Genomic DNA, 144,179 nt, shown 5'->3' on the forward strand with positions numbered 1-144,179 from the left:
ACTTTGTCCTGGGCGAGAGATTCACGATAAATGCAAGCTAGGTAAGGGGCCAGTGCCATAGGGTACTCTTCGTAAAATCGAACTGGAATTCCATCCGGATCTGATGATTTACCTGCTTTCAGATCTTTTTGTTGTTTCTCTACGCCGGGTATGCTTATTACTATGTCGTCCATATTGGAGTCCGTCCGATGGTCAAGTTCGATGTCCGATGTTCGTACGATGCTCCTGTGCGAATGGTTCCTTGGACGTGCAATTTAAAACTATGGCTTTCGTTTCGCTATCTTGAATCAAAATTATGGCCCAAATTTTCTCTCGGGTTCGATTGACCCGGCTGATATCTTGCAAGGGTGCTTTCTTCTCCTTAAAATATGAGGTCAACTTGGTGATGTTCCCTTGTAAGAAAAGTTGTAGGGTCAATTTGCCTCACAAGTTCAGACAATTCCTCGAAATCCATACTTTTTCTCCCCGAGGTTTGGTTCTCCTGGCCTCCGTACTTCTGTAACTAACTGGTCCCTGTGTTTTGCAACCGTGACTTATTAAACTGGTGGTCCGGTAGTAGTCTCACCTTCCAGCACCTCCTTAGTACTCGTATAGGAATTGTAATGTTCCACTTCAAATGTGACGGTCTTTCTCATGCGCCTTGCATATCATGTGAAATACTTTTCTCATTGTCAGATCTCCTAAATATCTTAATAACTGTGAGGGAATCATGTTAACTAGTGGTACCTTGTTTCGACTTATGAGTAATGTGATACTGCGAGAATAATTTGTCACAGCATTGAAAGACATATCATGTTAACTCACTTAGCCCTCCCCTTTCAATAATACTACCTTCAATCTTATCACTCCTATATAACACTTCCACACTGTTCATTGCACTTCCAGACTGGCATTAGTATAGGCTTTATAAATGAACTTTCGATGCCCTAACAGCTTCTGCTCTTTCCTCAAAAGATATTCTAAATTTTCCCATACGCCACATTTACCTATCCTACAGTCTTAAGTACTACCGCATAACTCCCGGTCTGACGGCAAACGTGTCCTTACAACCACGCTACGAATGTCAACTGTTGGTTCTTTCTTAATAAGAACATTCTAGGATATTGGTCGAAATTTTCCACAAACTGTTACGATGCAATAGGCTGCGAAGTTCTTGATTGCCTTCAACAGCTGTAACCCTGTCCCGTTTGAATTTTCTTTCTCTTCGGAACTGTTGAACCAATGAGAGGACGAGAGGAAGTGATCGTACTGGCGTGGCTCGACTAAGGCTCCCGTCTGACAGAAAACGTGTGGGATGATTTTCGAGCATGAAGAGACGCATCGAGTTCAGTGGAAATCAATGTATAGGCTATAATGCACATACTTGTCCTACAAGATTGCTAAGTAGTCGTCCTATTTTAAGCACTGGCAAATCGGGGAAGATATTAGTGCCAGTGGGCCAACTGCGGTGTTTGGATCCAGTTAATGAATAGCCGTTTCCTCTTCCCTTCTTTGTCTCTCTCTCTCTCTCTCTCTCTCTCTCTCTCTCTCTCTCTCTCACACACACACACACACACACACACACACACTCACACACACACACTCGTTCACTCACTTTCTCTCTCTCTCTCTCTCTCTCTCTCTCTCCGTCTCCCTCTTTTCCAATCTTTTGTTTCATTTCGTTAATGTAGAAGTCAATAAATTAGCACGTAATACCAAGCCCCCCCTCCCCCCCCCCCCCATGAACCATGGACCTTGCCGTTGGTGGGGAGGCTTGCGTGCCTCAGCGATACAGATAGCCGTACCGTAGGTGCAACCACAACGGAGGGGTATCAGTTGAGAGGCCAGACAAACGTGTGGTTCCTGAAGAGGGGCAGCAGCCTTTTCAGTAGTTGCAAGGGCAACAGTCTGGATGATTGACTGATGTGGCCTTGTAACAATAACCAAAACGGCCTTGCTGTGCTGGTACTGCGAACGGCTGAAAGCAAGGGGAAACTACAGCCGTAATTTTTCCCGAGGGCATGCAGCTTTACTGTATGATTACATGATGATGGCGTCCTCTTGGGTAAAATATCCCGGAGGTAAAATAGTCCCCCATTCGGATCTCCGGTCGGGGACTACTCAAGAGGATGTCGTTATCAGGAGAAAGAAAACTGGCGTTCTACGGATCGGAGCGTGGAATGTCAGATCCCTTAATCGGACAGGTAGGTTAGAAAATTTAAAAAGGGAAATGGATAGGTTGAAGTTAGATATAGTGGGAATTAGTGAAGTTCGGTGGCAGGAGGAACAAGACTTCTGGTCATGTGACTACAGGGTTATAAACACAAAATCAAATAGGGGTAATGCAGGAGTAGGTTTAATAATGAATAGGAAAATAGGAATGCGGGTAAGCTACTACAAACAGCATAGTGAACGCATTATTGTGGCCAAGATAGATACGAAGCCCACACCTATTACAGTAGTACAAGTTTATATGCCAACTAGCTCTGCAGATGACGAAGAAATTGAAGAAATGTATGATGAAATAAAAGAAATTATTCAGATTGTGAAGGGAGACGAAAATTTAATAGTCATGGGTGACTGGAATTCGAGTGTAGGAAAAGGGAGAGAAGGAAACATAGTAGGTGAATATGGATTGGGGGACAGAAATGAAAGAGGAAGCTGCCTGGTAGAATTCTGCACAGAGCACAACATAGTCATAACTAACACGTGGTTTAAGAATCATAAAAGAAGGTTGTATACATGGAAGATCCCTGGAGATACTAAAAGGTATCAGATAGATTATATAATGGTAAGACAGAGATTTAGGAACCAGGTTTTAAATTGTAAGACATTTCCAGGGGCAGATGTGGATTCTGACCACAATCTATTGGTTATGAACTGCAGATTGAAACTGAAGAAACTGCAAAAAGGTGGGAATCTAAGGAGATGGGACCTGGATAAACTGAAAGAACCAGAGGTTGTAGAGAGTTTCAGGGAGATCATAAGGGAACAATTGACAGGAATGGGGGAAAGAAATACGGTAGAAGAAGAATGGGTAGCTCTGAGAGATGAAGTAGTGAAGGCAGCAGACGATCAAGTAGGTAAAAGGGCGATGGCTAATAGAAATCCTTGGGTAACAGAAGAAATATTGAATTTAATTGATGAAAGGAGAAAATACAAAAATGCAGTAAGTGAAAAAGGCAAAAAGGAATACAAACGTCTCAAAAATGAGATCGACAGGAAATGAAAATGGCTAAGCAGGGATGGCTAGAGGACAAATGTAAGGATGTAGAGGCCTATCTCACTAGGGGTAAGATATATACCGCCTACAGGAAAATTAAAGAGACCTTTGGAGATAAGAGAACGACTTGTATGAATATCAAGAGCTCAGATGGAAACCCAGTTCTAAGCAAAGAAGGGAAAGCAGAAAGGTGGAAGGAGTATATAGAGGGTCTATACAAGGGCGATGTACTTGAGGACAATATTATGGAAATGGAAGACGATGTAGATGAAGATGAAATAGGAGATATGATACTGCGTGAAGAGTTTGACAGAGCACTGAAAGACCTGAGTCGAAACAAGGCCCCCGGAGTAGACAATATTCCATTGGAACTACTGACGGCAGTGGGAGAGCCAGTCCTGACAAAACTCTACCATCTGGTGAGCAAGATGTATGAAACAGGCGAAATGCCCTCAGACTTCAAGAAGAATATAATAATTCCAATCCCAAAGAAAGCAGGTGTTGACAGATGTGAAAATTACCGAACTATCAGCTTAATAAGTCACAGCTGCAAAATACTAACACGAATTCTTTACAGACGAATGGAAAAACTAGTAGAAGCCAACCTCGGGAAAGATCAGTTTGGATTCCGTAGAAACACTGGAACACGTGAGGCAATACTGACCTTACGACTTATCTTAGAAGAAAGATTAAGGAAAGGCAAACCTACGTTTCTAGCATTTGTAGACTTAGAGAAAGCTTTTGACAATGTTGACTGGAATACTCTCTCTCAAATTCTAAAGGTGGCAGGGGTAAAATACAGGGAGCGAAAGGCTATTTACAATTTGTACAGAAACCAGATGGCAGTTATAAGAGTCGAGAGACATGAAAGGGAAGCAGTGGTTGGGAAGGGAGTAAGACAGGGTTGTAGCCTCTCCCCGATGTTAATCAATCTGTATATTGAGCAAGCAGTAAAGGAAACAAAAGAAAAATTCGGAGTAGGTATTAAAATCCATGGAGAAGAAATAAAAACTTTGAGGTTCGCCGATGACATTGTAATTCTGTCAGAGACAGCAAAGGACTTGGAAGAGCAGTTGAATGGAATGGACAGTGTCTTGAAAGGAGGATATAAGGTGAACATCGACAAAAGCAAAACGAGGATAATGGAATGTAGTCGAATTAAATCGGGTGATGCTGAGGGAATTAGATTAGGAAATGAGACACTTAAAGTAGTAAACGAGTTTTGCTATTTGGGAAGCAAAATAACTGATGATGGTCGAAGTAGTGAGGATATAATATGTAGACTGGCAATGGCAAGGAAAGCGTTTCTGAAGAAGAGAAATTTGTTAAATCGAGTATAGATTTAAGTGTCAGGAAGTCATTTCTGAAAGTATTTGTATGGAGTGTAGCCACGTATGGAAGTGAAACATGAACGATTAATAGTTTGGACAAGAAGAGAATTGAAGCTTTCGAAATGTGGTGCTACAGAAGAATGCTGAAGATTAGATGGGTAGATCACATAACTAATGAGGAAGTATTGAATAGGATTGGGGAGAAGAGAAGTTTGTGGCACAACTTGACCAGATGAAGGGATCGGTTGGTAGGACGTGTTCTGTGGCATCAAGGGATCACCAATTTAGTATTGGAGGGCAGCATGGAGGGTAAAAATCGTAGAGGGTGACTAAGAGATGAATACACTAAGCAGATTCAGAAGGATGTAGGTTGCAGTAGGTACTGGGAGATGAAGAGGCTTGCACAGGATAGAGTAGCATGGAGAGCTGCATCAAACCAGTCCCAGGACTGAAGACCACAACAACAACAATGCATTGTAGATACTATTGATAGAAAATATTATCTAGTAGCGAATTTAATTTGAACTGGTTCTCCATTTGAGGTATAATTGAACCAAAAATCTATATGAGTGTAATTTGTTTCTTTTTCTTCATTACGAGTAGGTCGTATCTATTTGGTTATATATATCATATCTTAGTATACTGAACTCTACATTAGCACGAAATTTGATAACCACGCTTCAAGTTTAATCTCTTACTCATTGGTAAAGTTGCTAATTAGCCTTACGAGCATTAAGTAGGTCAATGTGATTACCCACTTCTTACGGAACTGTTCCACCAGGTAACACATGATTTGATTCGTCGGACTAATACACACTTTGTGAGATGGCGATAGAGTGAATACGGAAGTGTTTCTCTTGCAGTGAGAGGACATAAGTTACCAAACAATTTACAGCTCTTTCCACCATTTTATCGATGACTGTCACTGTGGATTGAAAATTAAATGAGCCTTTGGTGTCATTGGCACAGAGGCCTCTTACGGGGCAGGTCCAGCCGCCTTGGTGCAGGTCTTAATACATTCGACTCCACATGGGGCGACCTGCCCGCCGGATGGGGATGAAATGGTAATGAAGACAACACAACACCCAGTCCCTGAGCGGAGAAAATGTCCGATCCAGCCGGGAATCGAACTCATGCCCCTTAGGACGGCAGTCCGTCACGCTGACCATTCAGCTATCGGTAATTCTCATGAAGAACAACAGAAAACTAAACGTGGATATTATGGTGAAACCAGTACGATCGGATCATTACCATAAAATCAATATATGTGTGATGTTCTAGGAGACTTGAATACCACGAAACGAATCAATGAGGCATTTGTTTTCTCTTGTATCACTCTGCCAGCAAGTTGTTTGGATTTAAGTCTACTGCCCTTCAGAACTCATTTCAGCACTGTCAGATGCATCTGTGTCATATTTTGATCGTCGACACCTCAGAATAGAAAACGAAAGTACTGACGTCTCGGAGGCGTGTCCGAAAGGCTTCGGCTGGCTTGGGATACTTCGCAATGACGATCACATGCTGGTTATGTGACTTTTCTTTCTGCAAAACACTGGATCAAATGCAGATGCAATGTCTCGGTGCCCGGCGGATATTAACATTGATCATACGCAGTATTACGTATGGCTGACGTATCCAACAGTGTTGAAGGAAGGGTGAATATCAGGGTAACTGTATAAGGTAAAGTCACACCCTTCCTTCAACAGAGTCCTAGACCTGTATTTACCTACATTTATTTCTACGTATACAGGGCGATTCAAAGGGCATGTCTCATAGGGCAAGATCTGCATGTTATTCAGTAGGGTTGGCCCAAGTTGTATGCAGGGCTATGAGAGGAACCATCTTACGAAGCAAAAACTTTTAGAAAGCATGAGCTCTGAAATGCATACCTTAAGAGCTATGAGCACTTATTCATCTTCGATACTGATAAACGAATCTCTTCTACTACAAGCTCTTTGCTTTCCATATATTGGGTGGATGTAGTATGAATCAGATAGAGAAAAAATTATCCATTAAACATGGGCTCTAAAATGAATACCCTAGAAGCCATGACCATTTGTTCAGTAGAAGATGAAGGAGTGCTCATAGCTCTTAATCTGGGCATTTTAGTGCCCATGTTTACCGAATAAATTGTTCTTGTTTTGGTCCGTACTACCTGCTCCCAAAATATGGAAAGCAGAGAGCTTGTAGCAGAAGAAATTCGTTTCTCAGTATTGAAGTTGAATTAGTGCTCATAGTTCTTAATGTATGCATTTTAGAGCCCATGTTTACTAAATATTTTTGCTTGAAATGTTCGTTCCTGCCACATCTCCGAATAAGACTTTGTCCTGTGGCCCAATACTACTGAATCACCAATGTAGACTCTGTCCTGTGAGACATGACTTTTGAGTCACCATGAATATACTCTGCAAACCACTTCGAAGTGCATGACAGATGGTACGTCATGTTATGGTTTCTCGCCATTCCTGGAAGACTGAATGCTTAACGTCTCTGTGCGTGTTGTAATTAGTTTAATTTTGCATTCACAGTATCTGCGGGAGTGCTACTTGAAGGTATGAAAGCATCTCCTGGTTCTTCACTTAACACTGCCTCCTGAGACTCAGACGCCAAATGTTCTGCGAAAGCCTGCTTACTATCTTCCAGCGACTGCGAGTTCTGGTTTTTCAACTTTCCGTGGCGGTCTGGTGTGTTCAAATAAAACTGTGACCACTCACGTAGCCCTTCTTTGTAAACGTTCACTATTCTCTGTTAGCCTCAGTTCCATTCCATATCCGCACACACGTGAAGGTTGGACGCACCAGTGGTTGTACGAGGTGTACTGTGTAGACTGAGTGCTTTTCCCCCGGTACCCCGTCAATGAACCAGTCTGCCACTGCCCTCCTTACGACGGAGCCTGTGCGGTAGTTCCATTTCATGTCCCTGCTTTCAGGTAAGTATCTCAGTTGACTGATTCCAATTGTGATTCATTTATGTTGCAGTCGCAGGATACTGCTTATCCAAGTTTTGTTGGGTGTACAATTTTACATTCGATAAACAATGCACCATTACATATTGCCTAGAATGTCGAAGAATCATTAATAGCATCGTACATATTCGCTGGGCCACCTATTGTCCTGACATTTAACGACTAAGGGACGTACCAGGAACAGTACTGAGACATCGAAATACTCCTGTCCTGTGAGGCGTCATTTCAGGCTGAAGCGCCCTGATCGAAATATCTCAGAACAATGTTTTACGCGTTTCTCATTTCCTGTCATCACGTAATCAGGATATTAACGCATTTCGTAGAGGCGCCGAACTGTATCAGGATTTGGTGTCGGTAATAAAGTTTTACTTGTCAAAGATAAGCAAGTAGCCTCACCATCAGTTATATGTGGTTTAAATGTTATGGTTTTCGGACGATTCCAGAATAGTATCCGCATTTCTTTCTCTAAAAACGAACCTTAGGATCGACCTTGACGCTAGTGGGAGCTGGCAAGAGTCATACTGTGGCTGCCTTCTGACAGCGGTCAACAGCCACCGGCACGTCAGCCAATGGCTCACTCAGGATGCCGGCGCTGATGCCATCGCTAGCGGGGTCGCTGAACTCTCCCCCCTTCCTCCCTCCCCCTCACTCATTCGACGGCGCCCTTATCTGTGGGCTCAAAGATACGAACCGGTGGTCGTACTCTACACCTTCCACACATACTACTTACTCTCCGTGACTCACTAAAATCCTTCTCTGTGTATTCCCGCGTTATCTTATTCAACACTACAATTGCTAAAATATTAAAATAAACTACCTTTCCGTTCCACTGCTAGTTGTGATGGATTATTTATAACGAATTCCGTTAGGGGATATTTGTATTGCGACAGCGCAGTTAAAATGCCTGGCTCCTTGAAGAATTGCCTATATGACGTTCGTGGGAGAACACCATGTATTATTCACATTGCTCGCTGTTGTGCAATAACTACTTTGTAAGTCATCAATTGCCGCAGAAAATTACTCCGTAAGACGTTATTGAGTGGAAATTGAAAAATATGTCAGGAGTTAAATTCGTTTGCTCATCGTACAGTTCCTAATCTTGGAAACAAAGTAAATAAACTTATATGTTTGAGAAGCTCAGTAACATTCTTCTTTTCCGGAGCGAGAAGGATCGCGTTGTCCCCGGCACGAATCCGCTCGGCGGACTTGGGTCGACGTCCGGTGAACCCGCCAGTCTGTGGACGGTTTTTAGGCGGTTTTCCATCTGCCTCGGCGAATGCAGGATGGTTCCCCTTATTCCGCCTCAGCTACACTATGTCGGCGATTGCTGCGCAAAAAAGTTCTCCACCTACGCGTACACCACCATTACTCTACCACGCAAACGTAGGGCTTACACTCGTCTGGTGTGAGACGTTCCCTGGGGGGATCCACCGGGGGTCGAACCGCACAATAACCGTGGGTTCGCTGTGGGCCGACGGACGGGTGAAGTGGACTGCGGTAGTCGTCGTGGGGTTGGGGACCACTGTGGCTGCGGCGGGGACGGAGCCTCTCCGTCTTTTCAAGGTCCCTGGTTAACATACAGCATTCTTTTTCCAGTTCAAGTTCTCCAGCGGCTCTCCCCAGAAGAAAGACTAAGACGCCCTGTGCTTTACTCAACCGACGTGGCAAAAGTCGTTAGATACCTCCTAATACCATGTCCGATCTCCTCCTGCCCAGCACGGTGCAGCAGGTCGACGTGGCATGGAATCAACAACTCGTTGGGAGTCCCGTCCAGAAATAATGAACCAAACTGCCACTATAGCCGTGCATAGTTGCGGAATTGTCGGCAGTGCGGGATTTTGTGCACAAACTGACCTCTTGAATGTGTCCCACGAATGTTCATTGGGATTCGTGTCGGGCGCTCTGGATACCCAAATCATTCCCTCGAATTATCAAGCATGTTCTTCAAACCAACCGCAAAGAACTGTGGTCTGGTGACATGATCGTCGTTGATGGCATCATAGAGTCCACGAATGGCTGTGAATGGCCTCCAAATGGCCGAACGTAACCATTTCCAGTCAACTGTCGTTTCAGTTGGACCAGAGGACCCATTCCATTCCACGTAAACACAGACCACACCATTACGAAGCCTCCACCAGCTTGCGCAGTGCCGTGTGGACAACCTGAGCCCGTGGCATCGCAGGATTTGCGCCGCGCATCAGCTCTTACAAACTGAAATCGGTACTCATCTGACAAGGCCACGGTTTTGCAGTCGTCTAGGGTCCAATCGATACGGGCACAAGCGCAGGAGAGGCGCTGCAGGCGATGTCGTGTTGTTAGCGCGTCGGCCGTCTGCCGCCATAGCCTCATAAACGGCAAATGTCGCAGCATTGGCCTAACGGATACGTTTGTCGTACGTCCCACATTGATTTCCGCAGTTACTTCGCGCCGTGTTGCTTGTCTGTTGGTATTGACAACTTTACTAAAACGCCTCTGCTCTCGGTCTTAAAGTGAAGGCCGTCGGCCACTGCGTTTTCCGTGGTGAGGTAATGTCGGAAATTTGGTGGTCTTCTCTTCGACACAGAGTTCCGTTCCGTGTTGAAAGGCTGTTAATTCCCGGCCTGTGGCCATAATCACGTTCGAAACATTTTCACACGGATCAACTGAGTACAAACGACAGCTCCCCATTGCGCTTCTCATATATATCGTGTGTAGCCCATACAACCGCCACCTGTATACGCGAATATAACTATCCCGTGACTTGTATCACCTCAGTGTATGTTACATTTCATACGGCGTCACTAGGCCACCGATGTCTCGTTAATTAGATTTTATTGGCCTTAAAATACCACTGGTCGGTAGGAAGGTATTTGTGGGCTGCACAACTTGCTGGTAGTTAGTAATCCGCTACGAAGCAGCGACAAACGCCGTGAGGTCGTGTTTCCCTGCTGTTAGTAGCGGCTAGGGCTGTTGATATTTTTAATATTATCGGGAGTCCGATATGTCGATATTTAAAAGAATATCATGACCGGTGCTCGATATATCGAGATAATTATTGATGTATCGGTATTTCTACGGAAGAAATATCGACGTACTGGCCAAAAATTAACGGCTGCACATTATAAAAATTCCGCTAGTTTTAGAGATTTATATGTAAGCATCGATTTATTATTAAATATTCTGCACAACAGCAATCTAGCAGCCTGTTTATCCCCCTTAGAGCAACAACTGACAGGAAAACGATGCTCGTTCACGCTTGGTGATAACCACTTTGCTAACAATGGTAAATCATTGTAAGTGGCACAGTAGAAGGTGTCCGATGGGTCCATCGTTCCGTTTCGTCACATATCGCATTTGTCTGGAACACTTTATTTCGACATCCCCGTTTTTTCTTTTCTGCAAACGTCAGCGATCTAGCAGTTGTAGTGTCGGAACTGCTTGGTGAAGTTAAACGTAGCAGTTTCTGTTGGTAGCGCCGAGCGCCGATTACGTCATTTCCCCTGACACGTCTCCGCCCACCGCAAAGACCAATCTTGTCATTTAGATTTTTGTTCATCAGTTTCAACAGTTGGTTTGAAAGAATGCCGATCTGAAGGAATAACAGACTAGTTGCGCTAAAAAATTTCTTCACATCGGAGTGCTCCCAGAAGGTTGTCGCTGATTCCCAGTGGACTACTTGTTGTCATCCAGCTATGCAAACCACAAATAGTGTTACACATACCCCATACCTCTCTCCTAACACCCATTACAGCCAATAAAAGCTGAGTCCAATCGTTTAGTGACACTGTTAAAAATCGATACATTTAAGCATCCTGTTCCCAACCAGTAAGGCCGCTGTTGTATGGCCTAATCTTCGGGTATTTCAGTGTTCAGGTTTTCATCTAGATCTACCTACATACTGCAAAAGCCACCATATGGTGCACGGCAGTGGTTAACTCACACCACTGCTAGTAATTTCCTTTCGTGTTCCGCTCGCAAATAGGAGGCAGAAACGACTGTCTACATTCCTCCGCGCGAGGCCCAATTTTCTTATCCTGTCTTTGTGACCCTTACACGAAATGTATGTTGGCAGCAACAGATTCATTCTGCAGGCAGCAGCAACTGCCTGATCTCTAAATATTTTCAGTAGTGTTTCGTGAAAATATACGTATTACCTCCAGGGATTCTCATTTGTCTTTAGGAACCATCTCCCTAATACTCGCATGTTGATCGGAGCTACCGAGAGCATCTAACCAGTAAGAAACCTAGCAGTACATCTTCCAGCTTCTTTGATGTCTTCCTTTAAACCGACGTGGTTGGGATCACAAACACTAGAGCATTACTCTACGAGGGTTGAATCAAAAGTAATGCCTCCACCTTCGTTAACTGGGTTTGGATGGGAATATTTTAATAAATCAAACGCAGAAATAATCCTTGGAATGTGATCAATAATTACCAGTTTTCATTTTCCAATATGATGCCCAGCTAATTGCATACATTCCAGCCAACGATGGACAACTTTTCTGAAGCCCTCACGGAAGAAGTTGACTCTGTGTTTCCGCAACCACAGCCTCACAGTTCTCTCAACGTCTTCATCAGAAGCATAATGATGTCCCATGATTGAATGGAGAAAGGCGACATCTTCATTCTCGTAACCGAGACGAGTTTCTGGCAAACTTCAAGTCTGTGCGCTTTCATTTCAGGAGCCAGCATCCGGGGTACCCATCACACACAGATCTTCCGATAGCCAAGCAAAGCAATGATGTGACCCATACGTTCTTGTGAAATGTCGATTGTGCTTGAAATTTCTCTCTGAGTGATACGACGATCGTCCTGAATCAATCTGTCAACATTTTGCTTGTGAAACTTGGTGGTTGCTGTCACACAACGTCCAACTCTTTCTTTGTCACGAAGATCAGATTTCCCCCCCTCAACATTTTTAAACTTACTCGCCTAAGACGCATAGTACTCTCATCAACACAATCACCATAAACTGCTTTCATTCTCTGATGAATCTCGTTTGGGGTGACACCTTCTGCTGTCAAGAATTGAATGACTGCACGTTGCTTAAATTGCATTAGCCGAGCGTCTGCGCAGGGTTCCATACTTAACACTGCAACAACACAACCGTTCAATGCTAAGGCTTCCCGCCAACTGGAGCTGCAGAGAAGAGCCCACAAACAAGCCAGTACCTGCCGCATACCAACGCTGCTAACTGTTGAAGAGTTACGAAAGCGGAGGCATTACTTTTCAGCCAAACCCTCGTAGAACCAGCCATACTAGTGTTCTATAAGCGTTCTTCTCTACAGATCACCTACTTTTTCCTGAACGTCCCCCAATAAACCAAGGATGTCGACCATTCGCCTCCTCTACTGTCGTCCTTACGTGCTGTCTCCATTCCATATCGCTCTGCAGCGCTACGTCCAGATACTGACCCGACGTGACTGTCAAGCAGCACACCAGTGACACTGTACATGGACGTCGTAGGATTGTATCTCCTACTCGCCTGCATTAGCTTACATTTTTCTAGACTCAGAGGAAGCTCCCATTCATCACACATCTAGGACTTACCTCTGAGACGTTTTGGATCCTCCTACAATCCTACAACGGCGACTCCTTCCCGCACCCCGCAGCGTCACCAGCAAACTGCCGCAGGTTGCAGCTCACCCTGTCCGTTACATCGTTTACGTAGTATACTGAGGATGAGAGCAGGTCCGTCACACGTCATGGGACACTCCTGACGGAACCCTTACCTATAACCATACAGAACAACGTACCGGTTTCTATTAGTTAAGGAGTCTTCGAGGCACTCACATATTTTTTGAACTTATTCCGTACGTTTGTACTTTCCTTTGCGCACGCTTATCCCAAGGAGAGCGTGGAATCCTACATATTTATACTCCCCGTGTGTCAGGTTATCTTCTTTGGCAGGTTGTGGTAGAAAAGTAGACGAAAACAGCATGCATTAAGAATGCTGCATTCACTTAAGCTACGTCGTCCTAAGGGCGAGCTAGTGACCAAGGTTGTTTCTCCTTCAAAGCATCTCCTGCCAGTTCTGCTAATGTAAGAGCTTCGTTCAATCAATAAGTGACCACATGACGGCAAATCCATCTTTCAACAAAGACTTTCGCCGAGGTATGAGATGTAGGACAAGCTACTATCAGCCCCACGTGTTTTATTTAGTGAAAAATATCCTCGGACCACTGAAATGTGAGACAATTTCTTCTCTTAGAAATGTGAGGCATGGTACAGCTGTGAGTTACGAAGCTGTTGACGCTGGCATGGTTTAGACATGTTTTCGCCGAGTAGATAAAAGATGGAACAAATTTTCGTGCTACAGTGGTTAATAAAACTAGGAAAGTTAACTTATTTAATGTAGTTCGCAGAAATGCTAGGTCACTCTGCAAAACATGTGTACGTGATTTTCTTTACGATGTCCAGAAAAACTTTTGGAAAGCATGGACATTAGATGCGTAATCACAGACTGACTTATAGTTATTGCCCATACCTGTATGTGGAGATATATGGATCCGGAAGAAAGCCAGTTGGAGGAAAGGTGATGGTGTCGGTGAATCTGCTCAAAATAATGCCCTCAGCCAGGAATTGATGTCGATTTGGAAGAATCAGTGGGTATACTATTGGAGGCAGAGTTTAGCAAAGCTTTGAAAGAACTGCGCACAAACGAGGCAGACCGAATACATAACATACCTGCGGAAATTCTTAAATCTTTGAGGTAAGAGGCAGCGAATACATTTTCAGACAACGGGGTACAATCAATCAGACTGGAGATGTACCATCCAACTTTTGAAAGACTATCATTCAGACAATCCCGAATATACCAAATCTCGATATGATACCTTATAAGCATGATCTGCTTAACAAGTAATACATTCTGGTTTATGAGTGGTGGTGGTGGTTAGTGTTTAACGTCCCGTCGACAACGAGGTCATTAGAGACGGAGCGCAAGCTCGGGTTAGGGAAGGATTGGGAAGGAAATCGGCCGTGCCCTTTCAAAGGAACCATCCCGGCATTTGCGTGAAACGATTTAGGGAAATCACGGAAAACCTAAATCAGGATGGCTGGAGACGGCATTGAACCGTCGTCCTCCCGAATGCGAGTCCAGTGTGCTAACCACTGCGCCACGTCGCTCGGTCAGGTTTATGACAAACATAAAATACAGAAGAATGTAAAACAAAAATGAGGATCTGCCAGATGAGGGTCGCTTTGTCCTTAACAAACATAAAACCAATTCTGACGTTGTGCTTCATAAAATAGGTAAGACTTAAGAAAAACCAGGACACATTTGCGGATTTGTCGACCAACGAAGAACCTTTCAACATAAAACGATGCAAGATGTTGGAAATTCTCAGAAAACTAGGCATAAGCCTAAGCAGTGGGGAAACAGGGGTAATACACTATATGTACAAAATAAAGAGGGAACAATAAGAATGAAGACCAAGAGAAGAGTGGTTGGATAGAAAAGAGCATAAGGCAAGAATACAGTCTTTGAACCTATATAACGAGAATGCAATAACGGAAATAAGGAGCGAAAGCAATAAATTTCAGAGAAAAGGATATCAACGTAAGATTCGCTGATAATATTGGTATACTTAGTGAAAATGAGGGAAAATTATAACAGCTTTTGAATGAAACGAACAATGTAATGAGTAGAGTACATAGGCTGACAATGAGAGTAAATCCAAGAAAGATGCAAGTAATGAGTACATAAGAAAAAGAGATTAGCGACAAACTTACCATCAAAGTTAGGAACCACGAAGTGGACAATGTAAATGAATTCTGCTACCTCGGAAGCGAAATAGCACAAGACGGACGCAAGAAGGGCATAAAAATCAGGCTAACATAGCAAAGCCAAGGGCGGTTGTTGTTGTTGCTGTAGTGGTCTTCAGTCCAGAGACTGGTCTGATGCAGCTCTCCATGCTACTCTATCCTATGCAAGTTTTTTCATCTCCCAGGGCCTACTGCAACCTACATCCCCCTGAGTCTGTTACAAAGGCGGTATTCCTCTCTAATAAAGCTTGATAGATCACACATTGGACTTAATATAAGGAAGAATTTTCTGAGAGTGCCCTGCTTGAGACAGTATTGTATGAAAGTGAACTGTGGATGCGGGAAAACCGAAAATTAAAAAAATCGAAGCGTTTAACATGCCGTGTAGCTGAAAATTAAGTAGACTGATAAAGTAAGAAATAAGGTGGTCCACCAGAGAGTGAAAAAAAAAAGTTGCGGAAAACAGAAACTAGAAGCTGAGACGGTGTGATAGTACCACCAGGGAATAATATCCACGGTACCAGAGGAAACCTGTGGTTAAATGCAGACGCCAGCACAGTCACAGTGGCCCACGTGAGACCTGCCTGAAGACTGAGGAAACGGAAACAAAACAATGATAATAATCCAAGACTACAGCATAGGAGACAAGAAATTTAGTTCAAAGGCTAGAGACGTTAAATGAATCTCATTTTTTTGTCACATGATGGAGAATAGCAAAAGAATGACTCACATGGAAAGACCACACCTCACTATACAGCCTCGACAAAGTTGCTAGTGTGACAATATTAAAGTGGACGAAACCATACACGAAGCATACGAGCGAAGACGCTCTACACATTGATTGACCGGGAGGCTATGGCGGAACAGTTGAGTTGACCATTCCTCACTGCTACATACCTTTAAAGTGATGTTATTTCAGATTTGCGTATTTTAAGGTTTTAATTCTGAAGAACCGATTCCGCCCAGTGTTTTTCTTAATTTTCTGCTTTCGTATTAAAACACGATTATCAGTTACGATTACGTTCCATTTGTGCATCAGTTTCCAAACCCTGTCTGTGCATGTGGAACTGCAGAATAAAAGCCATTACATAAAACATAAATATGTAAAAAGAAAACAGACTCCCGTGGCCGAGGTTGTCAGTGGCACTCGACCCAGAAGAAGCCAGTTCGAACTCAGGTGGTTAGTAAAACTTTCGTTGCCAATATTTGGCCAGCAAGGGCAGGGAAAGTGGAGGCGTAAAGTTTCTGATCATCACCCTTTTCTTTATTTATTGCTTTTACAAACTAGATATATAGTTTTGACCTCTAATGGAGCTTGTTAATATAAATTGTACTCGTACCAGGTGCAATAACGAGTTCATAGAATTATATGTAAGTGTTGACTTTGTTGTTTACAGTAAAAACAATATATTCAGAGACCCAATCATCTAACCCTTTAAAACTAAATATCAGTTTTGAGTAGTTTAAGTAGATATCCCTTGTTACACAGGAATTATGACGTGGTATTTCTGCAACTGTTGCTGCTCGAGCGCTCAGATTCTATACAAACTGTTTCAAACGTGACCAAGTAGGCCTACTCACCATAGCTACAGACTAAATTACTACTACAAAGAGACTACTGTAGCATTTCTGTCATCCATTATATATCAACAAATCCACTGGAAATCTTGTAGCCAAAGAACAGTTGTCTTTCCCTGTGTGGGATGAGCACCATCTCAAGAGTAAAATTATCCTCCTATCACATCGGTGGCACGACACCATCAGAGTGCCTCCCGAGTCTATCGGAGGTGTGGTGTGAGAATCGAACGCCTCGTCCTCACCGGACTGACCAGGAGTCACCTCACTTCTCCTGAATTGCCAGAGGAGAACACCCTGTCGGACGCAGAACGTCCGCCCTCTCAGTAAGTCCAAAACATCCGTTTTCTATCTTTGTTTGTGTCTGCTCTTCCGTTGGCACTTTACTGCTAGTATCGTCTGAGGTGCCATGTTTTCATCTTGGCATAACTCCTATTAATGTTTCTCCACCTTACTGATTTTACATCTCTAATGAACTGTTTTGACAGTTACTGCCTTCACTCGACTGCTGGACATTACTTATGTATTTTGACACTCGTTTAATTTAGCTTTGTAGTTCCTCATTCTGAATTGTGACATACACCCTGCCATATTGTGTCCACTTAGTGTATTAATTTACTATATTTAACGCACTGAAACAGTGTTCAGGCGTGCCTACCAATCCACAGTTGCATTCGATTGCGCCAATATTATGTATTACACATAAACACGAGTAGTGTTGACCACGTACACTACCTAATCGAAAGTATCTGGTCACCAATTAGTGGACTTTAATGTGGAGTGTGTGCACACTTTGTCTTTATGACAGCCTGACCTCTGCTGGGGACACTCGTATTGAGGAGTTTGAATCGTCCGTTGAGGGCCGAAACCAGAGGAGGTACCGATGGGGTGTGAAGCTAAATCAATATTCTAGCTCATTCCAAAGGCGTTCTATCGAGTTCGGGTCAGGACTCTGGGGAGGTCAGTCCATGACCCGAAACCTGAGAAGGTACTGATGTTGGACGCTAGGATGTGGAGCAAAATCGACGTTATAATTCATTCCAAAGGTGTTCCATTTAATTCGAGTCACGGCTCTGGGCAGATCAATCCATTTGAGGGATGTTATTGTCCAAAAAAAAAACAAAAAAAAAATTGCCCTGGATGCTGCTTTACGACAGGGCGCATTATAATGCTGATATAAATACTCATAGTATATGAACTGTTCCTCTACTGTATGCTTGACACTATGGCGTAAATGTGTCCATATTCTTCAGCACTTAGCGTTTTCTTAAGCGGAGAAGTGGGACCACACCCTAACCATGAAGAACACTACATCATTGCAGCATTACCTCCTCTGCGCTTCAGTGTTGGCACTACACAAGCCCTTCCATCGGATTGCCACATTGTATAGCGTATTTCATAACTCCGAATGGCTCGTTTCCAGTCATCCACTGTCCAGTGTTGTACCACCTCAAACGTCGTCTAACACTGACTATAGAAAACTGTGGCTTATGAGGAACCTCTCGCCCGTTGTACCCCATTCCTTTTCACTCTCTCCGCATAGTCACTGTGCTAGTTGTACTGCTGATAATAAATCTTTCACCGATTTTATGCGATTTTTACAATCCCCCTTTGGAATGCTATCGTCCCCTATCAGTCAGTACATTACGTGTGTCTAGGTCTTTGTTTAGGTGAAGTTGTTCCATCGCGTTTCCACTTAACAATTACACCAGCGTCAGTGAGGCAGCTTTATAAGGATTAGAATGGATTTCTCACACACGTGACATCCAGTGACCAGCCCACGATCACAGTCACTAAGCTCCCCTCACCACAACGTCCTTTGGCCACAGCTTCTGTACTGACAACATAATACTGCCTGCCTCTTTTCATATTGGTCTCTCGTGACATCTGGTGGTCAGTTTCCATATTATGTAAACCTTCCGGATACTTTTGATCAGATAATGTATCGTCAAAAATATGCATTTTTCGTTTGGCATTACTTCTATAATTTAATTGCAGTACTTCATTGACATTGGAAAAAAATTGTGTACTCGCTGTGCTGTGTTTCTAGCGTCTCAGTCACGTTGTCATTCAGCAAACATTAATTCGATGTTGTTGTCAGTCCTTTTCTTGGCAGTCAAGGTTTGTGTGATCCCGAATTTATCTAATGTTGCTGATATATTGTGTGAGATCTTTCTTGGTACATTGGCTTGAAATGGAAATTGTAAAATGTTGTAACATCGCAGATGTCACGTTTATTGCTGCGTGTTGATTTGAAATGTTGCAATTTTATCCTAATGTATTTGGGCGAGGAAAGTGTCTAGAGTGAGTATTATGTGAAACTGATATGTGATGTAAAAATTAGGAGATGTATAGGGGTTTACTTAGGCAGGAAGAGGATGGGTTAGGGCCTCCAAAGAGGGTGGGACAGGTAGGGTGGATTACAGTTGGTAGGAATGATAGACCTTAGGGATCATGTTGGTTGGTTGGTTGATTTGGGGAGGAGACCAAACAGCAAGGTCACCAATCTGATCGGATTGGGGACGTATGGTAAAGGAAGTCAACTGTGGTGTATCAACGAAACTATCGTGGCATTTGCCTGAAACGATTAAGGAAATCACCAAGTGCGGGTTTGATCCGTCTTCCTCCAAAATGCGACTCCTGTGTGCCACCTCACTGATGTCATGGCCCGGGAGAGAGGTGGTTAAGCTTCTCCTGGGGAAAGGATGTGAAGTGTTTCGAGTGATCTGTGCTGGTATACCAGCACAGCTCCCCAGGTTTTCGTGGACAGGGCTACAGTGTGGCGTTGGGATTCAAGACTTCGAGAGGGATAGGCGAAGTTGTTCTAGGTCTGCGACGTGATGTCGAACTCTTATTAGCTAGTACAGTGTATGGGAAGGTATGAGAAGGAGTGTGGACTTGATTCAAATGGTTCTGAGCACTATGAGACTTAACATCTGAGGTCATCAGTCCCCTAGAACTTAGAACTACATAAACATAACTAACATAAGGAAATCACACACATCCATGCCCCAGGTAGGATTCGAACCTGGGACCATAGCTGTCGCGCGGTTCCGGACTGAAGCGCCTGGTGTGGAGTTTAGGATGATGATGATGACACTTCGTTTGTGGGGCGCTCAAATGTGGGGTAATCAGTGCCCATACAATGTCCCAATTTTTACACGGTCTAATTTTTACACAATTCAATGTAGCCACTGTCACAAATGATGACGTTGATGAAATGACAACGACAACACAAACACCCATCCCCGTGCAGAGAAAAATCCTTCAACTCGGACGGGAAACGAAGCTAGAACCCCGTGATACAGAGGCAGCAGTTTGGGAGGAGCAGAGGTCCATATGGGGGTAGATAAGGTTGTGGTGTAGTGACCTTGCACGGGTAGACGTATGGTGTTTGGGTCTACATAGCATCTTTAGCCAGTTTTTACTTTCAGAATATTTAAGACTTTCTTTTGAAAGATTTCTAGTTAGTTTTTGATCGAGTGGTTTTCCTAAGTATTTATCTTTTTATTTCGGTATATTGATAGGATTTTAGATTAAGGACGGGACTAGGTGGCAAGAAAGGCGGTATTGTCAGTATTCTGAATTGTGTGGGACACGGGTGGGGACGGATTGTGAACGTCAGCTGTGTGTATGGGATAGGATGGAGCCTCAAGCACACCTGCAGTGGGTCGGAAAATGCGAGAGTGCGTGTGTGTAGTTTGCGTTGTAATTCGCCCTATTAGTGTCGCCGTGCTGGTCGACTGCCGGCAGACCAGCTGCGCACGCTGCAGTCGGCGGAGCGACGGCTGGTGTCGCGGCTCCAGAGCAGCGACGATCTGGAGAAGCTGAGCGCCGAGCTCAGCAACGTGCTGCCGGCGGGCGACCGGCGCTCTGCACGCACCGCACCCACCGCTGCCGCCACGCCGCCCACGCCTACACCGGCGTGCCCTGGGCCGCCTACAGTGAGTCCGTCCTCTCTCCGTCACGGCCGGTCACCTATACGGGCTGGTCTTATCCGCCGTCTGCGAACTCTGCGGATTGGTCGATGAGAAGATACGGAACAAAGCAGGTCAAATGTGTCGTGTCCATGCTAGAGACCATTTATTCAATCCTACATTGCTGCATGCTGTAATCTCCCCACGGAAAATTACCCTCTACCACGCAATAATTAATAATGGTCAATCAAATCATCCACATTTATTCACTTTTGAAAAGTATCTGATCGGATTTTCTAGTAATATATGCGCCGACAGCTCGTCGACGCCAAGGTATTTTTCTAGTACGTTTATTCTTTGGAATAACAGAGATACATATATGTATTCTCCATGGTTATTATAGACGGATAACTAGGACAGCTTGGGAAGTATCTGTTGGAAGATTGTCAGGTTGCTAAAAGAGACATATTTGCTCTTCTTCTCGCTAAAGCGAGCTATTAACGTTTGTGCGACTAGCGGGTTATTTGAAGAGAGAGAAAAACTGTAAACGCAAATTAAGTAAGACTTGGAATCAACAGAAAACGGAACATGTAATGGAGATGGATTGAATATACAATTTTCCTCAGAAATAAGGTTTGTGACCCTTTTATTCTAGAGTGAATGACGAATGAGTTTTCTGTCTGAATCATTGATGATTGTCTTGGCCCTGTAATTAGTGGGGAAGTTTCAGTTGTGACGAAGAGAGCCTGCAATCACCGAGATTTTATAAAATCGTCAAAAAGGCTTCGGACACATCTGAAATTCTAAATCTGTCGTAAAATGAACGAATTGTTCAAACGATCGATTTTCCCAACTGAATGCAGCGCTTAACAATGATAATAGATATAAAGATCTTTTACAGCAAGCCAGCCGCTGAATATTAAGACGGAGGGCTCCACCAGAGATTCTATTGGGCTGAGTTCACGTAATGAAATATTATATTTAAAACTGTATATAGATAAAGGACAGAGAGAGAGAGAGCGAATGAAATTAGAGAAAATACGCAGAATCCTCCATTAGTATAATTGTTTGCCTGTCTTATCACGGAACAGCCTAAAGATAAAACAGGAGACCCTTACTTTACTGTACAGGTTTATGTGTGAGAGACATTACACCAAGTTAGCGGCAAGCTGCATTCACATACTTTCATCATTTACAGTAAAATCCATTATAATGCCACTGTAGCACATACCGCAGTAGTACAAGTTTATATGCCAACTGGCTCCGTAGATGATGAAGGGATTGAAGAAATGTATGACGCGATAAGAGAAATTATTCAGATAGTGAAAGGAGATGAAAATTTAATAGTCATGTGGGACTGGAATTCGATAGTAGGAAAAGGAAGAGAAGGAAAAGTGGTAGGTGAATATGGATATGGGTAGGGAATGAAAGAGGAAGCGCCTGGTAGAATTTTGCACCGAGCATAACACTTGATTTCAGAATCAAGAAAGAACGTTGTATAAGTGGCAGGGGGCTGGAGACACCTGAAGGTTTCAGATAGATTATTTAATGCTAAGACAGAGACTCAGTAACCAGATTTTAAATTGTAGGATATTTCCAGGGGCAGATGTGGACTCTGACCACAATTTATTGGTTATGACCTGTAGACTAAAACTGAAGAAACTGCAAAAAAGTAGGAATTTAAGGAGATGGGACATAGATAAACACAAAGAACCAGAGGCTGTAGAGATTTTCAGAGAGAGCATAAGGGAACAATTAACAGGAATGGGGGTAGGAAATACGGTAGAAGAAGAATGGGTAGCTTTGAGAGATGAAATAGGGAAGGCACCACAGTATCAGGTAGGTAAAATAACGAGGGATAGTAGAAATTCGTGGATAACAGAAGAGATATTGAATTTAATTGATGAAAAGAGAAAATATAAAATTACAGTAAATGAAGCATGCGAAAAGAAATACAAACGTCTCAAAAATGAGATAGACAGGAAGTGCAAAATGGCTAAGCAGACATGGCTAGAGGACAAATATAAGTATGTAGAAGCATATATCAATAGGTATAAGATACATACTGCCTACAGGAAGATTAAGGAGACCTTTGGAGTAAAGAGAGCCACTTGTATGAATATCAAGAGCTCACGTGGAAACCCTGTCCTAAGCAAATAAGGGAAAGCAGAAAGGTTGAAGGAATATATAGAGGGTCTGTAAAAGGGCGATGTACTTGAGGGCAGTATTATGGAAGTGGAAGAGGACCTAGGTGAAATAGAAATAGGAGATATGATACTGCGTGAAGAATTTGACAGAGCACTGAAAGACCCAAGTCGAAACAAGGCTCCAGGGCTAGACAATATTCCATCAGAACTACTGATAGCCTTGGGAGAGCCAGCCCTGACAAAACTCTACCATCTGGTGAGCAAGATGCATGAGACAGGAGAAACACCCTCAGACTTCGAGAAGAATAAAATTCCAATCCCAAAGAAATCAGGTGTTGACAAGTGTGAAAACTACCAAACTACCAGTTTAATAAGTCATGGCTGCAAAATACTAACACGAATTCTCTACAGACGGATGGAAAAACTGTTAGAAGCCGGCCTCGAGGAAGATCAGTTTCGATTGCGTAGAAATGTTGGAACACGTGAGCCAACACTGACCCTACGACTTATCTTAGAAGATAAGTTAAGGGAAGACAAACCTACTTTTCTAGCATTTGTAGACTTAGAGAAAGCTTTTGATAATGTTGACTGGAATACTCTCTTTCAAATTTTGAAGGTAGCAGGGGTAAAATACAGGGAGCGAAAGGCTATTTACAATTTGTACAGAAACCAGATGGCAGTTATAAGAGTCGAGGGGCATGAAAGGGAAGCAGTGGTTGGGAAGCGGGTGAGACAGGGTTGTAGCCTATCCCCGACGTTATTCAGTCTGTATATTGGGCAAGCAGTATAGGGGCCAAAAAATTTTGAAGTAGGAATTAAAATCCAGGAAGAAGAAACACAGACTTTGTCAGAATTACAACGTAATCGGCTAACCTCAGAGACAGCAAAGGACTTAGAAGAACAGTTGAACGGAATGGACAGTGTCTTGAAAGGAGGATATAAGATGAACATCAACAAAAGCAAAACGAAGATAATGGAATGTAGTGGAATTAAATCAGGTGATACTGAGGGAATTAGATTAAGAAGTTTTGCTATTTGGGGAGCAAAATAACTGATAATGGTCGAAGTAGAGAGGATATAAAATGTAGACTGGCAATGCCAAGGAAAGCGTTTCTGAAGACAAGAAAATCGTTAACATCGAATATAGACGTAAGTGACTGGAAGTCTTGTCTGAAAGTATTTGTATGGAGAGTAGCCATGTATGGAAGTGAAACATGGACGATAAACAGTTTAGACAAGATGAGAGTAGAAGCATTCGAAATGTGGTGCTACAGAAGAACGCTGAAGATGAGATGGGTAGATCTTGTAACTAATGAGGAGGTACTGAACGGGATTGGGGAGAAGAGAAATTTGTGGCACAACTTGACTAGAAGAAGAGATCGGTTGGTAGGTCATATTCTGAAGCATCAAGGGATCACCAATTTAGTATTGTATGGCAGCGCCGAGGGTAAAAATCATAGAGGGAGGTCAAGAGATGAATGCACTAAGCAGATTCAGAATGATGTAGGTTGCAGCAGTTACTCGGAGACGAAGAAGCTTGCACGGGATAGAGTTTCATGGAGAAGGTTGCAGCAGTTACTCGGAGACGAAGAAGCTTGCACGGGATAGAGTTTCATGGAGAGGTGCATCAAACCAGTCTCTGGACTAAAGACCACAACAGCAACAACACCTTTGCTACAGAGACTGCCGTCTAATGCGTTCACCTCAGCCAGGGTGCATCCGGACAGTGTCAAAGGCAGTGTGAATGCGTTTCTCCAGTGTCGCCACGTCTGGAACGTGTTCTGCATGCACGATACTTTTGAGATGGCCCCATAACGAAGAATCACACGGGTTGAGATCCGTCGAACGAACAGGCCTTGCAACTAGGCCACCTTGTCCGTTTCATCAATCAGGAAAGACACAACTGAGATGCATCCAGACGTTAACGGTGAAGTGGGCTGGAGCACCGTCGTGTAGCAGCCACGTAACCTTTCGAATCATCAATGCTTCTTCGAGAAGGTGAGGTGAAGTTATCTGCAAGAAACGCTGATAGTTCCGGCCTGTTAGGCGACGTGGAAGAAAGACTAGTCGCAAAATACAGTCGCCAATTATCCCGGCCCACACATTCCGGTTTCACTGATGCTGGTCGTTCGCTGACTGCCATCATACCGTGAAGGTTCTGCATGCTATCCCACAGATGACTGTTGTAAAAGTTCAAAATACCACTCAGTGTAAAGGTGGCCTCCGGATATATAAATGATTTAGTACAAAGCGTCGGATGGCCTTTAAAGCAATTCACAGGTGATGCAGTTATCTATTCCAAACTAGCAACGCCAGAAGATAGTAAGAATTTGCAGAACGACCTGCGAAGAATTGATGACTGGGGCAGGCTCTGGCAGTTGACCCTGAACGTAAATAAATGTAACATACTGTGCATACGTAGGAAAAGAAATCCACTACTGTATATCTACACTATTGATGACAAACAGCTGGAGACAGCGTCTGCCATAAAATATCTAGGCTTAGCTACCCAGAGCGACCTTGAGTGGAATGACCATATAAAACAGATAGTGGGAAACGCAGACACCAGACTCAGATTCAACGGAAGAATCTTAAGGAAGTGGCTTATAAGGCGTTTGTTCGCGCGATTGTTGAGTGTTGTACATCTAACTGGGATCCCTATCAGGTAGGACTGATAGAGGAAATAGAGAAAATTCAATGAAAAGCTGCGCGTTTCGTCACGGGATCGTTTAGCTGGCGAGAGAGCGCTACGGAGATACTAAACAAACTCCACTGGCAGACGTTACGAGAGAGGCGTTGTGCATCACGGAGAGATTTACTATTGAAATTTCGGGACAACATTTTTCAGTAGGAGTCGGACAACATATTACTTCCCCGGAGATACATCTCGCGTATTGACAACGGGGAGAATCACATTCTTCCCACGTACTATTCGCGATTGGAACAGGGTTGGAGGGATCAGATAGTGGTAGCGAAAGTACCCTCCACCACACACCATTAGATGGCTTGTAGAATATGATGTAGATGGCACAGAGCCCGCAATCGTTGTTGCCTGGTGTAGAAACCAGTGGCAAAACTGCTCCCGACGTGTAAAGTCTGTCGCTAGTAAGTCCTGCACACGGTGTAAGTGATAAGAGTAGCAACAATTGTCGTGGAAAATGTTCAACACGGATATCTGGCTTACCCCGTACTGGAGGGCCAACTGCCTGGTACTGACACAGCGGTCGCCTTCCACATTTCCCCCCAAGTCTGGTGTCAGAACGAGTCGGGTACGTCCTTCATGATTTCGTGCTTCCTGAAACAACCATGTCTCAGACAAACGGCGAAAAACTGTTGCAAACATTGAATGCTGTGGTGGTTGTCGGCGGGGATAGGTCTCGTGATCCAACAGTGTTGCCCGCCGCCCGTTGCCGTTTGCCTTTCCGTAAGTAAACACCATGTCGACATGCTCTCCATTCGGATACGGAACCACTGTGTACTGTGTACACGGTGAGTCAGCAAGAGAGGTGAATCGAACACAACATTACCAATTACTATGGCAATAGAGGGCGCTAGGGCATGACGTATGAGGAAGTACCACCCTCTAGGAGAAAATCATGCATACCGCTGCATGGTACAGCGCGTGTTACACCGCTGGCTCTTTAACAAAGTATGATTGAATAAATGATCTCTGGCATGGAAACCAGTCATTTCCGGACATAAGTTCATTACACCTTTTTTGTTCCATATCCTCACACCGATCACAACTTCGTACACCGTTGAAAAAGATCACCCTGTATAAACAACACAGGCACCGCCACATTAGAAGCCAACTGAATATTTAGTCGCCACGTTTTGCAAGTTAATGTCGAGTGGTACTAATCGTCTACTAGTACAGAATTGTATAGCTTTGTTTGTTATATAAAGGGTACCACATAAAGGCGGTACGCCAAACGTACTTGTCAGTCGTCTCTGATCGAATTGCTTGTGAAGCGGGTACAGTGTCTCGGAAGTTGGCTACACTGCATTTTATCGGAAAGTTGAGTGCAGTTGTACGTGTACTGATATAGTAGAAAGTTACATAAAGACAGGCTCCATCGAGGAATGTTAAGAGATATTCGAAGCGAAGTATTCCGGTAGAAAACTCCTCGCGACCAGCACAATTCAAGAACTGTACAGGAAATGGATGGCTGCAGGATCCGTTTGGAATGTGCAGAGGAAAAGGCGAACGACAGTGAGGGCCCTTGAAACTACAGGCAGAAGTCCCTTGGGCATTACGAGAAGTCCCTGCAAGTCAGTAAGGAGGTTACTGCAGTAGGTTGGTGTACCTTGTACAACGTGTACTGAAACTCCTATCGAGAGTGTGTGGTGCAAAAGTGAAATTTGGAGACCAGGAAAAAAAAAAGAGTTCATTATTGTAACTGGCTGTTAACATCAATTACTAACAGCTACCTGAACCCCTCGCTTTACTTCATATCAGATGAGGCATGGTTTCATTTGTCATGTTATGTATACTCTCTGAACTGTAGTTCCAGTCTCAGGACAACCTCCATATCTTGCATGAAGAACCTCTCCACTCAGAGAAGACGGGCGTTTAGTGTGCGTTGATCGGCATGCACATTAGTGGTTCCGTATTTTTCATGTAGACATTAATCAGTACCAGATATCTAGAGATCTTTGGCTCTTTCTATACACAGTTAACAGGTGCAGAAAAGCTGTATGTAGTATTCCAACAAGATGGAGCGACCGTTCATACATCGACCAAAGCACGGCTCACATCACCAACGTGTTCCCTGAAGACTGACTTGTCAGTAGAGACCTCTGGCCCCCTCGGTCCCCGGACTTAACATCGTGTGATTCTTATTTATGGGGCACACTAAAAAGCCATGTGTATTTTGACAATCCTCGCACAACATAAATCTTCAACGGAGAATTACTACAGAAATTAACAATATCACGCCCGCAGAATTACACAATGTTGTTGGTAACAGCGTCACACAAAATCAGCGATGCCTGGATGCCCATGGCCACCATTCCAGAATCTCTTATAAACAGGCAACTACATATTTTTGTTAGTATCTCTACTATTTATTCGTTTTAGTTCGTTCAACGTTACTCGAATTTCCGCCGTGATGTGTATGTTTTATGTGGGATGCCCCGTACAACAGCATTTGCTGCTGCTAGTGGCGATTTTTCTTTATTTGTTGCCAGCACAACGTGTTTCAGGAATTAATTCCCAATAAGTGCGATTTTCCTGTATTATGGCTCATCGCACGTGATGTTTGCAACGCGCGAGCTGATACGTCATTCTGATGACTTTAATGTAAGCACGCGCATTTCTGTGGCTATTGGCGACTTTCGTTATAATTTTACTTACAGTTATTACACGTTTCACATGAATGACATATTGCGTATTTCATGATAGAGATGTTCTGTCTTACGTATTTATCAAAGAGACATTTTTTATAGATTGTTGGTATTTTTAAAGAGAGCAAACTATAGTAGACATAGATATAAATAAACAATTTAATACGTGATTCGAAGGCTTAATTATCGTTGCGTTTGAGAGAATTCCAGACATGCGGGCTAAGAGTTTTTCGTTCTTGTGTAGGTTTCGGCAGTTCTAATCAAAGACGGCACTATCATGTGTCATGTCACATTGAGTTGGGAATTTTGTTTCTCCAAAAAGAGCAATTACCGGAACATCGAAGATAAGAAGAGCACGTATAATTATTTTATGTATGCCACCACTTGTTCACAGCTTATACAGGTTACTCACCTTTGTGTTGGCTGGTGATTTTTCAGAGGAATTCAGCAGTAAAAATTAGGAGTAGCTTGAAGAGTTTACACGCATACATAGCCCTTATGCCTAGTCCTTCAGGGACATTGTTTTTCCTCAAGCATTCCCAGATCTTATCTCTTATAACACTATCACAGGCTTTTTCTAAATCCAGAAATACAATGACCAGGTTCTGGATTTTCTCCCAGTACTTTTCTATCAACATGCGGGTGCTAAAAATTTGATCTATTGTTGATCTATTACTCCTGAAGCCATAATTTTCCTCCTCCAGCTGTGGTTCTATGGTAGTTCTCAGTCTCTTTTCTATGATGTTCTCAATTATTTTCAGCCCATGAGACAATAGGGTTATTCCTTTATAGTTGGTGGATTTCTACCTGCTGCCATTCTTAAACAGGGGAATTATTACACCCTTTCTCCAATCCGCAGGTATTATGTTATCTGACCCATATGGCATTGAGTACTCGCTGCACCCATTGTGGGCCTTGGATACCTGCTGCCTTTATCATATCTGCATTCACTTCATCTGCACCTGAAGATTTTCCTTTAGGCATAGATTTTAAGGCTGCTTCTGTTTCTGTCCAGGTGATGGGAGGTTCCTCATTGTAAGTGTGGACTTCCAGTTCTGTATTTGGTTCTTTAACTGATCTATTAAATAGGTGGTCAAAATGGTTTTTCAGGACTTCTCTCCTGTCACTTTGTGTCCTTACCAGATTTCAATTTTCATCTTCAGGCGCTTTTATGGTATTCATTGGTTTCCTTTTACCTCTGATAACCTTATAAAACAGTTTCTTATTTTCTCTACTGCCCTCCTCCAATTTCTGAATGAATATCTTCCAAGAGTTGGTCTTTTCTTCTGCGACCGTTCTTTTAAATACCAGTTTCTTGATTCGGTACATTTGTTCGAGGTTTCTGATCTTTGCCCCATCTTTGCGATGTAGCCAAGAAATCACCAAATTCTGTACACAGATGAGTACCTAAAGTTAATACATAGGGTTAGCAATCATAGGACTAGGAATAAATAGGATAAGTAATACATTTCTACACTACTAACAAATTTCTTTTTGTGACTGGTGGTCAACAGCTCGACGAAACGATTGCGAGGTATATACACTGTCACTAACAATCGGAGATCGTGCTAACAAATCTCTCCACTATCCTGTTTCTACATTCTTGTTAAAAAAACCACCTCTTATTCATATTTCAACCTTAAATTACTGTTTGTTTAAAAAGTATTGTTCTTGTAAAATGTTGTAGATAAAAACGAGAGAAAAGAAAACTGCAAAAAAGATGAAAACCGAAAACTGTAAGATGTACGATCTGTTTTAAAACATCAGGTATCAGGTCTGTAATTTGGCAATAAATAAATGAATAATAATAATGAATATCAGGATGCATTCTAAGAGAAATAGCGTAATTTTAGTCCAGTTTCAGGCTCGAAGAGAAATGGCACAATTTCGTACTTTTAGTGCAACATTTAAATTGTTCTGTAGCACATTATCACCTGATAACTGGGCACCTCTGAATCAAAAACTAAAACATTGCAAATAAAGGCACAGATATATAGATAATTTCAACGGAGGAAGATACATTAACATGTTTAACCACCGCCTTCTGCTTTCCCGACACTTTGCAAAACGCATCATTTTCAGTACATTTCGTTGTGCTAGAGTTCTTTAATTTGGTAAATCACTTAAATTGGATACTTTCATAATATGCAAGTGTAAATATGAATACCAACAAATACAGCATCACAAGTACTTAAACCAACGTGGGGGCTGCCTCTTTGCTCCCGCAAGCCAATCACTCAGCCGTGACGTCACAGGATGGTGCCTAAAGTGTTTCGTCTCGTTTGCTCGTAAATATGAAGCCAACAAACATCGCATTAAAATTCTTTCCAAACCGCGTCGTTTCTAGTACGGTTTGTTGTGGTTGTGTCAAGGAAAGATAACGTCGGCGGCTAAATATGCCAACTATAGAGTCAGTTTTGATGTTATTTAGTAGACTATTATGAAAAGCAAAGGAGATAGTGTTTGCACACTTTTTATAGATCCCTGGCACCATAGTTACGATCCGCAGTCACGAGCCACCCCTGTTTGGCTGGATACCGTACTGCAGCGCTGATGCGAGATGGAGGTGAGTACTGCAGCGAGCAGCCGAGGCGTGCGGCCACAGGAGTGACGCGTGTCAGCCGCGTGTTGCAGTCGCTCCGCGCCCTTCCTGCCGCGTATCCACACGGGGGCGGCGCCGGACCGGGAGGACGGCCGACATCGGCACGCCGAGTGTCTGTAGCGGCGGCGGCGCGCGCCCTGTGCTCGCTGGCCAACTCCGCCTACATGTTCCACCAGCGCGGCACGTGGCAGACACGTGGCGCCGCCACGCGCCGGCCGGCCTCCCCGCGAACTAACGCGCAGGACGCTGAAAAGGATCTCCACAGGTCGCAGACGACACTGAAGCTCAGCTCTTAGTAACAAACTCTACACTCTAAAGCCTGTCCAGGATCTGAGCTGGGAGGGCTGGTTGTGCTGTATGTACAAATTCTGTGTTAAGCATGATGCGCTACTAGTCACTGTATCCATTATATTTTCCGACTTTCATCAAATTGAAAATTGAAATATCTGAGTTTCGGAACAGGATTCGACTTTGGCTTGAGAAGATCATTCTTTCTAGTAGAGCACACCTCTGAACAAGCCGACAACATTGAAATCATGAATACCGAATCTGCGTTAGATTTGTTTTTCTAAATTTTGTAGGAGGATAGAAAAATGTGCTGTTCCCGGTTCAAAATGGTTCAAATGGCTCTGAGCACTATGGGACTTAACATCTATGGTCATCAGTCCCCTAGAACTTAGAACTGCTTAAACCTAACTAACCTAAGGACAGCACACAACACCCAGCCATCACGAGGCAGAGAAAATCCCTGACCCCGCCGGGAATCGAACCCGGGAACCCGGGCGTGGGAAGCGAGAACGCTACCGCACGACCACGAGATGCGGGCGCTGTTCCCGGTATACCTTTTAAATGCAGTTTCTAAAATCAAAACTCTGGAAAAACTTGTGTTGTTTCTGCACTAAACATTATATTTTCAGAAATTAGATGGCTCAAAGCATCAGCCAATCTGTATTTTCTGGATGAAAAATAAACACGGAAACATTATAAAATATGGTACATTTTCAACACTCTTATGAAAACACTTGACAAAAATAACATCTCATACAAAGCATCTTCGTACTGAGTCACTGGCTGAGATATCTGTAATATCAGAGGAAATTCTGTACAATATCTTCAACAGTTTTCTTCAAATCCCTCAATGTTTTTTACTCATTACTTTTAATAAGTCAACATCTTTCACTGGCCATGGATGGATAGATTTTGCCACATCTTATATATCAAAACAAGTACTAAACCTAAGATACAGACAAGAAGCAATACATACTGACGTTGTAAACTGTGGTTATAAACACCACTTTACAGCTCTTAAATGTTTCCAGTTTGTAGCTTCACATGTGATGGTATCATGATGACCCATCTACAGTTCCACTTGAAGAGAAAAATTCATTTATAGAGTGCAGTGGCCGTTCCTTGAGCACAAGACTCAGTGGCAATATTTGAACATCTGGTGGTAAGTGGTTGAATATCTTCAGGGCTGCCGTGAGATAACTGTCCAGTGTCTTACTTAGGTGACAGTTCGGAATATCAATGTTGGCCTTATTTCGTGTCATAGTTGTGAATCTTTTGTCACTTGCAAAAGAATCCTCGATTTTCTTTTATATAGACAAGTGAGTTGAAAACATACTGACTAAATATTATCATTTTTCCCAACTACTTGAAAATGGATCTACAGTGGAAAAATATCTTGCTGGAAGATATTTTATTTGAGACTTCTTTTCTCGCAGCAATATGTTTTTATTTCCAGTAGTGACCCCTCCAGGAGACATCCATATAAAACAGTGCATAACACATTATAATTAAGTACTGGTCTGTTATCACACATTTGAGCTTCCTGTGTTTGTCTGCATCTGCTTATTGTGAATTGTGATTCCCAGGAGTTTGACACTATTGACATTTGCTGTGGGTCCACAGTCACTAAGGCTGCATAATATTTTCTGGGGTTTATCTTCATTTAATTTCATTTTGTTTGCTTTGAACCACTTCTTATGTGATTCAAACTAAGTTCAGCAACCTTTAGGGCCTCAGCGCAGTTTCTACTCTTAGTCATTAACGTATCACCTGCAAAGAACAGGCTATGACCATCACAACTTAACTAATTGACAAACATTAAAAGTGCAGAGGGCCAAATACAGAGCCCTTGGCTACACCATGTTCAAGTGGCATTTCATTAGACGTCACTCCCTGGATACAAACACTCTGTCACCTGTCTCTTAGCGAAGATGACAGGTTCTCAAAAATGACACTCTTTATACCGTAAGGTTTTAATTTTTCCAACATTACATTAGACATAGATCACAGAGAATTAGAGCCACGAAGTTCTGCCTTCAAATGCATCCATTATTTTTGTTATTTTGACGAACATTGCAATAAATGTACATTTCCTACTTCTAAATCCATCTTGGTTATCCAGGAAGAAGTTTGTGCCATCAAAATAAATTCTTCAATATAGTTCCAATTACTTTTGCTAGTATAGGTGTCACAGAAATTGGTCAATAGCTGGACGGACTGTTAGGATCATCTTTTTAAACACTAACACTGGCTTTCTCAATTTTAAGAAGTCTGTATTAGTACCAACCTGAAAGCATTGGTTAATGACAGCAGCAAAAGGTTCAGCAATATCAGGTACAGTATCCTTAGCCCCAAGGCCAACAAAGATGGTTAGGAAGCCTGATGTTTTGTGGTGGTTGTTGCTTGACACAGAACTACCAGTACAATTTGAGAGTGATAAATTGAATATCATCATCTGCAGTATCATTGTCTTTCTCAGTCCTGGAGCAGATTTTCATATATTCATAAGATCAGCAGAAGTTTTGTCATATATATTCAACCATCTTCTTCAAAACCTTCAATTTTTGTTACCTACTGGAGCAGACCCAGAAGGGTAACACAGATAACTGGGAAGTGTAACGTTTTGGGGTTGCCGTGGCTTGTGTGAATCATGTGGAAAATTTCATGCATTTAGAAGCAAAAATTCAGCTTTCTATCAGGCAGCTGTTGTCTTGCCCAATAATACCATAGCTAACAGAGATCGTTTGTTGTAATCTAATGTATCCTAACTGAAAAGCCTTGGGGAAACAGATTACATTTTTTGAAACCCATTGAATTGTTGATTCATTATGGCTTCTCTTCCATATCATAAGCACAGAGAAATTTCCTTAGTTTTTTTTTTCCATTTCGTTCCAGAATCTTGTTACTAAATAAATGGCCTTCAGTGACAAACTAATGTATTATCTTGTTCAAGACCCAGAGTCATATAAAAAAAGGGAAAAGATTTGTTACTGCAGAATGTACATACTCACTTACATATTTGAACAACAATCTGCAAACTTCATTGGCTCCTTTATTGGTGTCCCCCTTCATGAGTGATGCAAAAAGAACTCAGTTTTGTTATTCCGTCGACAAACTGGAGCAGAAACCATATTAGCTGCTGACTTCTTTCTACAGTCATTCCAGTTTCCTATGGTCCTACATCTTCTAGATGAGACACCAGACTAGTGTACGATCTACACTCATTGTATGCTGACCCTGGACAAGTCAATTACTGTCATAAAATAAGAACAATTCTAGACTTACGTGATTTCTGCAATCATAGATTCAAATGTTTGACATGCATAGTCATCGGTACTTTCTATGCTGCCTGTACATAGAAACAAAAACTTCTTTAGTATGATTAAAAGTACTTGTTAGTTGATATGTCAAGCCTTGGAACGCCACAGTGGATTGTCAGTACACTTGCAGTTTTTGAGTAATGCTGAGTGCACAGAAAGTCTGTTATTGGGCACTGCTGACCACTCATTTAACTGTTAGCGTGGAGGGTAAGCATGCATTCTGCTAATGATGGCAACCTATTTCCTGTTGTCAGAGCTTTAGTTCAGGCATAGCGGGACTGTCAATATGTTAATGCAGTAGCACTAAGTGACAAACATGAAGTAGCAAATAATTTTAATCAGAATGTAGTTACATGATAGTATGTATGCCTTCACTCGCATATTTAGTAATCTAGTAGTGCCCACACAAAGCTGCTTAGTGCAGAAGTCCCAAACAGAAGTTATTTTGCAATCTGCAGGCTGTACCACTTCCTGATGACTCCAAAGTCTCTTAAAGAAACTTGCCCTAAGCAGGTCTCAGCTTGCTGCTTTATGATTGTATATTTTTGAGAGAAATTATACAAATGTAGAATCATATTATTTGTATTTTCCAGAAGTGTAAATGGTTTGAAAATAGAGAGGGTGTGATACAAATAACCCATAGTCCTGGTTAATCAATTTCGTGTTCCAGTCCTGTTACAACAATTACAATAAACATATCAACAGTGCCGATTGTATAATGGTATGTTCAGAATTTTATGATTTGAATTCACAAAACACTGAAATTATAAATACATGTACTATAACTGTTTGAAACTTACCTTCATATGTAGTGTATTTTGAAAGCCAGCAATTTGTGGCAGAAAAATGAATAAGTTAAGGTTTGAAGCAGTATCACACTCAAACTATAGTTAACCTAGACATGATTCAGATACTAGGGAAATGGTGTATTTAAAGATTTTGTAACAGTGTTTCGTTTATGACAGGTTAGCTTGCATTTGAAAATTGCTGTCATGGCTTCCCTGTGCAGCTTCAGGTAAGAGATCCTTTGCAATTGACGATGATTAATCAGAGACTAACTGAATTGTGTAAAGGTGCTTGAAGAGTGATTATGGATTGACCGCTACGTGAATACGAAAAAAAACCACGTTTTGCAGCAAAAAAGTAAGCATCACTGTGAAAAGAATTCCTTTCAATTTGTAATGCAAACAGAACACCTTCTTCCTTTCTTCTTATCAACTGTGAATCAGTGTGTTGTAATATCTCTCTTTCAGTAGCTCATAAGTATCATTCCATTTCTCTGCACATTATAATTCTTTTACCTAAATTTTTAAAACGTTCTTTTATAAAAGTCATTTACTAAACAATGGGAACATTAATTCCAGATTTTCCTGCAGTTTATTCACTCACTGTATGACTGACTACAGCTTATTTTCAAATATCACTACTTTTACTCTGTTCATTGGGATGTTAGTGTTCAGTGTTGATCCATTTTGACACCATATTATTCCAAAGGATATGAAGGAGTACAATAATAGGAATATAATTAAAAAGAAGATACTTCAGAAACGATAAATGTTCACTATTGTACCACTCTGCGAACTCTCTCGTTCTAGACTTTGATATACAATTAGTTATTGTTTTCTGGCAGTTATTTGATATTATAAATGAACAACAAACATGTATATTCAACCTCTGTTGTCCCATCACGGCCAGGGGACATCATTTAAATAGTATTAACCAGCTGACGTTCTTACCCAAATTCGAAACATTTAACTCGAGATGTTCACTGTGTGCATAACGTGAGGAAAGTCAAGAAATGTGCGACAGGTCAATTGTGTGTTGTACATAGAAGAAAAATAAACAATACAGTAATATTGATGTGAACTGTAAGATGGCGGAAGAATGTAACCTAGTCCAGACTCTGAATGGTTGTTAATATGGAATCTTAATATTTGCATTTTACTATTGACGTACTAATAATGCCACTGAACTGTATGGACTCACAAAAATTGAAAAAAAAACTGTAGAAAAAAAGAGTGCTTGATAAAAAAATTAGAAAATATTTGTAAAATAAAGTGCTCCATGAGAAAAGTTACATAGCCTATATTACAGTCATGCCTTTTAGTTTTAATCAAGACAGACTGTGAGTAATATTTTGTATGTGTAAATATTTGTAAATGTGATTAACAAATCTTTATGTATTAAATAGTCACCACTGAACTGAAAATATGAAACTGCCAGTTTGACTCCTTTAGTGTATTGTATACTAATGCTATCAAGGCAACACATTTTGTTTTATTATGCATGCTATCATTATTCCTAAAGCCAACTACAATCTTTGGAAGAATCGCAGCTGACTGATGGTAAAAATCAATGTCTCAGTTGAAGAATTTTTTCCACAATCCTCTCAAGCATGTCACATTGTTATTACTGCTCTCTAGCTAATTATTGATTATGAATGTAGTAGCAGCTTCATATTAATATCACTTCTTATTAATGTCAGCAGTTCAGTGTCACAATATGGTGAAGTCACAATGACAAGAGGTTGTTGTATAACTACACAAAATTCAAATGACATTAGCAGTTCCTACTTGTAACATTAATGATGATTGATACAGTGTATGACATGCAACTGTATACAAATCTCTCATTGTTTTCACCATTATCCAGATCGTTAAAATGATGGTAACTGAGTTTTGCGGTTATGAGGCTAATTTTTGTGATCTACCTTAATGCTGATAAACCATTTTATTTCTCAGTATAATAATACATGTAAAGACACATGTAGACAAAGTAGTTACAAAATCAATTTATACAATAAATGTGTAGTTTGTTTCTTGAGGAGGTGGCATTCTCATAGGGGATGACTATCCAAAACATCAATTTCTACTGTATCTCTCCCAGCCCATTGATGTTCATGGTTGTGCAAAGCTTCCGGAATGCCAGGAATTTTTCAAACTGGAGGGTGGTGCCCAGCCAGATGCCCAATGGAGTATCAAGGCCAACCCCGCATCCCTGCACCCCATGTGTTGTAGGGACATCACAGTAGCCAACAGGGGTAATAGCCAAGAAGCAGAAGCATTTTCTGACTGCAGTTCAGTGTCAAGGGCTTGAAAGGCACCAATTCTAGTACACAATGTTGCTTTGGGCAGGTTATGAAAAAACACCCTATTAAGATAAGTAACAAACTTCAAATACCAAACATTGGAATGTCTTGGTTAGAATATCAACAATATTATGAAAAGATTGCTACTCATCATAAAGATTACATGTTGAGATGCAGACAGACGCAAAAAAAAGATTGTTAGACACTTAGTTTCCTTTCTGAAGAAGGCTTTGGCTGAAAGCTAACACACACACATTCACACAAGTAAGCACACCTCATGCATACATTACCACTCTCTCTGGATGCTGGAGCTGGAATGCAAAGGTGTAATGTCAGGCAGAATAAGCAATATGGAGTGGGGCAGGGAAGGAGGAGGGATAGCAGGATCCTGATAGGTGTGAGGAACCATCGAGTGCTACCTGACGGAGCATGCAGGGTCTAGATGGTGGCCAGGCAAGGTTGCCTGATGTGATACTGGGAGATTGTGGGGGAGGGCAGGGGAGGATGGGAAGAGGAAAAGGAGATCAGCACAGAGGGAAAAGACTGGTGGCAATGACATACAGTGGAGCACAATGAGTGTGGGAGACATGAATTGGGAGGAGGTGATAGGACAGAGAGGGTGAAAACTGTTAGGAGGAATGTGTGAGGACAGTAGGTTACCTTATGCTGAGGCTGTGATTATTTCGGGAGCAGAGAATGTCTTGCATGGATAACCCCCATCTGAGAAGTTCAGACAAGCTGACAGTCAGGGAGGGAGAGGGAAAGGGGGGGTGGAGATCCAGGTGGTCCAGCTTGTGAAGCAGCCATTGAAATCATGAGTGTCACATTCAACTGCATGTGCCACAGGGTGGCACATTTTGTTCTTGACCACAGTTTGGCTGTGGCCATTATTCCTGATAGTCAGCTGGTTGGTAACATACCAATATAAAAAGCTACACAATGATTGCAGCAGAGCTGGTAAATAACGTGGCTGCTTCTGATGGCGTAGGACAAACCTGTGACAGGACTGGAATAGGACATGCTGGGTGGGTGCATTGGGTAGGTCTTTCACCTGTGTCTTCCACAGTGATATGATCCCCATGGCGAGGGGCAGAGTTTAGGAGTGGAATACTGATGGACTGGGATGTTGTGGAGTTTGGGTGGGCATCCTGAGTGTTGACTTCTTGCTCTCTGATGGTTCCATTCACACCTCTCTCCACATCAAACCATTGACGGCCAACAGTACCTGCATTTCCATAGCTGCCATCCCTTCCACACCAAAAAATACCTCCCATACAGCCTGGTCACCTGGGAATGTTGTATCCGCAATGACAAGAACTCTCTTGTCCAGTATGCTGAAGATCTCACAAAGGCCTTCACAGACAGGCACTATCCCCCAGATTTTCTGTGCCCTATCTCCATACCCCCCCCCCCTAATCCTCCTAACACCCCCAAGAACCAGCTACAAAGGAGTACCCACTTCATTACCTAATACTGCTATGGACTCTAACAACTGAACTACATTCTTCTAAGATCTTCGATTATCTATTGTCATGCCCTGAAATGAGGGGCATCCTATTCAAGATCCTTCCCACCCTCCTAACGTGGTGTTCTGTCACCGGGATTAAAGTATATTGTGCTAGAGAAAATTGATAAAGGGCAAATTGGAAGAAAGTGCAATATTTTTGTCAATGCAGTTTACACAAAGTACTGAAACTCCCTAACAGGAGAGCAGACACATTTTGGTGAAAAAATCCACACAGAATGAAAGAGGATTAATCTGGTGGCATATTCAACAATTTAAGATGTAAACATCAAAACTGTTGGTCACCAAAATAATTTTCCAACAGTGGTAAAAATATTTAGATCTGTCAATAAACAGGTGAATACAGATAAATTACAACTGAGTCAGTGGGTTGGAAAAGGGATCATATCCACTTTTCTCTAAGTACATTTGCCGACAGTAACTGATCTTCATTTCTGTATGGATTCTTTGGGACAACAAGGGGTCACATCTCAGCAACAGAAGTGCTTGTCAGATGGGTACTGAGTTAGAGAAGGGATTATGTCCAGGTAAAAATGTGTATGGCAGACCTGTTCAAATAGCGGACCTCATCCAATAAAAAAGAAGAAACTAGACAATGTAATGAAAATTCTACAACACATAACTGACAAGTAGAAAGCATCTTGCAACGGTAGCTGATAGTAATCAGCAAAGAATGGACAAGCTAAAGGTGAAGCATATCCACCATAGTTTGCTCTGCTCTATTTTGATTGTGGCTATATTTTGGGTATATTATGCAGAATGCTCATAACACTCTCTTTTATTGCTACAATGGGTATGAATAATATAAATTTCATAATGCAATCCTTCCACTGCAAGCAGAATGCTAGTTACCTCATCACCATCGTCTGGAAAGAGCTCACCTCCAGTACATTCATACTGGATCACTGACCACACTTGGTGGCTAAAGTATGTTGTAATGGTATATTTTGCTTCACCCTGGGGCCAATTGATACACAGCAATTGCGTTGCTTATTGCTAAAGTACTGTCTTTCTCTTCCTTTGTCATACCACATTTTTTATGTGTAGAGAAATTACTGTCCAGTAGGGCTGACATATTAGTATGTTAGGTTGATTTCATGGAACGAGGGTTGTGCATAACAGTACTGAAGTGGTAAGTGTGTGCTGGTATATTTTTGTAGTTTCTGCTTGCGTTCAGTTGGGATGGGCAAATGTTTCTGTGCCTTGCTGCCAAAGGAACTTGTAGTTTTACTGGTCAGATGTGAGTTGCTAGCTCATTGCGTCCTGCAGGGATTCTTTATCAAGTTGGTGGAATTTAAGATTTTTTGAATATTTAGTACGAAAGTGACATTTTGGAACTATGAATCGCTCAAGGAATTTATCAGGATTAGCAAAGTTAGTGATACTGGTAGGTGAAGTTTGTCAGACAGTGATGTTTCGGTAGGTGGAACTTGCTGAGTGATACTACTGATCTTGTGACATCTTGTGACATCACTACTCACATAGTTTCGCATTTAGAAAAAGTTTCTGGTAAATATTTCTGGAACTGTAGGCTTCGTTGGAGATCTATATTGATGTCCTGGGTGCAAAAACATGTTTCTGGAAATTGTATGAAATATTGCTGTCTCTGAAATGTACCCAACTCTATGGGATCCTATCCTAAAGAGTTTCCAAACTAATTTATTGGAACTATGTGTGTGCCACTGAGCATTCTTATGGACATGCAGTTCATCTGTTGCCTGTTGGTGATTTTAGTACATGTAACGAAACTTTTTACTAGCTTTCTGTTGGTCGTTGCAACACACCAGTTTAATTAAAATTGAGCAGTAGGAGTAAGTCTGACTGCCAATTTCATCGTTTTACTTTGCAGTGGTAAAAGATTCAGCATAGTAGAGTGGAGAATTGGACCAGTCCCCACCCTTCCATCCTTTGGCTGTTCCGCCTCCCCAACCTCACGGTGATATTGACTGTGATATTGAAGAGTTGAGTTCATAATTTTCAAATTTCTTAAGTATTCTAAATGCGTACATTGCGATACATGGATTTAATAACATCACTAAATTTACTTCTCCAGACGAATTGTATTCTGGACTTTGTAAGTATTGTCAAATGTGCAAGTTAATATCAGAAATCCAAAGCGTCTCCGATTACTAATACTTACTGCATACTACCTGTGTCTGATATTAACGACTTGCTGATTTATTACTCTCTCTTTTACCGCGCACCTGCGGAGAAACTAATATTGTTTTGTTTTGGGTAGGTGGACTGGATTCAGCTTAGTGTGGTTTATGTTACTTCACTCCCTGAGTTATCCCTCTTCAGAAGTTTGTTTGGAAATTTTTATGGTATGAAAGTTCCATGTCACAACAACAGATTGCACTGGACTACAAAGAAATGATAAAACTAAAGAGATTCATAGCACTTGAGGAGTGAAATCTTAGACAATTATAACTGTCAATAACTAGTCGAAAAGAAGTGCAAGAACAGGAGGATAATGTTTGTGGAAGAAGGGAACAATCTGAGGTACATGTTAGACTAGGAGCTGCTCCAAGTCAGACTATACCGAGTCACGTTAACAAACAAGTAATCATGCAACAGCTTTGTAATAGCTTGAACATAAAGTAGGTGTACTGAAGGTCAACACAGAAAATAGCATTTCAAGAAACAGAGAAGTGTGATGAAATCCCTACTGCTGTAGCCAAACTGGCTGCTAGTTGTAAGCAGAGCTCAGTTATACAGGGCGGTCCACTGATTGCGACTGGGCCAAATAAGGAGATAATTCAGAGGCTTCCTTTACCAGGATACAGGTTGGCTTGGCTGGCAGCTTTTCGAGGAGCTCTTTGCGGTGTGGGGGAGTAGCCATGTATGTGAAAAACGGCATCCCATTTGAGTCAATTGATGTTTCAAAGTACTGCACGGAAAAGGTGTTTGAATGTTGTGCAGGTGTGGTTAAATTTAACGGAGCTAAACTTCTAACTGTTGTTAATTATAGATCCCCAGACTCCGATTTCACAACATTTTTGCTAAAGCTAGAGGAGGTTCTTGGTTCAGTTTATAGGAAATATCACATATATCTAACTTTGTGTGACTTCAATATTAATTGTATAAGTGATTGTGCAAGGAAGAGGATGCTGGTAGACCTCTTTAATTCATATAATCTTATGCAAACCGTATTCTTTCCAACGAGAGTGCAAGGGAACAGTAGAACAACCATAGACAACATTTTTGTTCATTCCTCATTACTAGAAGGGCATTCTGTTAGCAAAAAGGTGAATGGCGTTTCAGATGGTGATGTACAAATTTTAACTTTAAAAGATTTTTGTGCTGGAACACGTGTTAAATACAGTCATCAGCTGTTCAGGAAAGCTGATCCAGATGCTGTAGAGACCTTGCTGCAACACGTGTTAAATACAGTCATCAGCTGTTCAGGAAAGCTGATCCAGATGCTGTAGAGACCTTGCTGCAACACGTGTTAAATACAGTCATCAGCTGTTCAGGAAAGCTGATCCAGATGCTGTAGAGACCTTTGTAAATCTTATTAAGGAACAAGAGTGGCAAGATGTTTATAGTGCGCTGATACAGTAGACGATAAATACACTCCTGGAAATTGAAATAAGAACACCGTGAATTCATTGTCCCAGGAAGGGGAAACTTTATTGACACATTCCTGGGGTCAGATACATCACATGATCACACTGACAGAACCACAGGCACATAGACACAGGCAACAGAACATGCACAATGTCGGCACTAGTACAGTGTATATCCACCTTTCGCAGCAATGCAGGCTGCTATTCTCCCATGGAGACGATCGTAGAGATGCTGGATGTAGTCCTGTGGAACGGCTTGCCATGCCATTTCCACCTGGCGCCTCAGTTGGACCAGCGTTCGTGCTGGACGTGCAGACCGCGTGAGACGACGCTTCATCCAGTCCCAAACATGCTCAATGGGGGACAGATCCGGAGATCTTGCTGGCCAGGGTAGTTGACTTACACCTTCTGGAGCACGTTGGGTGGCACGGGATACATGCGGACGTGCATTGTCCTGTTGGAACCGCAAGTTCCCTTGCCGGTCTAGGAATGGTAGAACGATGGGTTCGATGACGGTTTGGATGTACCGTGCACTATTCAGTGTCCCCTCGACGATCACCAGTGGTGTACGGCCAGTGTAGGAGATCGCTCCCCACACCATGATGCCGGGTGTTGGCCCTGTGTGCCTCGGTCGTATGCAGTCCTGATTGTGGCGCTCACCTGCACGGCGCCAAACACGCATACGACCGTCATTGGCACCAAGGCAGAAGCGACTCTCATCGCTGAAGACGACACGTCTCCATTCGTCCCTCCATTCACGCCTGTCGCGACACCACTGGAGGCGGGCTGCACGATGTTGGGGCGTGAGCGGAAGACGGCCTAACGGTGTGCGGGACCGTAGCCCAGCTTCATGGAGACGGTTGCGAATGGTCCTCGCCGATACCCCAGGAGCAACAGTGTCCCTAATTTGCTGGGAAGTGGCGGTGCAGTCCCCTACGGCACTGCGTAGGATCCTACGGTCTTGGCGTGCATCCGTGCGTCGCTGCGGTCCGGTCCCAGGTCGACGGGCACGTGCACCTTCCGCCGACCACTGGCGACAACATCGATGTACTGTGGAGACCTCACGCCCCACGTGTTGAGCAATTCGGCGGTACGTCCACCCGGCCTCCCGCATGCCCACTATACGCCCTCGCTCAAAGTCCGTCAACTGCACATACGGTTCACGTCCACGCTGTCGCGGCATGCTACCAGTGTTAAAGACTGCGATGGAGCTCCGTATGCCACGGCAAACTGGCTGACACTGACGGCGGCGGTGCACAAATGCTGCGCAGCTAGCGCCATTCGACGGCCAACACCGCGGTTCCTGGTGTGTCCGCTGTGCCGTGCGTGTGATCATTGCTTGTACAGCCCTCTCGCAGTGTCCGGAGCAAGTATGGTGGGTCTGACACACCGGTGTCAATGTGTTCTTTTTTCCATTTCCAGGAGTGTATAATGCTTTTCTCAAGATTTTTCCCATGCTCTTTGAGAGTTGCTTTCCGTTAGAACGTTTAAAACAGGGTACTAGCACAAACAGGCAGCCTGGGTGGCTGACTAGAAGGATAAGAATATCTTGTAGAACAAAGTGGCAATTACATCAAAACGTTAGAAACAGTCAAAATCTAAATGCAGCAGCCCATTACAAACAGTATTGTAAGGTGCTTAAAAATGTTATTAGGAAGGCAAAAAGTATGTGGTATGCAGATAGAATAGCTGAGTCTCAGTATAAAATTAAAACCATATGGTCAGTCGTAAAGGAAGTTGCTGGTCTGCAGAGACAGTGCGAGGATATAGAATCAGTGCGTAGTGGGGAAGTCCGTGTTACTGATAAGTCGCATATATGTACAGTACTTAATAATCACTTTCTGAATGTAGCAGGTGAACTAAATAGAAACCTAGTCCCAACAGGGAATCATATAGCGCTCATAGAAAAAAAGTGTTCCGAGACTGTTACCTGAAATGCTCCTCCGTGATACTGACAAGAGGGAGATTGAGTTAATAGTTAAATCACTAGAGACAAAGATCTCTCATGGATATGATGGGGTATCTAGCAGAATACCGAAGTATTGTTCTATGTATGTTAGCCCAGTACTCAGCCATATCTGTAACTTTTCCTTTAGGAGTGGTCGGTTTCCTGACCGATTAAAGTACTCGGTAGTGAAGCCCCTTTATAAAAAGGGAGACACTGATAATGTTGACAATTTTAGACCTATTTCTATTCCATCGGTGTTTGCTGAAGTTATCGAGAAGGTTGTATATACAAGGTTACTGGAGCATTTAAATTCACATAACTTGCTGTCAAATGTTCAGTTTGGTTTTAGAAATGGTTTAACATCTGAAAATGCTATATTCTCTTTTCTCTGTGAGGTTTTGGACGGATTAAACAAAGGGTTGCGAACGCTAGGTGTTTTCTTTGATGTAACGAAGGCTTTTGACTGTGTTGACCACAAAATATTACTGCAGAAGTTGGACCATTATGGAGTAAGGGGAGTAGCTTACAATTGATTCGCCTCTTACTTTAAGAAAAGACAGCAGAGGGTAATTCTCCACAATATTGAGAGTGGTAGTGATGTTCAGTCCCAATGGGGCACTGTTAAGTGGGCTGTTCCCCAAGGGTCGGTGCTGGGGCCACTGCTGTTTCTTCTTTATATAAATAATATGCCTTCTAGTATTACAGGTTATTCAAAAATATTTCTGTTTGCTGATGACACCAGCTTGACAGTGAAGGATCTTGTGTGTAATATTGAAACAGTAAAAAATAATGCAGTTCATGAAATAATTCGTGGCTTGTGGAAAATAATTTGTAAAAACTGAGTCTTACTGTGATTTGGCATCAGTTTCTAACTCACAATTCAACAAGAACCGATATTTTGTTCAGACAGAATGGGCATATTATAAGCGAGACGGAACAGTTCAAGTTCCTAGGCGTTTGGATAGATAGTAAGCTGTTGTGGAAAGCCCATGTCCAGGATTTTTTTCAGAAACTAAATGTTGCTTTATTTACCATTAGAACAGTATCTAAAGTAAGTGACACTTCAACACGAAAAGTAGTCTACTTCGCATATTTTCATACGCTTATGTTGTATGATATTATTTTTTGGGGTAATTCTTCTGATTCAAAAAGGGTGTTTTTGGCTCGAAAACGGGCTGTTCGAGCTATATGTGGTGTAAGTTCGAGAACCTCTTGTCGACCCCTATTCAAAAATCTGGGAATTCTGACATTGCCCTCACAGTGTATATTTTCTTTAATGTCGTTTGTTGTTAGAAATATTAGCCTATTCCCATGAGTTAGCAGCTTTTACTCAGTTAATACTAGGCAGAAATCAAATCTGCATGTACAATGCACTTCCTTGACTCTTGTGTAGAAAGGAGTGCAGTATTCTGCTGCATCCATTTTCAATAAGCTACCACAAGAACTCAAAAATCTTAGCAGTAGACCAAACTCTTTTGGAAGTCTAAACTGAAGAGTTTCCTCATGACTGACTCCTTCTATTCTGTCGAGGAGCTCCTGGAAGAGCTAAAAAATTAAGCAAATTCCAGTGTTACATTGTTGATTTTCTTCATTTAAACTTACGACTTGTCACCTGAATATGTTTTTTGTTTATATTTCATTTTATCTGTTTCTAATATCGTGTTATAATTTCATGTATTGACTCGTTCCATGACCATGGAGACTTCTCCTTTATTTGGTCCCACGGAACAATAAATAAATAAAAAAAATAAAAATATCTCACGAAATAAGCATCAAACGAAAAAACTACAAAGAACGAAACTCGTCTAGCTTGAGGGGGGAAACCAGATGGCGCTGACATACGTCAAACGGATATCATTGCGTTTTTTTAAAATAGGAACCCCCATTTTTTATTACATATTCGTGTAGTACGTAAAGAAATATGAATGTTTTAGCTGGACCACTTATTTCGCTTTGTGAAAGATGGCGCTGTAATAGTCACAAACCTATAAGTTCGTGGTATCACGTAATATCCCGCCAGTGCGGACGGTATTTGCTTCGTGATACATTACCCGTGTTGAAATGGACCGTTTACAAAATGCGGAAAATGTCGATATCGTGTTGATGTATGGCTATTGTGATCAAAATGCCCAACGGGCGTGGGCTATGTATGCTGCTCGGTATCCTGGACGACATCATCCAAGTGTCAGGACCATTCGCCGGATCGTTACGTTATTTAAGGAAACAGGAAGTGTTCAACCACATGTGAAACGTCAACAAGGACCTGCAACAAATGATGTTGCCCAAGTAGGTGTTTTAGCTGCTGCCACGGCTAATACGCCCATCAGCAGCAGAGAAATTGTGCGAGAATCGGGAATCTCAAAAACGTCGGTGTTGAGAATGCTACATCAACAACGATTGCACCCGTACCATATTTCTATGCACCAGGTATTGCATCGCGACGACTTTGAACGTCGTGTACAGTTCTGCCACTGGGCAAAAGAGAAATTGTGGGACGATGACAGATTTTTTGCACGCGTTCTATTTAGCGACGAAGTGTCATTCACCAACAGTGGTAAAGTGAACCGGCATAACACGCATTATTGGGCAATGGAAAATCCACGATGGCTGCGACAAGTGGAACATCAGCGATCTTGGCGGGTTAATGTATGGTGCGGCATTATGGGAGGGAGGATAATGGCCCCCATTTTATCGGTGGCAATGTAAATGGTGCAATGTATGCTGATATCCTACAAAATGTTCTACCGATGTTACTACAAGATGTTTCACTGCATGACAGAATGGCGATGTACTTTCGACATCATGGATATCTGGCACATAGCTCGGGTGCGGTTGAAGCGGTATTAAATAGATATTTCATGACAGGTGTATTAGTCGTCGAAGCACCATACCATGGCCCGCACGTTCACCGGATCTGACGTCGCCGGATTTATTTCTGTGGGGAAAGTTGAAGGATATTTGCCATCGTGATCCACCGACAGCGCCTGACAACATGCGTCAGCAAATTGTCAGTGCATGTGCGAACATTACGGAAGGCGAACTACTCGCTGTTGAGAGGAATACCGTTACATGTATTGCCAAATACATTGTGGCTGACGGACATCATTTTGAGCATTTATTGTATTAATGTGTTATATACAGGTAATCACACTGTAACAACAGGCGTTCTTAGACATGATAAGTTCACAAAGGTACATGTATCACGTTGGAACAACTGAAATAAAATGTTCAAACGCACCTACGTTCTGTATTTTAATTTAAAAAACCTACCTGTTACCAACTGTTCGTCTAAATTTGTGAGCCATATGTTTGTGACTATTACAGCGTCATCTGTCACAAAGCGAAAAAAGTGGTCCAACAAAAACATTCCTATTTCTTTACGTATTACACGAATGTGAGATAAAAATGGGGGTTCCTATTTTAAAAAACGCAGTTGATATCTGTTTGACCTGTGGCAGCGCCATCTAGGGGGCCAACCATCGCGCCATCTGGTTTCCCCCTTCAAGCTAGATGGGTTTCGGTCTTTGTAGTTTTTTCGTTTGGCGCTTATTTCGTGAGATATTTGGCCCAGTCACGATCAACGGACCACCCGATACATGATAACTACATCTACAATCATATCATGTGTAAGAACACAGCACACTGTCTCACTCATCCTCATAATTAAGAAAATCACTGTACGCTCATCAATAGTATTACTGAAGAGTACGAAATTCTTCATCACATGTTGCAACTACAGTAACCATAATCATATTGTGCAACAACCAAGTACCAGTCTTTCAGATCCAATAGAACCTGGAATATCCAGAAGATATCCGACCCAAATACTAACCAGACCTGAAATTGCTGAACTTTGTTGGTTGTGTGAGATCCAGTGTGGCAACACTGTTGGATATATAGCTACTCATATGGAAGAAACCATCTAGACACTTGACTAATACCTCACTCATGCAAAGAAACCTTTAAAACGTTAAAATATACTCAAAAGAGAACAGCCTGGTTACACAAAGAAACTTAACTAGAACATAAGCACAAACACTAGATAAGTTACACTAGACACCTGAACATCAGGAAATATGGTACCTCCAAAGTACCATACACTGAAGTCTGCATTGACCCTGCATAACTTCTATCTGGTCTAAGACTAGAATAACTCGTCATTGATATTGAGGTCATTATATATCTAATTTTGTTACTAAATGACCATATCTGTTACTTTTCAGGAATATATATATATATATATATATATATATATATGTATATACGAGGGCAGTTCAATAAGTAATGCAACACATTTTTTTCCTGAAACAGGGGTTGTTTTATCCAGCATTGAAATACACCAGGTTATTCCCCAATCTTTTAGCTACACAACACTATTTTTCAACGTAATCTCCATTCAATGCTACGGCCTTACGCCACCTTAAAATGAGGGCCTGTATGCCTGCACGGTACCATTCCACTGGTCGATGACGGAGCCAACGTCGTACTGCATCAATAACTTCTTCATCATCCGCGTAGTGCCTCCCACGGATTGCGTCCTTCATTGGGCCAAACATATGGAAATCCGACGGTGCGAGATCGGGGCAGTAGGGTGCATGAGGAAGAACAGTCCACTGAAGTTTTGTGAGCTCCTCTCGGGTGCGAAGACATGTGTGAGGTCTTGCGTTGTCATGACGAAGCAGAAGTTCGTTCAGCGTGTTCGTAGGCACAAAAATCTGAAGTCGTTTCTTCAATTTCTGAAGAGTAGCACAATACACTTCAGAGTTGATCGTTTGACCATGGGGAAGGACATCGAACAGAATAACCCCTTCAGCGTCCCAGAAGACTGTAACCATGACTTTACCGGCTGAGGGTATGGCTTTAAACTTTTTCTTGGTAGGGGAGTGGGTGTGACGCCACTCCATTGATTGCCGTTTTGTTTCAGGTTCGAAGTGATGAACCCATGTTTCATCGCCTGTGACAATGTTTGACAAGAAATTGTCACCCTCAGCCACATGACGAGCAAGCAATTCCGCACAGATGGTTCTCCTTTGCTCTTTATGGTGTTCGGTTAGACAACAAGGGACCCAGCGGGAACAAACCTTTGAATATCCCAACTGGTGAACAATTGTGACAGCACTACCAACAGATATGTCAAGTTGAGCACTGAGTTGTTTGATGGTGATCCGTCGATCATCTTGAACGAGTGTGTTCACACGCTCCGCCATTGCAGGAGTCACAGCTGTGCACGGCCGGCCCGCACGCGAGAGATCAGACAGTCTTGCTTGACCTTGCGGCGATGATGACACACGCTTTGCCCAACGACTCACCGTGCTTTTGTCCACTGCCAGATCACCGTAGACATTCTGCAAGCGCCTATAAATATCTGAGATGCCCTGGTTTTCCGCCAAAAGAAACTCGATCACTGTCCGTTGTTTGCAACGCACATCCGTTACAGATGTCATTTTAACAGCTCCGTATAGCGCTGCCACCTGTCGGAAGTCAATGAAACTATACGAGACGAAGCGGGAATGTTTGAAAATATTCCACAGGAAATTTCCGGTTTTTTCAACCAAAATTGGCCGAGAAAAAAAATGTGTTGCATTACTTATTGAACTGCCCTCGTATGTATATATATATATATATATATATATATATATATATATATATATATATATATATAGTTTTCAACATGCATTGTGTCAGGTGTAATTTGATGATATTTGATGATTGTATACCTCCATAATATGATTTTCGTGATTGTTTTGATGTAGTGACACTGGATTTATCTGAGTAACCTATTGTATAGTGAGAAGATACAAGGTAAGAACTTGGGTTTGTTTTGAGTCTGAAACTGTGACATGTGATTAGGAGTGAATATTTTCTATGTTGTAATGTTCAGTATATGCTGTGAATGATATGTAGGAGGATTTATGTCTTTACTTGGTATTTTACTTGATGTTTCTTTGAATACGTGACATTCTTATTTGACAGAAATCAGTCATCATGGAAGATACGTGCAGGCACGATCTGACATGTTGTGGACATTTACATTCTTCAAAAATTTCTATTGCACCTACAGGATTCCACAGTTTTCAGGATGAAGAAGTGGTTCTGGCATAGTATGTTGAAAAGTGAGTTCTGATTTGCAATGGTTGTCTCTTAGTCTGTGTCAGATGAGTATATGACGCTATTTTCCTCGTTTGTTCGATATTTCAGCCAGAGTCAGTACGTTGAGAGAATGAAAGTGAATCTTATGTGCAGTGAGCTTCCCATCTTAACGCTCAGCGGCCTATACTGACTGAGCGTGTGACGAGTGTAACAAGGTCAAGGTTACTCCTGACGAGGCAGTGCATGTTTTGTCTTCCATTCCAATGATACATTCGGGTCGCGTGAGACATGGTGGGTTGGGTCAAAGGAAGTAATATTTGTTATTAAGGCCTCGATATGGACTCAGTTTCACTGATGCTTGATTATGTTTAATTACGGTTTCTCCAAATGACGAGGTGTTTAAGATTGTGTTGGTCCCAATTCTCTATGGAACAAAGCAAGTAGTACTCCGAGATTAACACTAGTATGATTTTTGTAGCAGTAGGTTTTTCGAGTGCAGCAACCCATATTTGACGTCCATCTGAAGACATTGACGAAACATGGTATACACTCGCCTACGTCAGCTATTAATCGTGGCCTTTTGCTGTTAACCCATCTTGTACCTCCATTTAGCATTTGAAACTCTTTGCTAATATTCTGTATTCTTCTGAGGAACACACTGTCCCCTCTAAATACATTCCAGTTATAGTTCCTGAACTTTTCTCTTACACTTAAATGTAATAACTTATTATGTGATTCAAGAATTATAAATTGGTGCAATTTATATCTTTGTCTAAGTATATCATTTTAGTCTTGCTATTAATAAATACCAATTGCCTGGAAGTTTAATGTAGCGAGAAAAGTGCAGTAGCTTTGATTTGTCTCCTATGGTTTCCACAGATGGGATGCTTAATGTTGGTTTTGAGTGAAGGTAACGACACTATAACTGGATATACTGCACAACAGACTTGATTACATCCATTTTTGTACCCCTTGGCTGTGTTCATTTCGAAACTCAGAAATTTCAACGTTACAGCAGCTACACGTAGCGCGAGAGCGCCTGCAAACACCACTTTGCTGGAGATCCTCACCGCCGCACTGAAGAAATGGCGCGACTCCAGAATAACACTGTCCCGATAAGACAAAAGACTGAGGATCCTCTGGTACTTGTGGATGTTTCGAAACAAGTCTGCGGCGACCGCCGTCACCGTGGTAGCGTAATGTGTCATCAATAGGTAACCAACCACACAAAGGTGATGGAATCCTTTTTTTCTCGCATCTATAGCTTGCAACCAGTTTACCACATGTGCTGTTATTGCCACGTTAATGACGAGAACAACAGCTGCGTATAGTGTACCAGCACGTGTCCTCCGCAGCTCACACTTCTCAGTGTCCACTGTGAAAGGCGTCAACCCGAAAATCCTGCAGGTGGCGTGGTACGATGCTATTGATCTTAAGAGGTCTCTTCTTTTCGCCATTTCTGCATCGGCTGGAACTCCAGGATACCTTCGTTACCTGTGATGAAAGAAAAAATTTCCCCACTTACAGTAAGCAAGACGGTTGCATTAGAAAGAGAACTACTCTGGAAACATCGACATGTGACTGATTAACAGAGTACACTCAGCCTTAAGATAGCATTTCAACGACAAATGATTTTTCCTTGACTCATGGAGTAAACATAGGCTTGACAAAACAGGGCCTTCACAGCCTCTATTTTTCGAAATCTGTAATCGGTACAAAGATGCAACAATTATAACAAAACAGAACTTGACCATCCAGTACTGTTGCCGCACCTCTACGAACCGAAAATAGTGAAAAATGAGAACTAGAATCACTCATAATTTCTTGAGTATCATGTGTAGGTAAATTTTGGTTGTTTGATCGAATAAGTTCTTATGTTCATTTAAGAAAGTGAGCTATCTGACCTTGCCGTAATACATTTATTAATTACTACAAGTATTATTACTGTTACGCAAAAGCCATCTATCAACCTCATTGCAAAATTTACTATTACGAATATCTGTAAGAAGTCTTTCTCACATCTCAGACAGAGCCAAAAAGATTTAAACATTCTGGGTAGAGTAACAAAATAAATGAAAATAAATAAGGCAGTAAACAAGAAAAGTTAAGAGGAAATGTTAGATCGTAATCGGGACCGTTACAGACGGCGCACTATATCACCTGGAGAGGGAAGTGATTGTTGCCACTTGAAGGAGTAATGTCGACAAAAATGTAGTTAAGCCAAGCAAATCTCAATCATGTGGCAGAATGGAAATTTATATTCCGTTTCACCCATACACGAGTTAAGTAACTCAGATTTCATCGGAAATTCTTTGGCAGTATGGGATGACGGTAAACTGAGCTTTTCCGTTATCATCTTTCCTTGTTAAAGTAATGCTGTCTTTTATTTTATATTACTTCCTTTTTGGTATAACTTTTTAATATAAGTTTTGTCGTGTAATGTGGGGTAGTAGCAATCGTTTTCTGCTATTTTTTGCTATCTAAGATAGACGTAAAAATTTATTTTATTATGGTGCTCATGTTAGATTGTAAATAAATTTTTGTGTGATTTCAAACAATGGTACAACCAAATGGGAAGAACAGATTGCTACTCACCATACAGAGGAGGCACTGAGCTTCATACATGCATAATGAAAAACCAGCCTAAATACCCAGCTTTAAGAAAAAGTCTTCCAAAATAGAAACCACACACATATTCAGACAAGCACAACCCTCGCAGACATGGCCATTGCCTCTGGGCACTGGGGAAATGAGAGAGGGGAACGACTAATTAGTTCCTGTAAATAAAATTCATCAGCAGTGGGTAACACATTATTTGAACATCACAAAGGAGACGTTACACCTAGATATCAAATTTGAATAGGGAAGGACATCAGTTGGACTGAGGTATAGGAACTGTTTGAAGAATGCCAAAGCTTATCCAGGAGCGGAAATAAATCCAACCCACAACCTAGTTGTTGTGGTCTTCAGTCCTGAGACTGGTTTGATGCAGCTCTCCATGCTACTCTATGCTGTGCAAGCTTCTTCATCTCCCAGTACCTACTGCAACCTACATCCTTCTGAATCTGCTTAGTGTATTCATCTCTTGGTCTTCCTCTACGAATTTTACCCTCCACGCTGTCCTTCAATACTAAATTGGTGATCCCTCGATGTCTCAGAACATGTCCTACCAAACGATACCTTCTTCTAGTCAAATTGTGCCACAAACTCCTCTTCTCCACAATTCTATTCAATACCTCCTCATTAGTTACGTGACCTACCCATCTAATCTTCAGCATTCTTCTGTAGCACGACATTTCGAAAGCTTATATTCTCTTCTTGTCCAAACTATTTATCGTCCACCTTTCACTTCCATACATGGCTACACTCCATACAAATACTTTCAGAAATGATTTCCTGACACTTAAATCTATACTCGATGTTAACAAATTTTTCTTCTTCAGAAACGCTTTCCTTGCCATTGCCAGTCTACATTTTATATCCTCTCTACTCCGACCATCATCAGTTATTTTGCTCCACAAATAGCAAAACTCCTTTACTACTTTAAGCGTCTCATTTTCTAATCTAATTCACACAGCATCACCCGATTTAATTCGACTACATTCCATTATCCTCGATTTGCTTTTGTTGATGTTCATCTTATACCCTCCTTTCAAGCCTGTCCATTCCGTTAAACTGCTCTTCCAAGTCCTTTGCTGTCTCTGACAGAATTACAATGTCATCGGCGAACCTCAAAGTTTTTATTTCTTCTCCATGAATTTTAATACCTACTCCGAACTTTTCTTTTGTTTCCTTTATTGCTTGCTCAATACACAGATTGAATAACATCGGGAATAGGCTACAACCCTGTCTCACTTCCTTCTCAACCACTGCTTCCCTTTCATGTCCCTCAACTCTTATAACTGCCATCTGCTTTCTGTACAAATTGTAAATAGCCTTTCGCTCCCTGTATTTTACCCCTGCCACCTTCAGAATGTGAAAGAGAGTATTCCAGTCAACATTGTCAAAAGCTTTCTCTAAGTCTACAAATGCTAGAAACGTACGTTTGCCTTTCCTTAATCTTTGTTCTAAGATAAGTCGTAGGGTAAGTATTGCCTCGCGTGCTTCAACATTTCTACGGAATCCAAACTGATCTTCCCCAGGTCGGCTTCAATCTGTTTTCCATTTGTCTGTAAAGAATTCGTGTTAGTATTTTGCAGCTGTGACTTAATAAATTGAGAGTTCGCTAATTTTCACATCTGTCAACACCTGTTTTCTTTGGGATTGGAATTATCATATTGTTCTTGAAATCTGAGGGTATTTCGCCTGTCTCATACATCTTGCCCACCAGATGGTAGAGTTTTGTCAGGACTGGCTCTCCCAAGGCTGTCAGTAGTTCTAATGGAATGTTGTCTACTCCCGGGGCCTTGTTTCAACTCAGGTCTTTCAGTGCTCTGTCAAACTCTTCATGCAGTATCATATCTCCCATTTCATCTTCATCTATATCCTCTTCCATTTCCATAAATTGTCCTCAAGTATATCGCCCTTGTATAGACCCTCTATATACTCCTTCCACCTTTCTGCTTTCCCTTCTTTGCTTAGAACTGGATTCCCAGCAAAGCTCTTGATATACATGCATGTGGTTCTCCTTTCTCCAAAGGTCTCTTTAATTTTCCTGTAGGCAATATCTATCTTACCCCCTAGTGACATTTATCCTCTAGCCATGCCTGCTTAGCCATTTTGCACTTCCTGTCGATATCATTTTTGAGACGTTTGTATTCCTTTCTGCCTACTTCATGTACTGCATTTTTATATTTTCTCCTTTCATCAATTAAATTCAATATTTCATCTGTTACCCAGGGTTTTCTACTAGCCCTCACCTTTTTTAGTGGGAGAAATACAAGTGAAGTCGAAAAAAGTATGGAGAGATAAAGCAAAAGAAAGACTAAACATAGAGAGACTCAAAGAGGTAGGAAAGGCATCAGATGTGGAAAACAGATCTATGGAAAAATGGGAAAACGGTAGTGTTGATGAAAGTGTTAATGACAAATGGAAAAAAATTGGGAAGGACTCATGCACTCTGCCAAAGAAGTACTAGGAATTAGAGTATCCCGAAGTACCAGGAAATAATGGATAACAGAAAACATGTTGAAAAAGTTGGAAGAGCGGAGCAAGTGCAAAAATGTAGAAACTGAAGAAGGCAAAAAGAGGTACACGAAACTGAATAGTGAATTAAGAAGAGAAACTGAAGATGCAAGGTAAAAATGTATCAAACATGTGGTGTCACCGCCAGACACCACACTTGCTAGGTGGTAGCTTTAAATCGACCGCGGTCCATTAGTACATGTCGGACCCGCGTGTCGCCACTTTCAGTGATAGCAGACCGAGCGCCACCACACGGCAGGTCTAGAGAGACTGACTAGCACTCGCCCCAGTTGTACGGACTACGTAGCTAGCGATGCACACTGACGAAGCCTCGCTCATTTGCAGAGCAGATAGTTAGAATAGCCTTCAGCTAAGTCAATGGCTACGACCTAGCAAGGCGCCATTAGCACTATATTGTCTGAAACTATAGAGTCTCACTTGTATCATCAAGAACGATGTACCACAAGGATGGATTAAAGTTAGGTATTCCAGCAGCTACGTACTTTTCTTTATAGCATTCATTTCGTATCCTGTTACGTGAGCTAAACGCGTGCCTTCCGGCTACTTCCGTGGCGTGGCTGTCTTGCTACGCCACAACAAAACAGAAAGAGAGAAAATGGAGAAAGAGGGAAGGTATGAAATGATGTATACACTGGCTAGTGAGATAGTTTTTGAATGTAAAAGAAAGAGAAATAACATGGATATAGAAAGAGTGGATTGTACTCTAGCAGAACAACAACAGGAACTTTTGGACAGACGGCAGGAATATATTGATTTCTGCATAAGTGGGATGAAAAACGAAGCGAAATTAATGTTGAAGAGGAGCAATATGTGCCGGAAGATGGAAAGGGATTCACCATCTTGGAAGCAGCAGTAGAAAAGGCGCTGAAGCAGATGGAGAATAGGAAGGCATGTGGAATTCATGATATGCCAGCAGAACTGAAGAAGAGTCTGGGAAACAAAGCAAGAAAAGAAATAGTCTACCTCTGTAATATATGACAGAGGGGAATGGCCTGAGGACTTCCTGGCAACAGTTATGATACCAACAGAGAAAAAGAGAAACACTAAAAAATGTGAAGAGCATAGGACCATCAGTGTAATTTCTCATGCAGCTGAAGTGTTGCTGAGAGTGTTGAATAGAAGGCTATGTGGCAAGCTGGATAGAGGAACTGCAGAGGAGCTGTTCAGATTTAGAAGAGGAAAAGGAACAAGAGATGCTATTGTCCTGTTAAGAACTATAGGGGAAAGATATGTGGAAAAAGGTAGAGAAATCTCTGCTGCTTTTACAGATTTAGAAAAGGCTTTTGACAGATTTCAGTGGAACTAGTTGATGGATATATTGAAGAGGAAAGAAGTAGGTTGGAAAGAGAGACGACTCATGCAGAATCTATACGTACACCAGAAATTGAGGATAGGCGTTGGAAATCAACTGTCAGAAGGAAGCAGCACAGGACGAGGCGTTAGTCCCCACTGCTGTTTAATGAATACCTTGAAGAGATTGTTGCGAAAAGCTTAGATGGGAAAAGAGGAATGTGTGTTGATGGAAATAGAATAGACTGTAGACGATTTGCTGATGACACGGTTGTGGTGTCACCGCCAGAAACCACACTTGCTAGGTGGTAGCCTTTAAATCGGCCACGGTCCGGTAGTATACGTCGGACCCGCGTGTCGCCACTATCAGCGATTGCAGACCGAGCGCCGGCAAACGGCAAGTCTAGAGAGACTTCCTAGCACTCGCCCAAGTTATACAGCCGACTTTGCTAGCGATGGTTCACTGACAAAATACGCTCTCATTTGCCGAGACGGTAGTTAGCATAGCCTTCAGCTACGTCATTTGCTACGACCTAGCAAGGCGCCATTATCAGTTGCTATTGATATTGTAAATAATGTACACACAAGAGCTACGTTCAACATTAATGGATTAAAGTATTCCACCATCTGCGTCCGTTTTTCTAAGTTGTAATTTCCTTGTCCTGTTCCAGACCTCACGCCAGCCTGCGTGAGCTAAAACGCGTACCTTTCGGCTTCCTCTAAATTTCGTGGGTTGGCTCTCCTGCCAATCAACAGCAACGGTACTAGTGCAGAAAGTGAGCGGACACTGAATAACATGCTGAAAGATGTTACTGAAGCTTTTGTGGAATATGGGATGCAAATAAACAAAGCAAAAACAAAGAGTATGGTCATCAGTAGAAGACGCAGACTGTCCAGTATTAAAATAGGACAAGCTAACATTAGCCTAGAAGTGCATTTAAATATCTTGGAAGCACAACAACTGAAGACTTGAGATGTCACCAGGAGGTAAAAACTCGAATTGTCATAGCGAAGGAGGCATTCAACAGAAAGAGGAGACTGTTATGTGGCAAATTAGATAAAGGTCTAAGGAAAAGGCTTGGAAAATGTTTTTACTGGAGTGTAGCACTATATGGGGCAGAAACATGCACGCTAAGACGAGAGGATGGAAAAAGGTTACAAGCATTTGAGATGTGGATGTGGAGGAGAATGGACAGAATAAGCTGGATGGAAAGAGTCAGTAATGAGGGAGTATTGTAAAGGGTTCGTGAGAGAAGATGACTGTTGGAGGTTGTAAGAGAAAGGAAAAAGAACTGGTTGGGACGTTCACTGAGAAGGGAGCGCTTGCTAGTCGATGCTTTGGAAGGACTGAGAGGCAGAAGGAGATACAAGATGAGAGACGGCGTAAAGGGAAGATGAAATTATGCGGTCCTGAAGAGGATAACAGAAGACCAGACAGCCTGGAGAACTACCAAGTGCAAACCTGCCTTCTGGCGGAACACTAATCATGATGACTGGGGCCTGAGTCATCCTAAGTCGTACTCCAGCGCCCAGAGACAGTGGGCATGTCTGTATGGGTGGTGCTTGTGTGAATGCGTGTATGTTTCTTATTTTGTTGGACCAGATTACTCCACACCTGTCTCCACATTTGATTATAGTGCCTGCAATGCTTCCTCGCCTGTGAGTGGTGTAAACCTGCCTCGCAGAACCGGTTGCTTAATGACAACATTGCCAATGCCTCCTACCTAATGTGTCCGTCGCTCCCGTAATGTCAACCTTCCGGCCATGGCTGACCAAAATTTTGAATAATTCCCTAAATACATGACTACACTTATTCGTGGCGCAACATTCCTCGTCCTTTCCGAGGAGATTAGTTCCGAATCTTTAGTAACTGGCTCTCACTAAACTAACTATAGACTAATTAGTTACATGTTGAGGACATTCCCCTCCCCCCTCCACAATTCACAGTGCAGTGTCCTCCACACTCAACATCTCCCCACCCATTTATTCCATCATTAACTAACTGCCACGTAGCCCTATTATGCCCTTACATTCTAATTAAGCGCTTAAAACTAATTGCTTCCCCAGCCAACGCTGGTCAACAATTCTTCAGGTAATTGGTGTGTTGGCGTGTCTTCAGAGTATGCCTTTTAGCGTATTATCCAGGAATGCAGTACGCAAAGGCCAGCTACAAACACGTCACAAATGTCAGTCGAAACGCTTACTACTAACACTTCGTGCTTCCGTTGTCCTGGGAAATGGTGTAATACGCTGCCACATTTGTTCCATCGAAATTCACCCGTGCTGGGACTCTATTAATTTCTCTGACGAGTGCATAAGTTGTGGAATGAGTGTGTTATTTAAATACGTTAAATTTAGAATTGGGAGCTATTTCTGTCTAGTTTCGATAATTCCAGTGTTTAGAGAAACACACACATTCTCGTTTAACCATCCCAGACACAGGAATCTAACCACAAATTAATTCTTCCAGCGAATCATCTACGATTTGCACTTAGTACAGTTACTATCGAGATGACAAATTCGCCCACACTCAGAGCAAGGAGCTTCTACAGCTGTGGTATATGGATATTTGTGCCATGAGAAATTATAAAATGGACACCTTAATGGCACTAAATTATCATGCCCACCATCACCCCTAAACAAAGATAAGTAAATGGGGTTCTGCAGTTTCGCAAAAGGAACTCTAAACATGGCGTCCCCTAGGTCACACAATCAACTCTGACACCGAAAGCAAACACCAAAAATAACATACATAAAACTTGGTAGTAATGCAAGTTTAATGAGTTTTTTTTTTTACTTTTGGTTTGGTAGGGCTGCTTTCATATCTATTTTGGTTGGGTCCACACTTTAAGTGAAGATGGATTTAACATGTTCCTTTAAGTCTCTTTTTCAAATAAAATGGAATCTTCTTTCTGGGTATCTTTTTATGCGAATGATGTTTTTTGCCAAATAACCTTAGCGTTCTTTTCATACAGTCTTTTTTTGACATGTCCCTGCCATATTCCATTTGTTAGTTCAATTAATTTGTCATTTAAATTTCCTATTTTTTGTCAACCAGTGAGAATATTTCCTATGTTGAGGAAAAATAGCAGCGCAAATTAAACTTACAGCTCAGAAAAAACAAGTCTGAGGAAAAACATCATTATACACAACAAAATGTGATCACAAATTTGCCATTCTCTAGGTCAATTTACTCGACTGAATGTTTATAAGTTAACACATGGGGGCTAAAAGCAAATATAAATTAGAATAGACAAGGAATTTTCAAAACAATATTTATGTCACATCTGAATCTCACTGGCATGAAATTATCTTCATTGGCTCACGTTTAAAACAACAAGTTTAGTAAAATTATACAATGCTTGTTAGTTCCACTCACCAATAAAAACAGATGTGCTAAATATTTTACATGAAATAGGAAGTTTCATATACATGATGAAACATCGAGAGATTATTTTGAATGAACAGGTCAAACGAGAAATATTCATTGTAAATTTCACCTATGTTATTCTACATGCTTCATGTTGAAATACTTTCCTTTCTCTAGATAATATGTTAACATTGTTAGAAGTATTTGGGACTGAAATTATATAGTCTGTGATATAGCAAAGTTAATCATTATCTTTGTGTGTTAAGTACCAGGCCATTGAAAATTACACAATAATCAAATCTATGTGCTAATTGACTCAAGGTTAGATATGTTACTGGCTAATGTCCCTGACATACGCTAAGAAGTCAGTGTCAGTGAATTGCCTCCCTCTTCCTGTGTGACCAGCTTCAGAAGGCTATGATTGGTCGTTAAAACATTTCCGATTTGTTAGTACCATTAAGTGGTACATTAGTAATGTCTGTTATACTAATAGCATGATTTTGTCCTGACCACACCTTTGATGTGATTGCCTTCAAATTTTGTACACCTGCGTTTTTTCTTCTAGTTATTCCAGTCATTTATGTAGTGAATAAGGTTGATGACACTGGGAACTTCTTGTAGCTGTAAATAAGGAATAATGACCAGGCCAACACTGGGAATAAAGTTAGAAGAAAAAAGATTTTCCTTACTTATGAGGGAAGAAACTAATTTTTAGTATGTAAGAACTGAGAGATATTTATGTAATATTTCAGTTCTGCAGGAAGGGAATTATTTTGAGGCTTCACTTACAGTGTGATGAGTGTGTTACATTAAAGTTTAAAATATGGATAGGTTTCTGGGATTATTTTATGCATTGGGACATGGTGGTGATTATTAAAACTCAACCAGGAAAAGGAGGTTTTGTATTGAGTTATGAAAAGTATGTGGCATCAGGGTTGTTGGTACTAGGGTTGACTGACATAAACTGAACAACAGAGAATTTCTTTGTTTACACATTGCTGGGAATATAGCAAGTGCAAAAGTCCATCATTAGCCCTACTGGCATTAGAGAAGACAAATTATCTTCCCAGACAGATTTATGTCAAGTGACTAGTGTTTCTTATTAGTTAACATGACAACTGTTTTTTCACACACACAGAACATGTTGCTAGTGGTCAGACACATGCCGGCGAGAAGATTGGAGACCATTAGGTAAGGAGTCTGTTCTGGATAAATCTGATAATAAGATAATCCAAGCTGTAATTAATGCTCATATACATGATATACCTGTTGATATTACTGTTCATACCGGTGCCACTATGTCAATGATAGATTATATGCTATAGAAACAATTGACTATGCTAAGAAAGATTCCAATATTGCTTATTTAGAAATGTAATGTTACCAGCGCGTTTGGGTGGCAAATTCAAGTAATTAAGTTCCAGATAATGATGGATATTGAAGTCCAGAAGTATGAACTACAGTGAAACTTCCTGGTCATGAAGAAATTGTCAGTACAGTGTATCTGGGAATCGGAATTCTTATATAAAATGAAAGCGGTGACAGACCTATATTTAGGTACTATTACATTAGATAATAGTGGTAACATGATTACATTAAGTCTGGTAAGTAATGTGGATCATTTTTTAAAGTATGGCATAGGTATAAATATAAGATATATCATGCCTAATAGTGTAGATTGGTGTGATGAAATACATACTCAGTCCATTAATGCAATGAACACAGCTACTTTTTCATTAATATGATCACTGAGTTCTGAGTCAACTTACAGAACACCAACAGATCTAATTAAGCCATTTATTAATGAAGTAATCGGGATTTTTTTATATTAAATCATGTGTAATAAAACGTTATGTTTGTCATCTAGAAATATATCATAAAACATTTTGAAGGTCATAATATTCCATACCTTGCTCTAAGAAAGAAGCCATAATCAAATAGATTCGTAAGATGTTTGAATGGAATATTTTAGAACCTTCAAATTCCCCCTAGAGCTGTCCTTTGTTGGCTGTAGCAAACCAGACAGTCGCATTGGACTCCTGATGGATGTTTGAGATATAAATGACATTATTGTGCCTCTTGGAACATGACTAGAGGACTTAGAAGAGTTGTTACAAAAATTTTATAGTATAAAATGTTTAAGTTCCATAGACTTAAGACTTCAGTCTGGTAAATGAAGCTTCATGAAGAACTCAGACAATGTACAGCTTTTATATTTTTTGGAAGAAGCTGCCAGTTTCAGGTAATGCCTTTTGCGCTAAACATAAGTGGTGGAACGTTCATAGCACTCTTGGATACAGAGCTAGGACCTGAGTTACTAAATACAATTACATCATATGTAGATGATATTCTACTCGCTACAGAACCTTGGGAAGAACAAATCGAAATCTTAGAAAAGGTATTTAAGAAATTTTATGATTGTGGAGTAACACCAAATTTAAAAAATTCTAAGTTTGGTAAGAATCAAATTAAATGTTTTAAGTCACATTCTATCACCTACGGGAATCAAACCCCATCCAAAAAAACTGGACACATTAAGAAACATACCGCATGCAACAAACAAAATGCAATTGAAATCATTTCTAGGTTTGGCCTCGTTTCTTAGAAAATTTGTACCCAACCATCTACTGATTAACGATCATTTATTAAATTTGTTTCGGAAAAATACTCGTTCGAACTGGTCAACAAACTGTGCAGAAGTATATAAACAGATCAGAAACGTTTTTCCTAACCCCTGTATTTTGTACCACCCTAATATAACTGAAGACTATTGTTTATTCACTGATGCAGTTTAGCTGAGTTAGGTGCATCTTTATTCCAGGTAATAGGCGATGAAAAAGAAATTAGATTAATTGAATTTGTCAGTCAAGTTCTATCATCCAGTGAACATAATTATACCGTGACAGGTACTGTAGGTTTTGGCTGTAAAATGGGCATTGGAAAAGTCCAATTATTTCATTTATAGAAAACACTTTAAAGTATATACACACCACCAGTCGGTATGCTTTCTATTGACCTGTAAATCACTACATGCTAGACTTGCAAGATGGGCATCAGTGCTTCAGAGTTATGATACCGAATTAATACACATTAGCGTAAAAGATAATCTAATGGCTGATGCTCTATCGTGATTGCCACAAGGCCTAAATGGTTGAAATGAAATTGTTGAACAATCATCTGCTTTTAGAACAATGACAGTTAATAATTCTCCATTCCAAAGTCAATATCTGTGTATGTGCAAAAATCTAGGGCTGTTGCAAAAGAAAACTGTTCTGTTATAAAATAAGATATCATTATACATCTTATATTTAAGAGGAACAACAACTTTAGGATGTGGAAGGCATGTATTCCTGAAAATTATTTATTGTACATAATATTATCTGATAATGATTCATATTCCATTATAAATAAATCGAAACACTGTATGGCAAGGAATAAAATCAAAGACATGTTAATAAGTTGACTCCATCCAAAATCCAGCCGAGTTGAGAGAGTGTTTAGAGAGTTCAATCGATTTATTAGATCATATGCTCCCAGGAAACAATATAAGGGGATAGACCAAGTATCTGTATTCGAAAATGTACTGAATAACCTACCGCATATATCTACCAATCATACACCTGTTGAACTGATGCTTAATGAACCTGAAAAGAACGAGTGGACTAATGCCATACCTATAGTTCCTGAAGTGGCAAAACGCAAAGAAGACACTATCCAACTAGCCTTAGATAAGTTAAAATTTGCTGCTCTAAAAAGAAAGGTAAAGTATAAGACTGAAATGGGTAACCTTTTAGTGTATAGTATTGGGATAAGATATTGTTTAAAAACGACCTGAAGTCATCTTTAATGAAGATACAGAATAAGAAGTGGCAAGAAGTTTATTTTGGACCTTACATAATAAGTAATATACAACATGAAAGTACCTATTTATTACAACACCCTGAAACTAGAAAGTTGAAGGGTTTATATCATCATAAGGACCTGAAAAAGTTCTATGAGTGATGCCTTATATTCAGTAACAATATAGTAGATTTTTTTGTGAATATCTTTGTGTGGGGGGGCTTACCTTTTTGTGTATAATGAATATCTAAGTTTGTTTTCTTTTAATGTGTTTTCTTAGACATAAGTTTTGTTCTGTTAGATGTAAGGTAATGTTTCAATTTTGACCTGTTCCACTGTACGTTAAATTTATAGTCTGGCAAGTTGTTGTTCTCGCAGTTGAAAAACTGCATTTGTAATGTTTAAGTAAAGAGCTGCAGAATGCTGTTTGAAGTTAATTTTTCTGATTAAATTTGCAATTCTTCCTTATATTGAGTTATTTTGTGACAGTTTAAGAATTTCAATTATTGAGTCATTATTCTCACAATTAAAGATCTTTCTTACCTATTCATAACGAAAATGCTACAATATGCAGAATGAAACGAGATTTATTAAACAGTTGCAGTTAGAGTACTGGAATTTTTCACTTTTATGTTGTTCTTTCAATTAGCTAGTAATTATAGTGTTATTAGGTTTAGTATTAACCAAATGTGCACACATAAAGCCATTTGTGCATTAGCACCAAATTCGCATATGTAGTTAATTCTTTTTTTAAAAAAAAGACAGAAAATCCTGTAAACTGACCCAAGTACATCGAATTGAAAACGTCTTATCTAAAAAAGGCGGTATATTTCAGCATCTCGCGATTTCATCAGGAATAAGTTTCCTTCTTAAAAATCGAGGTTAGTTGTTATCACATGGTTGAGGCAAGAGCAAGGCACAATTATCAGTAACAGCTAAGCTCCCATTAAATACTTATAATACCAATATTACTAGGTACTACCATATGATTATGTGAAAAGTATCCACTGATGTATATTGGATATCATGTCAAGGAAATCGTGATATGTAATGAACTGTAATTAATGCTTGAAGTGTGATTGTGTGATGGGACTCTGATTACAAAATATCCAAAATCTGCACAAAATACAATATTGGACTATTCTATTGACAGATATATACGAAATGTAATTAAATGACGCAATGTCTCTGAATAGTGAGTATATCGATATACAATAATTAAATAAATTCAGTGTGCACAACAATTGTCATATAAACATGAATCTGACGAATCATAATAGTGAAAAATGCACACCTGGAACCCAGAGGAATCAACAAACATCTACTTTGTATTTCCAGGAACAATGTATCAATAATAAGTGTCATATATGTTCTTTATATTGTTTCACGGCAAATCTCGAGACATGGTCCTGCTAGGTTTCGGGTTTTTCAACCCACCAGCTACAAATCTAGTAGGTCATGCCATGTGGCCATCAAAACATCTTCAACATGACAGCTACAGCATCGATCATGAAGACAACAAAACAAAATTTGTCAAAAGACATGATGTAAATTTTGTTTTTTTATTAACTGAGCAATTAAGTTAGGCTCAGAGCAATTACTTACTCAAATTTCTTTAAAATATTACATGACTAATTTTTTGAATTATATAAATGAGCCCTCCTGTTCAGCTCTTCACTAAAATATTTAACTAATTTTCTTTTGACAAATTATTATTGGTATTAATTACTTAAAAGAACTAAGTGTGCTACTGTAATTCACAACACTTACTTCAAGGGGGCTATTGAAGGCACTCTTTCATAGTATAGTAATTGAAATACACATTTTTATTTAATTTGAGTTACTTATATGAGTTAATATGTCAATTTTTGTTTGAAATTTGTAAGTTTATTAATGTAATGGAATAATTTTGATTTTTCAAAGAAGCTAACGGCTTCAGAATAACAAATAGGTGTTACATTATTCAGTATTTTGTTTTTAGTAGAATAAGTGTATGTTTCACACTGTAGCGATATCTTCTGTTCTGCTAGCTCTCTCCTGGTTAGAAACTCGGTTACATTTATGTTTGTTGTTGAAAAGTGTTATTTGTGAAAGTTTCGTTACATATGAGTTACAAATAAAACAGAATCAAGAGTAATCCCTGGTTCAGCTTCATTGTTTATGGATTTTAATATGTGCTACTATTAAAGTGCTACAATTTTACATCGGAGGCAGTTTGGTTTAAAAATACTAGACTTTACCTACAATAATTTTGACGTCATTCTCAATTCAACAGCAGTTAAACAAGTTTAACGTAAAACTTTCGATCGCAGCACAGAGCGATTGGTTGACTGTCATTTATTTGAAGCTACGTTACGTCTGCTATTACTGTTTCAAGAGATTATAATGAAGTGTCTGACACATACTCCCAGTTTTAAATAAAAATAAACTGAACATGACCCTGGAGACAGAAGACATTGTGGGAGTCGCCAGAAGAACATCTGTGAATGCACAATGAAACGCAGCATTATTCTGTGGCGACGAGTGCACTGACAATCTGCTTTACTCTTTGATTCTTATAAATATTATTTGTGTTGACTTATGTTCTTTCAGTTGATTGGTGTTCGAGCTTTAGTAAATAAAAAAAATTGTTTGATTAATACGTTGTATATCTTCAGCAGACGGAGATAAGCTGTAGTTCATCAAAACATCGTCGCCCGCCAACTTAATAAACTAGAATTTAGCACCCACGAAAGACTACAAAAAGGAGGAGAAGCCACATTACTCGTTATTGAATATTGTTATCCATTGAAGCACTAACCTATTTCACAACAGCACGTAGTCCAGTTGCCTCAGCAGTTACGGCTGAAAGTTCTTATTGCGCCTTCCTCGGCATTCGTGGTCACTGGAATAACATATCGGAGGTCACAGATACGTACATTGAGATTGTAAGAAACGACGCAGAATGTTTAGGCTGTCTCTCAATTGTAGGTTCGTAATGAACGAGAAAAACATTGATTAAAACATAAAAAATGAAATGGTCTGAAATCGATGTAGCGTAAGATGGAAGTAACGTTTTAAGGAAGTAATATTTTTAAGGTGGCTGTCAGTTTAACAGCCACTGCAGGAACAGTCGAATCAATACAGAAGACTAAAACTCTCACAATTTTTTTCTGCTCCAAAATATCTTTGTTTGCCTACTTCAATATTTCGTATTTTCTCAAACCCTCTGCTGTCAATATTATACTTTGCTATGCTTTGTACTATCGGAATTAACTATCCAAAGATTATGTATCACCACGTAGGCTCATATGCATGTCATGAGAGAAACACTCTCGGGCAGAGAACTAACAGGGAGTTAGCACTTTGAATGCCTGCAGTGAGAACCTGTTATTAGGTCACATAGCAGGAGCAACGATTGTTATGGCAGTTTTTTATCATTATTGATTTGTTGATTAATTTTAGTCAGTTGTTTTAGCTCTAAGACACAATGTACATTGCACGTGAAAATTCTCATAATATACACAAAAAACTGATTACGAATATAATTATTGAGATATTTAAGTAACTTAAAATGCTGCCATAATATAGTCATTAAGGCATGTACGACTATTCTTACATTAAACGTTTAGCACAATATGGAAAATATTAACTCATTTGTAAAGTAATGATGAAGATGTTTTATATATGGGAGATTCATTCTTTAACTAATCAGGGGTTGGAGTGGGGGAAGGGACAGTGGGACGTTAAATCTGTGAAGAGAAGTATTTAGAATCTAAGAGAAACAACACAGATAAGATAAATTACTTATTACGGAAAGAAATTAGTTTACTAACTATGGACTGTTCCTGTGACAATTATTCAGATGTAGGACCCTGAAAGCATCCTGCTTGCTAGTATACTACCGTACTCTCCCTCATTGCTATACCACAGATTCCTAAATTTAGAACTTTGCAACACTAAATACAATTACGGTAGTGAATAATTTAATATCTCGTTGATGTAGACCTATTTAACGTCCAATTTTTTATTGTTTCATCACAGGTTCAAAACAAATATTACTTTTTTCTGTAATTGTCAAAGCTCATTACATTACAGAATAACATTACGAGTTTCAAAGATTTGGCTGGAAATAATAATACTTACTCGTCATTTTTCTCTCTTGACCTTCTAAATGTTTCGTACTAGTGCACGAAAGTTACTGGCACTTATGAGGCTACGTCGAAATTTCGCGACGTGTTGATAAATGCCAATCCTATCGTCTCCTGGCGAAATGTCGAGATTGCATGGGTGACCCACATACAGGTTCTAATGCGTATAAATGCAGTGGTACCTCAAAAAGTACACTCATGTATGTGTTGGTAGTTTCTCCTCTCCGTCGTACATTCTTCTCACAAAGACGTCACAAACTTTAAGACTTGACGTTTTCTGCACAGTCCTAAGAACACCACTAAGTCGACTACACCTTTCGGGATAGACTAACGATTTTGCGTCCTCGTGTCCACACTTCAACATTTGTGTTTCTTCTCAAGGGAAAATAATCATTAATGGCTTCCTCTTTCCACACATACTTCGAGAGGCTAACCAAACGACAAACATATGACTTGTGTTAGCTATAATTATAAGTTACAAATTACCTGAATGCTGCCATATTGTCGTTCAGTACACCGTCTTCAGGCAGTAATAGAAATATCTGCAATTATAGCCGTTACACCCTGTATACACCCGAGATGTGGCCGACTCTCCCCAGGTGTGTCGTGTGTGGGGGAGGGGGTGGGGTGGGGAGGGGAGGGGGGGAGACGCCGACCGCCGTTCGACCCTCGGCGCATTCAGTCTTGCCCACACTCGCGAAGCTTCAACTGCTGGGTGCGTTCTTGGCGTAAGGCTGCTAGTAAAGGATTCCACGCCGAACTTAGTAGATGGCCCTCGCCTAATATCGAAACTGTTATGAAGCCTAATCTCACTAAATTCTTTTATGATGCTCTCTCAAAATTCGCTGACTCGGCACAACTTATTTGCTTTCTCATATTCCAACGTATGCCCTTCGTTGAGGCTGCGTTTAACGAGTGCTGATTTGTCTTTATGCCACATGCGTACGCATCTAATGTGCTCCATCCACCGTTGCGAGATGCTGTGTTGCGTTTTCCGAATCTGTTGGCGGCGACACTCTCAAAGCATGCCCATCTATACCTGATATTCACAAGTGAATTATATCATTTACCGAGCTAAGCATATTTTTCGTTTTTCGTAGTGGTTGAAAGACTGCTGTTTTTTATCCCGCAGTTTCTCACCGTTTTGGCTTACACAGTCTCATCATAGGCGATAAAGGTACGTTCCTGTTCCTCTTACTTGAGGATGGCTCTATCATTCGTTTTCTTCGATGCACGTGAATCTGCGCTTCACTATTTCTGGCAGCATACAGTGTAAGCTGTTGCAGAGCATCTCTGCGCCAGTGACGTTAGCTCGTTGCATGGAGGTACAGGTCTGAGTGGGTCTTTTTTCCATAGACTACGTCTGCCAGGAAGACGGTATTTATGTCCTCTTATTAGCATGTCCAAAACTGGAAGACATCTCTTATGTTCTAGCCCCATCGTCAGTTGTATGTTTTCGCGGACGCTGTTCAGGCGGTTCAGTAACTCAAAAAAAAAAAAAAAAAATGGTTCAAATGGTTCTGAGCACTATGCGACTTAACTTCTGAGGTCATCAGTCGCCTAGAACTTAGAACTAATTAAACCAAACTAACCTAAGGGCATCACACACATCCATGCCCGAGGCAGGATTCGAACCTGCGAGCGTAGCGGACGCTCGGCTCCAGACTGTATCGCCTAGAACCCCACGGCCACTCCGGCCGGCCCAGTAACTCAGCCAAAGCCTTTCTGTCATGTTCCCACAGGACGAAGGTGTCATCCACATAGCTTATTGGCTCTTACTTGTTACTATGTGCAGTACGGGCCGATGAAAAAATATTAGAGATTGCACCTGCAGGTTGTATTCCCTTAATTATTACCTAGAAATGGAATTCAATGGATGACTTTTTTTTTTAATTTTGTGATGTGATTGCTTTGTCGCTATTGAGTGTCTTAGAGTGTCTATTAGGGAGCTGTTATAACCGTTGAAATTGCTGTTTGTTTTATTATTTCAATTTCTTGTTCACATTTCTAGGCAATATTTCATATCAGATTGCCAATGTCTTCAAACGAAAACGCTTAAACATACCCTTTACCGTAAACAACAAGATTGGATAGAAGTTACCTGACAACAGCAACACACGAAACCGAGTTCATCACACAGATGTGTACAAAACTGAATGTTTGGACTGTGGCTACTTTTACATACGCCAAACAGGTAAATCATTGGAGATTAGATTCAAAGTACACATGACAACACTAAAAAACAAAAAAATACCACACATCAGCAGCAGTCAGCCACTTGCAAGAAACGAAACATTATGTTAACAATACAAGAAGCAGCATCATACACGTCCAACCTCAAGGCAAAAAACTAGACATCCTTAAAACACTGCAATTATACAGGTACTAAACAAAAGAACCGGAATCCAGCTTAGATGACAATATTTACAAGTGTCTTTTCTGTTTTCAGAATCTGCCTGGGTTATTAAATCTGCAGTTTGTACCTCCTGTCAGCTTGACACTGTATGTGCATCAACTAATGGAACAAGTTATAGATCAATTTGCACGTTTTAAAGCATTAACCAATGCATTACCACAACCTGTAGTCAGTTATTATATGCAACAGATATAATCTTAAGAACTCCCTGCTTTGGAAAGTTTCCTCTCATCCAGTCACTCCTTCCACCCTCTCTTTTTCTCTCCCTCTTCCTCTGCTTCCAGCCTTTCATTGCCATCTGTGAATCCTAACCAAAATTGTTATTTATGTATAATTTTACAACTGTAGCCAACATAACTATTGCGCTCAAAGTTTGGTATGTGTTACCTGACTGTATAAACTAGAACGGATTTTAAGCTACATGAACTTGACAAAATCTGATTTATATACCACCTAAATATTTTTTCCAACACATGTATTCAACACCTCAAAACAAAGATCCTCAAAATCCTTTTAAGTTTATTCGATAATAATGTTGTTATCATGTATATTCTTTGTAATTCGTGATAATGTTTCTCTTTTGCGATATGAGCCTTGCATCTAGTAGTTTCCAGACGCCATATATGTTTACAAAATATGATAGTATAAATATGACGTGTGCGACAGTGAAAAGCGCTCTATTTTAGTTATTTTATTTTCAACCTTAGATATACGATAGTTTTTTGCCAAAAGAAACCAAAACCTTGTTCTGAAATAGTATCTTGTTTCTTCACTAAATACCTCCAAAAAACGTAATGCAAGACACATGTGTGTCATACAAATGTAAATCCACCTGATGATGGAGGTTTGAAACGTTGGCCAGCCGCTGTGGCCGAGTGGTTCTAGGCGCTTCAGTCTGGAACCGCACTGCTGCTATGGTCGCAGTTTCGAATCCTGCCTCGGGCTAGGATGTCTGTGGTGTCCTTAGAACTACTTAAACCTAACTAACCTAAGTTTAGGGGACTGATGACATCAGATGTTGAGACCCATAGTGCTTAGATCCACTTGAACCACTTTTATGAAACGTTAAAACGCGTCGTGGATATAAATAAAGAGTGACTGGTAACAGGAAACTTGTTTCATATAGTGTCAATAACTGTCGCGGCGGAGGCTAACCTAAAATTTTCGCATTTAAAGATTTCAATTTTTCCAGTGTTGCTAATTACGCCATAATATTCTTAAAATAAAATGATTTACACTATCAGGCGCCTTTGACCCATCACAAAATATATCAGGAGCCGATAATGTCTGTCTAATGAATTAAGTGCATTATCACTATGTGTGTAAATGTCGTTCTGAGCATCTAAATCGTGAAGGAATCCTAACTGTGATTTTGAGAATATATTATTTGTTACCAAATGGTCAAGTAGCCAGTTGTGTAACTCTAACGAGAATGCTCCAGAACGCTGGCAAAGGAAAACTGGGTAGAAATTGCAACATTTCTGTACCTCAAGTCCTACGCAAAGCCTTAGCTTCAGCATATTTTAAGCCGCTTGCGAAATGTTCAGCTCATAAAACTGGCTACCCAAATGACTTCATATGTTACTAAGGTCTAAAGAACACTCTTTACATTACTCTGTTGATATTATATTATCAGAATTAGAATTTGTTTTTGATTTTGAAGCTTTTATGATGGATATTGGTTTTTATAGTGAGGTTAGCATAGCATCGCTTAATTTTAATGTTATCTCCCCCTCTTCGTCTACGACTATACCAGTTTTCTCCTTTGCTATATGAGACTTGTCTTTATTATGTCACGTGACGTACCTGTCTTTTTCCCATAATGCATTGTCTATATTAGTGGCTGCAATATTATGCAAAACCATTGATATAAGACCTGTTACTGATTGATGCATACAGTTTCCTATTTATTGTAAAGGTTATCTTTCAGAAATATATGGTTGCTTTGTAGACTTCAGACTAATCTGGAATACTTTTGAAGGAAAATGACTTTAAAATAAAGCAATGACTTGATTAATAAAAGTATTGTGTTTTTCATTCAAGACATGAGCGTTACATACATGCTTTGTTCATGCCTTTGAGGAGTTCCTAAAATAATTAGTTTCGTCTTGCTGACTTTTGTGCCGGCTTCTGTGGGGTCAGCACTGTCACAAACAAGGAGGGATAGAAGTTGCGATGGCCAGTGGCAGGAATCGAAAATGATTAAATTAACAGGAGTCTTCAGTTCTAAAAAGCAAGGAGCACAACTAAACTTCCTGGTATGAGGTATGTTCGTGTGCCTTCCGTGCGTCATATATGCAGGTACTTTTATACACTATTAATACTGGCAGAATGCAGGCCAAGTATCGTCTTCCTACTACTCAGTAATGATGCTCTCGAAGTCTGTGACAGAACTGGGGCCGACCGGCGACGGGCGGCTGGTTACGCCGGCGTTAACAGGGCACGCTGGAGGTGTGGCGCTGCCCGCTCTGTCCAGTGGCGCCTCCAGCGGTCCAGCTCCAGCTGTTCTGCAGGCGGTGCCGAGGAGACACCCGGGGGCGGCCTCGCCGTCCGCAAGATCACCTTAGGATGCGAATCTGGGGACAGAAAATCTGCACAAGAGTCTCGCAATCGACAAGCAAGAATCTGGACGGCGGCGCAGCAGTCCAGCAGGACATCGAAATTTTTGGCCCTTGCATGTATTTAATTCAAAGAATCGGTCCTCTCTTCCAGCGCCTGGTGGGGCCTAAAACTCTGAAGCGCCTAGAAGCGCTCGGCCCCAACGGCCGGCAATCTCTGCAGTTTGGAACCGCTCGTCCGCTACGGTCGCAGGTTCGAATCCTGCCTCGGGCATGGATGTGTGTGATGTCCTTAGGTTAGTTCGGTTTAAGTAGTTCTAAGTTCTAGGGGACTGATGACCTCAGATGCTAAGTTCCATAGTGCTCAGAGCCATTTGAACCATCTGAAGAGATCACAACCAATAGGCACAACGCGATACTTGAGGGGCGTGAGAGGCGCCGTACGCTGTGGAGGGTGCAGCAACTGGAGCAGCGTGCTGGAGCAACTGGAGCAACATGGCGCCGCCCATGTAGGAGCTCCGCCGGCGACGGACCGTCGCGGGGCTGGGAGCGGTGCGTCGCGAAGAGGAGCAGCAGCGCTTTGTCCCGTGTGGAGCAGGCACGTACTTCGTTCGCCTGTTGCTTGAACGTACGCACAAATCGTGCGGGTTCTCCGTTCGGCTGATGATGAAACGGAACACTGGTGACGTGAGTGCTACCATGGACTGTACAAGGCTGTTCAAAGTTCTGAATCGTAAACTGCGGTCGTTTGTTTGTAACCAGCACTTCAGACAAACCTTCCAAGTAAAAATTAGGCGACAAATGTTGAAAGGTACTAAGCGACGTAGTCGAGTTCATGGGCCACTGCAGACGTATATTTGCTAAAAGAATCCTCAAAAGTAAGTGTTGCAAAAGGGACGAGCAAAGCCAATATGCGCTCGTTGCCACGGCGACTGAGACTTTGACCAAGTAGAAAACGTTTGCGGCGGGGCCGACAGTGTTTCAGCACAAGAGCGAGTCTGTGAGGCCACCTCTTCAACCTGGGCGCCCATGCCAGGCCACGTACATTGTCGACGCGCAAAGTGTTCCGTGCGTACAATCCACCAACGTCCTTGGAGGAGCAATCGCAACACACTTTCTTGCAACACTTTAGGAATAAGCGCACCATTCCAGAGTCACCTTGTAATAAAATCACACCGTGCTACGCGGAGAAGTTACACGTACAAGCAAAATGTCGGCGCACAAAAGAATTCGGAATATTTTTCACTGAACCAGTGCAGATGTAGTGCAAAAAGGGGTCAAAGTCACGGTCTGATTCTGTGGGCAGAGAAATTTTCCTATAGTTCAGTGGAAAAGTAGGTAAAAGTTCAATGTCCGGAGCATTTATCTGACAACAAGATGCGATAGTAGCATCGAATTCAGAATCACGACGAATAGGAAGCCGAGAAAGGCCATCAGTATTCGCATGCTTACACGTGGGCTGGTACAATACTTCGTACTGATACTGTGAGAATAACAAATCCCAACGTTGCAGCATCTGAGGCGTGCGCAGTTACACTGAGTTTTCGGCAATAACTTCGAAGCCCAAGCACTCGGCCTATCCCGCGAAGCAAATCTGTACGAGTGCAGAGTTCCGATTCTCTACGAAGAAGTGTCCACCGTCAAAGCCACAGGCTTAGCGGGATCGAAAAGAACAAGGCATCTGTCACTCAACAAGGCATTTTTAAGTTTCTGAAATACATTCTGACACTCTTTGCTCGTAACAAAAGGCAGGTTCTCTCGGTGCAAACGATGCAACGGAGCCGGGATCTGAGCTCCGTTGGCTGAAATTCGGATATAATGTGTCATCTCGCTGAAAACTGACAGCAATTCCGTCACGTTCCCCGGGTCAGAAGGTCCTCGATGGCCAGAGAATGTAACGGAGAGGGATGAACATCTTGGATGTTAAGAACATGCCCTAAATACTGAATTTCAATCTGAAAAAACCACGTTTCTCCAGGCGACACTTCAAACCTGCAGCTGAAAGTACTTGAAAAAGCATACGAAGGATTCTGATATGTTCCTGCGGTATATGTCCTGACACCACAATATCGTCCAAGTAATTTGAACAGAATGTAACTTTTGCAACAAGCTGTTCAAAGTAGTGTTGCTATATGGCTGGCGCGGAGGCGCTGCCAGAGGGTAAGCGCAAAACATTTGAACAGTCCTAAATGTGTGTTGACCACAAACACATTCTGACACTCCTCATCTCACAGAATTTGCAAAGACGCATCGCGTGAGTCGGTTTTTGTAAAACAGCGGCCTGCAGCAGGCCTGTCCAATAGTCACTCAGAGCGAGGCAACGGATAAGTATCAAGTATTGTGCTGTTTAAGACTTTCCGGACGTAGTAGCTGAGTCATTGTTTCATTGAGTCGCGTCGGATATTGTTGTGGAAGCTGCACAATATTTCGACGAGACAGCTGAGCGTCATCTTCAGGTGCTCACTGCTGTGGTGGATGTGGAGAGAGAGATGGCGGAGTTTTGAAATTTGTAAGACTGGATGTCATGAACTGCTATATATATTATGACTATTAGGGTAAATACATTGTTTGTTCTCTATTAAAATCTTTCATTTGCTAACTATGCCTGTCAGTAGGTAGTGCCTTCAGTAGTTTGAATCTTTTATTTAGCTGGCGGTAGTGGCGCTCGCTGTATTGCAGTAATTCGAGTAACGAAGATTTTTGTGAGGTAAGTGATTTGTGAAACGTATAGGTTAATGTTAGTCAGGGCCATTCTTTTGTAGGGATATTTGAAAGTCAGACTGCGTTGCACTAAAAATATTGTGTGTCAGGGTAAGCACAGTCTTGTATAAGTTTTTCAAAAGGGGACGTTTCATATGTCGACCTTTAGCCGAGGATACCTCACTGGAATCTTCTGATTTTTTTCCTTGTAGTTTGTGTAATTAGTGTAGCCTTTGTTTACTGCTAGCGCGTAGTCATAGAGAGAATTTCCTTTGTAAATGTAGTTTTTCATTGTTGTACAGTAAAACAGTTGTGACATGCATGTGGATTTGCACCAAGTATTTCGCAGCTGCGCTTGCAATTAACTAGACATTATTTTCAGTGCTATGTACATGTGTTCTCTTATTTTTGCTCTTCAAATTGTGTGTTTCTGTGTTATCATGTGAAATATTGTGACAATAATGGCGTGTGAAAAACGTAATACTAGACTCCATAGTAAACTGAGAAATGACAGTGAAGACGAAAGCAGAGTGTTAGCGCCACCGTGTAATGAATTAACTAATGTTCGAAGTAGTAATTTGGTAATTGTGCATAGGGAAATGGAGCGGGCCGCAAATAATGGTGTAGGCAGTGAAACAATTAGTGAACAGGGAAGCATTATCGATCGATCGGTCGGCAACAGCTCGCCTCAGGATTCCGAAATGACAGGACATAATCTTGCAAATACTGTAGATTCAGGTTTTGCGTCCTCACCGTTTTCTCAAATAAAGCAAGACACATTTTCTGCTTTTCAAAATGCGAATATTGCCGGTTCAAATGCACTGCCGAATAGCACTGAGGAACATGTTTCAGACACCAGTGCACTGTTATTACAGTTAATGCAACAAATGGGACAAGGGCTACAAAAGTTAGACACAACACTTGAACAAAATCAGAAACAAATGGGACAAAATCTTCAAAAGTTAGACACAATGGAACAAAATCTTCGGAAGTTAAATCTTCACGTGTTTGTTCCAGTGTGGTGTCTAACTACTGAGTTACATAACATTGAATCGAAATGTTTAAAAAGTCTGTAATGACGTAAAAACACAAATTTGTGAGCATTTCCAACCTATTTTTTCGCGTCATGGAAATGCATTACGGAATCACGGAGCAGCCATAAAAGAACTGCAAACTATTGTTCATGAAAATCACGACACCTTGCAAGCTAAAATTAACTCAGTTGCATCAACCGATTCGGTTACGCAACTTGCAAAAACTCAGAAAAACTTAAAGGACACAGTAGATACGATTTCAACACAAATGGACACTCTGAAACTTGGTTCAGAAAAACACACTGAGGAAATGTGTTCACTATCGGAGAAAGTAGCAGAACTTTCGGATCAGTTCACTAACTTATCTACAAAGGTAGATGATGATCTGAATGACACAAAACCTGTAGCCTTCACGGACACTGAAGAGTATGAACAAATTAGAAAATTCAAACAAAATCAAAATCAAATCAATACACAGTACAAAAGAGAAATTTGGGAAGTACAAGATCAGTTGCCACAAGTAATACATGAATTACGTATTTCAGAGGACACTCGCGCTCCAGTACGGGAAGAGGGACATAGAAATACGGAGCAGCCACTAAATAATAACACAGGACACTTCGGAAATTATGAAAGAAATTGGCAAGGTACACCGAATTTTGAGATGGAACCGCCGAAACGACGTAACAATGACCGACATGCGACTCGCCGACATGATGATTTTGACTATAACCTGTTCATTACTACACGTAAATTCAAAACATTTAAGAATTCTGGCAACGATATTCACCCACAAGCATGGCTCCATCAATTCTCTCATTGTTTTCCTCCCAACTGGTCATTAGAGCACAGATTAGACTTTATGTGTGGCTATTTAGAGAATGAACCAGCTGTAAGAATGCGATCGGTCATTCACGATTGCCACAGTGAAGGGGAATTTGTCATGCCTTCCTCTCAGCATATTGGTCTCAAGCTACACAAGACCGGGTAAAACATAGCATCATAATGATGAAACATTTCGAACAATCTGAATTTTCCTGTCTTGTGAAATATTTTGAAGACGTGTTGCACAAGAATCAATACCTGTCAAACCCATACAGCCCCTCAGAACTCATCCACATTTGCTTAATCAAATAACCTGAACATTTACGACATATTATTTTGGCAGGACGCTGCAAAGACGACATTGAAGCTTATCAGGGACTCTTACAAGAGCTGGAAATTGACACTGCCAATCGCGGAACGCGAAAACAGGAACACAACAATTACAGGTCACATCAGTCTCAGTTCCGCGATGACAGAAATAATAGCTGGACACAAGGCTATTCTCACAACACAAATCGTGACCAAAACAGACACCCGTATGATAACCACTGGCAGAGTAATAGTTACAGAGAAAGATCGCATTTCCATAGTAATCAATATGATAGAGATAACCATGGAAACAGACAATATGGGAACCAAAGCAATTATTATCAAGGGAGACAGAATAACTTCAGACGCAACAGTTCGGCGCACAGTTACGATTCAGGGAGAAATTCTCCACCACGTGACGGACAAGGAAGAAACTACGGAATCTACCGACATGACGACAGACGATAGACGATATATTCGTAACGACAGACCTGAATTGCATCAGAACTGGCGGGATTTAAACAGGGCAGGGCCTTCTCGGCAAGGCGAATTTGTAGAAGTTAGGTCTCATAATCCCAATGACGACGCGCGCCAACAAAGAGACAGACAATGACTCGCACCGCAGGCAGCCGCGTGCGCCGGCTGGCTCAGAGAAAAATAACATAGACGCTAACCCTGAGAAAAATTCCAGTATTCTTTACCGACGTATACCGCATGATAATTGCATTCAAGTTGAAACTCTGAGTACTATGAAGAGTAAAAGATTGCACCACATTTCACATGTAAAACCGTTTATTGACAGATAATCTGCTTTTTAACTTTGTCTTTGACAAAGCATACTAGATATGTGAAGTGAAAAGTTTTATGGCAGACTTAAGAAACTGTTACCATGCAACAATGTTTGAAGTTAAATATTAAGTCAAGAACCTGGGCAACTTATTTAGACAGTAATTACGAATGCATTGTTATAGTGAACAGACGACACAGTGTTGTACATTCTTGCAACAAGTTGCACGATTACGTGATGACTATCAGACTTACATACTTAGAACATATACTGGCACTGCTAATGGGATTTTAATGCAACATTTTGGTTTACTTGAAAATACATTCTGGATTTAAAGCACTTTCTGTGAGATACCAGATGACACAGTGGTTAGTTTATGTGACAGCTACACGATTTTATCACGACGCTACGAAAGAGTGACAATTTACAATGTTGCTTTTGCGGTGTTTCTGTTTTATATCTCCACAGTTTTTCTGTATTATTCTGGAAAGTAAAACATGTTTTAGTAGTAATTTTTGTGGTACAGCTACAATGAGACAGCCTTTTTCGTAGCACAACAATACGTCACATTGTAGTACTTTCTCGATCACGGTAAGGTATGTAATAACTACGATATCTATACGCAAAGCATTTCACTTTTGTTTATCATGAGATAACTACATTGACTTCTGCAGAACTTAGCTTTCAGAGGACGATAACTACGACACTTCCACAGAGATTATCTTACAACAAGACGCACAGTTTAGCGCTACAGTACACGTATTTGAGTGATTAATTTTGTACTTAAAACATTTATTTTTAAAGATATTTGAATTACAACGATACAAAGGTTTTCCATGATACAGATTACAGCAATGGAATGAAATGTAACACCTGAGGGTATAATTACATTAATCTTCATGGGGCTACACGCTTACTTTGAGTACCATGTGTTTGGCAAGCACAAGGAGCCCTAGCAAATATGGTATTTCCTTATACAACTTTACACATCAGTACCATATTTCTCTAACACACAAATTACACAGCTATCTGATCATTTAACTGAGAGATAAACATTTCTTTTACTACATCAGTGACACATGTTTACACAATTACACACTTGGGTAACTACACACTTATGAAATTGTATTTTGTCTGTACTTTGTGAACTGTTCATATTTTTTTTGGAACCATTGTGATACTATGAGAGCTTTGAATGATGTATTTGGTAAGGGAGCATGATTTTAAGGTACGTTTGAGGTAGATGACACTATTGAAACGAGCAGAGAATTTTTTTAGATTTTGACATTATTGTAGAAAGCTACGACGTTTTTAAGATTTGACTGAGGTGTTATGATGTTATTTTTATGACGACGATGTGTATTATGCTGTTGAGGTATGTTTATGATCAATAATTTGATGCTACCCTATATGAGGAATTTTATTATGCTGCGTATTTATTATGATGAAATATTGAAGAAGTGTCGACGAATACGTATATGAATAATGAGTAGTGGTTAGAGACTCTGATTTGTGGAAAAGGACGTTGGAAACCAAGAATCGTACTTTAAGAGTTATGAAATGTGTGTAAATGCGTGAATGTATCACAATGCCGACGAAAACTTTTTGAACACTGTTATATTCATAGGATTTTGTTTCTACACATTTGCAACGCAAATTCTCGACCTGTGAAATTTTTTTATATAAGACTGTCACTGTAATGCAAACTGGTGTCGTAAATATTTCAGTAAGAAAGGTAAGTGACCTTGACATAATGCGTTTTGGGCGCCCAGCTGAGTGATAGTCGTCTGACAAAAGAAAGCCATTATATGGAAAATAAAAAGCGGCCAATATCCTCGCTATTGACATTTCTTTGTCGAAAGCATCGCAAATACGACACGCTCAAACTTGAAAACATATGATAACACTGTGGAGCTCTTAATTTATGATATTTACTGAAATGCCTAATGAAATGACGAGAAATATTTTTATGTCTATACAACTGATTATGACTACTGTCTTTCCAGTTGATTTTTTTTACTACCTTATGAAGTGCCATATAGCTAATGAATGATGTTTCATGCCTTCCTTTGTACATATTTGCTCATTTTCTTTAATATCTAGTTTCTAGGTGCACTGCAAAAAAAAATGGTTCAAATGGTTCTGAGCACTATGGGACGTAACTGCTGTGGTCATCAGTCCCTGAGAACTTAGAACTACTTAAACCTAACTAACCTAAGGACATCACACACATCCATGCCCGAGGCAGAACTCGAACCTGCGACCGTAGCGGTCATGCGGTTCCAGACTGTAGCGCCTAGAACTGCACGGCCACTCCGGCCAGCAGGTGCACTGCAGCATTGGTTATTATAAAATTTAATAGATGTACTTATATCACTATTTTCTGTCTACAGACCCAGTAAAGAATACGTTTATGATATACTTTCTTAGAAAAGAGAGCGCAAATACACATGTCCCTTCACAGGAATTGCATAAATATTTTTTTTTTTTAATGGCTTGGTAGCTTTCTTGCAGAGTAAGTTTTTTGATGCATCTCTCTAGTGTCAAGATGTGACATAGGTATTAAACACGGCCATTTTTAGTGTAATATTTTTTTCTGCTTGAGCTTTGTCATGTTTAGGTATAAGTTATTTCATTTGCTGCTGCTGTTTGCCAGGCATTGTGCTACTAAATTTCACTTTACATTACTCTGTTAAGCCAGTTTTACTATTGATTTATTTTTGTTTACTGCTAATTGCCTTATATTAGTTGTAATATTGCTGCTTGCTTTGCTAATTTGCATTTTTTTTGTCATTGCTGTTTGTGTTAATTGTTTTGTGCTGCTGCATTGCCTCGTCCCTTAGTTTAGCATCTGAGCTCAGTAGGTTTAAAGTAGCTTAAGATGGGGTAGGCTATATAAGAGAACGAGTTGTGATGAACTGGAAGAAATGCATTGAGAAGCTCTAAGATACTGGTTTGGCCAAAAGGTATTTTGAAAGAGGATATGAACAAAAAAGTAGGGTTTAGGGACAACAGGTTTAGGTAGGATTTTATTGGAAATAAACGATGAGGTAAGATAATGGAAAATAAATAATGAGGTAAGAAATATGTGAACATATAAATACAGAAAGCAAGCTTGGATAGAATTTTTTTGGTGGAAACAAATGTTGAAATAAGAGGAACGATATATGGAATGAAGTTTTGGGGTGGACTGCAGTACCAAATGTCACACTGAAAACAAACCCTGTCCTGTATTTTTGTGTTATTACACTATGTGAATTTGTGTTTTTCCTGTCTTAATAACATATTATCAGAAACATTCTACAACATAACTCTTATTAGCTAAACACATTTTCTTTGTAAAGATGTTTAGACATTATTTATTCTGTTCTGTTTTAATGCTCTTGTGTGAAGTTGATGTTTCGAAAGTTTTTCTGATATTTTATGTATGTATTCATGTCATAATTCCTGTAAAAACATGTTAATACAGATAACATTTGTAGTACAAGCTTTACAAAAGAATCGATATGTTATGTTCTTTAATGATGTATTTGGTACCTTTGTAATTGTATTCTTATGTTATAAAATTGTAATTGACACCAGTTCATCTTATTATTAACTTGTAAGTTCCATTTCACTGCACACGTTTCTGTTGGTCATAGTATATGGACAATATGTGAGAATTAGGGACTGTTAGTGTTTGCACGTGTGTTAATAATTCAGCAAGGGACTGGACAACAGCATTGCTGGTTCTAAGGACTATTCCAAAAAACTTTATGAGTGCACAAGTGGTGGTTTATGGACTTGCTATATTGTCCACGAGACTCTTCGATGGTGATTGTGCACCTGCACAGTCGCAACAGATGGCTGCTGGCCGTCTCTACAAGGACTGAAGTGGGTCTGCACCTTCGATGACTCACCAATACAATTATTTCTACAAGGACTGCAGTGGGTCTGCACCTCTGGTGGCCCACCAATACCATACCCTCTACCAAGACTACAGTGGGTCTGGTCTGTGATGACCTACCTACCAATATTCTTCATAACTTCGACTGACTCTGCTGTGGGTTTGCTCTGTTGTGGCGCATTACCTGTCTGCATGTCAAAAGTCAGCACTGTCTTTCCGTTGGAAGGACAACACTACTTCTTCAAGACTGCATGGAAATCCACTATTTGCGTGTGCATTCTCTTTTACTGCTCAGACTTTGAGAAAAAAAAAACAACACTGAAATTTTACTGTGATGAATGATCAGGACTGTCTTTATGGACTGTGAGAAAATTTTAGCTTTTGACCAACATTGTATCAATAAGTGAGTGTATTTGATATCTTTGTTATTGTAATTATGAAAAATTTTATCAAATCATTATTGGCCACTGCCCAAAACAATTTGTAAAATTTTTTGTGGGGAGCTATGTAAGTAGGCTGTTTACGTTTTCTTATTGGCAACGTTACGTAGCGCTCTGTATGAAAATCACTGCCTGTGCTGTGTGCAGTCTGTGGCTAGTTTGCATTGTTGTCTGCCATTGTAGTGTTGGGCAGCTTGATGTGAACAGCGCGTAGCGTTGCGCAGTTGGAGGTGAGCAGCCAGCAGTGGTGGATGTGGGGAGAGAGATGGCGGAGTTTTGAAATTTGTAAGACGATGTCATGAACTGCTATATATATTATGACTATTAGGGTAAATACATTGCTTGTTCTCTATTAAAATCTTTCATTTGCTAACTATGCCTATCAGTAGTTAGTGCCTTCAGTAGTTTCAATCTTTTATTTAGCTGGCAGTAGTGGCGCTCGCTGTATCGCAGTAATTCGAGTAACGAAGATTTTTGTGAGGTAAGTGATCTGTGAAACGTATAGGTTAATGTTAGTCAGGGCCATTCTTTTTTAGGGATTTTTGAAAGTCAGATTGCGTTGCGCTAAAAATAGTGTGTGTCTGGGTAATCACAGTCTTGTATAAGTTTTTCAAAAGGGGACGTTTCAAGAGTAGTGACTGGCGTATTGTGACGAGCCAGTTGCTCGGCCACCATTGACCAGACGTTTTCAATTGGTGAGAGATCTGGAGAATGTGCTGGCCAGGGCAGCACTCTAACATTTTCTGTATCCAGAAAGGCCCTTACAGGACCTGCAACGTGCGGTCGCGCATTATCCTCCTGAAATGTAGGGTTTCGGAGGGATCGAATGAAGGGTAGAGCCATTGGTCGTAACACATCTGAAATGTAACATCCACTGTTCAAAGTGCCGTCAATGCGAACAAGAGGTGACCGAAACGTGTAACCAATGGCACCCCAAACCATCACGCCAGGTAATACGCCAGTATGGCGAAGACGAATACACGCTTCTAATGTGCGTTCACCGCGATGTCGCCAAACATGGATGTGACCATCATGATGCTGTAAACAGAACCTGGATTCATCCGAAAAAATTACGTTTCGCCATTCGTGCACCCTGGTTCGTCGTCGAGTACACCATCGCAGGCGCTCCCGTCTGTGATGCAGCGTCAAAGGTAACCGCAGCCATGGTCTCAGAGCAGATAGTCCATGCTGCTGCAAACGTCGTCGAACTGTTGGTGCAAATGGTTTTTGTCTTCCAAACGCCCCATCTGTTAACTCAGTGGTCGAGACATGGCTGCACGATCCATTACGGCCATGTTGATAAGATGCCTGTCATCTTGACTGTTAGTGATACGAGGCCGTTGGGATCCAGCACGGCGTTCCGTATTACGCTCCTGAACCCACAGATTCCATATTCTGCTAACAGTCACTGGATTTCCACCAACGCGAGCAGCAATGTCGCGATACGATAAACCGCAATCGCGATAGGCTGTAATCCGACCTTTATCAGTGTCGGAAACGTGATGGTACGCATTTCTCCTCCTTACACGAGGCATCACAACAACGTTTCACCAGGCAACGCCGGTCAATCGCTATTTTTGTATGATTAATTGGTTGGAAACTTTCCTCATGTCAGCACGTTGTAGGTGTCGCCACCGGTGCCAACCTTGTGTGAATGCTCTGAAAAGCTAATAATTTGCGTACCACAGCATTTTCTTCCTGTAGGTTAAATTTCGTGTCTCTAGCACGTCATCTTCGTGGTGTAGCAATTTTAATGGCCGGTAGGGTATATATCAGTTCATGATATCCAGTATTACAAATTTACTCTTTCTCATGTACACACGTCCAGATCGTCCGCTCTTAAAATTCTGCCATCTCTATCCTCACATCCACCACTGCTGGCGGGTCACCTCCAACTGCGCAACGCTACGCGCTGTTCACATCCAACTGCCCAACACTACAATAGCAAGTATTCCCACAATGGAAACCAGCCACAGACTTCACACAGCGCAGCCAGTGATTTTCATATAGAGCGCTACGTGGCGTTACCAACATAAAAACCTAAACAGCCTACTTACAATCTGAACATACGACGTAGCCCTGGTGAGCGCTGCCTCGTAGAGTGCATTCGTCCAGGACACGCTGGCCCCACCACAGACATTATGGTGTGAGGAGCGGTAACCTACGACTCTCGCACACGTTTGGTGTTTCCGGAGGGAACGCTAACCAGCGCTTGATACGTACAGAGTGACGTTAGACCCGATCTTTAGCCGTTCTTGCAACAGAAAGGTACTACTGGCCGTCAAACGCTATGTGGTCTGCAAGATGTGCAGCAACTTCCATGTACTGCACAATCTCCGGTCTCCGACCGAGCACGTTTGGGATGCGATGGGACGAGAAGTGACAGTGCGACTAGTCGACCAACTACTACAGTACTACGCGAACGAGTCGACCAGGCGTGGAATAACATACCCCAGGACAGTACTCCCCATCTGTACACCGACTGGATGCAGGGTCCGTACCTCTACTGCCGCCTGTGGAGGCTACACGACGTACCAACATGGTGATGCAGCATGGACTGATGCTTGATGCCTCATAACCTCTCGTGCTGTTGATCTGTAAATATAATCATTTCATCCACGCGATATGTAGCAATAAATTTTGAGTGAACTGTAAAGCCCAAAAAAGTGCACTAATATTTGTTCTGGAAGTTTACTCTGCATAACCTCCCCAGAAATCTGTCGTTCTAAGAATAGGAGCTAAGTGCGTTTTCGAGCACTCTAACATGATGCTACTCCAGGCGGGTGTTAAATGAATGTGCGCAACGGAAAATAATAAACGCTAAAATGAGGATTTGACCCTGTGTGACTACCCCCTGAAGCAGAACTTAGGATCTCTTGGTTCTATAAATTACAATCTAAACATAAACGAATGATGAACGCAACTAATCCTACTAAATGATAAACGTTGTGCCTACTTATAAAGGTTTCTTTTAATCTACAATAATCATATATTACAAGTTTACATTTCCTAAGTGAAGTTACTGATCAACTGCCCAACGCTGTCCCTTATTATGATGGCGAGGTCTAATAGCAATAACGAGGAATGACAGACATCATCTACGTACAAAACACTAGAAGACACTACTTTCAAGGATGATCTACAGTGGTGTGCAACCTCAGTGGAAATAAACTAACGTGATCGCAAAATGGCTCTGACCACTATGGGACTCAACATCTATGGTCATCAGTCCCCTAGAACTTAGAACTACTTAAACCTAACTAACCTAAGGACATCACACAACACCCAGCCATCACGAGGCAGAGAAAATCCCTGACCCCGCCGGGAATAAACGTGATCGCAGTTGTCTGCTTCGGCTCATCCGGGCTGTAAAAGCTAGTTTACTTCGACGCACCGGACGCAGTACACACGGTAATATCGTAATGGTTCTCGTACTCGTCTGAGACGATGGAAGAACTCCAGCCACAAATAAAGTCTTTCAAACACTAGGACAGCAGAAGACGGTCCTCTGACTGATATACTGTAATAATATCTTCTCCTCTCTGTGTTCTACAGACGAGAAACGCGCTCCCAACCACAAGGAAGGACTTCAAATAATGTCTCAACGTAAGTATAGGCAGAGAAAGTGGTCTCAATTACTGAACACTGCGTACTCAACGATGACTTCCAAACCGGAATCGTATAGGTTCGCAACAGTACAGTTCCTAACTGTTCTAGCTATAAACTCTAATGAGAACAAAGACAGCACGTCCGTCTGTACCAACAAAAGCTGATATCGAGCGACCGTCAGACACGGGCGCTCACAACGGAAGACCACGTCTCTCCAGCGCTGGCATCCCAGCAAGGTTTGGCTTCCCACCATCCAAAAACGAATCATATTCCCGAAACCACGAAATATTCTCCCTCTCTACCGATTCTTCCGAACGCCGACCAACCATATTTTAGTCTTTTGTCGTCCAGCGCGGAAAGTTTGCGAGGAAAATCCTATATCGTACAATGGTACGCTTCTGAGTAAAATCCTTGGAAATAACCCAGCCTTCGTGTTTCCGAGGTGTCGCTTCAACGTTCTTCTCACCTGTGTCCAAGATTTTCAGCGTTCGGAAATATTATCCGGTTATCCTTCCGGCCCCTACTACAATAACGGCCGGCCGTCACCCTATTGTGCTCCATAGCTCAGGTGCTACGACGTCCGTCTTGCTATTTCCTGTGTTTAAACAGGACCAACACACCTGTGGGCCTTCCACCCAGTCCTTTAGTTCCCCCAGCCGTTTCATTTCCACTGGCGTTCCAACCTCTACTAGTATAGGCAATCATTCATGCCGCCGTTTTTATAGTAAATACACTCCGTCATCTTTCATGCAATAAGGGTTAACAATTATTTACAAGATGTACGTGATAATGTCAGTCTCCTCTATATATTCGTATATACGATGTACAACCTATCGCGTCATACCTAATTGTGTTTGCAGATCACGTCAAAGTATGTCGATGAGTGCTTGTAAGGTGCGAAATTATAGCCACCTTACAATACCAACACCTAACGAACTATTTTGTACTGTGATGGAGTAATTCTTATAGTACTATCTTATCCAGTACAAAATCATATGACCATCAATTGTCTGTACAGGCGAACTAATAAGAATACAAGGGCAGAGGAACACTTGAATCGATATTTTTTCAACAGTCATTCTGTATTCAATCATGGGTTTACTGCCATAAACTTACTTATTACATGTTTATTACAATATGTTTAATCTTTATGTTGGGACATTTTTCCGAGACGTGACAGTTAGATAATTTATTTTGACATTGTATATTCTAACGTTATAAAAAATTTTAATACTCTTTCAAAAATGGCAGTTCCCATCTTTCTTTAGATTTAATGCCCACGCTCTCTATCATTCATCCACCCCTATGACATAGGTTGAGGCAAGAAATATTAAAGTAAATTCTCCTAATCTTTTCAAAGTGATCAGCCAAAAAATTATATGTGCTTCATTTAGCCATTAATATGCAAGACAAGCAGTTACATCAATTATTCAAGAGGTTATCTATTGTTCATTATACAAATAAATAAAATTCTATGAAACAGTCTCCGTAATTTTTGCTTGGTCATATTTATGCTCTTGGTCTACATCACAAAAAAAAAAAAAAAAAAATCATTTCACAAACTGATTGACCAAGTATAGTGTTACCCTAACGTGTATGATCTTTAAATATTTCCAAAATCTATGTTCTAAAGTGTTCTTTGACGACTGCATTTACATTTACTGTGACAATTAATACTAGTAATAAGAGGTTGGACAGACCACCAATTTATCTAATGTGTTTTTTCACAGTGTGTTAAATGTCATACATAAAATAACAACCCATAGCATCATTAACAAAGAAATGTCAAACAATAATTTTACATAAATACATACACAAATAAAATTCTGGAAATACGCAAATAGATAAAAACAGTGAAGGACATCGCATCATTATCAAAGAGAATGTCAAACAATATTTTACATGAATACATACACAAATATTTTCTTAAGAATACCCTGAAAAATTAGTAAAAATCCTACACAAATGGTAGATATCGGAAACTTTTCGATGTCTCTTTACTATTTGCTTTGTTTTATTATTACTCGCGTAACAACTAATATATGAGATAAAATATGTTGCTACGAAAAGAGCCCGAAATACCTTTTAGTGATGCTGTGTTGTGGCTTTCTTAGGATCATTAGTATTCAACAAAACAAAATAGATTATGTTCTTATTGTTCTGGATCTGGATTTCTATTAAAGGAACATTTTTTCGTTGAGTTCACCATATCTTCCTTACTTTATAGTTATTGAAAAGGTTATTGAAAATTACTTCGTTGTTAATACTGATGTTACAGTACGCAATGATTGTTCAACATCAAAATTTTGCAGTGGATTTTTGTTAACAGTAAAACACCAGTAAGTACCACGACTAACACGAGAACATGAGACTATTGTCATAGAAAAAGATGTTTTTACTATAAGGTTTGCCAGACCAGAACTACGCACAGCAAGATTTCTTTTATGTTATGAAGGTAAATTATCTTTTTGCACTGTTAATAATAAATTACCAGCAGCCCACGTCAACCTGCAAAACGCATCATAAAATATGCTGCTCTGCTCTGCAATTCCGAAAGCTGAAAGAAATAATTTTAGTTCACTATTACCTGCCCGCTTCTTTGCGGTATGATTGATTTCATTTAATGCAGTTTGAATGCGCCGCGGCAGCGGCTCGTTCGTTCGTAGCGCAGCTCTGCACTACGAATAATATTTAAATAACTGAAAATGTCTCAAAGGGATGGGATAAAATACCAGGCAAGCTTCTTACAAATCATAGTGCAAGGTTTCACTAAGTAACTCTATTCAAAACATTGAAAGAAATTAAGTTATTGCACACCTTTCCAAAGCTATGTCTAATGGCGTCCCTCTCACAATCTTGACAAAAGAATGCTACGCAAGCGTACAATATAACGTCACAGGCTCTTCCTACTCACGTAACTACAAGAAGACGACAGAGAAATTAATGTTCGTTCTGTACTATTTATGCTAGTCACATATTCTCATCTTTGTTTGATATTTAAGAAGTATCGTCTGTGGCGGTTTCAGTACTCGCCGACACAGATATTATCTAAAAAAAATAAAAAAAACAGTACATAATTTTATACAAGAACAAAACATGACACATAATGCTTTCTCTTTATTACATAATATGTCTTTTGCTAAGAGACGTTACAAACTGTTAGTTTGTGGGTGTAACTGTTCAGTGTTCACTACATTATGCATCTTTTTCACGAAGAGTCACACACTTATTTGGATTTCACAACACTCTTTAGTCTTCATTTGTGTACGGAGATGAACGCTACTGTTTTTTGTGAAGTTTAGGACGCGAAGATTGATCGAGATCAAATACTGACTTGTAAAGGCAACATGTACGGACCCTCAGCCGATTACGAAATAAATCTCGGGTGAAGAGCGTGGTATGAGTGTGCATAGGACACAACATTTCGGCAATCGACCACGTTGCCATCATCAGGTGCGCTGATGTACGGACCGGCGGTGGGCCGGCGCCATGTATATATAGGACAATCCCCCTCCCGCTCCTGCCTCAGGCGCTTCCTATGAGTCGTTGCGGTCCGCGCTCCGCGCGCGGTCCAGGTACAGCGTCCGTTCTCCCGCCGTCTGGGCGCTGCGTCCTAGGTCTCCTCGTTCAGGAGGGTCTGCCGGCACCGCTCTCGTTATTCTTGCCTCCTCCCCCGAAGTCGGTACTCTCTGGGAAATATCCTGTTTCTTATTAATCCGGGTGACCGCGGGTTCCCACGCGCTGCTAAGGATGTAACCGCTGTCACTACTTAGTTGTGGCTCCCTTATTCTGATCTCTATGGCTTCTTTGATGACACAGTCCCAGTATTTGGAAGTTGTGTCAGGACTTTGGTTTGGTCATAACCATGCTGTGGAGTTCCGACAGGCAATGATCAGCGATTGCCGACTTATTGGGCTGTTGCAGTCTAGTGTGCCGTTGACGTTCTCGGCATCGGTCCTCAATGGTACGAATGGTTTGACCTATGCATACACTACCGCATTGGCAAGGTACCTGATAAACCCCTGATTTAGGTAGACCAAGGTTGTCCTTGACACTACCAAGTAGGCTCTTGGTTTTGCTTCGAGGACGGAAGATGGTTTTCACTTGGTGTTTACGTAAAATGCGTCCAATTTTTTTCCGGATAAGGCCCCACAAAACGGAATAACAGCTAGGGCCGCCTCCTCCTGAGGCTCATCCTCAGTTTCCACCGGTGCTGCAGGTGTGGGATGTAGAGCCTTCCGAATTTGCCCCTCCTTGTAACCGTTCCTCCGAAACACGGTCTTCAGATGGTCCAATTCTTGTTGGAGACTGTCCCTGTCGGAGATGGTGTGAGCTCTGTCTTCAAGCGCTTTGAGCGCGCCATTCTTTTGTGCCGGGTGGTGGCAACTATCTGCATGTCGGTACAAATGGGCGTGTGTCTTCTTCCTATACACGCCGTGGCCCAAAGTGCCGTCAGCTCGTCTTCTAATCAAAACATCTAGGAAAGGGAGCATCCCATCCGTTTCGATCTCCATGGTGAACTTTATATATAATGTGTGAGGAAGTCTGCCAGTTTATCTCTTCCTTGTGGCCAGATAACGAAGGTATCATCCACGTATCTAAAGAAACAGATGGGTTTTAGATGTGCTGATTCAAGAGCATCCTCCTCGAAATGTTGCATGTACATATTTGCGACAACGGGTGAGAGTGAATTCCCCATGGCTACTCCTTCTGTTTGCTCGTACTATTCACCGTCAAATAAGAAGTAAGTTGATGTCAGAACGTGTCTGAAAATCTTGGTGGTCTCTTCGTCAAATTTCTGCCTGATGAGTTCCAAGGATTCTTGTAACAGAACTTTAGTCAATAGAGATACCACGTCGAAGCTCACCAGTATGTCAGATTCCTTAAGCACAAGGTTGTTGATGTGTCCCAGGAAATGTAATTAGTTATGGATATGGTGTGTACATCTCCCAACATAAGGGCTAAGCAGTTGTTTGAGGTGTTTGGCGGGAAGGTACGTTGGTGCACCAATATTGCTGACAATGGGACGTAACGGAATCGACTCCTTGTGCACCTTCGGCAGTCGGGCAGGTCTAGGAGGAACGGCAGCCCTCGGGCGTAGCTTCTTGGTAATCTCGTCAGGGAAGCCGGAATCCTTGAGAAGCGCGAGAGTCTTCCTTTCGACCCTCTTGGTAGGATCGATGTCAATCTTGCGACATGCGCTGTCATCAAGTAGGACCCACATCTTCTCAGCATAATCCTGTCGGGATAGGATCACTGTTGCGTTGCCCTTGTCTGCAGGTAATATTACTATGTCTGGATCTTCTCTTAGCTACCGTATGGCGGCCCTCTCCCTGTAGGAAATGTTCGGATTCATCAGTTTTGTTTTGGTTAGAGCTCTGCAGGTTTCGCGACGAACTTCAGCAGCTTCAGGTGGAAGTCGAGCAGCTGTTTGTTCTACGGTGCTAATGATGTCAGCAATGGGTACATCTTTAGGAGTCGGAGCGATATTAAATCCTTTCTTAAGAACCGAAATAGCGTCATCATCCAGTTCCTCGTTAATGAGACTGATGATGGTCTTTCCGCTGCCATCAGAAGGTTGTTTCTCCGATATACGTTTAAACTTGGATGCCTGTCGTTCGATTGACTTCCGCTGGGTTGAGTCCGCTGTGGCTCATGTGATACCATCAACCCAATTCCACGTCCAGGGGTTGAACCGGTTGGCCAGTTGTAGATGTAACTGTAGGAGTTCTTTGTTGGTAGTGTCCAAGCACCACCACGTGAAGCGAACGCTCTCTCGTACCAAAGCTAGGCTGGCACGTTTCTTGATTCTTCTGGCCGCCGCTTAGTCGATGTGATGATTGACGTTAGCAAAATTCTGTACCACACGTTCTTCTCGGCACTTCATAAGGAAAACAGAAGAACTCAGTAGACGACTTCTCCGATGGCGCAGCTTGTCGATCCTTTTCATGCTGCGATACCTCCCCATAGAGGTATGTGATGTGATTTATCCTATGCGCACTCATACTAGGCTGTTCACCCGAGACTTATTTCGTCATAAAATACGCCTGGAGAAATTGAGGAATCACCTCAGCCGTTTGTTGATCTCATCAGGTTACCAGTCCCTCGCAGAACTGATGATGTGGAAACATTCTCGAATTATACAGCCAGTAAGTGGGTGTATGATTTGAAACAGCCAAGTTTTCGTCAACTCTGCACACAGTATGAGGGAGGTACAGTCAGGTAAGATCGTTATAGGTCACCTAAAATTCTTCTGCGTCGGCTAAGAGAAGTGTAAATGTGCCTAGTCTACAGTTCTTCGTGTTTCTTCTTTTACTGTGTTTGTGTTCCTACTCATCTGTTCTTCATGTTGCTTCTTTCTCTTGATGTAACTATTGTATTTTGGATAAGGATATCGGTAATTGTGGACAAGTAGGTTATGTGTTTGGTGACACTATACATGGACCTTGAGTCGTTGTGTGTGACTCAAATTCCTCAGAAGTAAATGCCAGGTGACTGCAGAAGACGGCGGAGGGCCGCAGAAGAAAGCAAATACAGTTGACAGTTCCGTACAGCTATTAGCGGTTGCTGTAGACTTACTTTAGTGTATTATGTGTACAATTGGTTTATCTCGTCTCCATCGTCTAGTTCAACAGTGGAGGCAACTTTTCGGTGGCCGTTTAAACACCCATGTTGCCCCGAACGAGCAGGGCTGTTTCGGCTGCCGCCTGTTACCTGCGCCGTCATCGTCTGCCTATTAGCAAGTCACTCATTTATGGTCCTGTTGCTAAACATGTAAAATAGACACCCATTTCTAAAATTTTTTTACTGGCGTTCTCTCCTAATACGTTCCACGTCAACTGGTTAACCTTTTTTTATTCTCACTTCTTTACATCATATTTACGGCACCACACGATCCTCAATTTCACTTTATTCCTTCATGGACAGATAGCACATCTTAAACTCTAAATACCTTCTAAAATTGTACACTCATCTTGTTGTACACATAGTTATAGCGTACACAAAGAAACATACCCTAATTTTCCTACCCACAACATTCTGCTTTTCTATGTACTGTAGTACCTCTTTTAACGTGATAATATAATAGAAAATTTGATAAATCTACAGATCACTTCAGTGGAATACTTAACGAAATTGCTAACTATACACAGTACTATACTTTTGCCGTACAAGCTCCCTTCACTTCTCCCTACTTATTCTATAAATGGCTTGAGATGGCTCACATGATGGAGTCTCAAAGATTTTCCTGTTTTCACAGACTCAGTTTCAACCGGTTTTGCGTGCGCTAGTCTTCTTATACGTACAGGGTCGCTATATCTCTTGAAGAACTTTTGACATAGCTTCATTTGTTTGTTGGACAACATATAAGACTTAACTAAGACCCTTTGTCCAACTACAGATTCCCTTACATGTGCTTTTTGGTCTACGCACACCTTGCGCTTCTCAGCAGCGACCCGAATATTGCGCAAAGTCTCCTCCACCATGACTTAAGGGTGTCGGTGCGTCCTTTGTGGAGAATCGATCAGTCCTCGAATTTTATCTGGAGGGTCCCTATTCTTCAGAATCGTCATAGGTGGCATCAGTGTAGTACTGTGGGGAAGCTCGTTTATCACATCCTGAAAATATTTAAGAAACACACCCCAGCTAGCATGATTCTTTCCACAGTATAATCTGCATAAATCACCCAAATATTTCATCGTTGTCTCTGCGATGTTCGAGCTCGAGTGAAACCTACTAATAAACATTGGCTTTATCTTATACCTCCTTAGTGTTGTTTTCCATACCTCATATTTATAATGAGGTCCAGTGTCTGAAATGATACAGTCTACAGTTCCCACTAGGTTTATGAAGTCTCTACACAGGGCTCTACTTACTGGTGCACCAGTCTCCCTTTTTAGTGGTGTCAACGTTACAAATTTTGATGTCAGCTCCGATACTAACGATAAATATTGGTGGCGCCTCGGTGTCTTGGGTAATGGTCCCATTAAATCCATCGCTGCCATATGCCTTAGCTTCTCAGGAATAATTGGGTATAAAGGAGCCTGGGTCCCTACAGTTGTGGATCTCGCCTTTTGACACTTTTTACAGATGGCTAGTACTTTCCGTATACGTTTCTCCATGTTTTTAAAGTACCAGACGCTCCTCATTTTCATAAAACATTTTCGTGGACCGAAATGTGCGTAACTTGGGTGTGTATACCATATAAGCTTCTTTATTAACTCATTTCGTATGCACACCACCTACAACGAATCATTGAGGTTTTCCCTATAAGAATCCCTTTTCTCAAGAGGTAGTGTTGTCTTATGTAGGCCTGCATCCGATCCTTCCATTTTTCTTTTATTTTGACTAAATCTGGGTCCTTGTCCAGCTCATTCTGAATATTCCGCATCGTTCCAGTAACGAAGTTTTCAAATACCACACCCTTGAGGTAGAACAACGAAAAGTGCCCTTTCTCTAATGCTTCACCCGTCCTTTCTGTAATGCCAATATCTGAGCGGGACAGGGCGTCAGCGATGACGTTTGCCGGACCAGGTACATAGACCGTTGAAAACTGGTATTCCTGAAGCACCGCTACCCATCTCGCTAGTCTTCCATGCGCAAATTTGGCGGTTAGCAGAAACTCAAGGGCCCTATGGTCCGTATAGACTTTCGTTTTTCTACCAAGCACAAAGTATCTGAACTTTTATAATCCCCACACTATTGAAAGGGCTTCAAGTTCGGTAACAGAGTAATTTCTTTCACTTTTGGCTAGTACCCTGCTACCAAAGGCCATTATTCTGTCTACTAATTTGCCACCTTGTTCAAATTCTTGAAACAGCATGGCTCCCAGACCGGTCGCCGTGCTGTCAGTGGCCATACAAGAATCCTGTGATAAGTCAGGATGCGACAAAATAGGACCATTGACGAGTGCCGCCTTCAAATTATTGAATTCTCGGCCCGCACACTAATCTCACACCCAGGGTGTTCCTCTTCCTGTCAATTGGCAGAATCGGGGACTTGTTAATTGTTGCGTACATATTTCCGCGTAGTCAGCGCGTACACAACTTTCCCACTAGAGCACGCCCCGCTAAGCACAACAGCGCAGGCGCAACGCTCGTCCGTCTCCGCACAACGAGAGGGCACTACCATAGAGACGGACCAAATTCTGCTTCCGCCGATCCGCGTATTAATATGTAACGTAGCCAATGAGATTTCTGCTAACGTATAACCTTTTCTCCTCGCGGATCACACTCGCGCAGTGATACCTGAACGCGCGAGGTATTATAACGAGTGTACAGACCTCCAATTAGTCAGTCTGCATTAGTCTGTACCAGTCTATAGTCAAGTTTCAGTCTGCGCCCAGTAAGATTATACATTTCTCTTCATGGGTTTGTACAGGAATATGATAGACACTTTGTCAAGTATGAGAGATATGTGAGAATAAGATTAACGCACCAAGACCAAAGGAACTTCAGATTGTCGATTGTCAACAGCATCCAGAATCAAGTTACGTAATGTCTAGGCTTGTTATTATTTTAATAAATGTGTGTGAAAATTAATCAAGTTGTGTTTAAAGTTGGTCACCGTCAATCGGCTACTCTAAGCGTGCAAGTGACATTTCTATCATCTGACCTAACGGCAGAAGATGAACACGTCACGATAAGACCACGAGACATATTGCTGACACTCGCCTACTTCGCTAGAGCGACAGGTCAACTAATCTGATGGTGTGTGTACCGAAGGTCTTACAGTACGCACACCACAATACCAAATCAAATTATTAACCACTCATCAGGAATGCAAACTAAGCAAACAGAGTTGTCAACCGATTTTCGTTTAAAAACAATATCATTGCGAACTAAATAATACTGTCTAATCCCTACGCTTTCTTTTGTCATAAGGCTGGTATCTATTGTCCTGTCTGTTTCGTCTGTCATTTCCAAAATTACCGTTATAACGTCCGTTCCGATCATTATCCCTATTCTCTGAAAATCTATTGTGATTACCGTTACTGAAAAAATTTAAAGAAATTCCGTCCTCGTTATCATACTCAAGTTCTTGTAGAAAAGTCTTAAAAGTTTCAATGTCGTCTTTACATATTCCGGCTACAGCAATGTGTCTTATCGATTGCGGCAGCTTAGTTAAACAAATGCGAATTAATTCAGTCGGGCTACAAGGGTTGGAAATGAATTGATTCTTTCGAATAGTGTCTTCAAAGTATTATGCCGGCGTGCGGAACTCAGACTGTTTAAAATTACGCTGCATAATAAGACTATTTTTGACCCTGTTTTGCGAGTTTTCGGACCAATATGCCTATAGAAATGCATGATAAAGATCATTTAAATTATTACAATCTCTAAAAAGTGCGCGCATGCGCGTCGCCGGTACGTTTTTCATCAATATCCTGCAAACTGTCACTTTTGGGTGAAAATAGCCATATACGGTTATTCTTTACAGACTCCTTTTCTAGATAGATTGATAGTTGAAGAGTTAGTTTTCTGCACTGCTGCCTACTCTTTTACTATTCTTTGTATCTATCAAAACAAAAGGGAAATAGCACCACTACAGCTCAGGGCCCTGTGCACGCTACGGCACATATTCACTTAGTGTAGTGAATCACCTGAGGACCTAAATAGCCACACATAAATTCCAGTTTGTGACTTGTGGCCAATTTGGTGGAAGTGCGTGCATAAATTGATCTAACCATGAACATGGATGTATGTCGTTATTAGAATCGCAAAAGATCTTAAATTTCCGAACAGTTAAAAAGCGTTTATAGCCAAAGTTTTTGCCTCGTGGTCACAAAGACCTACCGCTTCTGTCCCCGTCCGAATGTCGACTATTGTCAAGTTCGCGCGCCTGGCGTTCTCTTGTTGCATCTCGTAAATGAAATTATTTTCTTCAAAACCCTCTTCTATCGGTGATTCCAAATTTCTTCTACTGTCTTTTCCTACGATTTCGCTTTCAATTTGTTTAACTTGCTTTCGTAACGCCTCAAATTCCCTTTTAACGCGTTCATTAAATTTTCCCTGATTTTAAACATGTTTATTTATATTCTGGTACTCTTCTGTTTCTGCAAATGGCAATGGAGCTGTATCATCTGAATCTCTGTCCCCATTTAAACTAAGAGTTGTCAATTTATCTGAAATCTCCTCAACTCTTTCCGATAAGTCACCTTTTTGTTCTTTCTGTTTATTTACGTCTTCCTTAAGTGTCGCGATTCGGGTTTCAGTATTGACACATTTAGTAGTTAACTGTTCATATTGTGTTAGGTTATTTATTCTGTCATTTGGTACCGATTCCTCGATTCTTTCAAATATTTCTTCCTTATCGCGTGCACGTTGAAGATTTAGCTCTGAAAATTTTTGTACTATCACGCGATCTCTTTCTTCCTGTTCTCTATCCTGTTCCTTTTGTTTAGTTTCTACTGAAACTAATCTATTATTGTGAGCATTCAGAATCGGTTGTACTTCTTCTCTAATTTCTTACTTTAATTCATCTTTCATGTTTTTAAAACTTGTCTCTATTCATGAGTCTAACCGTGTTTCCAATGTTCCCATCTCTGTTTTTAATTGAGATCCTAACTGTGATCCCAAATTTAATATTGTACTCATCAACTGCTCCATATTAACTGGTTCGAAATTCTTTTCGCCCCTAACATTTCCCGCAAAACTAACTTCCTTCGTCGTTGCTGTAAAGCTATCTGTGTTCAATGCTGTTCCAGAATCTTCTGTCGTCAATCTCGTATTCTGTGAATTTTTTGATTGTGAAAAATTTTGAACTGGTTCCGTACTATTTCCCCGGCTTATTAAAATGTTTTCTACTTCATTATTCATCATACTGCTCTCCTGTGTTGGCGAGTTCGCCATGTTAACAATTTCGTTCTTCTGACTGTCCATCATTTTTGCCTTTTTCATCGACCGCGTAATCATTTATAAAACATACAAAACACGTCACTATACGAAAATTACACACAATATAACACTTTATCACCAACAACACCATTCACACGAAATGCTTCCCGACAAGCACGATTTACGAGCTATTAAAATTTCATAAGTGCACAAAACTGTCAAATACGTATACGAGACATCAAAAGTTAAATTCTGCAAAAATACCATTGGAAGAATGACAAGACAACTAAAAATATTCAGTTACCAAATCAATGCAATATAGACTACAATTACTAAACTACAAATTACTGCAACAATACTACTATCTACTATTTTTACTGTCAAAAGAATTCCAAGGGACGATCCGAAGCAGAGCAGTCGCCATGTGCATGGGGGCTTAATTTTTATGCAATAATTTTAGAAGCTGTGTGTCCGGTTACGAAGTCTCGTAACCGGATGGCCCTGAGTAGTATTATTTCGCAATCTGACTGCATAAAATAACAATAAAGAATGAAAGGAAATTTCCGTTAACACAATTGATTAATTAAGCCCCTGCAACTATAAAGGCTACAAACCAACAAAGGACAAGTGTAACTGTTCTGTGTGTGGTACTGTGATTCAATCTACATGTATCTGGCACTGTTCTTCCTCAATACGACAAGAAATTTCAAACACCATTTACAATGAACTAATTAAAAAACCATCATCATTTAAGACTGATTATGCCTTTCAGCGTTCAGTCTGGAGCATAGCCCCCCTTATACAGTTCCTCCATTTTTTTTTTTTTTTTTTTGTGGTTTTAGGGCGCACAACTTCAATGGTCATTAGCGCCCTGACTACTCTAAGAATGCACCGCGAGGCACAAGTTGACCACAACAACTAAAAGGGAAAACACGATAAAAGACAGACTGACAGGCATAGGATTAAAAAACAGCATCATCAAATGTCCTTAGCGAGGTGTGTCAAATTGATAAAACGAAGAACACGAGCAGCTGCTCGTGGGTCATCCGCTAAAATGGCATCGAAAGTATTTGGCAGGTTAAGATCGAGGCGCAGTGTGTTAAGATCTGGACAGGACATTAAAATGTGTCTAACCGTCAGCAAGTGCCCACATGGGCAGAACGGCGCCGGCGCAGCCGTCAGCAGATGGCGATGGCTGAACCGGCAGTGTCCAATTCTTAACCTTGCTAAAACGACCTCCTCCCGCCGAGAAGGGCGTGAGGAGGACGTCCAAGCCACGGGAAGAGGTTTTAAGGCCCGAAGCTTGTTGTCGGTAAGTGCAGCCCAATCGGCATGCCACAGCGACACAACGCGCCGACAAATGACCCTGCTAAAATCGGACGAAGGGACGCAACAAGAAGCTGTTCGAGGCTGGAGGACCGCAGCCTTGGCCGCGGCATCTGCAGCTTCGTTCCCAGGGATACCGACATGGCCCGGAACCCACATAAAGCTAACTGGAGAACCGACGTCCACCAGCTGCTGAAGAGAGCGTTGGATCCGGTGTACGAAAGGGTGAACCGGGTACGGATCACTGAGGCTCTGGATGGCGCTCAGGGAATCTGAGCAGATGACATAAGCAGAATGTCGGTGGCGGCAGATGTAAAGAACAGCCTGGTAGAGGGCAAAGAGCTCAGCTGTGAAGACCGAACAATGGCCATGGAGACGGTATTTGAAACTTTGTGCCCCGACAATAAAGGAACACCCGACCCCGTCATTGGTCTTAGAGCCATCTGTATAAATGAAAGTCATGTCGATGAACTTCGAACGAAGTTCCAAAAAACGGGAGTGGTAGACCGAACCGGGGGTGACCTCTTTTGGGAGCGAGCTGAGGTCAAGGTGAACGCGGACCTGAGCCTGGAGCCAAGGTGGCGTGCGGCTCTCGCCCACTCGAAAGGTTGCAGGGAGGGAAAAAGTAAGGTGTTGAAGGAGGCGACGAAAGCGAACGCCAGGGGGTAGCAGGGCAGAGACATACAACCCGTATTGACGGTCAAGAGAGTCGTCGAAAAAGGAACGATAAGACGGATGGTCGGGCATTGACAGTAGCCGACAGGCATACCGACAAAGCAGTATATCGCGCCTGTAGGTGAGTGGCAATTCGCCAGCGTCAGCATGAAGACTCTCTACGGGACTGGTATAAAATGCTCCGATCGCAATTCGTAAGCCCCGATGTTGTATGGAGTTGAGGCGGCGTAAGATGGATGGCCGTACAGAGGAGTATACGAAGCTCCCATAATCCAGCTTGGAGCGGACGATCGACCGATATAGACGAAGTAGGACGGTTCGATCCGCTCCCCACGACAGACCACTGAGAACACGGAGGACAATTAAAGAACGGGTACAACGGGCGGCCAAATATGACACATGTGGAGACCAGCTAAGTTTCCTGCCAAATGTAAGGCCTAAAAATTTGGTTGTCTCCACGATTGGGAGAGCAACGGGACCGAGTCTTAAGGACGGTGGGAGAAACTCTTTGTATCGCCAGAAGTTAATACAGACCGTCTTCTCGGCAGAAAAACGGAAGCCATTGGCGACACTCCAGGAGTAAAGACGGTCAAGAGAACGCTGAAGACAGCGCTCCAGGACACGTGTACATTGCGCGCTGCAATAGATGGTAAAATCGTCCACGAAAAGGGAGCCTGATACATCAGCTGGGAGGCAATCCATTATTGGATTGATCGCGATGGCGAAGAGAGCGACGCTCAAAACTGAGCCCTGTGGCACCCCATTCTCCTGGGGAAAGGTGTCGGACAGGACAGAACCCACACGTACCCGGAACTGTCGATCCATTAAAAAGGAACGAATAAAAAGAGGGAGGCGACCGCGAAGGCCCCATGTATGCATGGTGCGGAGGATGCCCGCCTTCCAACAGGTGTCGTAAGCCTTCTCCAAATCAAAGAAGACAGCCGCGGTCGGGTGCTTCCGCAAGAAGTTATTCATAATGAAGGTCGACAAGGTAACCAGATGGTCAACAGCAGAGTGGCGCCTACGAAATCCACATTGTACATTGGTAAGTAGGCGTCGAGACTCGAGCAGCCAAACCAATCGAGAGTTAACCATTCGCTCCATCACTTTACAGACACAGCTGGTAAGCGAGATAGGTCGATAACTGGAAGGCAAGTGCTTGTCCTTCCCCGGCTTAGGAATCAGGACAACAATAGACCCGCGCCAGCGTGCGGGAACATGTCCCTCAATCCAGATGCGATTGTATGTACGAAGAAGAAAACCTTTACCCGCAGGAGAAAGGTTCTTCAGCATCTGAATATGAATAGAATCTGGCCCTGGAGCAGAGGACCGTGATCGGCCAAGTGCGTTTTCGAGTTCCCGCATGGTGAATGGGGCATTATAACTTTCACAATTCGAGGAGCGGAAGTTAGGTGGCCTAGCCTCCACTGCCTGTTTGCGGGGGAGGAAGGCAGGGTGGTAATGAGCGGAGCTCGAAACTTCTGCGAAAAAGCGGCCGAAGGCATTGGAGACAGCCTCAGGGGCCACAAGGACGTCATTCGCGACCTTCAAGCCAGAAACTGGTGAGTGGACCTTAGTGCCAGATAGCCGGCGCAGGCTACCCCAGACAACAGAAGAAGGAGTAAAACTGTTGAAGGTGCTTGTGAAAGCAGCCCAGCTGGCTTTCTTGCTTTCTTTGATAATACGACGACACTGAGCACGTAATCGTTTATAATTGATACAATTCGCCACTGTAGGGTGGCGTTCAAAAGTGCGTAAAGCACGTCAACGAGCACGTAAAGCGTCTCTACATGCTGTGGTCCACCAGGGGACCGGAGGGTGAGGGATGGAATATTCAGCAGCAGCGAGAATGACTTCCGTGAGGTGTGCGACCTGACGATCGCAGCTTGTAAAGGTTTGATCCTGAAAGGTCGCCCTGGAAGAGAAGAGCCCCCAGTCTGCCTTGGAGATGGTCCAATTAGAGAAGCACGGAGACGGGGTATGCTGCAGGAGATGGATAACACACGGGAAGTGGTCGCTCGAATATGTATCAGAAAGTGCATACCACTCAAACCGGCGTGCAAGTTGGGGAGTACATATAGAGAGGTCTAAATGGGAATAGGTGTGACATGTGTCCGAAAGAAAAGTAGGGGCGCCAGTATTGAGGCAGACAAGATCGAGCTGGTTGAAAAGGTCTGCTAACAAGGAGCCCCTCGGGCAGGATGCTGGAGAGCCCCAAAGGGGATGGTGGGCATTGAAGTCTCCAGTTAACAAAAATGGTGCAGGTAGCTGAGCAATAAGTTGCATCACGTCTGCCCTGGTAACGGCAGATGACGATGGAGTGTAAACGGTACAAAAGGAAAACGTAAAAGTGGGGAGAGTAATGCGGATGGCAGCTGCCTGCAGGCCGGTGTGCAACGTGATGGGATCGTAGTAAACATCATCCCGGACCAGCAACATAACCCCTCCATGAGGTGGGATACCTACCACAGGGGGTAGGTCAAAACGCACAGAGGTGTAGTGTGCCAAGGCAATTTGATCGCATGGGCGTAGCTTCGTTTCCTGGAGGGCTACGACAAGCGGACGGTGCAAGCGGAGCAGCAACTTCAAGTCCTCTCGGTTGGAGCGAATGCTGCGAATATTCCAGTGAATAAGTGCCATCGTAAGAAAAGAAAGATGAGAGAAGTGGTCACCTCGAAGGCCGCTTAGGGCCTGGCTTCGAGCGAGCACTGCCGCCGCTATCAGTAGGCGGACAGTCATCGTCCATTGGGTCTATAGGGTCATCGGCCATCTCGGGAGGATGGCCGGGAGGGGGAGCTTCCTCCGCCAGTGAAAGGCCAGATGTACGGCGACCAGTGGTGCGGCCAGGCGAAACGGATGACGGCCTGGGGCGGCAGCCGCTGGGTGGCGCAAGAGAAGAAATGCGCCGTGGCGGGGAAGGAGAACTGTGCTTCCTATGCGCCTTTTTGGAAGGACGTGTAGTGGAAGTACCGGTCGAAGGCTGGGAGGTCGAGCTACGGAGGAAGTCTGCACGGGATGGTTCCTTCTTGAAGGCCCGTGCATCTGACTTCGGTGTCTTCGTCTTAGCAGAAGCTGAAGAAGGTGCTCGTGTCTGTGGGGTGATGGGAGGAAGAGGAGACGTCGACCGCGCGATCTTAGCACTGGCCGAACGGACGACCGTGGTGCTGAAGGTCAGATCGCATGTCTGGGTTGCTACCTCCCGGGTAGTCCGAGGAGAGGCGAGGAAAGTACTGTATTTCCCCGCTGGGAGCAGCGTGGGCTTCCTACTAGCCAATAGCTTGCGAGCAGCTGAGGTGGACACTTTCTCTTTGACCCGAATTTCCTGGATACAGCGTTCTTCCTTATAGACAGGACAGTCGCGGGAGGATGCGGCATGGTCACCCTGACAGTTCACACAACGAGGAGACGGAGGTGGACAGTCACCCTCATGGGCATCCCTGCCACAAGTGACACATTTAGCCGCATTGGAACAAGACTGTCGAGTGTGATTGAAACGCTGACACTGGTAGCAGCGCGTAGGTGTCGGGATATAGGGGCGAACAGAAATAACCTCGTAGTCCGCCTTGATGCGCGATGGCAGCTTAACACTATCGAAGGTCAAGAAAATTGTCCGGGTCGGTACAAGGTCATTGTTGACCTTTTTCATGACCCTATGGACAGCCGTCACGCCCTGCTCAGCGAGGAATGATTGAAGCTCCTCGTCAGTCAATCCGTCGAGGGAGCCAGTATAGACCACACCACGAGACGAATTCAAAGTTCGGTGGGCCTCCACCCGGACAGGGAACGTGTACAGGAGGGTGGCCTGAAGCAGTTTTTGTGCCTGAAAGGCATTCTCAGTTTCTAGTAATATGGTGCCGTTACGCAACCTGGTACAGGATTTGACAGATCCGGCTATGGCATCTACGCCCTTCTGAATAACGAAAGGGTTGACAGAGGAAAAATCCTTTCCGTCCTCAGTTCGAGAAACTACGAGGAACTGCGGGGCAGGCGGTAGTACTTTTGTCACTGTTGGCTGGTCACGTTTCCGTTTTTGGGTCGAAGTCGAAAGAGATGGAGTAGAATCCTTTGCGGAGGAATCCCCCATGATTGCCAGCGTCTCCGATGGCGCGCTCCTTCCTTGTGGGGACCCTCTCAGAGGGCACTCCCGCCTTAGGTGAATGTTTACACCTCAGGTCACACCTCCCGAGAAACAGACGGAGGGACCAATCGGCATGGTCAGAAGGTATCAGCTCAGGCAATCACCCCTCCCCGGGCCTGGCCTTTACCAGGGGGTACGCGCGTGCCTTACATGTCTACCCAGGGCGGGGACTTACGCGTTACCCCGTCACCGGCTACGCGTGCGAACGCGTGGGTCGGCCTTCAGGCACGCACAGGGAGGAAGGAAGAAGAGGAAAAAGAAGAGAGAGAGGGAGAAAGAGGACAGAATGTCTCAAACGCCGAGGCGGAGACCAGAGAAGGCAAGGAGAAGAAGGCAATGGGAAAGCAAGGGGACGAAGGCAATGAGAAGGCAAGGAGAAGAAGGCAATGAGAAGACAAGGAGAAGGCAAGGGAAAGAGTAAGGAAGACAGTGAGGTGGAGAAGAGCAAAGAAAGGAACCAACAAAAGGAAGGAAGAAACGAGAAGTGAAAAAACCAAAAGGACCACGATGATAGGTCGTGGAACCGTCCGTCTCCGGACGCAGGCGCGAACTACCCCCGTGAGGGGGATGGACTCCGTTTAGTCGCCTCTTACGACAGGCAGGAATACCGCGGGCCTATTCTAATCCCCGGACCCGCAGGGGGGAGTTCCTCCATGATACCCTATTCAGTGCCAACATTGGTGCCTCTTCTGATGTTAAACCTATTACTTCAAAATCATTCTTAACCGAATCCAGGTACCTTCTCCTCGGTCTGCCCCGACTCCTCCTACCCTCTACAGCTGAATCCATGAGTCTCTTGGGTAACCTTGCTTCTCCCATGCGTGTAACATGACCCCACCATCTAATCCTGTTCGCCCTGACTGCTACATCTACAGAGTTCATTCCCAGTTTTTCTTTGATTTCCTCATTGTGGACACCCTCCTGCCATTGTTCCCATCTACTAGTACCTTCAATCATCCTAGCTACTTTCGTATCCGTAACCTCAACCTTGTTGATAAGATAACCTGAATCCACACAGCTTTCACTCCCATACAACAAAGTTGGTCGAAAGATTGAACGGTGCACAGATAACTTAGTCTTGGTACTGACTTCCTTCTTGCAGAAGAGAGTAGATCGTAGCTGAGCGCTCACTGCATTAGCTTTGCTGCACCTCGCTTCCAGTTCTTTCACTATGTTGCCGTCCTGTGAGAATATGCATCCTAAGTACTTGAAACCGCCCACCTGTTCTAACTTTGTTCCTCCTATTTGGCACTCAATCCGTTTATATTTCTTTCCCACTGACATTACTTTCGTTTTGGAGATGCTAATCTTCATACCATAGTCCTTACGTTTCTGATCTAGCTCTGAAATATTACTTTGCAAACTTTCAGTTGAATCTGCCATCACAACTAAGTCATCCGCATGTGCAAGACTGCTTATTTTGTGTTCACATATCTTAATCTCGCCCAGCCAGTCTATTGTTTTCAAAATATGATCCATAAATAATATGAACAACAGTGGAGACAGGTTGCAGCCTTGTCTTACCCCTGAAACTACTCTGAACCATGAACTCAATTTACCGTCAACTCTAACTGCTGCCTGACTATCCATGTAAAAACCTTTAATTGCTTGCAAAAGTTTGCCTCCTATTCCATAATCTCGTAGAACAGACAATAACTTCCTCCTAGGAATCCGGTCATATGCCATTTCTAGATCTATAAAGCATAGATACAATTCCCTGTTCCACTCATAACACTTCTCCATTATTTGCCGTAAGCTAAAGATCTGGTCCTGACAACCTCTAAGAGGCCTAATCCCACACTGATTTTCATCCAATTGGTCCTCAACTAATACTCGCACTTTCCTTTCAACAATACCTGAGAAGATTTTACCCACAACGCTGATTAAAGAGATACCTCTGTAGTTGTTACAATCTTTTCTGTTTCCATGTTTAAAGATTGGTGTGATTACTGCTTTTATCCAGTCTGATGGAAACTGTCCCGACTCCCAGGCCATTTCAATTATCCTGTGTAGCCATTTAAGACCTGACATTCCACTGTATTTGATGAGTTCCGACTTAATTTCATCCACCACAGCCGCTTTGTTGCACTGCAATCTATTGACCATTTTTTCCACTTCCTCAAATGTGATCCTATTTCCATCATCATTCCTATCCCATTCTACCTCGGAATCTGAGACATTACTGATCGCATTTTCACCTACATTGAGCAACTCTTCAAAATATTCCCTCCTTCTGCCCAAGGCATCCACAGGATTCACCAGCAGTTTTCATGACCTGTCGAAAATACTTGTCATTTCCTTCTTACCTACCTTTCGAAGACTGCTAAAAACCCAGAAATACAATAATTACACATAGAAACCTGAATTACAAGTCTAATACATGAACACGGGCCAGATGCTTTGTTGACTGAACCTGTGACCAAGATGCATTGTCATTAAGGAAATGTGAAATAATTTTTTTTTTGTTTACCTCCATATATATTGACGAAAAATACATTGCAATCATTGCAACATCTTCCATCTATACATTACACCAACCGAACAGCATCTACTCTCTCGCCCAACAGAACAACACGACATCCTCTGAACTAGGACTGCTTTCGACATCCTCTCAACAAGTCCTGCCCACGGCAACCTCTGAACTACTACTGCCCCAGTGGAGGCGGCGGAATAATAATCTTTGGCGCAATTTCTGGCGCTGTGACTCAGTGTAGCCACCTTTCAACATGAATTCCTGGTGGTAAACCTCTCGGATTTCTGCCATTGTCTTCCCAACACGTAACACTCGCACGTGGCACATCTCGCCACATTCCATATATATATATATATATATATATATATATATATATATATGAGACAAACTTGTGCTCCACCACACCCTTTATGTAATTAGTATTAAAACCTTTTTAGTTTTTCACGTACTAGCATTGGCCCTTTGCTCAATATGGTGAAGGCTACAACTTCTGAAAGGAATTTATCAATGTCATTGTCCTCAGCTAGTCCATCTATTACACACATAATTTTGTGTTTTATACCATTCATATGAGAGTAAAATTGAGATATATGCTTAAAATATGCTTAAATATCTCATGAGAAACCTTCGGGTTGTAGGTAGTTTATTACTATAAAAGGCTTCTTTATTCACTTGGCAGCAGTTAAACGAACTAATTGAAAACACAACAATAACAACGGATATGACCATTATGTTGTTGTAAGGCCTACACTCTACTGTTATTATTATTTCTAAACACTGTCAGGCCGAATTCTGCTAATCGCTTTCATTTCCGAAGTAAAAGAGTCCAGCAATGAAGTGATTTACAACTGTGTATAGTTGATTTGAAATGGGGCACAGTATGTGGGTGAAGCCATGTGCTGCCAGGGAGAGGACTGGTGCAGAGAAACTACGTCTTGTAACAAGTGACTACCCTCAAAGCGAGTAGTTAGCTTTCTTCACTGAGAAGCACTTTAGGTAGCACTCGTGACGCTCTGGCAGCTGCTCCACCGTTCTATTAAAAAATGTTCTAGCAGTTATCTCGTTGACTCTATAGTTTGTGGTTTAATGGAACACCTACAAAATCTAAATATTCCTTTTTATCATTTTAAAAATATAACTGTTCAAAGAAAATTTTGTTTTACTTTAAAATTTGGTTAGTTGCTAAAGTTGATGGGTAGTAGCAGATATGTGAATCCTCTCAGGGGGTAATGGTCCCAGAAACGACTGCACTAAATAGACGCTCTATTGTAAAAACTGTGCAGCAGAGAAGCACAAACGTTAGTATACTCACTCATCCGGTGTCCTATTCAGACTGTTGCTTACTGGCCGCTTAGTGCGCTGCTAACGGTGTGGGTCACGAAAACGAGACGGAGTCTGTTCAGGCAACGCAACTGTGGGCCGTTGGTATGAATATTTTGGTCCCTTGGTGGCCCTTCCTTCCGAGTCTAAATTAATTACACGTTTTCCTGATAGTGCCCTGAACGTAGCCTACATTGAAGTTACGATTACATGGTGCTCAAGGAGCGATGTTTAAGTGCCAGTGAGTTCCTTTAAAAGTCCCGCTGACTGGTAAATGCTCCAAACCAATGCAAGTGAGCTAGTTATTTACTTCTGTGATTAATTCAATCATACCATGCAAGGGTAAATTACAGTGAATTACGTAATATCCTTAAATCAAGTGTCATTTAATTTAGTATCATCCGAATGAGTTAATCATGCTTGGTACCAAGTTTATTTCGACCACGACTGATTCAGTACAACCGTTAGGCGGCCGACCGTTGTATCGTTTAGACGGACTGCCATTGTCTCTATACAGACACAGTCGATAAGGTCAAGTTTGATATCTTGTAGCTATGAACAAACACACCCATTACGTATGGACTCTCGATCTAGATGCTCGAAATATTTTCGGAAAACTTGTTCAAAGTATTTTACAAGAGTTCCTGTCTGTGAAACGACAACGAATCCTTAGGTTCTGCCTGGGTTGATGGTTGTTTCCCTAGCATCTCGTGGAATCCCTATGGTACGGCCTCACCAAGCTACAGCTACTGACAGGGCGGATGTACCATCAGGTAGTACCTACACCCACTCATCACAGAGAGCCCAGTTGGTCAGTTCTCCCGAAAAGTCTCAGAATCATAGTTACAGGGAATTAGCGTGGCATAACACTTCGATTGTAATCAGGGAAACTGGAGGAACCGTTTCTATGTTCACAAGGCACTGGAAGATATTCCTGGGTCTCTAAAAAGTGTCAAACAACATTGTAATGCAACACTCCTTGTTGAAACTACTAATTCAACCAAAATATCTAAGCTACTGGGATGTAAGGCCTTAGGTGACTACTTAAAGGAGTGTGCGTTGCATAATACTCTTAACTTTAGTACGGGCGTGGTTACCTGCTCCGATCTAATGGAGGTAAACACCGCAGAGTTACGTGAAGAATGGAAAAATATGGGCGTCACGGAAGTGCAGAACTATGAATGTTGCCGATTTTTCCAATTTGCCAATCTAACGTTTAGTATTCCGGAACTAACTGAACAAATTCTTGCGGGTTATATCCGTCTTAGGGTTCGCCTGTCTGTTTCTAACCTAATATGATGCTACAGATGTCAAGGTTTGGAAATACCACTATGGGATGTAATTGGACGGCTACGTGTGGCTATTGTGGAGGCTCAGCTCAGGATCAGGGTGTCCCAGAGTGCTGGTGCAAGGGCTGTATTCTCATAAACTGTACAAGTACAGTATGTGTTCTTTGTATGCTATTTTTGCATTTTGGGAGAATGCATTGAATGAAGTGTACAAGGAATTAATGCTTTATATTTTTCCTGTTCTTGGTTTGATACCATAGCGTTGCATCGGTGTCAATGCTAAAATTTATTCTGAACTTCTTTAGTCCCATTACTTTCCGTAAACAAAAGTGATATTTTTTTCCGGCTGCAGTAGGTTAGCTTGTGTCATGAGGAAGCAAGACAACTCAGTCGCAAAAACAGCGCTCCACATCAACCCAGGAGGAACAAGACTACGAGGAAGACCGGCAAAGAGATGGACTGACAACGTCAGGGGAGACATGCACGTTGTTGACATATGACCAGAAGACGTCAACGACGGGGAGAGATGGAGGAGATGTAGCAAAACAGCAGACCCCGCAAGTCGGGACTAATGCTTGGAAAGAAAGAATAGGTCAGTTTGTATAAACTTTCCTGTGTCGTGTTCTCCCTTATATCTATGAAATTTTAATTGTGGGATAGACTGCAATGCCGAATCGTCACTACCGTTTAATTAATGCAGCAACTGGTTTACAAGGATCTCCCGTGCGATGGTAGACTTCGAAGCTATTATTGTGATAACCATTTTACCATGCACTTTGGTCCGCCTGTTTTCTTTCCCTCTTTTCCGTTTCAAACTATATAAACTCCTTACATCTGAGCGCACACACTCTTCCAACAATGTAATGCAACCCCCAGCCCTCCTTTCTGTTGGTGTGATAGTAAACACCTATCTAACGGACGGTTAAATAACAGAATTTTCTAAATGTATTTCTTGCTTTCCCAGTTCCATAACCTGGCTTGTTGTACGTTACAAAATATCTTTGAGACTATAATTTACTTTTTCTGTACAATCAGTTCTCAGGCTTTTGTGTACTTCGCCAAAAGGCATAATGATAACCATTTAATATCTTAGTTCCCATTATTCTACATCTACATCTACACGGATACTCTGCAAATCACGTTTAAGTGTCTGGCAGAGGTTTCATCGAATGACCTTCACAATTCTCTAATATTCAAATCTCGTATAGCGCGCGGAAAGAAAGAACACCTATATCTTTCTGTACGAGAGCTGATTTCCTTATTGTATCGTGGCGATTGTTTCTCCCTATGTAGGTGGGTGTCTAAAAAATATTTTAGCATTCGAAGGAGAAAGTTCGTGATTGGAACTTCCTGAGAAGTTTCCGCCACAACGCAAAACGCCTTTGTTTTAATGATGTCAAGGTCAAATCTTGTATCATTTCTGTGAAACTCTCTCCCATATTTCGCCATAACACAAAACGTGCTGCCTTTCTTTGAACTTTTTCAATGTACTCCGTCAGTCCTATAGGATAAGGATCCCACACCACGCAGCAGTATTCTAAAAGAGGACGGACGAGCGTAGTGTAGGCAGTCTCCTTAGTTGGTCTGTTACATTTTCTAACTGTCCTGCCAATAAAACGTAGTCTTTGGTAAGCCTTCCCCAAAACATTTTTTGTGTGCTCCTTCCAATTTAAGTTGTTCGTAATTGAAATACCGAGGTATTTAGTGGAATTTGCGGCTTTTAGATTACACTGATTTATCGTGTAAACGAAGTTTAACGAATTCTTCTTCCGTATCCGGATGCACCAATTCTATCTTCCCTTCCCAGTAATTAGCAACGTAGTTTGCTTTGTCATTGACTTTCAAAATGTCATCTTTAGTGCATGTTATGGACATATCTGGGCAGATCACTAGGCGGTCCAAGTCCTGTATTGCTCCGCATTTACACCTATCGCTATCACTGTAACCCCATTTAAATAGGTTTGATTTGCACCCAGTTACTCCAGTGCGCAGCCGGTTTAATGACCTCCAAATTGTAAAAGGTAGTTGAAATCCTGCAGATCCCTCCTCAAGTAGTTCCATTGTGGAGTGTGGCACCATTTCTTCCCAAAGAGATAGCCGCCTTGCGACGGGCTTGGTGGCGACCTCTTCAGTAGTTTCAATGAAACTCCGGCGGGATTTCAGCTGGACACGTTGTTTTCGGTGCATATGCATCGGGTGTCGAGGATCATTCTTTTGTTTTGATCTTTCGAGCCCGGCGACTACTTGTCTGCGGCTAGTGGGTGGTGCTATGCCTATGATGGGATAAATGACGTCTGTGGGAGTTGGTTCGAGGCATCCTGTGACAATACGTACAGTTTCGTTTACGGCGACGTCAACTTGCTTAGTGTGAGCAGAGTGCCTCCAAACTGGCGCCGCATGTATATTAACACTCTGAATTGATTACAGGCGCTATTCTTGGGCATGCAGTCTGTTTGACGGCTCGACTTTCATCCTCCAAAAACAATAACATCGATATTGCTAAAGAGGCGGCACACGCAACAATGAATGACAACTGACGATCGCTAAGATCATATCCGCGGTAACGCATCCCTTCATTCGCTTTAAGATGTCAAAGCGCGTCGGAAGTGTTCCTGTCGCTGTGCCCGAGGCGACGAGGAAGCCGCACTACGTGCCGTGGCACGAGTACGGACAGTTAAGTGACGTGTTGCACACGGTTTCAGGTGAGATACGTAGCAGTGTAAAGTGCACAGATTAGAAGCTACAGAATTCGGATGCAGTGTGCACCGCTCCGCTCCGCTTTCATAAAACGACTTTAATACGCACTCAGCGACTTTGGAAGTTACATCCAACGATATTACTGATTAGGAGAGACAAAGATACTGAAACACAGTTTAGTCGTTATTTCTTGGCTTGAAATGAGGGTCGATTTGCGTAGTTTTGTGTGCTATGCTCTTCGTAAGTAGACGAAATGTAAAAGACGTTATGTATGACTATCAGAACACCCTTATCGTTGATACAAAATGGAAGCTACAGTGATTAAATCCTTGCACTTCGAAATTTGTATCTATTTTGCGTTTCAGTAATAATTTGTTGAACTGGCGTCAACTTACAGCGTGTGCAACTTATCTGTAGTACGTTCCCGTTGGTAATTCGTTGTCGTACGTCGTAGCCAGTCTGATTTTCAATTGCTACCGTGTACTATCACCAATCACTTCGGTTTTTTTCCGACTTTAACATCATTTCCGAAACTGTGGCTAAAAATTGCTCCGAGTGAAATAAAATATCCATCAACTTCGTTTATGAAGTACAGGAAGCTACGAAGAAGCAGTGTTGTTCTTTATCCACATCCGACTAATTATTCGCCGTGTTCATTTCCTACCATTTTTCACGCGAACTCTTCCAATAAAAAGACCGTAGACAGGATAAGTGCCCCTTTACCTTCTCTTATGCAATGGTAGTTTGACGTGTGAGATGCACATGTAATCGTAGTTCATGTTTATAAGTCTACCACATCAGCAGGCACTGATTGTAATATCATTTGCCTAACATCAGAAATACTACAATTTTCGCAGCAAATATGAGTTAGGAATAAGTGAACCACGAAAAGCATTTCTGAACTTCATTTTTGTAGATAGTCAAGAAGATGGTACATCTAAAAATGGGCCATACAATCAAGTCTGTGGTCATGGATACCCAACCCATTACGTCCAAACTTAACATTAACTTTTAACCATAGTTAGGAATGCAATCTCACTATCTCCTGTACCCAATAACGATGAAACAAATGCGTTACGACAATTGATAGACATCACATCATTTTCTTTTGAAGAATTAGCTCTTGGCCGTTTCAAACGTAACAAACAGTATCATTTCGATCTTTTCTGAAGTCCTCCAATAACTTTTCCCATTCGAATAGTATTTCACGATTTTCTGTGGAATCTCGAATTCTCATGAGGTTTTGTGTCGATTTATCTCGATTCATTTGATTTTCATGTTGAAAATATTTAACTATGTTCATTCATTTCTAGTTACGTCTCTGTTCTTTCTTTATATGGTCTCCAAAATTTCATTTACGTAGTGCAGCAAGGTAATCACCCTCATCCACCATCATTAATTTCCATTGGGCCTTTGTCCCACTTCAGCAGGGTGTCGGCTTCGTTACAATATATTTGGCAACGTTAGTGTCGGAGGGTGACCAGATGCCCTTCCTGTCGCACCCCATACATAATTAGTGTACCACACCTGTATGTGTCTAGTGTAAGCCATGAAATAGATACACTACTCGCAGACTTTTGAAAACGTTCGCACTGAGGCGTAACGTGGGGACCAACCCGTTATCAATCTAGTGGGATGTGGAAAACCGCCAAAAAAAACCACATGCAGGTTGGCTGGCACACGGGCCCTCGTCGGTAATCTGCCGGGGGGGGGGGGGGGGGGGGGGGGGGGGGGGGGGAGATTCGATCCAGGGCCGGCCCGCCTACCCGAGTCCAGGAAGCAGCGGATTATTAACGCCCTCGGCTAACCTGGCAGTTCTAACGAAGTAATCACCATCAGTTTATAAAATTTAGTACTGGTTTCTTTTTGCGCTTTGGGGGTCATTATTGTGTTACTGATTCGAAAAACAGTTCGATTATACATTTCATTTTCAATATTGTCACCTAAGTAACACATTTGAAACATTTGTTCTAAAAATCAATTACCTAAAAAAGATTGTCTTACCGGATAATTTGTTCGGAATGCCATTATGTTCCGCCACCTGACTTAAGATTTATAGCTGAGTGCAAGACTGATTTACATGCTTATCCCGTATCAGAGCTGTCTGTGAGTTCACAGTCATAAAGTTCCTAGGTATATAACGAAAATATTCACCTTCTAGAATAATAGAAAATAGTGCTCAACCTCTTTTTTTCTGATTTTCCTTTTTTCCTGTCTGTATCTGTTCTACATGAACTGGGCGTTGTCTACTTTGCGTGAATTACCTTTCTTAACAGTTATACCGTCTATGATGTAGACTGTGAAATTAAGTCAAAATTCTTTATGAAACAGTTGTTTTATGTACAAGGAACAAATCATCAAAAAAGATGGATTTCATTCTGTGTTTATTACAGTTGTATATTACTTGATGTTTATGGGAATTTGTTTTTTGTTTCATACATGAGAAAATTAATGAGTACTTATATGCAGTACCGCGTATTTAGATATAATCGGCAGGATACTATATGATCAGTTGAAACTCATTTCCATCTCAACCCTATCCTCTTTTACCTCAAACAGAGCTAATATTTTCTTCTAAACTTCGCAAGGCCAGTATCTGACGTATGTACGTCTTTTCCTGCTGTCTGTTCTTGCCTAGATGATTTCCAATCATTCTTACCTCCCTTACATCTATGCAAATATGTTGCAGATTGGGCTAGGGAACTGTCTTCCTCACTGTAACTTCATCGTCATTCACGAATTTCGCATATTCAAAAAAAAAAAAAATTTGAAATTTCTTCCGTGCATTTCGGGTGTCTAATGTTACTTGTAGTTGCCAGATTTCGTGGCAATTATTTTGCATAATAAAAAGCATAATGTCGTGGGATAACCGTAACCGCTGTATCATGATGGAAAACACCATCTGCGTCGCTAAATTTATATATTTATTTAACGGTTTTGATCGTAACTATATGTAGCGCTGAAACACTAATCACTTTAGCAGACACCTTTGTCCCACGCCCCTAAACTTGTATGTTCATCTTTGAGCTTTCCATAGCAACATCAACATTTCTCTAAGATTTAACAAAGTAGTAATATGGAAGTATTCGTGTTACCGCTGAAACTAGTTTGGGGGGTGATAAGCGAATACGTAAGGTAGATCCACAAATCACCAACTGCGTTTACAGTGAGCTCAACGTGTTTAGTAACCGGTAATGCGATAGTTTCGTATCAAACAGTACCAATTACAGTATCTCTCATCGCGTGTGTAATAATGACAGTTAAGATTTGAGTCAACCTGTGGAGCGAGGACTTGTACTCAACAACATGAACTAAGGTAACTCACAAAATTACAAAGAAATCTTCGTACAGGTGATGCTGTCCAAGGAGACAGTGTGAATATATTTTACTTTCTTGACAGCAGTGATTTGAATTATGTCTGTGCAAGGTAAAGCAGTCATGACATGAGACGCAAAAGTACAGGGCGAATCCGAACTCTTGAAGTCCTTGTGAGCTGTGTATGAGTATTTCAGTATAAGGATTTCGTGGTCACCAGCCCCTCGTTATAGAATAATAATGTAATGATGATTTATTCAACTTTTTACCACATTTACGTATATTTATTTGAAAGGATCTTCACAACAGTAAAACAACCTGTGATACGCATACAACAAAAGATTCGAAACAAAACAGCGTATCGCAAAAACCCTCAGACAATGCTAGAGTAGAGTGATGTGTTTCTCTGTGGCTGCGGGAACAGTCAGCACGGAGTCGTGGCAGTCTGCCACCGCACGCAGTCAGCCCAGACACGAGAGGAAAGTCGGCCTGTTCTTCCTCAGTAAACTTATCCGCACTGCTGTCTGTCACTGTGACGCTGTCGCGAATCTAAACCCAGGCAGAAACTTAATGAACTCTACTGAATACAACATTGAGGACGAAGAGTCTAGCGGGCTTGTTATTATCAACAGAAAGTACGATAGCTAAATGGTGCAAACTTGTTTGCAAACGAGACACACACAGCACATACAGAGGACACTTGCAATGATGCGCATATAATTTCCCTACAATACACATACAAACAGCAACGGGAATAGGAAATCAAACGAAATGCAGTTGCTCGGTATAAAGCAACCACAGCCATGGGTCACTCATACCAGAATGACGAAAAAAATCTCCCTGTCAAACCTCCGAAATTTTATCGCTCCAGTTCTACTACACCTACCACGAAGAATCATGACTTTAGGTAGCAGTCGAGTGCGAAGTATATCACAGTAATACACCTCTTGTAACTGCTACCCAATAGTTGTGAAAAGAGCCACCACGAAGCCATAATGCTTGCGTTCTTATAACGACGCCTAGCCTTTCCTAATATCGATATATTACAACATGACCTTTTGAAAAGAGAAATATTATTATACGCGATTTATTCGCAGTTGCGAACACGAACATAAATCAGTTGATTACATTTGACGATCGCTAAGTTTGTAGCTGCAGAAACACGTCTCATCCATTGGTTCACACGGGCTGTTCCAGACGTGAAATAGCAGGAGTGATACCTGCACTTGCGTAGGGATGGAAAGGTAAAGAACACGACCCATGCAGTGTTACATAAAGTGCGTAACTGCAGTAATTACGTGTGTTAGAAGAAACAGAACTATAAAGCTTCTCGTCGTTTCGTACACAATAAAACTCAATTCGGGTTGGTATAGACTTAACGACATTCACCGTCGTAGGCTGCGATATTATTTATTACAAGACCAATACAATGATGCTAAACTGCGCGTGCTATACTAAGCCTCTCCCCTTAGGGTCATAATCGATGTTGTGTGTCTGGATTGAAAGTGCGTATGGGAGGTAGTACGAGTACGTCTTCTCCCTGACCGCCATCCAAAAAATTTTATATTTACTATTGGGTTAACATAACTAAGAAACACAGTAACTAAATTATTAATGTTAGCTCTCAAGACCTTTATTGTGCCTCGACTATTAAGTACTCAAGTTCCGCCACCTTACCGGGATCTGTCTTCTTTTCTTGCCAGCAAATGATGGGTTTCAGTGTATTATCGTGACTCGAATAATGATTCATATTTATGTGCGCAGTGACATTAAACTTAAGTGTCTCGTTTCCTCAGTTTAAATTTCGACATGATACGATTATTTACGTTGATTTGATATTGACAACAGCCACAGTTATGATACAAAGTTTTCACACATTTTTTTGAAAGGTGATTTTATTTCCATCAGCATGCATTACTACCCTGCAACTTCTATATTCAGCTGGACAGCGAACAACTAATTGTTGGGAGAAGATAGCTTAGCAATCCGTCAAACAATTTAATATTTACCATACATCATACCGTCAATTACTAAGTAGTGAAAATTTTTTTCAGTCTATGGACGGAAGACCACAACAACTAAAATTGTTTTGCACAGGATAGAGTAGCATGGAGAGCTGCATCAAGACTCTTTAACTCCAAGTAACTACTGCAGCCTGCATTCTTCTGAATGTCCTTAGTGTATTCATGTTTTGGTCTTCCTCTACGATTTTTACTCCTGATGCTTCCCTCCAGTATGAAAGATGATCCCTTGGTGCCTCAGAATTTGTCCTGCGAAACGATCCCTTCTTCTTGTCAAGTTATGCCACAAATTTCTCTTCTCCCAAACTCTATTCAATACATCCTCATTAGTTACGTGATCCACCCGTCTAATCTTCAGCATTCTTCGGCAGCATCACTTTTCAAAAGCTTTTATTCTTATTGTCTAAACGGTTTAGCGTGCATGTTTCACTTCCATACATGGCTACACTCCATGCAAATACTTACATAACAGACTTCCTGACACTTAAGTTTATACTCAATGTACAACATACTCAATACACAAGAAATGTCGATTATTGCTAATGGCAGCGTGTGACACGTAATTTCCTATTATTTCTCTTCTCGCCATTTAACTTGTAACGCAGCGAAAGACCAGCATGGCGACTGAGGTTCTCCCTGTGCGTCGGCTTCTTCATCCGCTGGTCACAGTCAAAAAAGAATTCGCTATCTTTAATTGTGTTGTATGGTAATGTTACAAAATGACACGGTTAGAAAAGCAAAAGGTTTTAATTCATACAACCGATTGTGGGTGATCGCGTGCTTCGATTTTTTGTAATTCTGGTTGGTACAATAATTCGAGTAAAGAGAAGCCTCATACTAGACGTTTGGCTTTGCAAACCACATTTAGATACTCGACCGCAATTTACACGTGACTATCCGCATAGTTTTGTCGTCCTGTTGGGCTTCTTTATATATCTTGGACACATACATAATTTTCAGCTCTGCTGGCACAGAAATAAAAATATATATATAGTTATGTCCCTGCCTCCTATTAGTTTACTAAATAATATCAAGGAAATGATTTTCTAAAGTGACGCTATATGACTAATAATCATCCATTCGAAATGCTTTCTACGTAATTTATAGAATAATTTTGAAAGTTTCTCTTAGCTCATCGGTGCAAGCACGCTTTATCTTGTTCTTATTATAAAAAAAATTATTTCACGTTCCATAATTAATAATTGCTGAACTGAATATTGACAAAATTTTTCATTTGAGTTTTACAATACGTTGACTACTGTTGAGAAAATACCGTCGCTATTTATATAGCACAATATCCCAGACTCATTGCATTCTGTGTCTCTGTTCCAGGTCCTAAGTACTGCTGCCGAATATAGGTCCATTCCACCTCCATGCTCTACACGGATGCTATCGTCATGATTTACGAACTGTACCTAAAATAATTCCTTAGAACATCGACGCAAGTTGGCGTTCTCACTTTTTTTCTTTACATTAACAACATTACATGTCGTTTTGTCCTAATATCACTTAATTGGAGTAATTACTGAATTGAATATCGATCAGGAGTTATACTGAGAGTTTTATAAACATTTACCGCCATTCGTAAAATTCCTTGTCTTGCAATTTAGCGTAATACCCATTACTCATTGCATCAGCGCTCATCACCTGTAACAGAGATACAGAATGCAGAGTGTAGGGCCGTTCCACCTCTACGGCCTGTACGGGAGCAAGACGTGGACGTCTTGTTCAAATACCGTGTGTACCATTTGGTGTGCTGAGGATACGAGTAGTAAGTATACAAGTAGTGCAATGGTTTTGAGGAAGTTTTTTTTTTGTTTTTTTTTTGTGGGTTTAGGGCGCACAACTTCAATGGTCATTAGCGCCCTGACTACTCTAAGAATGCACCGCGAGGCACAAGTTTACCACAACAACTAAAAGGGAAAACACGATAAAAGACAGACTGACAGGCATAGGATTAAAAAACAGCATCATCAAATGTCCTTAGCGAGGTGTGTCAAATTGATAAAACGAAGAACACGAGCAGCTGCTCGTGGGTCATCCGCTAAAATGGCATCGAAAGTATCTGGCAGGTTAAGATCGAGGCGCAGTGTGTTAAGATCTGGACAGGACATTAAAATGTGTCGAACCGTCAGCAAGTGCCCACATGGGCAGAACGGCGCCGGCGCAGCCGTCAGCAGATGGCGATGGCTGAACCGGCAGTGTCCAATTCTTAACAGGGCTAAAACGACATCCTCCCGCCGAGAAGGGCCGTGAGGTGGACGTCCAAGCTGCGGGAAGAGGTTTCAAGGCCCGAAGCTTGTTGTCTGTAAGTGCAGCCCAATCGGCACGCCACAGCGTTAAAATGCGCCGACAAATGACCCTGCTACAATCTGACGAAGGGACACAACAAGAAGCTGTCCGAGGCTGGAGAACCGCAGTCTTGGGTGCGGCATCTGCAGCTTCGTTCCCAGGGATACCGACATGGCCAGGAACCCACATAAAGCTAACCGGAGAACCGACGTCCACCAGCTGCTGAAGAGAGCGTTGGATCCGGTGCACGAAAGGGTGAACCGGGTACGGATCACTGAGGCTCTGGATGGCGGTGGTGGTGGTGGTGAGTGTTTAACATCCCGTCGACAACGAGGTCATTAGAGACTGAGCGCAAGCTCGGGTTAGGGAAGGATTGGGAAGGAAATCGGCCGTGCCCTTTCAAAGGAACCATCCCGGCATTTGCCTGAAACGATTTAGGGAAATCACGGAAAACCTAAATCAGGATGGCTGGAGACGGGATTGAACCGTCGTCCTCCCGAATGCGAGTCCAGTGTGCTAACCACTGCGCCACCTCGCTCGGTTCTGGATGGCGCTCAGGGAATCGGAGCAGATGACATATGCAGAATGTCGGTGGCGGCAGATATAAAGAACAACCTGGTAGAGGGCAAAGAGCTCAGCTGTGAAGACTGAACAATGGCCATGGAGCCGGTATTTGAAACTTTGTGCCTCGACAATAAAAGAAAACCCAACCCCGTCATTGGTCTTCGAGCTATCTGTATAAATGAAGGTCATATTAATGAACTTCGAACGAAGTTCGACAAAACGGGAGTGGTAGACTGAACTGGGGGTAACCTCCTTTGGGAGCGAGCTGAGGTCAAGGTGAACACGAACCTGAGCCTGGAGCCAAAGTGGCGTGTGGCTCTCGCCCACTCGAAAGGTTGCAGGGAGTGAAAAATCAAGGTGTTGAAGGAGGTGACGAAAGCGAACTCCAGCGGGTACCAGGGCAGAGACAGACAACCCGTATTGACGGTCGAGAGAGTCGTCAAAAAAGGAACGATAAGACGGGTGGTCGGGCATTGACAGTAGCCGACAGGCATACCGACAAAGCAATATATCGCGCCGGTAGGGCAGTGGCAATTCACCGGCTTCAGCATGGAGACTCTCGACGGCACTAATATAAAATGCTCCGATCGCAAGACGTAAACCCCGATGTTGTATGGACTGGAGGCGGCGTAAGATGGACGACCGTGCAGAGGAGTATACGAAGCTCCCATAATCCAGCTTTGAGCGGACGATCGACCGATAGAGGCGAAGTAGGACGGTTCGATCCGCTCCCCACGACATACCACTGAGAACACGGAGGACATATAGAGAATGGGTACAACCGGCAGCCAAATATGACACATTTGACAGGAAACTTAGCTGGTCTCCACATGTAAGACCTTAAAATTTTGTTGTCTCCACGAATGGGAGAGCAACGGGACCGAGTCGTAAGGACGGTGGGAGAAACTCTTTGTAGCGCCAGAAGTTAATACAAACCGTCTTCTCGGCAGAAAAACGGAAGCCATTGGCGACACTCCAGAAGTGAAGACGGTCAAGAGAACGCTGAAGACAGCGCTCCCGGAAACATGTACGCTGCGCTTGCAATAGATGGTAAAATCGTCCACGAAAAAGGAGCCTGATACATCAGCTGGGAGGCAATCCATTATTGGATTGATCGCTATGGCGAAGAGAGCGACGCTCAAAACTGAGCCCTGTGGCACCCCATTCTCCTGGCGAAAGGTGTCTGATAGGACAGAACCCACACGTACCCTGAACTGTCGATCCATTAAACAGGAATGAATAGAAAGAGGGAGGCGACAGCGTAGGCCCCATGTATGCATGGTGCGGAGAATGCCCGCCCTCCTACAGGTGTCGTAAGCCTTCTCCAAATCAAAGAACACAGCCACGGTCGGGCGCTTCCGCAAGAAGTTATTCACAATTAAGGTTGACAAGGTAACCAGATGGTCAACAGCAGAGCGGCTCCTACGAAATCCATATTGTACATTGGTAAGTAGGCGTCGAGACTCGAGCAGCCGAACCAAACGGGAGTTAACCATTCGCTCCATCACTTTACAGACACAGCTGGTAAGCGAGATGGGTCGATAACTGGAAGGCAAGTGCTTGTCCTTCCCCGGCTTAGGGATCGGCACAACAATAGACTCGCGCCAGCATGCGGGAACATGTCCCTCAATCCAGATGCGGTTAGAAGTACGAAGAAGAAAACCTTTACCCGCAGGAGAAAGGTCCTTCAGCATCTGAATATGAATATGAATAGAATCAGGCCCTGGAGCGGAGGACCGTGATCGGCCAAGTGCGTTTTCGAGTTCCCGCATGGTGAATGGGGCATTATAACTTTCACGATTCGAGGAGCGGAAGTGAGGTGGCCTAGCCTCCTCTGCCTGTTTGCGGGGGAGGAAGGCAGGATGGTAATGAGCGGAGCTCGAAACCTTTGCGAAAAAGCGGCCGAAGGCATTGGAGACAGCCTCAGGGGCCACAAGGACGCCATTCGCGACCGTCAAGCCAGAAACTGGTGAGTGGATCTTAGTGCCAGATAGCCGACGCAGGCTAGAACAAACAACAGAAGGAGTAAAACTGTTGAAGGTGCTTGTGAAAGCAGCCCAGCTGGCTTTCTTGCTTTCTTTAATAATACGACTACACTGTGCACGTAATCGTTTATAATTGATACAATTCGCCACTGTAGGGTGGCGTTTAAAGGTGCGTAAAGCACGTCGATTAGCATGTAAGGCGTCTCTACATGCTGCGGTCCACCAGGGGACCAGTATGCGACGTGGAGAAGAAGTAGGGTGACGGAAGTCATTCTCACTGCTGCTGAATATTCCATCCGTGAGGTGTGCGACCTGACGATCACAGCTTCTGAAGGCTTGATTCTGAAAGGTCGCCCTGGAAGAGAAGAGCCCCCAGTCTGCTTTGGAGATGGTCCAACTAGATGAGCACGGAGAGGGGGTATGCTGCAGGAGATGGATAACACACGGGAAGTGGTCGCTCGAATATGTATCAGAAAGTGCATACCACTCAAACCAGTGTGCAAGTTGGGGAGTACATATAGAGAGGTCTAAATGGGCATAGGTGTGAGATGTGTCCGAAAGAAAAGTAGGGTCACCAGTATTGAGGCTGACAAGATTGAGCTGGTTGAAAACGTCTGTTAACAGAGAGCCCCTCGGGCAGGATGCTGGAGAGCCTCAAAGGGGATGGTGGGCATTGAAGTCTCCAGTTAACAAAAATGGTGCAGGTAGCTGAGCAATAAGTTGCATCATGTCTGCCCTGGTAACGGCAGACGACGATGGAGTGTAAACGGTACAAATGGAAAATGTAAAAGTGGGGAGAGTAATTCGGATGGCAACTGCCTGCAGGCCGGTGTGCAACGTGAAGGGATCGTAGTAAATATCATCCCGGACCAGCAACATAACCCCTCCATGAGCCGGGATACCTACCACAGGGAGTAGGTCAAAACGCACAGAGGTGTTGTGTGCCAAAGCAATTTGATCGCATGGGCGTAGCTTCGATTCCTGGAGGGCTACGACGAGCGGACGGTGCAAGCAGAGCAGCAACTTCAAGTCCTCTCGGTTGGAGCGAATGATGTGAATATTCCAGTGAATCAGTGCCATCGTAAGAAGAAAAGGAAGATGAAAGAAGGGGTCACCTCGAAGGCCTCTGAGGGCCTGGCTTCGAGCGAGCACTGCCGCCGCTATCAGTAGGCGGACAGTCATCGTCCATTGGTTACATAGGTTCATCGGCCATCTTGGTTAGATGACCGGGAGGGGGAGCTTCCTCCGCCGGTGAACGGCAATATGTTCGGCTACCAGCGGTGCGGCCAGGCGAAACGGATGACGGCCTGGGGCGGCAATCGCTGGGTGGCGTAGGAGAAGAAATTCGCCATGACGGAGAGGGAGAACTGTGCTTCCTATGAGCCTTCTTGGAAGGTCGTTTGGTGGAAGTACCGGTCGATGGGTGGGAGGTCGAGGTACATAGGAAGTCTGCACGGGATGGTTCCTTCTTCATGCATCTGACTTCTGGGTCTTCATCTTAGCAGAAGCTGATGAAGGGTCTGGTGTCTGTGGGGTGATGGGAGGAAGTGGAGACGTCGACCGCGCGATCTTGGTCGGCCGTTCGGCCAGTGCTGTGGTGCTGAAGGTCAGATCGCATATCTGAGTTGCCACCTCCCTGGTAGTCCAGGGAGAGGCGAGGGCAGTACTGTATTTCCCCGTTGGGAGCAGCGTGGGCTTCCTACTAGCCAATAGCTTGCGAGCAGCCGAGGTGGACACTTTCTCTTTGACCCGAATTTCTTGGATACAGCGTTCTTCCTTATTGACGGGACAGGAGATGGAGGTGGACAGTCACCCTCATGGGCATCCCTGCCCCAAGTGACACATTTAGCCGCATATGAACAAGACTGTCGAGTGTGATTGAAACGCTGACACTGGTAACAGCGCGTAGGTGTCGGGACATAGGGGCGAACAGAAATAACCTCGTAGCCCGCCTTGATGCGCGATGGCAGCTTAACACTATTAAAGGTCAAGAAAAGTGTCCGGGTCGGTACAAGGTCATTGTTGACCTTTTTCATGACCCTATGGACAGCCGTCACGCCCTGCTCAGCGAGGAAAGATTAATCTCCACGTCAGTCAATCCGTCGAGGGATCTAGTATAGACCACACCACGAGACGAATTCAAAGTTCGGTGAGCCTCCACCCGGACAGGGAACGTGTACAGGAGTGTGGCTCGAAGCCGTTTCTGTGCCTGAAAGGCGCTCTCAGTTTCTAGTAACAAGGTACAATTACGCAACCTCGTACAAGACTTAACATTACCGGCTATGGTATCTACGCCCTTCTGGATAACGAAAGGGTTGACAGAGGAAAAATCCTTTCCGTCCTCAGATCGAGAAATGACGAGGAACTGTGGGGCAGGCGGTAGTACTTTTGTCACTGGGAGCTGGTCATGTTTCCGTTTGTGGGCAGAAGTCGAGAGAGAAGAAGAGAAATCCATTGCGGAGGAATTCCCCATGATTGCCAGCGTCTACGATGGCGCGCTCCTTCCTTATGGGGACCCTCTCAGGGGGCACTCCCGCCTTAGGTGAATGTTTACACCTCAGGTCACACCTCCCGAGAAACAGACGGAGGGACCAATCGGCATGGTCGGAAGGTATCAGGTCAGGCAATCAACCCTCCCTGGGCCTGGCCTTGACCAGGGGGTACGTGCGTGCCTTACTTGTCTACCCAGGACGGGGAATTACGCGTTACCCCGTCACCGGCTACACGTGCGAACGCGTGGGTCGGCCTTCAGGCGCGCACAGGGAGGAAGGAAGAAGAAGAAGAAAAAAAAGAAGAGAGAGAGGACAGACTGTCTCAAACGCCAAGGCGGAGACCAGAGAAGGCAAGGGAACCAAGGCAAGGGAACGAAGGCAAGGGAAAGAGTAAGGAAGACAGTGAGATGGAGAAGAACAAATAAAGGAACCAACCAAAGAAGGAAGAAACGAGAAGTGAAAAACCAAAAAGACCACAAATATAGGTCGTGGGACCGGCCGTCTCCGGACGCAGGCGCTAACTACCCCCTTTGGGGGGGATGGATTCCTCTTAGTCGCCTCTTACGACAGGCAGGAAGACCTCGGGCCTATTCTAACCCCCGGACCCGCAGGGGGGAAATTAGTCTGTGTATGCAGTATAATCTATGAGGCACAATGGCTTTACCAATAAAAGAAATGATACTACATAATTAATTAAATGGTACAAAGTGAAAATTTGATATTATTCTTTTATACTTTTCATTCTCTGCCACAGAGAGTAGTGTGAATAATTTGAGGTAGGATTCACAGCCCAGATCTTGTCAGTCAAATGGCAGCTGACTTGATACTAATCAGATAGTACCCCATCTGGAAATATTTAGCGACGTATTCCAGATTGATATATGTCTTTAAAGTAAGGTCAGCTTGTCTAAATACTTGTTTGCAACTGGGGAATAGCAGTAAATTTTAATTTATTTTTAACAAATATGAATTTTTCTTGGACAAAATTTTGATAGCCTTGTTTTTGTAACTCAGTACATTTCACGATCTTCTCACCATTTGCAGTTTACCTATAACACTCGCCGGGAATATCACCGAATCTGTCCTGTTACACGTGCTTAGGAATATGACCTGATAATTCCTGCTGGAGCATGTTCCTATCTAATCAGAAAAAAAATGGTTTCAGTTTCCCGGTTCTGTCCTCTGCAATAGTATTCAACCAAGACAAATCTCCAAAAACAATCACCTCCGTTTTTCGAAAGCAAGAAAACCCCTAGCTACGTTGAACCCTATGGGTAACACATAGGTCAAATTGTAACTGCGTTAGCTGTTGGCTGGTAACATCCAAATTGATGTGTTCTCATAATTATGTCAAACAGAAATGGTACATTTTTAGAATACAAGGACTTGCGTTAGACGAAGGGATGTCCTGCAGATAACGACGAACTCGGATGTCACATATTAGGATACAATCTGAAAAATTCCTGTGTTTATTTCTCTATATAGCACGTTGGTACATACAGAACAGTCGTCAAACAGTAATGAGTGAGGCGTAATCAACATAAAATTTCGCAATTGTCATGCCTTATCACTTTACCTGACGCGATGATACACACATTGCAAATACGTTAATGAAAGGGCGTGTGAGTACTTTCCATTTCGATTAGTTACAGATACAAGAAGATGCGTTGATTTGAATGAGAAACAGTGTCTGTGATTCAACAATTTATATAGTAGCATCTATGCTTCCAATTGCTGATATATGAAAAAATAAACATACAAAGCCCATAATAATGTTGCCAAGAAGTATACAAACTGTATTTTTCGGAGATGTTGTAATTGGAGGATAACAACAGTCTATAGTGTGATTCCATGATGATTCTCTATCAATCCTGAGACTTCGTAGTAAGGTAAATGTGTCAACGTAACGAAAGCGGCCATGGTCAGGAAACGACTGAATTTAAAGTTCTAAGCGAAAATTGCTGCCGTGTGTAGGGCAGTCGCCCTCCTACTGCAGGCCCTTCGTTGGGGAAGACCTAGAATGGATCGAAAAAAGCAAAATAATTCATTAAATATGGAGTCTAACGTGCATTCCTGAAGAGCTGTGAGCAGTTGTTCAGTAGAAGACATGTATTTCACAATAGCTAAAGTTAACAACAACTGGTAGCTCATTAGGTATGCGTTGTAGAGCCCTTGTTAGTTGGATATTTTTGTTGTTTTGGTCCACATTACCTAATCCCAAAACACGAAAAGCAAAGAACTTGCAGTAGGAGTAATATACTGTCAGAGGTATCAAAACTAATTTTGCTTGCAAATTTAGACTCTGTCGTTTCTGGACGAGGGTTTCATGCGTTGGATTGATATATTTATCCCTCTCCATCACCCCTCAAAGTTTGTAAGATCATCATGGACCAACACCGTGTAGCTCGCATTTTCTGTGCGTTCTTCGTTCACACCACCATTTACAACAATAATCTAACTCTCAGTATAGAGAGAAGTCAGTATAGACTTAACGAAATGCTAGGTTCGTTTAAATACAGACTGCAGTGGCTCCATTTGTTGCAGGACGGAACTGTAGGCGAGATGAAAACAGAAGATCGAAAAATCGGTTCTGTTTTGGAATACAGATACTGACAACTCTTTGTTTTGATAGGTATATGTTTCATTGACGGGGAAAGTAATCCTGAATTAATCCAACTGTGTTTTCCTGTTGCAGGAGACGTACTCTAAGGAGAAGCACGAGATGGTGTCGGCGTGGGTGCTGAAGCACTTCGGGAGCGCCGAGGACCGCTGCAGGTGGACGGAGGGGCTGTACCAAGGAGCATTCAACACACGAGTGGCAGAGGTAACCTACTGCAGGAGCTTTAGCTATGCAAGCAAAGTGAGTAGAACGCTAATACAAATGAAAATTCATATACACTAGGCGCAATAATGTGGTTATATATCGGAGACCAAATCGTTGTGTCTCAATCTGATGTGCAATTGAAATTTTGATGTGTGTGTTTACACCCTTAATTCTTTAGAATCGTTTGGTTTCTGATCAAATATTCTGATTCTGTAAATTGTGTTTACAGATTCTGTTCCATCTGTTGTGTAGATATGCTTACTCATTTTAGTTTTTAGGTGTCAGCCATGTCCCTGTAATACAAAACAACCAAAACAAAAACAGCACTTATTAACCCTCCCCACTAACGCCCCAAAGTACAAATAACTGTCCTAAAAAAATAACTGTCTTAAAAAAAAGTATCACGGGTTCTGAAGACTGGAGATTGTTATCAGTTAAACTGTTGTGGAGCCAAAGCGTTTCAAAAATAAAGACTGTGGAAAGTCGTAAATTACCAGTAGACGTAATCGGAAAGGTATTTCTCATACAAAAGAATAGAATATTTTGAGTTACAGATGTGCACCTTTAATTGCAGAACCGCAATAGTTGGTGATGATTCAGGTCCTTGGATCAAAGATACAAATTAAATTCAAGTTCTTGTCCGTGACTGGAATAATATTCAAAGGAAGTCGTTTGGCAAACTTTCATTAACAAATTTGTTCTGTGAGAAGAGCCCAGTGAAAGTACATTTTTATTTATTACTAGCAAAAGCGGTTTTTTTAACTGCCTAGTCAAATGACGCGGATTTTAGTCAATTATTCGCGAAAAATGTTTGCAACTGTTTAGAGGACAGTGCCAAATGACTCCTACTGTGGTGTCAGGAGATCAAGCTGTGTCAGGTGTCGTAATTTTGGTGGGTCAGCTCTGCCTGTCGTCGTAAACGTTGAGAAACTTAAGTTTTTTCAACGGAATGCAGTAGCAAAATGGCGCCTTTTGAGTGTTACATACGAGCTGCCTGTGTATTCAATTAAACACGTATTCCTTCAGAAGTACAGTGACGTAGGAAAATACAATATAGTTACCTGGCTTGAAGAACAGAAGTTTAGTCACCATAATGGTAATGAAAACCTTTGAGTTAAAGCCTGAATTATTCGTTGCTTGCCAGCCTTACTTTGAATTCCACAGATGTAATTTTAGTATTACGCTTAGTTAATAATGCATAGTACAATATAACAAACAAATAACATATTAGTATGCGAGATATTTCCTCTCATAAAGTGTACAAATTAAAAGATAATGTTTTAATGTCATACGTAGTAGGAAGCGAGAAAAATCTTGGAATGTAATCATCGCAGTTGAGTTATTGGTAGTGGAACACTAGAAAGAGATGGATGTGAATTAGCGAATGTATTTTGATATAAAACGCAAAAACAAATCCGTAGAACCATTACTTTCATGTGAATCCCAAACATTTTGCACCAGCAGAGAATGAATATATTAAGTATCTAGATTCTTGGAGGCTTTTCAGTATTATTCTATCGTGGATTTTCTTTTGTTTGATATTTCCTTGAATCTCTGCCAAATTTATAAATTCTGAGGGTCTTTTTAACACAGGATTCTTGACGACTGAAGTGTCAAATTAACTGATACCCTAAAGCAAATTAAAATACTATTTTGGCGTTGTTTGCGTCTTAAGGAGAATAGAGGCAGACACTAAATAATTTTTTTATATCACTGATCTAAGAAATCATAGCAAACTGTGACAACAGAAACTGAATAAGAACATTGGAATGAAATAGTGGTCTGGCACTACTCATACGTGAGTGTAATGAGAAATCAGCATTAGCAGACTTACAGACATGCTCGTATAGACTAACGTGCTGTGAGCAGCTGGCGAGACAGTGAGGTTGACCAGACACGAATGTAGTGCAAATATTGGACTCACGACTACTGGTCTGGTTCACCAGCCAGGCTGAGAGTGGCTTATGTACCGTTTCTCACGCTCGTTTAGGCGAATGCTGACATAACCTCCAGTCTCCAGCTCATAAAAAACACCATTCACGAACAGCTGCAAAAACAGACATACAGATCAGCGTTTGCAACATTCGCAGACAGGTGATGAACACAGCTTTCCACTGTTACATTGAACTTATGGCTGCAGCCACAGGAAGGGCAACGTAGCAAGTGACATGAGGATCGGAGAATTTATTTTGTGTAACTGGAAAATTAGACATTACTCACGCCGTTTTAGGACTTAAGCCCCTTAACGTTAGTTTGTTACTCTTAGCGTTTTTAACGGTAACAGTTGAAATCGTATCCTATGTGATTTCACTGTTCAGTAGGCGATAGTGTTTCAGTAACAAAACCGATAGTTGTCAAACATACAGAGTTCCCTTCATCTTTGAAGCGTAAATATCCCAAGTTGGTAGAGTGGCACAGCTTTCTCGCTGGGAAAAGTGTGTTATTCAATGGCTCTGAGGTAAGATGAAGGTACTGTACTGCAGCACTTTTACCAAAAATATTAGGTTATCGATTGTCAACTGATCGTCATGATATTGAATAGTGATTTGGGGCTTGCCTTGAAATACATTAACTTCACTTTTCTGGTCAGTGGTAACTCCCGCGTTTGAAGATCATTTTAATACAGACACACGCAATTCTGTCATGGAGAATAACAGAGCTTATAACTAGAAACTATATAAGCGACAAAAATTATCTCGAAAATTTCTTTTTACAATTTTATTTATATACTGTCTTCCAAAGGGTTCAAAAAACATCCATTTTGCAATGATTGTCATCATTTCGTATTACTTTGAGTTTCAACTTAGAGCCTGTGCGGCCTGCTAACGGATTATCCTCTTTCCATTCCTTTAAAAGAAACTAATGGAGAGTTTGCAGCGAAGATTCTAAAACCTCTTGCATGAAGCCCCAAATGTTTTCGTCACACTATCGACATTTGATAAACATCTAAAGATATATGACAACCTGCAAGGAAAAGCTTGACACATTTTTTCTTTTGTCATTACTGTAATGATTTGGCATTATCAGAAAGAAGGTGTAGCTATGGGCAGCCACTGTCCCCTGTGGTTGCCAACATGTTTATGGATAGTTTTGAGAAGAGGGCATTGGAGACAGCCACATTTAAACCCACATGCTTCTTTGGGTATGTGGATGACACCTTCGTGATCTGGCCTCATGGGATGGACAGGCTCAATGAGTTTCTTGAACATCTTAACTCATGCCACCCTAATATCAAGTTAACCATGGAACTGGAGAAGAATGGCCAGCTGCCGTTTCTGGATGTACTAGTCCAGAGGAAATCAGATGAATCAATTGGCCACAGTGTGTACCGAAAACCAACACACACTGATTTATATCTGCAGGCCAGCAGCTGTCACCACCACAGAAGAATGGGGTTCTGAAGACTTTGGTCCACAGAGCACGTGCCCTGTCAGACCAAGAGCATCTACCTATAGAGACAGAACGTCTCAAAACAGTTTTCTCCAAGAATGGATACACGGACAGACAAATTTAGAGGGCACATCAACCAGCCACTATACCCCAGGTTCCTGAAGAAGACCAAGATGAAACAAAGAAGACCAAGATGAAACAAAGAAGACCAAGATGAAACAAAGAAGACCAAGATGAAACAAAGAAGACCAAGATGAAACAAAGAAGACCAAGATGAAACAAAGAAGACCAAGATGAAACAAAGAAGACCAAGATGAAACAAAGAAGACCAAGATGAAACAAAGAAGACCAAGATGAAACAAAGAAGACCAAGATGAAACAAAGAAGACCAAGATGAAACAAAGAAGACCAAGATGAAACAAAGAAGACCAAGATGAAACAAAGAAGACCAAGATGAAACAAAGAAGACCAAGATGAAACAAAGAAGACCAAGATGAAACAAAGAAGACCAAGATGAAACAAAGAAGACCAAGATGAAACAAAGAAGACCAAGATGAAACAAAGAAGACCAAGATGAAACAAAGAAGACCAAGATGAAACAAAGAAGACCAAGATGAAACAAAGAAGACCAAGATGAAACAAAGAAGACCAAGATGAAACAAAGAAGACCAAGATGAAACAAAGAAGACCAAGATGAAACAAAGAAGACCAAGATGAAACAAAGAAGACCAAGATGAAACAAAGAAGACCAAGATGAAACAAAGAAGACCAAGATGAAACAAAGAAGACCAAGATGAAACAAAGAAGACCAAGATGAAACAAAGAAGACCAAGATGAAACAAAGAAGACCAAGATGAAACAAAGAAGACCAAGATGAAACAAAGAAGACCAAGATGAAACAAAGAAGACCAAGATGAAACAAAGAAGACCAAGATGAAACAAAGAAGACCAAGATGAAACAAAGAAGACCAAGATGAAACAAAGAAGACCAAGATGAAACAAAGAAGACCAAGATGAAACAAAGAAGACCAAGATGAAACAAAGAAGACCAAGATGAAACAAAGAAGACCAAGATGAAACAAAGAAGACCAAGATGAAACAAAGAAGACCAAGATGAAACAAAGAAGACCAAGATGAAACAAAGAAGACCAAGATGAAACAAAGAAGACCAAGATGAAACAAAGAAGACCAAGATGAAACAAAGAAGACCAAGATGAAACAAAGAAGACCAAGATGAAACAAAGAAGACCAAGATGAAACAAAGAAGACCAAGATGAAACAAAGAAGACCAAGATGAAACAAAGAAGACCAAGATGAAACAAAGAAGACCAAGATGAAACAAAGAAGACCAAGATGAAACAAAGAAGACCAAGATGAAACAAAGAAGACCAAGATGAAACAAAGAAGACCAAGATGAAACAAAGAAGACCAAGATGAAACAAAGAAGACCAAGATGAAACAAAGAAGACCAAGATGAAACAAAGAAGACCAAGATGAAACAAAGAAGACCAAGATGAAACAAAGAAGACCAAGATGAAACAAAGAAGACCAAGATGAAACAAAGAAGACCAAGATGAAACAAAGAAGACCAAGATGAAACAAAGAAGACCAAGATGAAACAAAGAAGACCAAGATGAAACAAAGAAGACCAAGATGAAACAAAGAAGACCAAGATGAAACAAAGAAGACCAAGATGAAACAAAGAAGACCAAGATGAAACAAAGAAGACCAAGATGAAACAAAGAAGACCAAGATGAAACAAAGAAGACCAAGATGAAACAAAGAAGACCAAGATGAAACAAAGAAGACCAAGATGAAACAAAGAAGACCAAGATGAAACAAAGAAGACCAAGATGAAACAAAGAAGACCAAGATGAAACAAAGAAGACCAAGATGAAACAAAGAAGACCAAGATGAAACAAAGAAGACCAAGATGAAACAAAGAAGACCAAGATGAAACAAAGAAGACCAAGATGAAACAAAGAAGACCAAGATGAAACAAAGAAGACCAAGATGAAACAAAGAAGACCAAGATGAAACAAAGAAGACCAAGATGAAACAAAGAAGACCAAGATGAAACAAAGAAGACCAAGATGAAACAAAGAAGACCAAGATGAAACAAAGAAGACCAAGATGAAACAAAGAAGACCAAGATGAAACAAAGAAGACCAAGATGAAACAAAGAAGACCAAGATGAAACAAAGAAGACCAAGATGAAACAAAGAAGACCAAGATGAAACAAAGAAGACCAAGATGAAACAAAGAAGACCAAGATGAAACAAAGAAGACCAAGATGAAACAAAGAAGACCAAGATGAAACAAAGAAGACCAAGATGAAACAAAGAAGACCAAGATGAAACAAAGAAGACCAAGATGAAACAAAGAAGACCAAGATGAAACAAAGAAGACCAAGATGAAACAAAGAAGACCAAGATGAAACAAAGAAGACCAAGATGAAACAAAGAAGACCAAGATGAAACAAAGAAGACCAAGATGAAACAAAGAAGACCAAGATGAAACAAAGAAGACCAAGATGAAACAAAGAAGACCAAGATGAAACAAAGAAGACCAAGATGAAACAAAGAAGACCAAGATGAAACAAAGAAGACCAAGATGAAACAAAGAAGACCAAGATGAAACAAAGAAGACCAAGATGAAACAAAGAAGACCAAGATGAAACAAAGAAGACCAAGATGAAACAAAGAAGACCAAGATGAAACAAAGAAGACCAAGATGAAACAAAGAAGACCAAGATGAAACAAAGAAGACCAAGATGAAACAAAGAAGACCAAGATGAAACAAAGAAGACCAAGATGAAACAAAGAAGACCAAGATGAAACAAAGAAGACCAAGATGAAACAAAGAAGACCAAGATGAAACAAAGAAGACCAAGATGAAACAAAGAAGACCAAGATGAAACAAAGAAGACCAAGATGAAACAAAGAAGACCAAGATGAAACAAAGAAGACCAAGATGAAACAAAGAAGGTGGCATATCTGCCCTATGCTGGCTCTATTTCTGCCAGAATCAGTAGGATCCTCCGTAAACACAATATGAAGTGTGTTTTCTGTCCATCCAACAAGATCGTGGGACTGCTGGGGAGTGTCAAAGACGATCTGGGGTTACGAAAACCAGGGATTTACAATATACCTAGTGAATGTGGCATGTCCTACATTGGCCAGACGACAAGAACTGTGGAGATCAGGTGCAAAGAACATTGCTGCACACTGTGCTAGAATCTTGGTATCCTCGTACTTCATGGCATGATCTAGTTCTAGACAAACACCCAGATTTTGGGACAGTGTTATAAGAGAATCGATAGGAATTAAAATGGCTGACGATCTTATGAACCGTGACACAGGGTACCAGCTAAGCAGAGCCTGGAATCTGGCTCTGGAATTGTTAAAGGAGCAACGGGGCCAGCTGCAACACTACACAAACAGAAGAAGCAGAGACATGGAGATGGAAAACGATCCCCTGACGGACTGCCAGGCGCACCAGACCGAAGATGGAACACCCAGAAGTGGGACTGGTGGGCGCGGACCGCAGAGGGAGCATCCAGAGCCGTAGCGGACGAAAAACGGAGCGGCAACGCTCCAACAGGTCGTGGTGAGCGGGCGCGGACCGCAGGGGGAACGCTTGGTACCCCAGACCGTAGATGAAGCCCCCAGGAGCGGGTTTGGTGTGCGCGGACCGCAGAGGGAACACCTAGAACCGAAGCGGACGGAAAACGGAGCAGCAACGCTCCAGCAGGTCGCAGGGAATGGGCGTGGACCACAGAGGAAGCGCCTGCAGCCGTTGGTGGAGGGGGAAGGCCATAGGCATAAATACTGGACCAGGTCCACTCGAGGAGCATTCTGAGGTCGCACCTGATGAAGGTTACGAGCTACGTAACCGAAATATCGTGCAAGTACGACGCTGATATCCGGCAGAACACCCGAAAACCCAAGATGTAATTATTTTCAATTGATATCTTACACATGTGTGAAATGGTAGACAAAGACTAAAAATCATGAATTTTGAAAGTAAAATATCATTTGGAAACATAAAGAGAAGCTGCATAAACAAAGAATTAGGAGCATAATGAACATGTACGTATTTCAATTAGATATGTTGAAAATACTCCTACAGCGCGTTTGTGTAACATATTTCATAAAAATGACGTTTCAGGATGCAGCTTTATTACATATGGATGAATATGGAAATAGAATGTCTCCGATTGACGATGTAATGGAAATTTTAATTCTCCAAATTTCTTGATAGTGGTGGGATATTTTGTAGAAAAATTCAATTAATACCAGATTAAAATTAACACAGTTCTATGTGGACAAACTTTTTTCTTTACCATGCACCAAATTACATTTGGGTTATGTTTTTACTCCTAAGTGAAAATGGGTAAAAACCGAAAGAATGTGTTTTGCAATATTTGGGCCAGTTTACATTTCCACCAAATATGATCAAGACCATTTATTTATATATGGGACAGTTCCCCTGTTAGGCAATGAGTCAATATGTACGCAATATCCAAGCATGTTGTATTTTGTCGACAGAACGAAATTGCATGTCTGCTCACCTCACACCACCTGAGGCTTGTAAAATGCAGAGTCATCTATCTTCGTTTTCCGCTGGTTTTCTGCCCATCTTGTGACGCCTGACAGAAGTTAGATGTGAGAAGCAATTAATTTGAGGCTTCTTTCGATCTCTGCACGTACAGAAACGCTGGTTTACGTTATATGTTTGTAACTTGCTGCGTTTTGTAGTATTTTAAAAGGGGTTCAAAAATATGAAACACCCAGAAGCGTTTTTATCAATCTTTATGAATTTTGGGATAAATTTGATTGTGCAAGTGTGTGTGTGTGTGTGTGTGTGTGTGTGTGTGTGTGTTTAAGTGCGCGCGAGTATAGAAAACGAAATGAATCTTTTTCCACAAGATTAGGTGCCTACTTTGTAAAAGAGATACCACGTACAAGGAGTACGTTTGAAACTACTCGTAGTTTCAGTGAATAAGGAAAATATATTTAAGACTGGTTGCCTTTTTTTCTTACTACACAATAATGAGAGTAGTATAAGTCAGCATGTGACATATTTGTAAGGGGAGTCAAGACTCGCTGCTGTGTGATATTAATTTCTCTTTTCTTCTCCTTCTCTACAGATCTGTTTCGACTATACTGTCCTACTAGAACAAAAAAATGTATAATGGGAGTAACGTCACCCACATTGTAGAACAGGTCACTCGTTAATGGCAGTTAACCCGAAACAAATGTGTAGCCAAAACAGAAAAAAATAAAAATTTTAATTATACAGCAGCAAGTCCGGACATTGCTTAGAATACCTGTGAGAATTATTTTTATGTCTCATAAAAGTAATTCCACTGATCACGACGGATCAGTAACCAACCAAAGTGATGTACACGAAACTCGCAGACTTACCTCTCCACATCAGGACTTCCAATACTATGGAAAACTTATGGACAATTCCTCGACTTTGCGAGTTTCTAGAATATATACATTTTCGTAAAAGCTCTCAGCCAGTTAACCACAGGAAAGAGAGTGTAAGCATATTCCTCACTATGACCTGCCCTCAACAAACAGCAGTCTCTAGCAAAATGATACTCCCGTCCAGGAGTTATGAGAATGTCTTGTAAAAGTTCTTCTGTTACAGGAAAGCCATCAGCCATTAGTGTAGTACGGTAGCTCCGACTACAACCCCTTTAGAAGGATTATGGGAAGAACAGCCCATCATCTCCAAGCTGCACAAATTCACCCTCCCCAGACACCATAAACTTGATCCTGCCTTCAAAGTATGCACACAGACATACATTGTAGAGTCCTCCTCTCTTGGCGACAGTTAAAATTATTTATCAGGGTAAAGAAAACATTGGGCTGAAAAACTCACATAACACGTTAGTGGAAAGACTACCATAACAGCAAGTGATGAATTAACCAAGAACAAAGTGATACAGTATTATGATGGTACACTTTAATGAAAAGCTGAATTACATTCTCAGGAATGTTCAATGTACAGCATGAACATAATGGATAATACAGGGTGTTTCAAAAATGACCGGTATATTTGAAACGGCAATAAAAACTAAACGAGCAGTGATAGAAATACACCGTTTGTTGCAATATGCTTGGGACAACAGTACATTTTCAGGCGGACAAACTTTCGAAATTACAGTAGTTACAATTTTCAACAACAGATGGCGCTGCAAGTGATGTGAAAGATATAGAAGACAACGCAGTCTGTGGGTGCGCCATTCTGTACGTCGTCTTTCTGCTGTAAGCGTGTGCTGTTCACAACGTGCAAGTGTGCTGAAGACAACATGGTTTATTCCTTAGAACAGAGGATTTTTCTGGTGTTGGAATTCCACCGCCTAGAACACAGTGTTGTTGCAACAAGACGAAGTTTTCAACGGAGGTTTAATGTAACCAAAGGACCGAAAAGCGATACAATAAAGGATCTGTTTGAAAAATTTCAACGGACTGGGAACGTGACGGATGAACGTGCTGGAAAGGTAGGGCGACCACGTACGGCAACCACAGAGGGCAATGCGCAGCTAGTGCAGCAGGTGATCCAACAGCGGCCTCGGGTTTCCGTTCGCCGTGTTGCAGCTGCGGTCCAAATGACGCCAACGTCCATGTATCGTCTCATGCGCCAGAGTTTACACCTCTGTCCATACAAAATTCAAACGCGGCAACCCCTCAGCGCCGCTACCATTGCTGCACGAGAGACATTCGCTAACGATATAGTGCACAGGATTGATGACGGCGATATGCATGTGGGCAGCATTTGGTTTACTGACGAAGCGTATTTTTACCTGGACGGCTTCGTCAATAAACAGAACTGGCGCATATGGGGAACCGAAAAGCCCCATGTGGCAGTCCCATCGTCCCTGCATCCTCAAAAAGTACTGGTCTGGGCCACCATTTCTTCCAAAGGAATCATTGGCCCATTTTTCAGATCCGAAACGATTACTGCATCACGCTATCTGGACATTCTTCGTGAATTTGTGGCGGTACAAACTGCCTTAGACGACACTGCGAACACCTCGTGGCTTATGCAAGATGGTGCCCGGCCACATCGCACGGCCGACGTTTTTAGTTTCCTGAATGAATATTTCGATGATCGTGTGATTGCTTTGGGCTATCCGAAACATACAGGAGGCGGCGTGTATTGGCCTCCCTATTCGCCAGACATGAACCCCTGTGACTTCTTTCTGTGGGGACACTTGAAAGACCAGGTGTACCGCCAGAATCCAGAAACAATTGAACAGCTGAAGCAGTACATCTCATCTGCATGTGAAGCCATTCCGCCAGACACGTTGTCAAAGGTTGCGGGTATTTTCATTCAGAGACTACGCCATATTATTGCTACGCATGGTGGATATGTGGAAAATATCGTAATATAGAGTTTCCCAGACCGCAGCGCCATCTGTTGTTGAAAACTGTAACTACTGTAATTTCGAAAGTTTGTCTGCCTGAAAATGTACTGTTGTCCCAAGCATATTGCAACAAACGGTGTATTTCTATCGCTGCTCGTTTAGTTTTTATTGCCGTTTCAAATATACCGGTCATTTTTGAAACACCCTGTAGATGGTAACTTGTATGTTATTAAGAAGATCTAATAATACAAACAATAAATCCCACAATCTGGGGCAACACTACGAAACGAGGCTCTGCCTGTCACAAAAAAAACAAAAAAACGAGGACGATATTGGTTCAGCTGCCCTGTCTGGTAGCAGCTTGAAAGCATACTTTTCTGCTTTAAATACCGTTGACTTTTTTCATCTGTAGTCCTGGAAGAGGACCATTCGTACCAAAGGTGTATAAAGGAAACGAACTCCAAGCTTCATGGCATCATACGTTGAATCTACTACCGGGAAGGAACAAATCCGACCCACCTCTCTCTCTAACAATCAGACATCATCGAAAGTCGTCAAAAAGATACCACTAACCCCAGTGGCAGCTGTAGGCAGAAACCCATCACTGTTAGGAGTGCAAGCATATCTTTGGATCCTTTAGGCGTGCAGCTATATTATTATAGAAGTCAGAGGGACGTGGATGCTCCGCATCGAGAAACACTAAGTTCAAAACGAAACAAAATTATTACATCGGTACGAAAAAAATGAAATTTTGGGAAAATTTAGTAAACACGAGGGATTTACAATTTGTTGAACTACCAAAACATGACAATCCTGGTATTCAAGGTACACATTATCAGGACGAAAACGTTATTGTCAATGTAGGGTATACGATCTATGAAAAAAAGGAAACCATTAATACAAGCAAGAATATATCAATGTTTGAAACAAATTTCTCTGTAAATAAGACGTCTATCAACGCAGTAGCGAATTTTTGTGGCAGATCAAATTACTGTCAGTACTCACTCCTTGCTGCCGGAGGCGGCTACACCCTGTTCAATGTGCATGCGGCCACCTCATCTGTGAAAAACAAGCAGCCATAGTCCCGAGAAAAAAGAACAATTTTGGGACCTCCTAAGAAGGAGAAGCCGAAAACAACTACGAAGAGTATTTAGATTTTCGTCGACGACTGTAAGCTGACGTGGAATAGAATCAATTTATGAACCGGTACAGGAAAACATCCTACGCACGGAAGGAGCAACACATTTTGAATTTGGTTTTGTCGAACTGTATCGAACGTTTAATTTAATATCAAACGCAAACTAACTAAGGAAAAGACACGGCGTCCACTTGGAAAATCAAACGATGAAAAGTCGTCCACATGCCCCATTCTAAGAATGCGATGAATGAAATCAAGAATTTTAAAGTTCAGACAGGTACCAAGTATCATTTTGATAATTACCTCTACAGGATAAAAATTCCAACAGCTGGAAAGAACCAATGCAGAAATGATGTGACAAAATTAAAAATCAATTAACAAGTACTGGAAGAGTGGCTCCAGCAACTAACATTTCAGTCTAAGAACTGGACAGAGAGTACAATACAGTGGAGAGTACAACAAGCAGCTAATGTTTCAATCTTGAAAGGTCGCAATCGGAAACGTAGATGGTTCAACTAGACCTGGAACCAAAATTACGCACATAGAACACATTCGTTGAAAAAATGAAACTAACATGAAGATTTCAACACCTTTTGTAAAAGTCGGAAGCATGCAGCCAATGTGATTCGACTTGTAACGCAATTATTTTAGAATTAACAGATGGAACGTATTGATCAGGATATTACAAAGAACAATTTCAGGGCTTTCACCCTAATTTTCATTTCCAAGCTGAAAGTGTATCAATTTCCAGTGAAGAAAAAAAATGGAGTGCTGGGCATTAACAAAAAATCTAATAGGCTAGTACTCTAATATCTTGGCAGCGTGTTTAAGAAAACTGCGTTATTGGAATGAACCAAAAGGGAGATTACCCATATGATAAGCCACTCGAATAGCGACAAACGCGCGTCCACACATCTAAGACAGATATTAAACAGAGCATGGATGGCCTAAGGAATAATATAGCAGGTTGGAGGGAATCAATTGTTGCAGAGTTCCTGAAGCTGGAGAATGAAGATATTCTGAAGATACCAGCTGAACTCTTTCAGGAGATACAGAGATCTGGTCGGGTATCATCTGTTTGGCTGCGGCCCTAGTCCGCCAACTCCATAAAATGGTGGCTCGAAAGGTGTTCATCCGTTGAAGGCATATTACATTAGTATCTGTTCTATGGGAGATGCTCTTGCAAATACTCCAGAACTGAATTGAAGGTTATCTTAATAAACAGACTATTGAGTAACAGGCTAATATCAGGAAAGGACGTTCTTGCCTAGAGGAGATTTTCAACTTCACAGACATTATCAGTCATAAAATGTCTGTTAGGAACTACTGTGGGGTCGTACGCATTGATAAAAAACGTGCACGGTTCAGTTGACAGTGAGTTACTGTTGAATGTTGTGGAAGAACTTGGAGGGATGATTCAATAGGTTCTGATCGGTTCAGGATAATAAATGAATTTCGTTGACAGTAACTCTGACCGCTTCCAAAACTGAAACTGGTATCAAACAACTCAATGAAGTTTGTCCACTCCCTTTATCTTTAATTTGGAAAACGTCATTCGAGAATGGAGCTAAAGGGATGGGAATGAATAATTAATTATTCAGACTAGGACCCAAACTCAGCCATTTTTTTTTCGACAACATTAACTCCACCAATGATGAAGATTCATCAACTAAGAGAGAGAGATAGCTGAGAAAGTAAGATTACAGGCTTCCTTTGAGAAGAAAAAATACATTACAAAAATCAGTGATAGATGATTTTAAATAAAGGGAAGATTAATGTCGTATAGAAATTTAAATACCTGGTCGGATTAACTGAGCAGAAAATCTTGGAGCAAGACGCGATTAACCTTAAGATCTGCGAATTTCATCTATCTTATGAAATGACGGAAAGCATCTATAAGAAATGTCAGATAATATTGGAGCCAATTTAAAACCGTATGGTACGGTTGTCTGAGCAGAACGGTTATATGCCTTGAAGATAATGAATTGTTTTTGAAAATATTAATTTATTTATTCACTCATTTATTTAACCTGTCATACGGATGGGGACATTAGACACTATCTCACATCTAACCAGGTGTTTCACTAACTTTAATTGCAGTATTACGTGATTATTCAGATATATATTGTGTAGAAATTGAAGACTGTAAATGTGTCTTTCTTATTTGCACTATTATAAAGTTAATATTCGCACATGATAAATAGCATAATAGAAATTATGGGATGTTGGTTCTTAATTGTCAGTGCTAGCAGCAGTAGGCACGAGAGAAAGGAATGCAGAAGGGAGGGAAAGGAGAAAGTAATAACACATATTTAAAGAATATGAAGGAAGAGGATGGCGTGACTCAGAGAAAAGCAATGATATAGGGTCATGACTGGCAGAAGACAGGAGCATTGGCTATGCTTTTTGAAAGACGGGAGATTGCGCACTCCCTTTTTACATCCCCAGTATTAAAGTATAATGCCAAACTTCCCCCTGAAATCAGGAAGACTTTGCTTTTGCAACTGTCCGCTTCTGGAAGGCGCTGCACTGCATAATGCGAAAAATTCAAAGGATATTGCGAGATGGCAGAGCTAGGATACTAGATAAATGGACCTTGTGTTTCGATTGCGACGTCGTGTTTATTCTCTAATGGAAGGCAGTGGGCAGCCTGCACACTGCGGAACCTGTAAAGTAGACACTGCGTGCGGTGGACCCGTAACTCGTTTGGCCACAACGATCCTAACTGAGCTAATGAAGAGCCGACATGCCGTACTGATGGATGTTGCAGGTGTAACGCACATAGGCATTCATGATTATGTCTGACAGTCATGTGTGTGTACCACTCGTGCCACGATGAATTACGTCTCAGTACTGGAGGTTCGGCAGAATGAGTGCTTGCTTAAGTTCACAAATAGTTTCGAAACGTTTTCCGTAGGATGTGAACGTAATCAGGGACTCAACTGAAAGTTTTCTGCCACATTGTGACAGTATTCTCTACCTAGTTGAGACGATGTTCCAACGTTACACCAAGTTTTTCACTTGTTTCTGACGTGATATCGGAATATTTTCAAGCTGGATAGGAGCAAAATGCATGCGAAATTCTGAATTTATTAATTTCTGGCAAGTTAGTATGATTACTTGTAACTTCTTTGTCATATAGCTCAAGGGTTAGGTTTTTAATCCATATTACCACTGAAGACAAATCATGAGTCACCTCAACGACCATAATATTCGTATCTGTGTGTTCCCGTCTGGCACTTAGGTAAAATTGCGTGTCGGTATTGAAACGCTATTTACAGAACAATGGAAATGAAAAAATGTCACTGACATACAAGGAGAACGAATGTGGGAGTGAGACTGACCCCTCTGGCAGTCCTCAGTGAACATGTTTCCACGGTGACTATTCATTCATACATACAGACAACACCTGCGAAATATAAAACATACTGCACATGAGAAAGCTACAACAAGAAGTACTAAAACCTTTGCTAGCGTCTGGTTTTTTTTTGTTTTTTTGTGGTTTTCGGGCGCACAACTTCAATGGTCATTAGCGCCCTGACTACTCTAAGAATGCACCGCGAGGCACAAGTTGACAACAACAACTAAAAGGGAAAACACAATAAAAGACAGACTGACAGGCATAGGATTAAAAAACATCATCAAATGTCCTTAGCGAGGTGTGTCAAATTGATAAAACAAAGAACACGAGCAGCTGCTCGTGGGTCATCCGCTAAAATGGCATCGAAAGTATTAGGCAGGTTAAGATCGAGGCGCAGTGTGTTAAGATCAGGACAGGACATTAAAATGTGTCTAACCGTCAGCAAGTGCCCACATGGGCAGAACGGCGCCGGCGCAGCCGTCAGCAGATGGCGATGGCTGAACCGGCAGTGTCCAATTCTTAACCTTGCTAAAACGACCTCCTCCCGCCGAGAAGGGCGTGAGGAGGACTTCCAAGCCACGGGAAGAGGTTTTAAGGCCCGAAGCTTGTTGTCGGTAAGTGCAGCCCAATCGGCATGCCACAGCGACACAACGCGCCGACAAA

The sequence above is a fragment of the Schistocerca americana genome, chromosome 5 (genome assembly GCF_021461395.2).
Source record: "Schistocerca americana isolate TAMUIC-IGC-003095 chromosome 5, iqSchAmer2.1, whole genome shotgun sequence".
In the NCBI taxonomy this organism is placed as follows: domain Eukaryota; kingdom Metazoa; phylum Arthropoda; class Insecta; order Orthoptera; family Acrididae; genus Schistocerca; species Schistocerca americana.